This window comes from Dryobates pubescens, chromosome 8 (assembly GCF_014839835.1).
Source record: "Dryobates pubescens isolate bDryPub1 chromosome 8, bDryPub1.pri, whole genome shotgun sequence".
Taxonomy (NCBI): domain Eukaryota; kingdom Metazoa; phylum Chordata; class Aves; order Piciformes; family Picidae; genus Dryobates; species Dryobates pubescens.
Window position 1 is genome coordinate 12,667,405 of NC_071619.1, and position 115,476 is coordinate 12,782,880.

Here is a 115,476-nt window from a genome sequence, read left to right on the forward strand (position 1 = left end):
CTGGCTTAGGGTGAACTCTTTGAGGACAGGCAGCACAGACTGCTCTGTCCCTACTGCAACAAGGATTCAGCACCCTGGCCTCTCCTTGTAACCGACTGGGTTTTGGGAGCACCTGCACTTCCCGTGATGGCCACAAGGGGGCAGTGGAAGATCCTCCTCCTCCACCGCCCTTTGCTGCGGTGGGCAGGGGTACGAGGGGCTCACCCTCGGCAGGGCTCTGCCTACTCTGAGGGCAGCGTGCCCAACTGCCATGTCTGCCCACCCCTTCGAGCCAGCTGGATGGTTTTGCTCCATCTCACCAGGAGAGGGATGTCAGACATCTCATCTCTGGGTGTTCCCCAAGGGGAAGGTGTTGGCGTGACTGCAGAGAGATTACAGGCATCTGCAGCAGGCAGAGCATAGCAGGATGGTGCTTGGCAGAAGAAGGATGGGTAGTGGCAGGGAGGGAATGCAGGATATCTGTCCAGGCCCTGCTGTGTTGCAGCATATTGAGCACAAGGGTCATCTCAGACAGCCCTCGTGGGTGTATGCTTGGACCTGCAGACAAACAGCTTCCCTGCACCTCACCCTGCTCTTGTGCTGGCAGCCAGAGAAAAGCCCTGCCTTGGGCTGCTACTTGCCTGGGACAAGCCTGGAGATTCTCCAGCACGAGAGTGGGGCTGGCTTCAGGACTGGGCCAGGCTTGGGCAGAGTGCAGTGGTGCCCAGCTGGGCTACCTCTCAGCTCATCCTGAGATGAGGCAGCCTGCAGCTGCCCATCTGGGATCTGCAAAGCTAGGGGAGTGTGGTGGGAAGGGACCGAGGGACAGGCAGAGGATTCCTTACAGTGCCTGAGGTGGGAGGGGGTTGGTTCCAAGTCTCCCTGGGCCTCTTGCTTGATGGAGACAGTGCCCCCTTCTCTAGTAGGAAAGCAGAAAGGGGCATAGCAGCAATAAACCCAGGGTGGGATGTCCAGTGGATATGATGCAGAGCAGGGGGTTCTGCCAAGCCTATGTTCATGCTGCCATTTGGATCATGTTCAGGCCCCTGTAGCCCTTTGTGGGTGTGCTGCAGCAATCTCAAGGTCTGGGATTCACACTGGAGCCCATTTGTGCCCTCTGGTTTCCTGGATGGAGAGGGATGCTCCTGTTTCTGCTTGCACACTGGTGACTCATGCTGCTTCATAGGTCAGGCCAGGGAGGCTTCTGCAGTACCCTAGGTATGTGGGGCACAGTGAGGCTGCCAGCAGTGTGAGTGCTGAGGCAAGCTCCTACCCTGTCCTCTCCTGCCTGGCCCTGGACTTTGCACAAGGGAGAGTCCAAGGAGGAGGCTGGAGGCAAAGATGTGAGCAGGACTTGGGTTAATGCCGTCAGGGAGCTGTTAATCAGTAATGCAGCTCTTGCCAGGGGCAGTGGCAAGAGGGTGCAGGAGGAGGGGGTGAAAGCCAGGGCCCGACAAGGACTCAAGAGGGGACGATGCAAGTGTCCCTTTTTGGGAGTCTGTGCAAAACCCATTTTGCTGCAGCACACAGGCAGTCCCTCTCCCTGATCACCTCCCTGATCTCTGAGCTGCCAGAGCAGCACTGTGGACCTGTGGATCCAAGTAAGAGTGCTGCAGAGAGCGTCTGTTCAGTGAGCTGCAAGAACACCTGCAGGCTGATCCAGGTCTGTGGAAGGGCTTATGTGCCCAAGAGCTGGATTGGTTCCTCCCACTGCTTTAGGTGTCCTGAAAGCTTCTTCATAGCCTTGAACTGAACCTCTGCTGTAGCTGTGGGGGCAGGTGGGAGCTGGGAGTGTCATGGGAAAGCTGGAGCTGGGCACTGGGGACAATCTGCTGGCAGAAGGACCCTTGGGAATGTGCTACCACATGGACCTGAGGTACATGTATTTGAGCAGCCCTGTAAGCATGGCATCACCCCGACTGCAGTGCAAACAAGGCTGTGTCCTTGTGTTTCTGGGTCCCCTCTCCTCATTCCAGTGGGTGAGGAAAGGCAAAGGGTGTGAAAGCATTTGTGTTTCCAAAAGAATTAACACCCTGCTGTTGTGCTCTATAAATCTTGCAAGTGTTAGAGGCTGGCTTTGTCCCCACCACGTTACAGTTTAATGGCTTCCGTTAGCAATCACCTGCCCCTGTGTTCTGGGGTTATTGATTTAAGGGCTGCTGTGGAGGGGGTGAGAGTTGCAGAAAGGGGTTTTCCTGCTGCCCAGCTGGCAGCCACTCTACCATTGCAAAGAGGAGGCAGGAGAGCAGGAAATGGTGCACAGCCAGCTCTCTGGAAGTGGGAGTGCTGGCAGGACCTGTCTGGAGAAGATTAGGGGACAGTAGTGAGGAGCAGCACTTGAAGCCCATCCCTTGCTCAGCCCTGCAGCTGGCAGGTATGGCTGCATCTGTAGAGGTGACTGTGGCTGTCATGGTCACAGGGCACCATGGATGCATCCACTGAGCTCCAACGCATTTGGGACATGCTTGCTTTTAGCTTGTCGGGGTTGTTGCACATGTGGATGGCTGCTGACTTGATGTCTGGCAGCTCTGTGTGCCTCCCAGATGCCAGCTGGACCAACATGCTGCTCTGCAGACAGCCCAGTTTAAGAGTTTGGACCTGGAGCTCCCAAGGCAGAGCCATGCCTTGGCTCTTCTCTTCACACACTGATAGGTAAGTCCTGCCACTGACTGCACTGCTGGCCTGGGACAGTCCCCCTGACATCCCAGTTGCCTTTTCCTTGCTGTCATCAGTGGTACCCATGTTTTTTTTTACCTGCCAGAGACATGTTAGATGTGAGGTACAGAGGTGGGGCTTTGTAGGGACTCCAGCTCCTGGGGGAAATCTTTTGGAAGCAGATATGCTTCACCCAAGGACACGATGCATGTAGGACAGCCAATCTTCTACAAGTTGCAGCATCTTTGCTGCCTGTGTGAATGGCTCTGCCCCAAGCTGCAGCAGTCCATGGCTAGGGACTACACAGGGGATGATTTCTGAGAGGTCACAAAGTGGGGCTGAGAATTTCACTCTTTCTCTTCAAGGTGCTCTCAACCTTTCCCCTTCTGTTCTTGGTGCAGACTCACTCCATTCTCTTGTAATTGTCCTTAATCCTCCCTGCATCAGGCCCTGCTGTCTTTGTCTTTCTGCTGGAGCAAACTTCCAAGGGACTGATGCTGATTTCACACCTCCTCCCTCCCTTTCCCTTCTCATTCCCTCTTGCATTAGTGTGTCCTGAATGTCATCTGCAAGCCAGAAAGCAGCCAGAAAGGGCATCCAGACTCTTTTTCTGTCATGATTAAAACCTGGAAAATCAGAGGCCTGTGCTCAATGCATAAACTGGTTTGGATCTCATATGCAAAAGACAGTGGGGAAGCAGGAGAATCTGACAGCAGACTCCTTGCACACTCCTGCCCATGACTGGAGGCTGCACAGCCCTTGTTCCCATTGCTTTGCAAGCCTCATTATTTCCCCAGCACAGCAGAGCCCCTTATCCTCAGAAAAGGTTTTCTGTGACCTTGGAGTTGGATGCTGCCAGATGCTGCATTGTCATGAGGTGGAGGTCCTTTTCCACACTTGGTATCTTCACCCTTAAGATCCAGCTGAAGATGTTCAGTGTGCTCATCTGACAGGGATTCCCACAGGGAGAGATGCCAGGAATGAGCCTGGCTATGCAACGCTCCTCGCTGTTTGCACCCATTCCCTTCCTCGGAACCATCAGATCCTAAGATTCAGCCTCACTCCATGCACCCAAGAGCTCAGAGGTCCTGGCCTGAAGTGGAAGTTGCTGCTGAGTCATGTCTGTGCTTTCCCAGTGTGGACGTCCTGCATTTGGAGCCCTGCAGGGATACTCAGCTTCAGGGCACCTGCAGAAAAGAGCCAGTGGGAGCTTGGTGCTGGCTGGGATCACTGGAAACGTGTGCTCAGAGGAGGGGAGAGATGCTTATCTCCCTGTGACATGCAATACCTGTAGGTTTGGGGCTCCATCACTCTTAAACCTGTGGTCTCTTACACATCCCTTGTCCCAAATCCCTGCCCGCCTGTGAGAAAGCCCTGGAGGCCAGCCAGTGGTGGTGTGTACTTCAGATCTGTGCTTGTACAGCTGAGAGCCTGGGTTAATTCCCATGTTCCCTCTTAGAGCTGCTTTTGCCACTGTGTGTACTTGTGTTCACATTGGGGCAGTCCTCCAGGGTCACCCTGTAGTCAAGTGTCCTGCAGCTGTAAGTAAAGGTACAATGAATGTTCTGCCAATGCCTCTAAACTGCACATCTGCTCTGCTCACCCCTGCACCACAAACCAGGCACTGCACATGCTTTATGCAAATGCTGAGTGGAGACTCAGCAAATAAAGCTGCAGCTGTCACATGCCCCAAGAAGCAAAGCAGGAGGTTATGGGTCCATCAGGTCTGCCGCCTGGTGAGGGCAGAGAATTTGGGGGGGGGGGGGAACAGGGAAATTGTGTGGGATCTAGAAAATAGATGTGAACTTGGAGAGGTGGAAAAAAGTCCCAACAAACCACAAACCAAACCAAAAGTAATCCCAAAACCGTGTAAAAAATGCAACCACAAATTTTGTCAGTCCAGGAAAATTCCCTCCTGACCCTAATCTGGCAATAGCATTAAGCCTGGTGTGTGAGCAGGCCTCTGGGACTGTAATGCTGGGAGCACCAATGCATTAGGCCCACAGCTTGTCTCTGGAAGGAGAACCTCAGAACCTTTAGAAGCAAATTAGGGAGGAAATTGTTTATTCTTCATCTTCACAGTGACCAGCAGCAACCTGGAAGCAGCACCTCCTCCAAATAACTTTAGCACTGATGCCTCCTTGGCCAGCCAAGAGCTGTGTCCCAGGCTGAGCTACCCATCTTCAGGGCTCCCCCATTTCAAAGTTTATGGTGTGAGTTCTGTCAAACTGTGTTAAACTGATCTGGGTTTCTCTGCTCCATTACCCCTCTTGAAGGCTGATCCAGAGCTTCCCTCCTGGTGGGCTTGAAACTCTACAGTTTAACATCTATAACTACCTTGTGATGTTATCGTAGGTCTTAAAGGTTTTCCTAACGTTTTCTTATTTACAGTTTTCTTTCAGCGGTTCTCCAGAAATACATCTGTCCCCTCTCAGCCTCTGGGCAGAACAAGCCAAACACTTCCAGTAGATCTTCATCAGCTGATTTTTGCTCTCTCTATCCAAATAGGTTTTTTTTCTCTGCAGTGGAAATTTATCCTTCCCAAATGCAGATCTACAAGGATGTTCTGGAAGGAGCCTCACAATGCCTTGCGCAATGGCAGCGATGTTTCTGTCTCTGCTAAAAATAACTCGTCTGATGCATCCTAGCATCATGCCATTCCTTTTTCACAGAAGCATCATGCTGCTGCTTCACATCCACCCCTCAGTGCACTAAGGTCTCTTTATTCCTTCAGTGCCTCCATTTCATTAGTGTCTAGCTCATGTCCTCACTGCTGAGCTTCCAAGTGTTTAGGTTTGCACTTTCTGCTGTTGTAGTTCACCTTTTCCCCCCATCCCTTGATAAGGTCAAGGTCCTGTTCTTCCTCTGTGAAGAACTACTTATCTCTGCCCTTGCAATCCCTAATTGGCTTTTCTGAAATTACCAATTCAATTACCAATTTCTCACCTGAATTTATTCTGAAGATATGTGGTTAATATCCTTCCTGCAGCACGGTCATGCTTGTTTTAGATGCAGCTTGGGCAGTGTCTCATTGCCCATTTGGAACTCACCTTCACCATTAGCAGCAGATTCTCCAGGCTCATCATGCATCATCCTTAACTCTGAATTGAGTGCCCTAATCTAAGAAACTGGCAGCCTCATCTGTGTATAATTTCTGTTGCCCTCTTCCTGTTTCATTACGTATCTCCTAGCTCCCTGCGTTGCCCTAATTGCCTTTACTGAAGCAGGTTAAACCCCACCTTTGGGTTTTTACCAGAGCCAACTTGTGTCTCCTCTTCCCCCACCCCTCTCCTTGCAGGCTCTGCCATGTTTGGTGTCTGCTCCTCCCTGCAGATCTGTTTCCTGACTGAGGGAGTAAACTCACCATTCACTAAACCCATGTCTGAAATAACATTTTGGTTTCCTTTAGAATGAATCAGAAAGGAAAGTTGCTTTCTGTCTTGTCAGAAGATACCTGGGCCCTGATATTCTGGTGCTGTTTATTGCCTGGCATTCACTGGAAAATTAAAGGCTACAAGGAGAATAAAGACAGCACAGTTTGTACTCAAGGCTGCATCTGGTGCAGCTGTAGCCAACCACTAAGAATACCTGTGCAGGGCCCTTCATACCGCCATTCCTCACATCTCCTCAGGACATGGCATATCCATGTAACCCTCTTTTATGTCTTTACAATGATATTTTAACATCTTTATTGACATCTAACATCTTTATTGACATTTAACATCTTTATTGATGATCTGGACGAGGGCATCGAGTCCATCATCAGTAAATTTGCTGACGACACCAAGCTGGGGGCAGGAGTTGATCTGCTGGAGGGTAGAGAGGCTCTGCAGAGGGACCTCGACAGGCTGGGCAGATGGGCAGAGTCCAACGGCATGAGATTGAACACATCCAAGTGCCGGGTTCTGCACATTGGCCACAGCAACCCCATGCAGAGCTACAGGCTGGGGTCAGAGTGGCTGGAGAGCAGTCAGGCAGACAGGGACCTGGGGGTGCTGGTTGATGGTAGACTGAACATGAGCCTGCAGTGTGCCCAGGCAGCTAAGAGGGCCAATGGCATCCTGGCCTGCATCAGGAACAGTGTGGCCAGCAGGAGCAGGGAGGTCATTCTGTCCCTGTACCCTGCACTGGTTAGGCTGCACCTTGAGTACTGTGTCCAGTTCTGGGCCCCTCAGTTTAGGAAGGAGGTTGACTTGCTGGAACGAGTCCAGAGAAGAGCAACAAAGTTGGTGAGGGGTTTGGAACATAAGCCCTACGAGGAGAGGCTGAGGGAGCTGGGGTTGCTTAGCCTGGAGGAGACTCAGGGGTGACCTTACTGCTCTCTACAACTGCCTGAAGGGAGGTTGTAGAGGGACGGATGTTGGTCTCTTCTCCCAGGCGGCCAGTACCAGAACAAGAGGACACAGTCTCAGGCTGCGCCAGGGGAGGTTCAGGCTAGATGTTAGGAAAAAGTTCTATACAGAACGAGTGATGAGTGATTGCCCATTGGAATGGGCTGCCTGGGGAGGTGGTGGAGTCGCCATCACTGGAGGTTTTCAGGAGAAGACTTGATGGGGTGCTTGGTGCCATGGGTTAGTTGTTTGGGTGGTGTTGGATTGGTTGATGGCTTGGATGTGATGATCTTGGAGGTCTCTTCCAAGCTGGTTTATTCTATGTATTCTATGTATTTTTTTACTAGCAGTGATCACACCTTTCTGCACTCCTACCAACTGGGTGCCCCCAGCTAACTACTATGTGTGCTTATCTACGTGGCTTCGTTCCAGGCAGCATGCTCTGGCTCCACCCAGAGTCCCAGCATGTGCTGGGCTGCACCGTCCTCTGGCTCATCGTGTTGCCAATATGCCAAAGTACTGGTTTACCTCATGTGCCCACAGCAAATAGTCAAACCTGGGGAGACTTCTACAAAATCAGTGGTCACAGGCTGCCACAAAATCTTAGAAGGAGAAGAACTTATACTGGGGAATGGATGAGGAAGATAAAGGACATGGTGTTTCTAGTTAAAGCTCAGAAAATTCTGGCTGGGTAACAAGTGAACCTTAGGAGATAACCCTGCTAGGATAAATGGACTTCATGACTCCTAGCTTTATAGGAGGGGGGGACCCACAAGTCCATGTGAAAACACTAATCAAAGTAAATCAAGTGTGGCTAGAAGGCTTAGTCAGTGGGTGAGTTACAAGGTTGTGAAATTGTCTACGATACCAATACTGTGCACAAGCTTTGTTCCCAGGTGAACTGGTGAGTACTGGAAACTGCATCTTTAAATAGATTATTTTTAGAGGCAGGAAGCATGTAGAGGAGCAGCAGAAAATACACTTTCTCTGTTACCTAGAAACAGCTGGAACTTGTCCCTGAATAAAGAAGCTCTCTGTTAGGTAACTGGGGGCAAAGGGATTCCCAAATAGCGCTTCTTTGCTAGAGCTGTGCTGCACAGGCTCAGGAAACAAAAGTGTAACAGCTCTAGCCATGCAACACAAAAGAGTGGACATGCTTGACAGTGTCATTTAAAGGAGCTGCTAAGGCTAACAAGTTAAGATGTCTATAGTTCATCAAAGGTCCTGTGAAGCGCACACAGGACATTTTCAGTGCTGTAGAGTGAAGATCTGCAAACTGGGCAGCTTCCAAGACCCGAGGTTGCACTTACCATGTAGGTAAAGTACTCAATTGGTTAAAAAAAATGCTCATGAAGTCTGCAACAGAAGATACCTTTGAGGAAACACAGTACAGTCCATGAAGAACTAGTTGAGGCTGTGCTTTGAAGCCTGGCTACAGGACAGTTAGACCACACTCTGTTCATTTTTCACCAGTGGACAAGAGTGAGTTTTACCTACAATCTTGCATAAGTGAAGAGAACTGTGAAATGTATCTACCAGTGAATTGCAAATGCCACTAGAGGAAAATGAATGGCAGAGTCTTCTAGAGTCTGCCTTCACCAGCATCTGGAGAAGGTAATGCTATTAATGGCCTGGACAAAAGGAATAGCTCAGAGCAGGACAGGGAGTCCAGAGTGCCAATAGCAACAAGGGCGAAAAAGGTGACAGCAGCCAACACCACTTACTGCTTTGGACAGCTGTTCTCCTAATCCCCATCTCTATCAACATCTCTAAACATCTCCATGTGAGAGCAAGGTTGATAAAGCAGTAACCCCTTCCAGGGCCATAAGCTGGGCTCAGTTTTGTCTTTGTTGCCTCTCGCTCGTGGTGCTTTGACTAGTGGCTAATTCCTCTGACCTCAGTGCTTCCCATTTTACTATTCATTTCAGAGTCATCTCATAATGAAATGTCCCCAAGTCAATGGACTGAATGAAATCTGGTCTGAAACCACCAGTCATCACCTTATTATTTCAGCAGTATTTTCTTCAGCTTGCTGGAGGGCACATAATGGAGTGAAGCAATGACAAGGCTGGACCCAAACTTCAGTAGGAATCATACATATACCAAATCCTGTTGAACTGCAGCTGCCTGGGAGGCAGTGGAGGATGTCCAAGACTGAGTGAAAAGCACACAGATGTGCACAACTGTGTTTGGTGACAGCAGCCTCTAGTAAAAGTCATTTTTTTGGACTATTCTTTCTATAAAGCTCTCTGCTGAGCCTCTGAATCCCTGTAGGCTTCCTCCTACTGTGTAAAACATCTTTATAAGCAATCTTCATGGGTTTAGCAAGCTGCTGGGGAAAAACTACTTTGTCTGGCCTAAATACGTTGGAGGGTTTGTTAGTTGTTTCATAGAATCAGTAAGGTTGGAAAGGACCTCAAAGATCATCAAGTCCAACCTGTCACCACAGACCTCATGACTACTAAACCACGGCTCCAAGTGCCACGTCCAATCCCCTCTTGAACACCTCCAGGGTTGGTGACTCCACCACCGCCCTGGGCAGCGCATCCCAATAGCTAACAACTCTCTCTGTGAAGAACTTTCTGCTCACCTTGAGCCTAAACCTTTCCTGGCACAGTTTGAGACTGTGTCCTCTTGTTCTGGTACTGGTTGCCTGGGAGAAGAGACCAACCCCCACCTGGCTACAACCTCCCTTCAGGTAGTTGTAGACAGTAATAAGGTCTCCCCTGAGCCTCCTCTTCTCCAGGCTCAGCAACCCCAGCTCCCTCAGCCTCTCCTCGTAGGGCCTGTGCTTGAGACCTCTCCCCAGCCTCGTTGCCCTTCTCTGGCCATGTTCAAGAGTCTCAATGTCTTTAAACTGAGGGGCCCAGAACTGGACACAGCACTCAAGGTGTGGCCTTACCAGTGCTGAGTACAGGGGCAGAATGACTTCCCTGCCCCTGCTGGCCACACTATTCCTGATGCAGGCCAGTTTGTTTGTTTATTTTCTGTTTTATTGAACTTGACTGAATTTGGGGCTTCCTGTATTACTTCTTTGGCCAAAACTACAACTTTGGAAGGATACCTTTACTCCTTTATTGTTTTTTCTTTCCCCCCTTAAGCTGTTTAGCTGTGCCAGACTTAGAGATTTTGCCTGTTTGATTGTTTTGTGGTTTTTTTGCTAGCATGTTTTGAACAATAGCATATTTAAAGCTTGAAATACAGGGTCTCAGTTCCACTGCAAGCAGCATTGTCCTTTCATCAGCTGCTTTGAAATCTGTAATTGCTCTCATGGTTTACTTACATCCTTTTAAAGGGGAATATACTCACCTCCCTTTTACGTTGCATTGCACTGCAGTGTATTCTTGCTGTTGCTTTTTCCTCTCCTGCAGTAATACTGGATTTGGGCACATTGTGTTCATTATGGCCAAGTGACCGTTCCCTATTACCACTCAAATTCCCTTCTGTGTACTACTCGTGACTAAATCAAGAGTTCATCCTCCACTTGGCTTCTCTGAGTGGTCATTCTGAGAACTATTCATTTATCATGGCTAAAAATACAGTCTTTGCATCATTCTTTGACATGTTATCTACCTGGTCTGTATGGAGGTAATTAGTATTTCCCATTATCATTTATGTTTTCTCCCTTGACAACCTCTAGAACTCCTCTAGCTGTTTTTCATTCCACTGTCCTAATCAGGTGGTCAATAGCATGTGCTCAGTATTACTTAGACACAAGACAATACATAATAGTTCTCTCATAATTTGAATAACATCCCTTCTCCCCCTTCCCCCCTTCTTTCCCTCCCCTTTCCTCCTCTTTCCTCTCCCTTTCCCCCTCCCCCCGCATGTGATTCCTCCATCTTCTGTAATGGTAAGTAGCATTTCATAGTCATTGCTGGTTAAGGTCATCTTACCATTTCTAAAGACATTCAGCTTTCTACACCCCTACTGGAGTTCTTGCCAGGGTTATGGGTATGGTAGTAATTCCCAGATTTCCTCAGTCTCTGCTCAGAAACCAGCACTGCACTTGCCACTTTTTACTTCTTGATTACAAGAGCAGCTTAAGCAGAAGGCTGTACACTGCATCAAATAACTCAGTGGTTTCACATCTGAATGCCTTTAAAGTTATTGGTAAGTGCTATCACAATTAGCCGTTTGCCCCTAAGTTGCCCAGCACTTCCCTCACCCCTTCACAATGATCACAAACACATGTAACTGAGCACAGTTTTTGTGAATGTGGCTGTGTGTGCAAGACACCAGTGTCTGAGGTAATTTTTGAACTCTTGTCTTTATTATCACAGTATATCAGGTTTGGGGCTCTTTCATCAGCAACTTTAAGTTCTCAGACTCTGCATCCTTCATTTTGGAGACGTTGCACCTGTCAGGTTGCTGGTGTGGAAAGCTTGTAAGGTGCAACTCCTGTTTCCCTTGCTTCTCCTCTAGGATCCACCAAGCCTGAGATACCTGCATACTTGATTGAGTTCATGTTTCATTGTTTCTTGTTTCTGTAGCATTTATGGTTTGGGCCAAGCTCCTTAATGAACTGACATCCACGAGCCGGTTGTCTGCTCATCATTCTGCTAAGAGCTTTGGAGCTATACCGAGATGGCCACCATGCTCGGAAATGTGACAGAATCAGAGCAAAGCTGGTTAAGATCCTGCAAATTTCCTGACAGTCAGCAGTGGCACAGCCAAAAGACAGCTGACCCCCTCACCTCACACAGAGGAAAAGCAAAATGAATCAGTTATCTGTTCTTTTAGCAGCAAAATGGCTCATCCGCCCCAGACATGTATGACCAACTGTGCTGCTTTGTGGGAATGTGCATGTCATGAAGAGGAGACAGGCTTAGTGTGTGCAAGGGACAGTGGCACTGGAGCAAAACATGGAGAACTGAACTGAGTCTGCTTTCCTCTGGGGGCATGGTTGGTGCCAGCTGCATCCCCAGTGACAGCCTAAAGAAAAGCTATCTTTCAATCCTGTGCATTGCTTTGTTAAGGGCATGCATTCAGGGTGGGAAAATACTCAGTGCTATGTTCATCACCAACTCTCATCTGGAGAGTTTTGTATGTGCTTACTTGGAGTTGGAGGGAATCTGTCTGTAAATGAAGGGCTTTTTCTACTACCTTCCTACAATAGGAGGAAGTAGTTAGAGACCTCCTTAGCCACTTGGATCCCCACAAATCCATGGGACTGGATGGGATCCATCCTAGGGTGCTGAGAGAGCTGGCAGATGAGCTGGCCAAGACACTCTCCATTTTTCACCAGTCCTGGCTCACTGGAGAGGTCCCAGATGACTGGAAGCTGGCCAACGTGATGCCCACCCACAAGAGGGGCCAGAAGGAGGAGCCAGGGAATTCCAGGCTTGTCAGCCTGACCTCAGGGCCAGGCAAGGTTATGGAACAGGTCATCTTGAGTGCAATCACACAGCACTTACAGGATGGCCAAGGGATCAGGCCCAGCCAGCATGGATTCAGGAAGGGCAGGTCCTGCCTCTCCAACCTGATCTCCTTCTATGATCAGGTGCAGCCTGGTGGATGTGGGGAAGGCTGTAGATGTAGTCTACCTGGACTTCAGCAAGGCCTTTGACACCTTCCCCCACAGCAAACTCCTGGCCAAGCTGTCAGCCCAGGGCTTGGACAGCAGCACTCTGTGCTGGGTTAGGAGCTGTCTGGAGGGCTGAGCCCTGAGAGTGGTGGTGAATGGTGCCACATCCAGCTGGCAGCCAGTCACTAGTGGTGTCCCCCAGGAATCAGTGCTGGGCCCCATGCTCTTTCATCTTTATCAATGATCTGGATGAGGGCATTGAGTCCACCTCTCCTCTAAGAGTCTCATCTCTTGCAGGATGTACACTTGTACCCATAGTGTCAAACCATGGCTCACAAGGCCTGCTTGGATGCTGTGACCTTTGGGAGTGACTTGTGCTGCACAACAAATGCTGGATCCCCTCTCAAATATTAATTCTGCGTCTCTTCCCATTGATTTGGGTACATTTCCCAAACTGTTGTGTTGTCTCCTTGGCCTGTGATCACTCATGGTCTCCTCTATGATGTCACTTTCTTAATTCCAAGGAGGGTAAAAAAAATAAATCTACCTTGTTAGGTTTTATTTCAGTGTAGGATGGAGTACACATTTGTGTGAGCTCCTCCCTGCAATGGGCCTGGGACAAGGATTTGCATTATTTTAACTTTGTTGTCCAAAATTTGCTGCAGGGAACAATCCTGTCACAGCAAGAAAACTCAGAGGATAATCTCTCTCTGTCTCTCATTGTGATAAAGCATTTAACAAAGGCAGTATATAGGAATTAATCTATGTTCCTCAGAAGAAGGCCTTCTTCAGTGTGCCTGTGTTGTCTTTTATACCATGTCTCTGAGGGGACCTGTAGGTTAGCCTGTGCTTGGTAATGTACTGCTGCCTGTAGCAGATCTACAGAGGAGTGTTTTACTACCACATCCACCTAAGAAAGAGAACAGTCCCAGGCTGCCTGCTCAAGTCTCACTTCACTGCAGCTGGGCCATTTCCCCTTGGACATCTGCTGTACTGATGAGAAGGTGCCACTTACAGAACATGGTTGCTTCAAGCAGCACAGGAAACAGTCTCCTGCAGATCAGCAATTTACAATCATAGGATCATAGAACAGCTTATGTTGGAAGGAACCTTACAGATCATTTAGTTCCAATCCCCCTGCCATGGCCTGGGACACTGCCCACTGGACCAGGTTGCTCAAAGCCTCGTGCAGCCTGGTCTTAAACACTTGCAGGGATGAGGTGTCCACAACTTCTCCGGGCAACCTTTTCCAATGTGTCACCATCCCTCACAGTAAATGACTTCTTCGTAATGTCTAGTCTAAACCTACTCTGCTCTAGTTTAAAACCATTGTCCCTTGTCCTATCACAACATGTCTTTATAAAGTCTCTCTCTAGCTTTCCAGTAAGCCCCCTTCAGGTACTGGAAGGCTGCTATAACATCTCCCCAGAACCTTGAACAGATCCAATTCACTCAGTTTGTCCTCACAGGAGAGGTGTTATAACCCTCTGATCATCTTTGTGGCCCTTCTCTGGACCCTCTCCAACAGATCCATTTCTTTCTTGTGTTGAGAGCTGGAGGCAGTCCTCCAGGTGGGGTCTCACAAGAGAAAAGTAGAGGGGCAGAATCACCTCTCTTGACCTGCTGGCCATGCATTTTTTGATGCAGCCCAGCATACAGTTGGCATTTGGGGCTGCCAGGGGACATTGCTGGCTCGTGTCAAGCACCTCATCAGCCAGCATCCCCAAGTCTTTTTCTGCGGGGATGCTCCCAATTCACTCGTTACCCAGCCTGTATTTGTGCTTGGAATTGCCACGACCCAGCTGCAGGACTTTGCACTTCACCTTGCTGAACTTTATGAGGTTGGCAGCTTGTCAAGATCCCTCTTCAAGTTCCCTTCTTCCATTTCTGTGTATTCATACTGCAGGACTAGAGAGACAGTTTATGGGGTGAGGGAATAAATGCTTCCACTGGGTCCCATAAAGGCTGTGTGATGCAATGGGGCCATTTTTAATTCTTGCTGTTCCTCTGTCTCTGGCATCTGGGGCCGTAACAATATTGGGCATGGTGCAAGACCAAGTGAGGAGACAGGTTTCTACTCTCATGTCTTTCTGAGTATTTTCTGTTCCTATGGCAAAACGGATGTTGGAGAGACTTGCTGTAGAATCTGCCTTGAAAGTCTTACCTCCGAGATGCCAGGCCCTGCTCTGCATTAAGTGAAATTGTCTGCAGCTCATTAACATCAAAGCATTTTCTCCACTGGTCTGGGAAGCTCAGTAGTAACCAACAGATGAACCAGAGAACAGCTATGCTCTCCACTAAGATTTGTCTGCAAATAATTAACATCAAAGGGGAGCCACTGTGAAAGAGGGGAAAAACAATGCTCCTACTGCAGCAAGTCTCATGGCTGGTGGGGACGTGGGGGGAGGTTGAAGCTCTCTCCCAGCTAGAGATGTCTGCAGGAGTGAGTAGAGGAATGGCTGCTGGGGCCTATTGTTTTGTGACCACATGGTGAAAGCTTTGCTGTACCATACTTGGTCCAGCCTAATTCTAGGATGAAGTCATACCTACTGTTGCCTTGGTATGTTCATGATTGTTCATGGTTACTCTTGATGGGCCTCCTGAGGCTGATGTCACTGTTCTTTACACCCTTCTCTAGTCCTCTAAACACAGAAATTTTTGGCTAGTGATTCCAGATGTTGCTGCCCTTTTTCATACAGGCCTTGACCCTCTGTTTGCCTTTCCCCACCACAGTCCTGTGATCTTAAATAATTCATTTTAGGTTACAGGACCATCCCCTTCCTCTAGCTCTCAAGCACTTTCTTCTGCTTCATTACTGGATTTTCTGGTTTATACTTTCCTCATCTTCTTCCTCTCTGCTTTGGCAGCGGATAAGAAATCCAAATTGTTAGTATTTATCATGCTAGCAGTCTGTGATTAGCCCCGGGGGGGCAGCAGGGTCTGGAAAATGAATTAGTTCTCATACATGTCCCAGTCAGAGATCAGAAGCCTTTTTGGTATATGCTACATCATCACAGAATATAAACATGGGGCTATCTCAAAGAATTTGCTATCTAAATATCAGTCTAGGAGAACTACAATAAAGACAACAAAACTGGAAGTCTCTATTAATAAATACTGGGGGTCAAGATTAGAGATAGAATAACACAGTGAGAGGTGCCGGCCAGCACATGCTTCCTTCCTGCTAGCTGTGCCATGGGAGTGCTAACCTCCAGCCACAGGGCAGACGGTAGAGCTGCAGGGCAACACAAGAACACTTAAATCAACTAAGGCTTGTTAGTCAAAGTTGTAGTATGAGAGTTTCAGGCAAGTCACTTTCTCCAGATGGCAGGCACTCTTTGTGGAAAAGCATACCTTGTTCTGTTCATGCTTGCTCAACAAACGTATGCTCCAAAGCAGTCAGCTGCACAGCTAACACCACCTGGGCAACAAACTGTCACAGAAGAAGGAACTACAGCAATTTCTGTTGTCCACCCTGGAAAAAGGATGGCCAGGTGGAGGCTGTGCCCTGAATTGTGTTGTTGGAAGGCCAGAGAGAAAGGATGCTTTAAAGAGCACTTCAGCACTGCTGGGTTCAAGTGGGTTGGGCAGTACAGGCTGTTGGTATAGTTAGGATCAGGTCTGCAGTGACTATGGAAGGGAAATTCCCTTCCTGAAAGAAGTTTGCAATAGCAAGAAACCAAGCTTGCTCTGAAATGGGAATTGATGAGTTTAAGACTGGCATCATCTGACCCAGTTGCCTGGCACAGCAGAGATGCAAACTGGGTGCAGAAGCAGCAAGGAGTTAGTAGCATCTCAATGGCCAATAGCCGTGCTGCCGGCAAGATCACCACCACCATGTTTATTCTGTGGGCACTGGAGCAAGAGGAGAATCTCTCAAAGAAAAATTTGCAAGAAGTTTTCACAAGAGCCTAAAATGGACAAGCAGCAGACCTGGACTGATAAGATGCAAGATCAGCAACTCTTAGCCGATCAGCAACTCTTAGCCTGTCAGCTTGTTCATCTGCTGTTCTAGTGATCCTCCATACTGCAACCAGGAGCTCTCTGCAGGAGTCCAGAGCATTCACATTGCAATCCTTTTGTTTAGACCATCCACCCCTCAGGGATGGTTCTTCTGGGGTTAGCACAGTGCCTAATTGACATTTGAACTTGTGCTAGAAAGAGGCAGGGCTGGACTTTGAGTGGAATGAAGATTCCCCACTGCCAGCACAAGGACTCTAGAAATGAAAACACATGGACTCCAATAGCTGCTAATACTGAAAAAGGGGTGGTACAAAGAGCAGGATATCACCAAAAATTAGAGTGAGGTGCAGCTGAAGGGATCATTGCCAACCAGACGTGCCCAAAGCCTTTTCCTGCTGTTCATAGTAGAGAAATTCCCCCTAGGTCAGGCTTTTCTTCTTTCCACAGCTAATGGCTTTCAAACCAGGACTGGGATTCTCTGGTCACTACACCTGTTTGCTCCACTCATGAAAACAAGCTTTATGTTGCCCTCTTCACAAGGAAGCTGCATTTTGGAACAGGCGGTTGCCTTTTGCTGCTTCTGGTTGTTATCTGCTCTGGGACAGCAGTTAGAAACCATTGTCTGACTTTCCCCATGAGAGTGTTGAGCCAATTATAATCTATCCTTATGCTGTGCCAGGGCTTCAGCTAGCTCTGTCCCTTCCCTGAAATTCACACCCTTTTCCCACTCGGGCTTCCCCCAGTCCCGTGGCAGAGCAATAATGCCTTGGTTTTGCTTTCCCTGTGCTGGACTAGCCAAGCCAAAACGCGGAGAGGTGGGATGCCCCCTCCGGGGCCAGTGACCCCTCAGCAGTGGAGATGTTCCCTGAGGGAATAGTCACTGAAGAGCGGAACGTCCCCTCAGGACGGTGACCCCTCAGAGGTGCGATGTCTCCCGGCCGGACCGCAGCGCCTCGCTCCCTGACAGGGGGCGGTGGCGGGCAGGAGCGGGGACGACAGCGCCCCTCAGCGGGCGGGCGCGGCGCTGCCGCACGTGCGGGCAGGTGGCAAGCGGCCAGGCGTGCCGGGGCCGCGCAGGCGCGGGCGCGCGGGGGGCGTGGCGGGGCGTGGCGCGGGCCGGCGGCGCCTGCGTGGCGCGGAGAGGCGGGCGCTGACGGCGGGTGGGCGTGGCGCGGCGCGGCGCGCGCGGCCCTTCCTTCCCGTCCCTGCCCCCCTGGCCGTGCCCGCCGCCGCCCCCACCCCCACCCCCGCCCGCCGCCCAGAAGATGGCGAGCCCGTGCGGGCGGCAGCAGTGCTCCATCCAGCGGCGCGGCGTCCGCCACCAGCTCGATTCGTGGCGACACAAGCTCATTCACTGTGTAGGTGAGGGACGGCGGCGCGGCGGGGAGGCCGGGTCGGGCCGGGCCGGGCCCCGTGGCGGCGACCGGGAGAGGCCCCGCCGCGGGGCGAGGGTTGAGGGCCGTGAGGAGAGCGGCGCCGCGGCCTGCGGGCCCGCCCTCCTCCCCCCGCCGCCGTGAGGCGAGCGGCGCCGTGCCGGGCCCCGCCCTTCGCCGGGGAGGGAGCCGGGAGCGGGGCGTGGGGGGGGTGGGGGGGGGGTCCTGCCCTGCCCTTTTGTGCAGCCCCTGTCAGCGCTGCGGCCGCTCCTCCCCGCCCGGCGCGGCACGGCCTGGCCGCGGCCCCTTCAAACTTGTTTACGGCGGGGCAGGGGCCGCACCCGCCGGCGGGGAGCGGCTTGCTTGTCACTACCCAGCCGCCGCCGTGGAAGGCCAGGCGAGCTCGGCCCGGCCCGCCGCCGTGAGGCGAGGCGGGATGGAGGGAGAGAAGGGAGGGCGGGCGGGAGGCCGCGGAGCCGGTGGCGGCGCGCCCGCCCCGCGTACCGACGGGAGAAGCGGCGGGGGGAGGCTCGAGGAGGGGGTCGAGGCATTGGCGGGACCGTCGGAAAGTTGTGGTTCGGGTGCCTGTTTGACGGCGTGAATCCGGAGCGGGGCCGCGGGGGTTAAAAGGATGTGTGATTGCTTTTCTCTTCTTCCCCCACCACCTCCTTCCCTCCCCCCTTCCTCCCCCCCTGCTCTCTTGTGCGCGTTTGTTGTTATACAGCCTCCTTGCAATTGAATATTTGGGAGGCTTGAAAAAGAAGTCCCCGATGCCCTTTCATCTCCAGTAACTTTCTGCTTTCAAAATACATTTTTTTTTTTTTGCCCTTTTCTCTTTTCCTAGAGAGAAATTGAGGCCTTTCCTGCGGGTCACGAAATAAACATAAATACCACATCTAGGCCAGGAATTCGACGGGTGTCTGCCAAGACAGTAAAATAGGTCTGACAACAGTAATTGTGAACTTCAGTGTAACCTTAAAGATTTCTCCCCAAACAGTGTTATGTCTCTTCTTGTTTGGCCTCCTGCTTTTAGCTGAGCACAAATCCTCATTTTATTTTTAAATATGCAAATATGGCCATAATCTGCCAGTGGCTGCTCAGCGTAGGTAATCTGTAATAGCGTTCACAGATTCACTTTAGTTCCTTGTGTGCAGTTAAACCTCTTATTGTCAGTTAGCTCAGCATCCTGGTTCATTATCAGGGATTTGAAACACCATTTTTGGTTACACCAGGAGTTGTAACTGCTGCTGTATGTATTTTTTTTTTTGGCTGCTTCTCGGTGTTAAAATTTCTGTTAACATAAGAGCATGTGCTAGATGCTTGTTAACTCCAGATTAATAGAGCAATTAACTTGTTTTAAGCATAAAGCAATTCAGGGGCAATACATTGCCAGGAAACGGTGTCTGTGCAGAAGTGCTGGGTTTTCTTTCCAACCCTAGGGTAGGAAAGATGCTTCTAGGGTACAGCTTATGGGGGTTTATTTTGAATGTAGTTTTCCTATGTTCAGAACATTTTGTTGGCTTCCATCTCTGCTTGAACCAGCTTTATTTTACTTCTATCTCCTTTTCTCATCTCCTCTTACCTCAGCTGATGAGGATCACTTGTTCTAGTCCTTTCTAAACTCCCTACTTGCAGCGTGTCATTTTGTCTTTTTCTCAGTGCCTGCTGCTTTTATGTCGGGTCCTTGAGTCTTCCAGTGGAGCTGTCCTGCTGCTTGGATTTTAACCAGCTAGACGTGAAAAGTAGATGTGGGAAGGGGGAGAAAGATGTTGTTTGCTCAAAAAAAAAAAAAGAAAAGAAAGGAAAAAGACAGTTTCAAAGCTGTTGCTGAAGATCTTGCATTGGGATGAAGTGCAGGACTTGTGTCTGTTATGCTGCTCTTTGGGAAAATCGAGAGGAGGAGTTTGTGTTATCTACAGATTCAAGTAAAACACTACGTTACTGAATTTCTTAGCAACCCTAAGTGCTGAAACTTAAAACAAACATCACCACCACCTCCATTTATACACACCCTGTTCCACTTCCCTAAAGCCATTTAAATTACCAGCTCCTGGAGAAGTTGCTTTCTCCTCTATCCTCCTTCCGTATCTCTTTCTCATGCTTAAATTTGATGCCTGTTTTGTTCCTCCAAAAGGTTGTCCTCTGGGTGTGTTTAACAAAAGATCCTGTGGACACATGGTGTTGGCTGGGATTTTTTTTTTGAGGTGAAGTACAAAACCATTAAAAAAAAAAAAAATAAAGTCCAAAGTATAACAGTGCTATGTGACTCTTATCTTGATGGCACTGGGTCGTAAATAGTTTCAACCTCAAATTGATCAGCTTTATGAGCTCTCAGGACCTGCCCTGTTCCTAGTATGAATCTCACCTAAATTGCTGTTGCCTTTTTTGGTTTTGATATCTCTTTTCCTTGGAATTATAAAAGGTTTATTACACTAGTCCAAGGTGTCCCACTGAATTATGCTGTGATCTTAACCTCTTGCCCCAAATGCAGCTCTGTTATCATCTTAAGTGAATTTTGACAATGTTCCTTGAGATTTGGAAGTTGACCTATAAATGATGCAATGTTCTGTTTCACCTTGGCCATTTGTCAAAGTCTTGAAGAATTTACTCCTGTAATAAATACTGATTGATGAATATGGCGAAGTAGAGCATGGGGAAATCTTTCTTGTTACTTCAGAAGTACCCATTCACATTCAGTTCCAAAAGTAAATCTGAGGTGTGTGGGATTCACCCTCTTAGCATTGTTCCCTGAAAAGTCATGCCACACAGTGTGGTAGTCAGAAAAAATAAAGCCCGTGGTTTGAACTAGTGCCTTTGGCAATAAAAATGGCTTAAGTAATTCACTTTCCCCTCATTTCTTGGTTCTGCAATAGGCTGCTCCTCTGGACTTGTGGCTTCATGACAGTTTGTCAAACTAAGCTCATGCTCTCAGTGGGAGCAAAGACTCGGGACTGAAGGGGCCACCTTTGCCCACAGGAACCAATTCAAGGGAGCTACGCTAGCAGAAAGCATCATAATTTGCAAGGAGTAATACAATTTTCAGCTGTAGTAGCTTCCTTAACTGGCCTACTGTCAGGTCAAGCACATACCAGCATTAGCAGCAGGAGCATGAGAACGCCTAGCTAGTGGAAAGGAAAAGCATGACAATAGAGTAGCAGATACAGAGATCACCTCAAACTGCCAGAGCTGCACCTTCAGTTGTGCCACTGCAGCTTTTTGCGGGAGGTAGCTCTGGGAACTGATCTGGCTGAAACTCTTCCTTTCTTGTCATGCATTTCAAGCCTGTGTTTTTTCCAGGAGAAGGAAATGGTGTGGCTGCTGAGGGACAGGTCTCTGAGCAGTTCTGTTGATGCAGTGATGCGATTGAGGGAGCAGCATACTGTGACCCAGAGGCAGAGGGAAGTGTGCAGAAGGGGTGTCTAAGCTCTCTTAGCAGTGAAATGCATTGTGAGTCCCCATCACCTCCTCACCTCTCTCCCCACAGGGGACAGCTTAAGAGAATAGCTGGGACTGGTGTACATTGTCTTGACGTCCTAGTAGGATTTTGCTTCTATAGACAGGACATGCCAGGTGACATATATGCTGACATATGTGGTCTCAGTATCAGTCTTGAGTGTTAGCATCTTTCTCAAGTGGCTCAGAACAGATACCTAGAGACAAGCATGTGTGATGATTTTATTGTTTTAATATTCCCCCAGCCTCCAGTCACCTGCTGTTCAGATACTTAGTGAATTGGAAATGGTTAATGAGATCAGGTCAGCTAAGGAATGGGGAGTTTGAAAGAGGGAAGAACCCAGATCCTTGAAGTCCTCCTGATACCATTTATACAGGCAGTATGAGTGTTGCAGTGCTGTATGATTATTTGAAGCACAGTTTGAGGTGGTTGCATGCATTTCTACTGTCTGGTGATGCTTGTCCCTTCGTTAAATATTAGCTGTACTCTGGGAGACTCCCTGATTAATTTACAGCCTGTTAGGGGTGTGGAGATAAGGAGTGATCCCTATTATTGGAACAAAAATGATGATTTAAAAGGAAAGCCTGTAACATTCACATAGTATTTCCAGTCATAAGCTTTGTCAGTGTTTCATTGTGATGCTGCTTAGCTGTTGAAATACACTGAAGTAATTTCCTGTTGCTAGCGAAGTACTGTGGCCTGAGTACCCGCTCTGTTTCTGTACTAATTTGTTGAGTAATTGTGGTCTTCTTGCCCTTAGATACTTAGGACTGAAGTGTGGATTCTGTGGAAGAAATATGATACATGAGGGAGTATTAGAAGATAATGTTAATCAAGAGTAGGTGTATAACAGCTGAATAATTCTAAAATCTTTATTACATTTTCTTATCTTGGTTATTGCTTGGGTATAGTTCCAGCCTGTATGCGATAGGAAGTAGCTGCTGCTTCCAAAAAGTTAGCTGTGTTATCTCATTGTTTTGGATGTAGGCTTGAGTCTCCCAAGTGTTTAATGTAGTTCTAGTTCAAAGGGCAGATTGTATTTCTTTTGTTCCAAAAGGAGAAAGCTTATTACAGCCCTGATGATAATAACAAAACCCAAGTTGTAAAATAAAAGCGTAAATGTAGGTTTATTCTAAACTGGTGTCTTTCACATACACCCTCAGTCATGTCCCCAACAAATGTGTGAGTGAGACTATTTGCCTTATTTTAGCCTAGTGTGGATACAGGTTATACCTTTTTTGTTACTATAAATCCTCTGTAGAGACTTTACCATGTTGTAGCAGAAAGCTTGATCAAGAAGATCTGGTTTGCTTGCAAACATTTTTGCCTGTTGGCAAGAGGGATACAGGGATGGGGGATTTTTTTCCCTTTTGCGACAGTTTTGCCAGAAAAAAATGGGGGCAGATGTCACTAAAAACCAACCAACCAACAAACAAGCCCACCAACAAACAAACAAGCCCAACAACAACAAAACAACCCCCAGAGAAACAAAAAAGCACCCCTTTTAGCTGCAAGGCGTGAAATTTACAGCTTGATATCTAGCTTTACTTTATGCATGGATGGATGGCAGGCTTCTAAAGAACAGTAGACGTTGAACTGCAATTTAGATCTGTTTCAATTATCTCTTTGGCTTCTCTATTAATCACTTCATATTTGCCCTTGTTTCCCTACCTGCAAATGAAGAATATCTTCTACCTTGACAGGGACAGTATCAACCCAGCAAAAGCATACCTGGAAAACTCCTTGATGATCACTTTGTGTTGTATCACTTTGAGTCCTTCTGGTGGCTGTGATGTGAAATTTTTGGACTAGGCCAAATCACTTGGTTTTGTGTTTCAACAAAGATCTGGTTTAATTTGTGTGAAGTAGTATCTGTTGCTCCAAAATTGGAGGTTTCCTTCTTGGGGCATGTTCATCTTGCAGGAAGTGCAGGAGTTTTTGATTTAATGTTTAACTAAGCCAATGACATTCAGAGTTCATCCACTTTTAATAGAACTTCTCAAAGTAAATTACAGCAATCCATTCTGTGCATGCAGGAAATAGTCCAAATCCAGCCAGATAAAAATCTTTGTACTGAGATATGAGTATACTACAGAGTTACAGCTTTATGATGTGACACCATTTTTGAAAGGAGTACCTGAAGGGCTGCTGGACATTTTTTTAAAGCCATTTTTTGGTAGTTTGTGCCATATATTGATGGTAATCCAAATATTGTTATGTGCAGGAATACGATAGCTGCACTTTAAGAATGAATGATACAGAACCCCACTTCTTGTGCTCTGTTGTCTAAAGCTTATTGCATAGCACTTAAATGGCTTTAATGCTCTGCCATCTTAGGCTGTCCTGCATCCAGGCAAGTACTGTCATGTGCTTCATTTTATTGGGATTTTTTTGTGTGTGCTGTGAACTTGTGTTCTTCCATGAACTTCTGTGAGGGAACAATGAGAATACTTCCTAAGAATCAGTTTAGGTAAGGTTTGAGGAAAAACAGGCATTTAATAGGGTTAAAGAAAGGTAGCCTTGTCATGATGATTGGGACAGAGGTGAGACTCCTGCAGTGGTTTACAGGGGACTTTCCAGTCTTCCTTCCTTGCCCTCCTTTGTATATATGTTTTCACTTTTAAGAGGGTGAAGCTTTTGTTCTCAAAGATAACCGGGGTGAATATTTCTAATTCTCTGAGAAGTACAGAACTTGTGGGACTTGCTGAGGGTAGGGTTGGATGGGTTGGGTGGGCTGGGCTGAGCCAGTCTGGGTTCTGCCTCTGGCCAATAAGGGTTAGTAGTGCTTATTTTTACTAATCTGACAGAAGACTGCAAACCCAGCTAATTTTTCTGGTGATTCTTAATAACCTAGATGCATCCAACCTAGAAGGGAGATGAACAGGAGAGCTCATCTGAATTCAGCATTGGATAGGATCACATCTGTGAGGTGAAAGGAAAGGGAGAGGAGACCAGAATAGGCCTCATGCAAAAGCAGGGAGCTTTCTAGTTTGCATCTTACTGTCCTGTAACTGCAGTACACACTGTGGTTATGTTTGACAGCAGTGCTATCTAAGATGGCTTAAATAGTCCCCTCTGTGCTGGCACAGCTATGTATGGCAGCTTAATGAATCAGTTCCCTGACTGGAAAAAAACAACTTTTTCTTTAATTTTTATTTTTTTCCTACAACATCTGGAGAAGCAGAGAATGAAGAGTGGAGGCTATTCAACTGGTATTGTCACACATGCACAAACCCAAGTTGTATTTTGCTGAATAAGTGCTAATTCTTGCATGCATAGTGTTCATTTACAGTAGTGGGAGCATTGCTTCATTCTCCCTCTTCAGTGTGCTGTGGGTTATATCGTGCTCTCTCCCTGATAATGAACTGTGAGCTTTGCTTTTACAATCTGGTTGGATGCTCTCATCCAGTACCTCCATTAATAAGCTGCAGCTTTGTACCACCTCTTCCCAGTATCTCTGGGCCTTTGGGGTTCTTTGGTTCTCTGCACTAAATCCCTGTGGCTTCTGCTCTTTGCACAGTGATAGCTTCAGCTTCTTTCTTCTTTTTTTTGTGTTCAAGAGTGCTGTCCTGTTACTTCTCTGGACATCTTCAAGTCATTTACCTTTTATCTCAGATTTAGTTTGCCTTGTATGCTACATCCTGTGTTTCTTTATGGTGAATTGGCAAAAAGCTTCATCTCTCAAAGCTGAGTAGAAGAATTAAGTTGCACGTTAACACTGCCAACACCTGAAAAATTAAGTGGAGGTTGTGGTGTTTAAGCATTTCTGCAGGACACCCCTTCTTATGTAGTAAAATTGCTATTAGCTGATGTCTCCATCTGGTTTTTCCACTGCTCTTACAGAGAAAAGAAAAGATGGTACTCCTGTTGCATTTTCCAGAAGCGGCAGCAAAGTGGCTGCACAGGGAAGACTTGCAGGGAGACAAAAGATGTTCCTTATGCCCTGAGGACCATGATATTTTATGGGAGCGAGAAGAGGGGGAGAAAAGAGGACTGGACAAGAGCCTAGTATTCATTAACAAAGGAAGCTTTCAGAAGCTGAATCCAGCAGTGTGGAAAGACATCAGAGGCCACCAGGCAATCTTAACTCTTGAGTTGAGTTTGCTAATGAAAAATTTCCTGCTTCTCTTTGAACATCTTGTGTGCGCTTATGGTATGGACATTCCAATATCTAGCAGGAGAGAATTGCAGAGATGAGTCTGTCTGATGGGGTCTTTCACCTTCCTCTGCTATCTTTAGGTTAAGGTGGTGGTTGCGCTTCCAAATTGGTAAGTGATGGAGTAGGAAGAAGAACAGGTAGACAAGCTACAAAGTTTTTAATGTCTTGATTTCTTTTTCGCTTGGTCCCACTAACAGAAGGATGTGAAAGTTTCAGCCTGCAGTTCCTCACTCTGATACTTCGGGGCCACCATGTAGTACAAATGCTGTTCCCCATGTACTCTTGAGTGAAGAGCCCTGTTAGCGGGCCATCTGATGTAGTAGCAAGGTGCTGTTTGGCTCCCTTTCTTACTATATACATGTGACAGGCAGCATCTGGCTGTATTACCTGCATACCTGGAGATCAGGCTCTTGCCTTGCAGGGACAGGCTAGTCCTGCAGCTGTCAAACACTCCAGCAGTTCTTTATTGCTCTGCCTGTGCTTAGTGTGCAGGCAAATGTGGGTCAGTTTTGAAACTTTGTTGTGGGGTAGCCAAAGATTAATCAGAGTAATGTGCTTGCATGCTTCAACCTGAGAGTCTTGTAGACAGAAGCACCCTCTCATGCCTGTGCCTTGTGTCCTGCAGTCTTTGGCTTCTTAAGAAGTGTATAAATATGTTGGAATATAGAAGATGGAGTGTCTTTGTTGAAATGCTCATAGCAAACTGACTTGCTTGGTTCTTGGCATCTGTGGCAGTTGCTTTGTCCTTTTTCATGAATGAGTTGAAGATAAACTAGTGTTAATAGTAGACCTTGTCTCAGGTTTGGTCTTCTCCTGGGTTAAGATTTGTACTTGTGGAAAAAAGGATAAATGTTGCTTTCTAAGTGACATTCTATCATGTTCTTCAGTTGTGTTTCTGAAAACATGCCCTTGTATCCTTTGCACGAAGAAAACTTTTTACATGGCTTCCATTTTGCTCTGCAGAAACAAGCAAATAGGAAAAGCTGAAGGTCATTTCCTTTTCTGACCCGAGAGAACTTAAAAGCAATCTTCTTAAAGCAATGATTCCATTTACATCCTTTAGGAAAGGAGGAGCATAGCTATCTTATCCCTTGCTTTCTCTTTTACAGTTTGAGACTCTCCTCTGCAGTTTCTCTTAAGAGAGTCTTGTTTATTTCTTATGGAAAAAAACAGCCATCCAATAGTCTACTTCCAAAGCTTCTCTTAGGAAAAAACCTTCTTCACTTCTGCTTCCATGTTCATTTCTTGGTCTAACCGACCTCACTGCTAAGGAAGGGGAGTGTCCCTTGCTGAGTTTAAATGCCTCTTGGAAAAGTTGTACTCCTATTGATCTGGGAGTGGAATGTTTGAGTGACCTAAGTGGTTATCATTTACCTGCAATAGTTTATGGTCTTTCAGAATAGGACAAGATTGATTGAAGCACAGAAAAGTGTGAGGGGAGGAACTAAGTGTGAAATGTTGGTGATGTGCAGATTGAGATGAGTATTTGTACTTGAAATGTGTTGTGCAAGACAGGTGTACCAAGCCTTTGTAAAAATTGCAGACTCAATAAGGTTGGAAAAGACCTCAAACATCACCAAGTCCAACCTGTCACCCAAGACCTCATGAGTACTGAACCACCTCACCTTGACCCTAAACCTCCCCTGGCACAGTTTGAGACTCTGTCCTTTTGTTCTGGTGCTGGTTGCCTGGGAGAAGAGACCAACCCCCTCCTGGCTATAACCTCCCTTCAGGTAGTTGTAGACAGCAATAAGGTCTCCCCTGAGCCTCCTCTTCTCCAGGCTAAGCAACCCCAGCTCCCTCAGCCTCTCCTTGTAGGGCTTGTGCTCGAGGCCTCTCACCAGCCTTGCTGCCCTTCTCTGGACTCATTCAGGAGTCTCAATGAAGTGTCAGTCTCTTGGAGCAGGGGAAAAAAATAATCACTTTTCCCCTGAAATGTTTCCCATGAGTGTTTAGATTATTCTAGTTTATACTTGGGGGACAAAATTCAAGCAATTGCAACACTAATTTTGGTATTTCTGCTTAAATGCTTAACCAGTGGCTGCACATTACTTTTGGGTTTTATGCTTTCCCATCTCCCTTGTCATGCTATGCACTCATACAAAGTAATAAACACGTAATCATCTGTCACTGTAGGGTCAGATGCTAAAAGAACCTAGTTCTCCTATCTTACAGGAGTGTTTTTGTGAACTCCTCAGAAAATCTAAGCCTTTGGTCTTGCGTCTGCAATTTTTCTTGAGTGGTATGCAGCAGTCTGGGAGTGAATGGCTTCACTGCTCAGAGACAGGCCATGCAGAGGTCCATTTTGCATGTAATCTTGAATTCAGCAGGAATGCCATATTTAGTCTCTTCAAGCCAAAGCCATTGAGAGGAGTACTGTGTTTTGCCAGGGCGCTCTCTTAAGCCAGTGGGTTTCAAGCTGAAGTTGGTAGGAAGCATCTGTGGAAAAACAAGGCTGTTGCCAATAGTTTAAATTGCATGGGGTCTTTATGCCTTTTAGGAGCCTGCAGTTTGGAAATTAGTGCTCCAAATGATTTGTAAACAAGGCCTCTTGTTCCTTTCCCAAGCAGTTGTAGGTGTTAAAAGAGTATGAGCTGATACTTAGTCATCTGTTAGGTTCGGACTGGGGTTTATATTTTCTTTCTCTTCTCATACTTAAGTGTTCTATGCAAAGTATATCTTATCCCAAAATGGTTATCACAGAGGAGACTAACCCTGGAAAACTTCAACTTGAAAGCTAACTCCTGGAAAACATTTAAGGGTGGCATTAAGTATGTCTGTTCTAAGTGCTGAGCTCCCTTTACTCGGGGCTTCTGTATTTTCTCTTCCAGGAACCTTGTTGTGGAGTTTGTGTTGTATCTAAAGATTTCATTAGCACTCTTGACTTACACAGATGCAAAGGGAGCTTAAAATAGACAGGAATGGAATAGAATAGAATTAACCAGGTTGGAAGAGACCTTTGAGATCAAGTCCAACCTATCATCCAGCACTATCTAATCAACTAAACCATAGCACCAAGCACCCCATCAAGTTTCTTCCTAAACACCTCCAGGGATGGTGACTCCACCCCCTCCCTGGGCAGTCCATTTCAATGGCCAATCACTCCTTCTATGAAGAACTTCTTCCTAACCTCCAGCCTAAACCTCCCCTCGTGCAGCTTGAGACTGTGTCCTCCTCTTCTGGTGCTGGTTGCCTGGGAGAAGAGACCAACCTCCCTTCAGGTAGTTGTAGAGAGCAATAAGGTCTCCCCTGACCCTTCTCCAGGCTAAGCAACCCCAGCTCCCTCAGCCTCTCCTCATAGGGCTTGTGCTCCAAACCCCTCCCCAGCTTTGTTGCCCTTCTCTGGACTCGTTTCAGCAAGTCAACATCTTTCCTAAACTGAGGGGCCCAGAACTGGACACAGGACTCAAGGTGTGGCCTAACCAGTGCTGAGTCCAGGGGCAGAATGACTTCCCTGCTCCTGCTGGCCACACTGTTTCTGATACAGGCCAGGATGCCATTGGCCACCTGGGCACACTGCTGGCTCATCTTCAGCCAGCTGTCAATCAGCACCCCAGGTCCCTTTCTGTTTGGCAGCTCTCCAGCCACTCCGACCCCAGCCTGCAGCACTGCATGGGGTTGTTGTGGCCAATGTGTAGGCCCTGGCACTTAGATGTGTTAAATCTTATGCCATTGTACTCTGCCCATCTGTCCAGCCTGTCAAGGTCCCTCTGCAGAGCTCTCCTACCCTCTAACAGATCAACTTCTGCCCCAAGCTTGGTGTCATCTGCAAACTTACTGATGATGGACTCAATGCCCTCATCCAGATCATTGATAAAGATATTAAAGAGCATGGTGCCCAGCACTGATCCCTGGGGGACACCACTAGTGACTGGCTGCCAGCTGGATGTGGCACCATTCACCAGCACTCTGGGCTCAGCCCTCCAGACAGCTCCTAACCCAGCACAGAGTGCTGCTGTCCAAGCCCTGGGCTGACAGCTTGGCCAGGAGTTTGCTGTGGGGGAAGGTGTCAAAGGCCTTGCTGAAGTCCAAGTAGACTACATTCACAGCCTTCCTCACATCCACCAGGCTGCACCTGATCATAGAAGGAGATCAGGTTGGAGAGGCAGGACCTGCCCTTCCTGAATCCATGCTGGCTGGGCCTGATCCCTTGGCCATCCTGTAAGTGCTGTGTGATTGCACTCAAGATGACCTGTTCCATAACCTTGCCTGGCCCTGAGGTCAGGCTGACAAGCCTGGAATTCCCTGGCTCCTCCTTCTGGCCCCTCTTGTGGGTGGGCATCACGTTGGCCAGCTTCCAGTCATCTGGGATCTCTCCAGTGTGCCAGGAGTGTTGAAAAATGATGGAGAGTGTCTTGGCCAGCTCATCTGCCTGCTCTCTCAGCACCCTAGGATGGATCCCATCCGGTCCCATGGACTTGTGCTTCAGTGTGAACTGATGTAGTCTCTGTGCTGTGCATTGGCAGATACCCTGAAACAGCATACGAACCACCTTTCTGGTCTCAAGAGCACATGGATTTATTTCTTTTAATGACTAGAAATTATTTGAAGCATGAGATGGACATAAAGCTGTTTGGTAATCCCTAGGTGCATGGCTATTCTGGGTATCAAAGCCACATAGTCTCCATCCTGACCACTCTTCCAGTATAGTTTTACTAGAACCATCGCTGAGGTCACAGACTGAGTGCACTAACAGTACAAAATTGAATATAGAGTTCAGGGGTTACTCTGCTCTACAGGTTACTCAGTTTCAAATTAACTTAAGGTCAATTTTTAATCTGAAGATGTTGCAGAACTGTAGTCTGCTTTCCCATGGAGGCTGAACTCCTTGTGTGTGACAGATTGGTTCTTCTTTCTACATTATCTTTTTATTTGTGGCTACATTTGAACTTGCCTCTCTTCCTGCTTGTACCTTGAACTGAATTGTGTGCTCACAATAAGGACAGCAGATAGGGCTTAAATTTTCTCAAGCCCTCACAGTCCAAGGGTTGCTCCTGTCCCTAGGATAGGGAATGCCTTATGCAGCTTTGTATATAATGGGAGATGGTGGAGGGGAAGGCATGTAGGGAGAAGCCAATCACAGCTGCTTTGGTCTATACTTACTGGCATGTTTATGAACTTTAGCAGCTAAATGTGCTTGTGATTACACCTCACAAACTTAAGGAAGTAAGCAGTTATTTTTGGAAACTTCTTTTTTTTTCAGGATTAAAACTACTAAACCTACTTTAAAAAAAAAAGAAAAAGGTCTGTGCAAAACCCACTAGTTCCCAAGAAACTAGCACCTTCTGCTTATCATGCTCATGGGCATTTTGGCATCTTAACCCTAAATCCTGCTTAATGTTCTTTCTTGCCTGTCCTTCTCCTAGTATCTGGAACTTGGAGGTCTTTTCATTGCTTTCAAGGAAGAGGAACAGATCTTTCATATTCAGTTTGGTGGGAGAGAGATGAGTAGTTCTCTGATCTCATCTTTAAGGCAGATAGATCTTTGCTTTCAGCATGCCACAGTGTAGGAGGGTTTTCATGATTCTTCCTGTAAGTAGCAGACAGTTAATTTTGGAGTTTCTTTGTAATGGCAGACTTGGAAGGGTTAAGAGTGATGATTCTGTTGAGTGGCAAAGGGTTTTGCTGCCCTGTAGCTTTGCCAGTGCTAGTAAGCTGGATCCTGAAATTAAGGTTTAATAAGCCTTGGTTATAGTGAGAGGTCTTGGGCTAGGCTGAGTAGGTTGTATAGGACCTTAGCTGTGAGCCAGAGCAAAAGCAATGGGTGTGGGTGCATGGAAGAATGTCTGCAAGTGGTGTCCTGTGCCTCTGAGCTACAAACTGTGGCTGTGAAAGGGCACTGTTGGCCTGCTGGAGCAGCTGGTGGTTAGGTGTGACAAACAAAGCTCACCTGTGGAGAAATGCCTGCTTTCTGCCAGCATGACAGCTAGTGTGCAAATGGTTTTCTGCTGTTGGTGCGGTAACTGAGCTCACTCTGCTGTCAGCCCTCATGCAGTGTAGGGTTGGGGGCTAAAGGAGAATGAGTCAGATGGTCTTGAGAATATGATCCCTTCAAGTGGCCCCATAGAAGGTCATTAACTTACTCTAATTTTCAAAATTACACACAACCTACTTGTCTATAGGCTTTCAATCTCCTTGGTAATGCATTCTTTTACTCAGGTGGCTCCTCCCTGTTAGTTCAGTGTAAGGGGAGATAGACAAGATAGAGCTCAATATGAGCTAATGGGACATCGTGGCCTTGAAATATCCCAAGTGTCTTTCCTCTCGTAACCAGTGAGGGAAAATGAGCATTTCTCTAAAACTAGGTCTCTTGAAAATCCAGATTTAGCAGAAATGAGGGTCAAACTTCACAAAGAATGCTTTTAGAAAAGGAGATGATAAACTTTAATGGCTGTGTGATTACTTGCCTCATCTGAATTGACTGAAGGAATATGAAAGTGCATCTAAACCAAATGACAACAAAGTTTTTGTTGTTCTACCTCTGGATTAGGTGACCTGTGACTGCCTACTAAATGGTGTAGTTATCTTAGCTGGGAAATGTTTTTGTGAAATCAGTGACAGGGAGAATGGAAGATCAGCCAGAGCAATGAAATAAACTTTGCATACAAGTATGGTCTTAGATAGGTGTTTCTGGTGGTGTGGTGCTTGGAGTTTGGTTGGTTGGGGCTTTTTGTTTGTGTGTTGTTTGGGGTTTTGTTTGTTTTTCCTCTTGTTTTGGATGGGATGGACCTGTCCGAAGGGAAACTGTGGCTATTTAGTTTTAAGGTACTAGAACTACAAACTAACATCTGATAGCCTTCCAAATATATCCTAAAGCATTTTGGGACAAAATATTTCCCACTCTAGGCAAAAACACCCCACAGTTTTGGGTGAGTACCTGTCATTGTCCCATGGCAGAGAAAGAAATCTATTCATTTGAAGCCTGTGATGATTAACATTCATAAAACTTGGAGTAATGTTTGGGGAGAGACTGGTGGGAGGAAGCAGGCAGGTTGTGTGGTCTGGGTTTTCTTTTTTGCCTTTTAGGCTTAGAAAGCCAAACAGAAGTCACCTGGAAAAAGCTATTCTATAAGCTTATTGTTTCCAGCTAATAATTTTAGGGCTAGGGTAGCATAGAGACTTAACCTAGACAGATTAATCAGAGAACTTTTAAGGAGATAAACCTCAGAAAATGGTTCTCAAGTAATAGGCCAACTGTTGGCTCATGAGCCACACTTTTTCCAAAATAAAGTTAAACTTTATGCTCTCTGTTGTGGTTTTTTGTTTTTTTTTAACTATATTGCATCACAGTAAAATAAGCAAGTTTGCAGGGAGGCAGATTTCTGCAAAATTTATGCAAAATCACTATTTTAATGGAGAACATTGAAAGTGACTGATAATATATCCTGAACTTGATGTCCAATATGTGTAGAGGATGCTAAAGGGAACATTCAGTAGTCCTTTTCTCTTTTCCCCTTTTAAATACAGGAGGGGTTATGCTAGAGCAGCTGTAATAAAGCATTTCACCTCGATTTTGAAGCAACTGCAAGTCTGCCTATAGACCTTGCCAAATGGTGCAAATTTGCGTTGCCTTTATAGTAGATACAGATTTGGGTGGTACCTCTGGTGGTAATAAATGACCAGGGTAGAAAGCACAGTTGTTTAATGCTAACCAATATAGAAGATGCTTCAGGAAGTGTTCCACCATAGGAAAATCAAATACACACATGAGGGATGCATAGCAGTGCTAGTGAATTTTCCCCTACAAGCACAATTCATGGTTACATGGTAGTTTATAATCTAGTGTAGATTTGAAACACAGCAGAGAGGGGGTGATCATACACCTGTCTTTGTGGTAGTGCTCTCACGTTGTGTAGATGTGTGGCGGATTGGGTTGGGCAACTGATCCCTGAGACATCTTGTGCGTTACTGTGCAAGTGTGAGATGAGTGATATCTGGGGTAAGAGGAAGATGAGTGGGATCAACCCTTTCAGTGGAGAGGAGGATTTATCATGGATTAAAGTGCTAATTAATCAGAAATCGTAGCATCAAAACATTGAAGACATGCTGCAGGGTGGACTTTCCTGTCTGTGGTAACCTTCTGGTGGCAGTAATCTGTCTTTTTGTAACCTGGGATAAGTGAGTTGTGGAACTTTGAGTTGCTTTACTCTGCTTCTCATGTTTAACAATTTGTGCAATATATTTTGCAATCATTCATTTTAGGTGAACACATTTTTTTAAAGCACTTGAGTCAGGCAAGCCTCATTCTGCTCCTGATGCTGCTTTGCTAGTGAGTGTGCCTTGAGCCGCAGTATGTCGTCAGCGAGTAGGTAAAAATCTTCTATGCAGTGTGTTCAGACTTCACAAAAACTAACAGAAAATTACAGAGAAAATGATGCTGTGCTGGAGACATTAGTATCACCACTAGCTGCTGTCAGCAAAAGGTAGTTTCCAGAGATCAAAACACACAAATCTATCTTTACATCCCCTTGTAGTGGTTCTCGTAGGTGTTTCTTGGTTCTAATTTGTACAGCACAGTGGTTGTCTTAATTCTTCCCTTTTGATATTAGACTCGGCACATTAGCATAAAGGAATGGTTTCTGTTCACTTCTTTGATCTGTGTATTTGAGCTTTGAGGATATGACAGCAGTCCTGCTAGAGAACCACAAACCTTTGGGTTTAGGGTGTTGGTTGGAGAGATGGGCCACTGCTGAATCACTTTATTTAGGGGCAGCGCCTTCTCAAATGGTAGAGCAGTATGTTTCAAGGCATGGGAACTTCCTGAGATCAGTCAACCCCTCATTACACCACACCACTGTGAAGCATTCTTGGTTTTATGCACTGTCTTCCCTTTCCACTGAGGAACAACTTCTGTGACATAGGATACCCGGGTTGATTGCAAGATGTCAAGCAGGTTTGGACTGGATTTTCTATGTGGCCAGGCAGTAAGGATGCATATTCATTACAGCTACTGTTTTATGGATTTTGTGTTTAGACAAGGTTGAAAATTGTCGTAGGGCTTGCTTCCCAACAGGAGTCACCAGGGCAAAAAAATCCAGGTAGAGCTAAGGGCAGTTCAGGACTTGTGATGAATTAATCTCCTGAGATTTGACAGCTAGCAACTCTTGGTGGTTGGCGAAGGAGCACAACAGGGATGGGTAAGACCATCATAGTGTTCAGGAGAGCAAACTGGATTTACTACCATTCTCAGGGCACACCCATTTTCTCTTTCAGCAGTAGATCCTTTTGCCTTCATTGGAGCTTTGTGATCCATGTGGTAGTCTCTCCTGCAGGAGCATGGATCTAGACTCTGGTTTGTTCTCAGCAGTGTGCTGTGCAAAATCCTGTGCAGCACATAGTCTTGTTGACTCTTATCTCCTTCCTGTTCTAACAGGCCTCAATTCTTCAACATCTTCACTGTAATAGACATCTCCCATGTTTTTTACTTGCAGGCAGTACAAGGCAGTTGCACATCTAACAAACTGGAGTAAGTGTATACTTTGTGCTTGAACAGTCTCTTAAGCAGTACCTGTATTTCTAGTTCCTAAGTAGATGTATTCTGGGATTTGTTGGGCATGCTTTTCAGGATGACATAAAGGCAGCAGTCCCTCGTGTGGCCACTTAGACTTTGCCATTATTGGGTTTGGAGTTCTGGGCTAGTTTTAAACCATTGTCTTAACAACTACTCTTAGGCAAAGTAAACTTGCAGAAGTTACTTCCTTAGAAGTCTTGTCCCTTATTTGTTCTCATGAACTTGCACCAGTGTAACTGATAGAGGTAGGAATGGTACAAAGAAGTGATGGAGCAGAGGAGGCAAGAGCCACAAAACCTGTTACTACTGAAAGATATGCTCATGAGACTGCTTTGAGTCTGTAGCCTTGATTGGAGGTGGTCTTCAGGAATTGTGCCTCATGCTAGTACTGATCCTTCAAAAGCAGCAAAAGATTGCATGGATACTTTGCCAGGGTCCCCTTGTGTCCAAAGCCTGACATCTTCCAAAAGTGTATTACATTCTTCACTGAGATGATGTAGTTGTTGGTTCTTTGCTGTCCCTATAGTTCAAGCTACTCTAAAATCATACTGAAATGCTCTTAAAAGCCATGTTTCATTTGCCTTTGGCTTGAGGGATGCCTGGGAATTTGTTGTTTGAATCTCCATTGAAATATACAGGACTAACCAGTCTCTGTCAAAGATGAGCTAGAGTGGTAGAAACTGTTTCTTTGTTCTGCCATCACACCTCAAGCAGAAGCTGTAGATGTTCATAGGATGACTTATTTCAGAAATCACATAGCTTAGCGGTTGTCAAGAGGAGGGAAAACCTTTGGTCTCCTGTTTTCATGTGATGATTTGCATAAACTGAAGCACAAGCCTCTGTGCTGGAGTTTGTCCTATGATTCAGAAACATGATAGGCAGAAAGATGGCTTCTGTGAAAACAGGGGATTTATTTTATGTTGTGTTTGGTTTTGGTGTGTTTTTCTTGTTGGGTTTGATTATTTTGTTTGTTTGGGGTTTTGTTTGTTCATTTTTCTTTGGGTTTTGGGCTGTTTTTGTTATTTCCATTTCCTTTTTGATTTGTGGACTGCCCTGAGTTTAAGGCATCTACATGGTTGCCTCACTGAAGCCTTGTTATTGAGAGTAACCAAGTCCTGCAAAATCAGCCAATCCTCTTCACTTGGGGATGAAGCAAAATGAATGGATCTTAGTTTCTGCCTTGAAGTATTTCTGAAGGACAAAGGCTTGACAGTCGTTGAAGATGTATGCTGGTTACTTAAACTTCTGCATTTATGTGGCTGTTGTGGGTGGAGATTCTCTTGCAGCCTTTCTGAGGCAGAGTCAGTTCTTTCCTCCTGCTGCTTTTTCCCTTGAATCTGGATAGTGCAGACATCTACCATGATGGATGAGTGGGTGTCATTCTCAGGAAAGTAACTTTAAGGCAAAAGTAAAGGGTGAAGAGTGGTGTGGTTTGTTCCGTTTCCCCCCCCCCCGTAGTTGAACTAGCTGTTTTGGTTTCTTTTTTAAGGCCCATATGAATAGATGTGAACAATACGAGGTTGAGTTGCACCTGTAAAAATGGCTTCATTTTGTTAGCTTCCTCCTGTTCTGCACAAAGCCACAAGCAGCAGAAGTCCTGGAAGAACCTGCTGCGTAGGCTTATGCTAACCGTATGTTAACTTTGCTGAAAAAAAAATTAAACCCTACCTCCTGCAGAACTTGATTTGCCATTGAGAAGAGCTTTCCACGTGCTGGGAGTGAAGGGGAATTTTTCAGTCCCTGGCAATTGTGCAAGGAGAGGGCTATTGTTACTGGCTCAGACTGTAGAAAGAACTTTAATTTCCCTGCTCTGTTTGATGCCTCTGCAACTCCAAACTGTTTTTTCAGTGCAAATATTCAGCTGACTGTCTGCTGCTGCTGCTTCTGGCTCTCTTTTGATTTTACTTTGTCTTCCCCTATCCTCGTGTTTCCTCCACATTGAGTGTTTGAAGTTACTTTCCATTGAGACATTTTTGTTTCCAGCCTAATTTTATTTCCTCTCTAGGTCATTTATGCATTTGTCTTCACTAATGTTTGCAACATCTCCAAACACAGTATCCTCTGTGAATTTAACTAACATCCTGTTTACCCTTTCTTCCAGATCCAGTTTCTGATCCTACTTCCACATTTGGGAGTATGCAAGGGACAAACACATCTCTTTGCGTAGCTTGACTGGATATCCCAAGACTAGGATGTTAGTATATTTAAACCATTTTTTTTTTTTGCATTAAAATGTTGCCAATATCTTAATTGCACATAGATTATTACATATTTTTTGGGGGAATGTAATTAGCTTTATTGGCATTATGCATATTCAGAAGCCTGCTGGTAGAAACAGTTTTTCTGCAGTCTGATTAGTGCTTATTGGTGACTTCAAAATGGGTGCAGGAGTAGGAAGGATTTCAGGGTTGCTTTTTAAATGAGCCAGCCTTATTTAATGTTAAAGCTGTAACACTCATTCTTGAAAATCTTGGCTCTTTGTCTAATAAGATTAACTGTAGGTTAATCCAAGAACATATAAAATCTTTCGACTGCGTTCAAGATGTTTATGAAAGACCACTTCAGACTTCTGAATGCATGAACACAGGCTCTAGGAGAGGTTTTTAAATACTTGAAATAGTCAAATACCTGTAGAAATGTTTGCATCAAATACATGTGAGCCAAAAAAAAAGAAATTGCACACTGAAGTCTTTTGAATCTCTGCATTGCAGGTCATATTGTTCTGACGCTGGGAGGAACCAGTTGTCTAGAAGAACAAAGTGTATGCTAAACTATTTTTGCAGACTTGGTAATGCAGCTGCCTTTAAAATGTGTTTTGTGATTGTGTAGTCGTTGCAAAATGAGAGATTGCATGCTTTCTGTTATGTAAGCAATTGTCTGGCAGTAATTAGCAGTTCAAAGGTAAAGAAGTCAGCATTGAACTAATGTGCTATTTTTAAAAATGTATTTTTGACTTAGCTGTCTCAGTGTCTCATGTATTCAACTCTACTACTACATTTAATTGAATTACTTATTGAAACACTGCTATAAGCAACTGTTTAGATTACTGAAGTGAATTTGATGTTGACTGCAATGTTCATTGTGTGGCTGCGGGTTTTGCAGGTTCCTCTGTGATTTTCGTTTCCCATTCTCCCCTCCCTTGCAGATGACAGAAGCCTTCCTTTGTGTGGTTTGAATTTCTTTTGTTAATAACGTTGCCTGTCTTCTCCAACATTTTCAAGTAATGGGTTGCAGTTTCTTGGCTTGAACTTTCATTTGCTCTGTACATGGGTGATGGAATTAGGTAAAATGGCAATTCTGCGTTGGCTTGGCTGCTTTGACAAATGTTCTCAGAAGAAGTAATGCTGGGAAAGTGCAGTGTTTTGCTGTCTTGTTCCAGTATCCCCCTGAGCTTTGTTTTTTTGTGGCCCATCCTTTCACTCACCCCTTCTGGTGTTACTGCTGTAGTTCTACAGAAAAGCAAGTTTGTTATGGCTGCTTACAAGGAGTATGAGACTTGCTGAGTACTATTGTTTATTCGATCAAATCTGCTAGAGCACAGTGTGTTCTAGAAGTCTAATATTCCTTGAGCCTGAAAATATTTCTGGTGTCAGTGCTTTTTAAAAAGTCTGCTGTATCTGAAGTAACCTTCAGAGGGTTTAAGGTGTATAACTGACAGTAGTGGGGAGCAAGGCACTTAGATGAATTGTTATTAATGCTTCTTGCGCACACGGTGCTGGGCAATTTATTGTTCACTCTATATGCCATCCTTTGTTCACTGCACTTGCATGATACTCTTTCTTTTAGAGAAACTTGTGTATGAGGAATTCTGTAGTGAATGACCTTAAGGGAAAATACTTAGCAAGTGTCATAGACATCAACCTGTTTTGTAACTTTGAGTATCTGTTAGTGCTACTCTAATCTTTTTAATCCCATCAGATCAGATGATTAGCATGTAGTCTGCAGAAGTGCAGTTTGGATCAAATTCCTTCACTGTTTATATGGCTGTACTGCTGGCAGTTCCTTGCCATGGATTACTAAGTTCACTTCTGAGATGTTGAGCTGTTCAGAAGTTACAAAAAGAGTTGCTTTGGATATGAGTGGGCAGCAAACTTCATCTTAAAAGCAAAATGGCATTCGAAACGGTGAAGTATGTCTGTTGTTTTTTCATATAGAAGTTGTTACAGCTATTTCAGTCTCAAATGAATTTACTAATAGTGTAGAGTGGAATGCTAGGCTTGAGAAGCTTTGTGTATAGCTTACCTGGAACATTTACCTCTGATTTTCAACAAAGGACCTGTGGTAGGTAGTTTCTTAGAAGGCTGAGTGTTCTCCCATGTTTCTTCAATTAGAATTGGTTCCAGATATATGAAGCATCCTAAATGAGGCTTCAGTCTTTAAATAGACCCAAGGTGGTAACAAATTTGCTAAGATCTTTTTATTGAGATACCAACTGTAAAACTCAAGCAAAGCTGGCACTTCTAAAAGGCTGATCTCCAGATGTTTCTCTTTTTAACAGTTTGATGTTCATTACTGAGATTTACTGAGATAGCTGTAATTCAATGACATTGAGCAATTCAGTGTGCAGGAAGTTTGGGACTGCTGTATTCTCTCAAATTCAGGTCACACGTGCTTTCAAGCAAAGAACTTCAACTAGGCTGAAAGCAAGTTGTGAGGGAGTAGGGCGAGGCATCAACCAAAGCACAGGTGATTGAATGTTTGGCTTCCTTAATTATGAAAGGCAAATAATGTGCTGTGCTTCAGGAATTTTAGAAGGTCTGGAATAGATGAGATGGAGAAGATGGGACAGTGTCAAAAAGCTCCACAGAGCTGCTTGGCCTGAGGGAGATTTAAAGATGATGCTGTATGTAACTCAGTTAAGTACAAAATGTTAAATAGTAAATATTCACTGAAGCTACCAGAAACTTGGGCATAACTTGGAAATCATGAATGGTCGTTGCAGGAGACAGTCTCCTTCATGTTATTTCAGCATCAAACAAATCCCAATGGATTTTTTTCTGACTATGATCTTCAGCTCTGATTCAGATGTCTGTCTTAAAACTGAATATGGGAAAGGCAGTCTGAGAGCACAAGCAAGAAAGTCAAACAGGTCTCAATTTCAGCAGTGTTGCTGTTTAAGCTGTCCCTGGTCCTGCTGCATTTTCCTATGATGTAACTGGACTAGGCCAGGAAATTGTTTCTGCCTAGAAATAAGGCAAGCAAAAATTACATTTGTTTTGGGTTGGGTTAGGTTGGTTGTTGTTAATTTGTTTTGTTTGTTTGTTTTCTCCTCTGTGTGCACTTCTGTGCAGTTGTTTGTATTGCTAGTGAGAAGTGTGTGAATAGAAATGCCAGATGTTAAGCAGCCTTTCTTCTGTCTGGTTTGCTGTCGAGGATTAAGAAAGTCTTGGTGTAACCTGAGTTCTAGTTGGACAAAAAAGACCTTAATGAAACTCTGCATGTCTCCTGGGAAGGACATCTGCAGGCATATGTTATGGAATTGATGATGTATATCTGAAGCTAAAAGATTTGTACCATCAAGGGTTTGCCACATGAAGTGATGACATGCGTTACATGACATCAGAAGTGAGAGAGATTTATCGGTTACTTGCTCTTGGGGAAAATGTCCATTAAATCCACAGGTCAGCTATCTTTCAGCAGTTTACTGAAAATTTCTTCCCTGTATGTATCGTTTGGTTTGGGGTGGGTGGTTGTTTCATTGGTTGGTTGCTTCGTAAGAAGGTTCACTGTTCCTTCTCTCCACTGAGTAATGCTCCATCACATCTGGCGATTTCAGTTCCCCCAGCTTATTTCAGCACCAAATTGTTGTGCTGCTGTAATCTTTTGTTACAAAGTTGTCAGCAGCTGTGCTTCTGCCTCTCTGATTTCAGAGTATCATCGCTTGCAGCTTCCTTAGTGCATAGGCCAAAATGTGAATGGAGGATAAGTAAGAAGATTTGTGCTAGCATTTAATTCTGTTGGCACAAGCGTAACCATAGTAGTGCAGTTACATCTTCCCAGCTGTATGCCAGAGTTGTCGTTGTGCTTACTCTGTACCGTTGTGCTCTTGATACTGTTGTGCAAATAACCATAAAGCTGGAGGGGACTGTTAGGCTTAATTGTGCTCCCTTTGCAATTACACCCGTGTTGTGGATTCACAAATGTATCTTTTCCTAGCATAGGATTTTACAGGATGCTGTTAGCTATCTGGAGTCAGAAGGCATAGTCTTCACTGGGGCAGTTATGTAGTGGCTTATGATGGAAGTTTATTTTAAATGAGACAGACTTTACAATCACAGTAACAGAGAGAAGGCTCTTGGCAGCTTTTACCTTAAAGGTAAGCTCAGTATTTTCATCTCTGAAGAAACATTCAATAAACTTTCATAGGGCTATGCTGTTTGATCATCAGATTTTCAGTGATGGGTGATACAACTATGTAACATTTTCATTCCCCTTTGCAGATTTCTGTCTAAATTTGACAGTTTCTCTAGAGGTGGTGGAAGGAGTAACTTGAGATCCAAAAAGATGATGGTTATGTATTGAGTTAGTTCAGTAATGAATGATGATATAACTGACCCCCTGTGATAAAGGAGCTGAAACTGAGTCACTCCAAGTGCTTGTTAGATTAAAGCTGTGGTTTGGCAGATGCTTTTTCTGGTGGCAGTCTGTATTTAAATGGTTTCATCAGCTTGTACCTGCCTTTTCTGGGCTGGTTTTTAGCCAAATTGTTTCAGCTAGTCTGGGTTCAGCAGGTGGCTGTGTGTTGCAGACAGAATTATGTAGGGCAGGACTGATTTGCTGGGGAGACTAACCCTCCTCAAACAGGACTGCTGTGGAGTATGAACTAGAGCTGATATATATTAGCCATTTTAACACACACCTCTAGTGCACTTGTTCCCCATACCAATACATATCTCTTGAGGCTGCAGTAGAAATCACTGGTGTCCTGTGCTTCTACATACACAGCTTCAGTGGCAGAGGAAGAGTTCCTCTTTGGTTTAAATTGGCTTGGGCCTCTACTATACTTAATTGTGACAAGTTGTTCCTGACAGCACACCTGACTCTGATCTGTAGCGTGAGCGTTACTGTGGCCACAAAAGAAAGTGGAGCAGTGAATTGATGCCGTTGGAAATCCAGTCTCGTCCATGGGAGGTGTTTTCCAGGCAGATCAATTCTGTTTATTGCAAGGCTATTCTTATGCTTGTGCTGTGGGAGGATGGGGTATGGGGATAAGCACTGGTGGTTAATTAATGTCATCTTAACTTTGCTTGACAGTGAAGCATTAACAGGTTGTCTCCACCAGGAGAAAGGTTTCAAGGTTTCTGTTTTTCTGCAATCAATAATGCAGCACTGTTTGGGTATGGGGAAAAATTGCCTCAAGTTTAAGAAATGTTAGGGTGTCTATATAAAAACTCTTTTGTCCCATGAAGTTTTGTGCTACTGAGCACTCTTCTTGTTCTTGGGTTATTTGCCTATTCTAGTCTGTTCATAAACTTTCTAGGCTAGTTGTTATTGTTTCTTCTACTCCCTGAAAGTTGAACTGGGCTGCCTGCTGGATCTCCAGATCTGGAGGTTGAACAAATAAGGGCACTGCCTTTGAACTGAGATACTGAAAAATAATTACCACTTGGATTTGTTGTTTGGGTTTTGATGTTTATGGGTTTGGTTTTGTTGTGTTGGGGGGGGGGGGGGTGTGTGTTTGCTTTTGGGTTTTTTTGTTTTTACCATTTAGATATTTTTCTGAAATTAAGCAAAACCTAGATTTTAAGGATTTGTAGCAAGCTGGCAGTTACTGAAGCTCTTCTGCTGTCATTCTTTGCCGTTCTGTGATGTCTGTGTTTTCTGGTTTATTTTCTAAAGCAATAAAATGCAACTATTGACATGAGAAGATTGCAGTCAGATTCTGCGTTGGTGGTGACTGGCTGTGAGGAAAACCAGAGAGTCATACAGTAAACCCTCCTGATCTTGAGTTAAAATGTAAAACAGAAGCCCAGACCCCCTGACCTGAGCAACTCTCCAGATTAGTGATGCGGTAGCTACAAATCGGAGGATCTTCCCTCCCCCGCAAATCCACATGAAGATTACGGCTCAGTCTGCCAGAGCAATTTCTGTGTCTTGAGGTGATGTTGAGACAGCCATTGCAGTCTCCTTGGCTTTTCTTGAATTCTGCTGCTGAGGCTTTTGATTAGAGATAAGACGGTTGCAGGCCTTTGTGGAATTCTCTTCTTGATACTGAATCACACACAAAAAGTACTCCTCATGGGAAGGGGGTACAGGAGGTGGTTCATATTAAGCCTTTTGTTTCGCTGTACCCTGTACTCTGGCAACACACTTTATCATTTGTCATTTCTGGGTTTTGGGGGTGACTTTCCCATTGCAAACAGTGAGATAATCTGCCAGCTGAAGTGCTAAAGTAGAATGGGGAGACCTATTTTCATTTTGTGTGCTGTGAAACAGCCTGATAACTCATTCTCTTTGCCTCTCCCTTCTCCCCTGTAGCCAGGAGAGATCTACCCTCTCTTAGGGGACTTGACAGAGCTCTTTTCTGTTGTGAAGGCAGGTGTGTTACAGTACTGTAGTTAGATTTGCAGCTGATTTTCTGTCATACTTAGCTCATGAACTTTTAAGTACCTTGCTGCAAGTTTGATACAACATCAGAGAAAATGTGCTTAAAGTCTTGGAGGAAAAGCTATTGCATGGTTGAGAGGGATGCTTGGAGAGAAGATTGAGGATGGCCTGCTGCAGCTGCTGCTTCTTTATTAAAATTACAGACCAGTAGTGGAATTTTAATGAAGTCTTGCAGGATGGATGCTCAGGAGCACTTCTATCAACAGTGCTTGTCTGCTGCCATAGTAGATGGTTTTGCCCCTTTTTCTGATTTCTCAGCTTATTGCTGTGGTACAGTGCTGCAGCAGTGAAATGGCTGTTTGACAGAACATGCACCTTGTTGGCTTCCTGATTGCTTCAAACTTCTCCCCTGGAGTTGCTGTTCTACAGTGAATAAAGCTTTAGTCTAAAGCCAAAGGATTTTTTGGTTTTGTTTTAGTTTTTTTTCTGGTTGGTTGTGTTTGGGGCTTGCTTTTGTTTGTTTTGTTTCCCTGTTAAACTCCAAGGGCCAGTTTAGGCACCTCAGCAGGTGGTACCATGTATTTTGTCTTGGGAACGTTAGATGTTGATGAAAAAAGCTATAGAAGAGCTACATACTGCTACATAGGACTTGGTTATGCCTGTTCTTTTAAACAGTACCTATTTTTATGTTCCTAGTTCTGTAGGCCTGTGTTTGTATTGCTCTTACAGAGCCTGGTTATTGATATTTAAGGTCCTCAGAAAGTCCTTGGCTTTACTAAGACATCTGCTGTCCCCAGAGTGGGGATGTATGCAGTAAATCCCTGAGCAGTGCAGTTTCATTAACAAGAATATGGAAGCATGAACTTTGGCAAAAATAGCTGAAGGTGCACACAGCTTTTCCTTTGTTCCCTAGGAAGCTCCGTCAAAGTTGGTTGAATGTCTGCTTGGGGTACTTAATTTGGCTCCATTCAGGTAACAAGATCTCTTATCACAGGTGGATGGGAGTTTCTTTTATTTTGTTGCATGGATAGAAGAATGTTCACAAGTTGTAATTTTATGCGTGTCCTGAGACTTGGTGCATATTAATAACTGTCCTGTGACTCTTTTCTTCCCCCTCCCTTGTTGCTTGGTCCTGCTTTTCTATTAAGCTGCCTGTGACTGAAACATTCAAGTTTAATAGATTTTTGTTCTGAAAGAGACAGAATTCCCGAGTTACAGATAGACTGTAGGATTTTTCTGAATTAATTCCTGCTTCAAATCCCATGGCTGTGGATAAATATATCCAATCTTGACCGGAAAATCTAGGCATGAGAAATCCAATAAAAACCTGATGTGGTGGTGGTGGCTCTTGCTTCCTACTAGTTAATGAGACTCCTAACGTGATGAATGTTAGCGCTGGGGGAAAGTACAAGGGGAATAGATCTCAGCAGCCAGCCCACGCTTTCCTGAACACCTCCACAATCCTAGGGTAGGTTAAGCGTTGATCTGGTCCTGGAGTGCCATGTCTTGAGTTTTCAGTTGGACCCTTTTAAGAACTGAGTGCCTTATGCCCGAGTTTGAGCAGCTTTCAATTTCAGCTGCTGGATCTGGCTATGTCTTTGAGAATCTGTTTTTCCTGTTCCTGAATGTGTGGTTTGTGGCTATCTCCGTTCCCTTCTGCCCCCTTTTCAAAGTAGTGTTTAATTACACTGCTTTGGTAAGCAGCCTTGGTGACTTGGGCCTTTTGTTATTTACTGCTCTTCCTGCTTTTATCTCCTGCAAATGTAGTGCCTGCTTTCTTCCAAGTCACCAGCTAAGGTGTTCAGTGGCATAAAGCCAAGAACCTGTACCTGGTGGACCTCACTAGCAGCGGTTTCTCACTGACACCAACGTTCCTGTTAACTGATTTTCAATCTGTTTTCTGTGTATTTGGAGAAATTCTGTTAGGTTTGAGTTTTTTGTTTGTTGGGGGGTTTTGGTTGGTTGGTTGGGTTTTTTTTGGCAGGTGTGTGGGTTTTGTGTTTGTTTTTCTCTTTTTGGGGGGCAGGGGAGTTTGGTTGTTTGGGTTTTTTTGTTTGTATTGTTTGGGGGGGGGTTGTTTTTGATTTGTTTTGGTATAAGTTTATTATTTTTCTCTTGGCTGGTTTGAGTCAAAATGGATTGTGCCAGCCCAAAAATGTTATGTAAATCTAAAAATAGTATATCAAACCTGTTACTGTTGTTAATCAAAATTTTCTTTTCATGCAAGCCTAATAAGATGATGATAATTTTTTTAAGCCCCTGTTGACTGAGACAATTTGTGCTATTAATGCCTCTAGTACTTGGAGCTGTTCCTTGGTTTTGAAAACCTTCACTAAGTTCTTATCTGCTTAATATTTTGACACTACAAAGGGCTTATTTTATACATGATTGGTTTTTTTTTTCCCAGCCCATTGGAACTTTCTTGATATGCAAAGACTTTCTGAAATTAGTCATTGCTGCAGATGTGTTTTGAGTAACTCCCAGGGGGAAAAACAGTCATCTCCACAGCATTTTGAAACAGTTAACTTAGAAATGTTAAGTAACACCACTGACAGATTTTGTTGAATGATTGTATGCCATTCTATGGAGTGTTAATAGACTACTGTATTCTTACAGATCTATTTTTTTGGTTAAAGATAATAAGCATAGATGCTGCCTTTTCTTATCTTTGCTTACTTTAAAGTTTTGTGCGTCTCTTTGCTCTGTTGTGACATTTCTTCTGAATCTCCTTACTCTTCTTCCAACCTTTCATCTCCTCTTTGTGCTTTCATTCTTAGTTGCCATGTGGTTTAGGAGGGTTTTGGGGGGGTTGGTTTTAATTTAATTTTTCTTTCTTTCTTTTTTTTTTTTAATTAATTTTTTAAATGGATGGGTCAGATTTCCTCTTCCCCCCCCCCCCCCCCCCCCCCCATGATATTACTTTGAGGCTTTCTAGTAAAAAACTTCTGAAGTAGTTAAGACGTTAAACAAAAGAAGTAGACAACTCTTGTCTTAATTGATTGGACTCAATTTCCAGCTTTTTTGAAGTTGCCCTTTTAAAGTGCAAATTGCTGTGCATTAGACTGATTGTTTACTATAAACAAAAGCCAGGGGCTCAATTGACTTATTTTCTATTGCAGTTGGCCTACAATATCTATTACACCTCACTACTGCCCTGGCTAGTATTTGTTTAATCTATTGAGAACTCTTTTACAAATTGGTGTTACAAAGAGTGGCTCACTGTGTGTGTAGTGTTTAATTTTCCCCCTTCAAGGCCCTTACTAAGTTGATTTCTTTAGAGTTCTTTAACAATTTCTGTAATAATAAAGACTAATTGTAGCTTTCTCCCCCCTCCCAAAATTATTTGACTTCTAGTTGGTACACACTTTACTGCTTTGACCAGATATGTGTGTAGGCCTGAATTATGTAGTGAGTATTAAAGGATGTGTGTGAGCTGTGCTGTCACACAGGGTAAAAAACATAGTTTGAAATGCTAGGCTCTGTGTCAGTGGCAGTTTAGAAATGCATCCCTGTCTCCTGAAGGTCTTGCATTCCTGATTTTTAAAGGGGAATGTGTCTTTGGCTGATCCATATTGCTAGAGATCAGCCAGTAAGGTCCTCTCTTGGCCTATTGACATCTCCAGTAGTGTTACCTCCAGAAGCCTGGGAGCTACTTTATCATTTTAAGTGCTCTCAGTTTTAAGGCAAAAGATGATATGAGGATCTGTCTGGATTGTGGTTTGTTTTGTGGTGTTGCCTTTTTTTGGTCTAGTCTGGGTTTTATTTTTTTTTTGCAAAGTTTGACATTAATCTGTGTTGTTAAACTGTTGTCCTAAACTGTTAACCAACTAACTGTAGTTTCGGTTTAAATTCATGAGTTAAGCTATTTGGCTACAGAGGGGAGGATAAAAATGCTGGGGGGCGGCACGGGAAATGGAATAAAATAGTTTCAGTGCAGAGACAAAACTAGTGAAATTTGACCATGTCAAAACCATCATGGTCAGCTGCTGCTTTTTTTTCTAGTTCTAAGTTCTGTGCTTGTTCCTCTTAGCATTAAAATGGCAGATCCATACTCTTAATATGTGTTAGAGGACATTTTAGAGGATGTTTCTTAAATACCGCTTTACCTTTAGAACTAAGAGCTGTCAAATAGTAGTGTGTAACAATCTCTGCATTAAGAAAGTTACTCCACCCTTGCTTCAGTGGGAGGAGTTCTCTTTGTTCTTTCTGGGATATTTTTTCTGCTATTTTTTTTTTTACCCTCTGAGATAGAGATGGTTTACATGTTATAAATACTGTATTTAAGGAGAAAAAAATTAAACTTTTTGTCTCAATTATTAGACTAATACCCAAAAAGTGTCTTTGCTTATATAGGTCACCAGTAACATCATAAGGGTTAAATGTTTGGCTGCTTTCATTGCGAGGAACGTATCTGAGAGAACTATCTCTGAAATAGTCAGATCTTCATCCCTTTTCCTCTTTCCTAATTCTCTTACTCCTGCAATTTTTCCACTGGCCCGGCTCTTCAGCTGCTGTGAACTGTCAGAGACTGAAATATAGATGATGAAAGTATAGAAAAACAGGAATTTAGTAGAGGCAGCCATGTTAATTTCTGTTCCATTTGAAATGCAGGAAAATATCATCTGCCAAATGGAAAAGGACAATCGGTGGGAAAAGAAATGTTCTTTTCAAGCTTCTAAGAGCAGTGACAATGGAGAGAAAAAATACTATAAAAAGTAGGCAGCTTCTTTTTCAAGATTTTGTTTTCAATGTATTATGCATGATGAACTGTACAGAGTTGCTCTTTTGGAGTCCCAAATGACTGAATACTTAACGTTATAGGGCTTATATGTATTTACTGCGTTGCACTTTGTATTTTTGGGGGGGGAAGAACAGGGCTCTGTGGCAGTTTTGCAGTATAATTTTTTAATGCATTCATACTTCCCTTATTTGCCTTTTTTAATGTCAAGCATTGCACATAGGATGTTCTGCTGTTGCTATGCAACTGCTAAATCCAATATTTAATATTAATAAAACCCGAGTGGCATTAGCATCACTGAGAACAGTGGGCTAGCAAACTATGATTGTACAATATCCAAGCTGTAAAACTTGGCAGGGACTTCAGTGTGCAATTGCATGCATGGCAAACTGTGGAGCATGAGTCATTGGCAGTTACTATTTTAAGAGTGGTGAGTTTGAGTAAAATTTTGAGCTTTTCTGATTTTTATTTGTATATGTAATATACTTTTTTTAAACAAAGAGATGAGGCTGGTTAGCTGATTTCTTTAAGGTTTCATTTCAGATACAAATTCTGAGAGGTCACTACCCATAAAACAGTCAGTGTTGTAAACCTATGGGTCAATACCCTGATTCTCCTATTTTTCTTCTAGGTCAGGTTGGTCGTCCCTTTCCCACTGTTCCTGCCACTTCCTGAAGCCTGAATTGGCTTTTTTTGGAGGCAGTGCTACTTCTCTGCCTGACAAGGTGCTGTTCCATGGGATGTTTTTTCCAGTTTCTCCTTTTCCACCTTGTTTTCTGATCTCTCCCTTGTTTCTCTTTACTCTTGACTGTTATTTCACCTCACTATTTCGCCTTTGTGTTGTTGGGTTTTTCTGTTGTTGTTTGTTTGTTTTTCTTTTCTTCCTGGTGCCTTCTGAAATGAGATTTTTCAATATCAGCCTCTGAGAGGTGTGAGATCAAGGCTGGTGTTTTACCCCAGCAATGCTTTGGCCATCTAAGTAGTGTTGCAGGCTGCAAATTCTGTAGGGTTCTGCAATTTGATATCTAAAGATGCTAGTTCGCTGGCACTCTTGCTGACACCCAGAGGGATGTGATGCTATTTGCCCTTTCCTTTTGAAAACTGCTGTCCAAAAGAGAACTTCTATAGTAATTCTGTTGTTATTTTAAGTTATTGTCCTTTTACAATGTAATAATTGATTTCCTTCATAGCATGTGATCATTTAGATTTTGAATAGTTTTTAAAAGGGAGTACTTCAGGTAGTTTATCTGCCCCCAGTTCACCCAGGCAAGTTTCTGTAAATTTGAAACCTTAATTTGGGATTTTTTTTTTTTTTTGTGTGGTGTGTGGTTTTTCTTTTTTGGGTATTTTTGGCCCCCCCTTCCTTTTTTATTTCCCCTCTTTTTTTTCTTTCTGTGATCTCAAAGATTCAGGCAAGTAGGAGAGGCTGCCCCTAGCTATATGCAAACTGATATTAAACCTGCAAAGCAAAATTATTATTAATGGTGGGGGGAAAAAAAAATGCAGTACTTTGTAGTCTTGAATTTTATGGTCATATTTGGAATGCATTTTTATAAGGAGGTGGAATTTGTCTGTCCCTCTTAAAGTAGCCTTTGTACTTCTCATGTTCACTCTGCTAACCTGTCTTCTCACAGTGCTGTGTAGTTAATAGTTCTGTGGATTTTAATGTCATCTGGGGTTTAATGTAATACTGGTTTAAAGTGTCCAAATACTGTCAGGAATTTTGGTAAAGGTTTTCCTGCCTTTGGAATAAACTGAACTCGCTCAGCTTTATTTCAATCGGGGTGTAAATCATGGCATTGAAGTAAATCGGACTGTGTATCTTAGATGCAGATCTGCGATTGGAATTCGGTTCCTTAGTGGCACGGCACTGCTGAATCCCTTTCCTTCCAATTTTGCTTCCTCACACCTGTAACTCTTCAGGAAACGCTGTTCCTAACATTTGTAGAAATTGAGAAGAGGAGCTGAATGCCACTCGTAGGGAAGAGCACAACTTTTTCAATCGGGAACTTGTGTACCTTGTTCCAGTTTGGAGGCTTAAGCAAGGTCGTTTCTTTTCATACAGAAATGACCTGGTCAGGTTGTTGAACCTGCAGCTTACCGTTTTCTTTTCAAAATGGTTTATTTCAATGTCGTAATGTTCTTTGGTTTTGACCTACCTATTCAGAACAGTATGGGGGGGAGGGGGGGGGGGGGGGGTCGGTGGGCTCACGATTGTGCTGTGTGATTTGTTAGTAATTCAGTCATCCCGATTGACCCATGCATCTTGTCATACTTAGAGAAAACACGTTGAGCTCTGTTCTTGGAACAGATAAATATAGAACTGCTATTGTGAATATTCTTGCGGTGACGTACTTGATCTAGAAAGCTAACAATTCTTTCATTTGCTTTTAGGGTTTGAAAGTATTCTAGAAGGCCTGTTTGGACCTGGATTATTAAAAGATCTCAGTTTGTTTAAAGGTATTCAATCTCTCTGTTTGTATCTTGTTCTGCATTTCTAATGAAAGAAGCAGCCCCAGCTCTGCCTCTAGAAAATGTGTGTTACCGTGGTGATTTGTGCTTTTTCTTCCCCCCCCTCCCCCAGGCAGTGCTCACAGTTAGTTTCATATTGGCTAAAATTACTAATGAGTGTGCGTTCATCTTGATGTGGCTGGGAGTGCATTTGGCAGGGCTCGGGAAAACAGATTTGTTGTGCTCGGATAAAATGTGTACGGTTTGGTGATCTGGGGATGCACAAAAATGGCCGAAACGAAGCCTGCCTCTGCAGAATGCAGGCAAGAATGTTGTGAAACAGGTACTTCGTTCGGCATTTCTCTTTTGGGCTCCAGTTGTGCCATGGTTTATGAATATGAAGTAATTTGCTATTCCTCTGATTTACAGACTGTGAGCCTGAAGGTGTTTCTGATTGGTCTTTTGATGAAAATTGTCTTTTCTGCTGCCTGAGAAGAGAAAAAGTGAAGGTAACAATGCAGATGTGTGAAGCTAGTAGGTGTAGGGGAGGGACAAAGGGAGGGAGTTTGATGCTCCTAGTTAACTGAACATAGAAATTCTGCAACCTCCTGCCTCTTTTCCCTCCTTCAGAAAAAGGCTTTCTGAATTAAAATAATGCAAGTTAATGAGCAGACTTGCCTCTTCTCTGCAACTTTGTCTTTGTAGTATGTGATGCAGATGATTTTTTTTTTTCCCTGTTAATGGTATTTTCTTTGTGGTGGTTTTTTTGTTTGGCTTGGGTTTTTTTGAATTCTTCACAGGAGAGCTTGTTGGGATCATGAAACCCTTCCCAAGGGAGCCAGGCTGTGGCTTGTGCATGTTTAGTGCAGTCAGATACAGGGCTTATCTTTAGTATGGAAATGTGGTCCATTTTAACAACCTAGAGTCTTGTTCTGTATCTTGGAATCTCTTTCCCCGCAGGCCATATCCCTTTATTAAAGGGCTCATATGTGTGGTAGATTTTGTACTCTGCTTGTTTATAACCAAGTCAGAGCCTTAAAACATGGGCAATTCAGCTTTGCCAACATAATAAACTTGCAGTTTGTTTTCTTAATGAGATTATAGCTGTATGTGAAACAAAGGCTACCGTGCTATGTGTGCTTGTTGGCCAGCCCATGTGTTGAAATAATGATTGTTCTGTGGCATGGGAAGGAAGTCTCATCTCTCTTGGCAAAACATCATTGCTGGAACTCATAACTACTACTTCTTCCTGCACAATGTAAAACAATGCATGGAGTGGATCTTTATCAGCTTCAGAAAGCAAAAGCAGTCTTTCGTCTGCAGCAGCTGCCATGTATAGCTGCATGGCTTGTTCATAAAGGAAGTACTTTGTTGACATTGTCACTGCTTTGGTGCCAGTTTTGGCTTAGTTTTGTACTACAGTTTTAGTCAAGGTGTGAGGAGGATGGCTAGGAGTGCTTCCATTTAGAACAGATCTAAGCCATACTTCCATTGAGACTGACAGCAGGTAAGCTGTATGTGTGCTTGTGCTGTAAGGAGTTCTGTCTTGTTTTGCTTATGTCACCTCATAAAAAGACAAAACTCCATGTTTAGCACAGTTCTAGTTAAGCCACTGAACTGATCTGGAAATGTGGTGATGTAGTCAGGGTCTGGTCATATCCCAGAGGAATCCAACAGTGTATGAGCAGATCTTCAAACAGACAGTGTACTTCTCAACTGTCCTCATAGGTCCAAAATAACTAAAACAAAGGTCCTGAAAATTGGTAGTTGTTAAGACAAAAACTAAGAACATGAATGTCCACTGCATAGTGTGTTGGGTAGCATGCAGTGCTTGTCTTGTCCTTTTCTAGCTTCTAAACAACCTTTAGTCAGAAGCTGAGACACCACTATTTATATTTTCATGTACTTTGTTAGGCTTTTCTTTCTAGTTTTCACATAGTAAAGTGTAGCCTGTGATGGTGATGTGCTCCTTATGCTAGTGGCATGTTAAGGTTCCTCACATGGTTTCTCATTGTACTCCAGTGGCTTTTCAATAGGCCAAAGGAAAGATGCAGACATGGTCACTTCTGACGTGTTTCATGGTGTTTCAGCATCAGGGACCTAAGGAGATTTTAGGATTGTGTACAGAATGTAGCAGGGGCATGCAGCATCACTAGGCAAGGACACTCGGTGAAGGGCAAGAAGGTTCTAAGTTCTGAGCAGATGGAGATAAATGTGAGTTAAGAAAGGCTGTGGGAGCCTCAGTCAACCACTGTGGGCTTGTGTAGAATAACTTCTAGAAAAAGAAATCAAAGCAATTTCTGTCACTTTACATTTTGGTAGCCAAAAGTAGAGGTTTAAACCATTTTTTTTCTCACAGCTGACTGAAAAACAGGGACAGCAAATAGAGCTTTGTGCACAAGCTTATTTGCTGTACGGCCAGGGATCACTGGCTGGGGGAGTGGGGAAGGAGGGTGAACCAGTCCATTCAAATCGGATTTGTGACTTCTCTGTTAATCCCAGTGATTCTCCTCATGCTTGGCATGGGGCTTCTTTGGAGTATGTAGGATTTTTAATTAGGTTTGTGGGCTGTTGTTGTTTGGTTGATTTTTGGTTTTTTTTCTCCCTGGCTTCAGCTTTTATATTCGTTCTGTCGGGTTAGGGGGTTTTGAATGTTTTGTATGTTGTGTGGTTTTTGTTGAGAAGGAAGAATATGGCTCCCTCTAGACCTAGTGAGCTCTTGTCAGCTGAGAGATGATGGGGAATTGTTTGCTTTCTTCTGTGGCTACACCAAATTTCTGTGCTGCTGGCCGTTGCTGGCATTATTAGCTTGCAATACAGATTTAAATATGAACCTCATAGTATGGATTTAACAACACTGTTATTTGAACTGAAACACCAGAAACTTAATTGTCACAAAAAAGTTTGTAATGTCATTTGATGGTTAGCCAAATGACAGGCAGTCCCCAACTGATGGACTCAACTAAGTTAGAAATGGTGTTGGTTTATTTGAAATCTCTTCCATTCCACATCTGTACTGATATCTTTAACTCTTCTTGTTAGGGAACTGCAGGCTGAATCTTCTGTAATTGTAAGACCTGTGTGTTCCTGCGCACAAAGAGGCAGCAGTTGTGCTTTCCATGCAACATCCTCTATTTTGCCTTTTATATTATTATTGCTCATGTGCATCCTCTTACTGTTTTAGGAAAAGAACTGGAGTGGAACTATTTGGGTTTGTGCTTGTACAGTGCTGAGTTACAGAATTAAGAGGTGTGTAATTGATGTTGTAGCTGGGAGCAAGCCAGGTATTACAACAGTGTGTGGCTGTGGCTGGCCTTTTTTCCAGGGAGTACATCTCAACCAATGCCCCCTTTTGTGTTACTGGAATAATTAATCAGTGTACTTGATTTTCATCTTTGAGTAACACAAAGGTACTTGGTCTGACAAATTCAATTAAAACCTTCAGTGTTTCTTCCCCCCCCCGCCCCCCTGTTTTTCACTGCCATTTAAGAACTACCTAAAACTTACCAGACCAGTAGTTGTGCTTAAGGAGAATTGAGTTCTGGACTGCAGGATAAGATTTGGAGATCGATCTTAGTTTATTGGCAGAGCTGTTTAAGGTGGGGGGTGGGGAACTTCCACTTACTCTCCCACCCATTTCAGCACCGTTGGTTCTTGCTTTTACAAGCAATTGGATTCAATTACATGAATTCTCCAAAGGATGGCGAACCATCTGCTGAAGTATTTTGAAAAGATTAATTTATTTGTAGCTGTACTTCTTCTTGCAAATACTGAGCAAATGTATGGATTTTTTTGGCAGTCAAAATACAAGACAGGTTTTGATAGAAAAATGGATGTAAGCATCTTCATTTGAAAGGGATAATAAAATGCAGACAAAGTAGGGAGCTGAAATCTTCCCAAACTTCTTATTTGCTCAAATCCAAAGGGTTATCAGTAATAATGTAAAGCTTTTTAGCAACTGAACTTTGTCTCTTTCATCATATGATGCAGAATATACAACTGTTCCAGTACGCTATGATCAGAGAAGTAATTAGTTACCTGAGAAGCTGCTACCAAATTATTAACATGAGTACATGTGTGGAGAAGTGCCTGGGTACAGGAAAGACAAAGGGAAAAAAGACTGTTAACAGCTCTGGCTGCATACTTGTAGTGAGAGGAAGCAGGCTGACCAAACCCAGTGAATTCTCATTTGATAATCTGTAAATGTGGTAATTCTCAGTTCCTTGTAGGTTTTATCCTTTATAGGGAAAATGTAGGCTAGCACAGTTTGCAGAGAGGTTGAGTTTTTTGTTTGTGAAGCTTTTCCTTCTAAAAGCTTGTGGTACTCATCGGTACAGATGAATTGAATTTTAAGTGTACTTATCTCTTTTCAATTATGGTTCTTAATTTTTTTTTTCAGTATGACTTGTTAAATAAACTGATACAGCTGTCATTACAGAAGAAATCTGTGGCTCCTTGTAGAATATTTGTGTCAAATGGTGCAGTCTGTTGGCTGTCATTTGCTCATAGCTGCAGCTCAAGCCAAAAAAAGGTGCAGATAGGTGAGGTCACAAGAAAGTATCAATAGTGAGAGGAGAAACTGTAAAAAGAGTCTGTAAAGGGAATTCAGTTGAGTACATTCATTTGGAAAAGAAAATGCCATTATCTGGAGCGACATAAAACAATTCATGTGTATAAAGAAAAAGGAGGGTGGGGACATGACAGACGCACAACTAATCTCGTTAGTTGGTGAGAGCAGAACAAGACGGATAATGCTGCTAAGCACATTAACTATTTTATAGATATATTTAAGCTACAAAAATAGCAAGAGAGAAAATGACTTCTAGGAGCACATTCTGGAGTCTCGCGCTGTTGATGGCAGAAGGTTGAGCCTGGTCTTCAAAGCGCAGCCTTCGGTATAAGGACCTCTAATGATGGCTTCAGTTGTGAAGAAGTGTGAGAGAGCACAGCCTGGGAAGGAGGCATTTTAAAATTCAGAGTTACTTGGGTGTGATTTAGGTATTTTGGAAAGGTTTTGGGTAATTGCTTTACACAAACATCTAAAAGGTAATACGTCATTATTTGATTATGCTTAGCCATAATAGTAGCCTCTGAATCTGGAGTCCTTTCTCTGTGGAGGAATCTAAACAATAAGAAGTAAACCGTGTTTAGTACCTGAATAATTCCGGAGTGAAGCTGCCACTATCATTTAAAGTGTTAACTTGTAGAATAATTGAAGATGGCAAAGGAAATACCTGAAAATTAGTTGAAGTTACAGAACTCTTATGGTTGTGTGGTTGTTGGTTTTTTTTTTTTTGATGGCTTTAGAAGATGTTTAAACCAGGTACAGAGATCCTAAGTGCACTGGAAGATGCTTTAAAACATTTTTAATGGCTTTCATCACTTAAAACTCAAGCATTTAGAGTGTCAATTTTGCACTGGCTGGTTTTAAAATAATTTGATGTGGAGGCTAAAACCTGAAGAGGCTGCTTGTGATAATCTCCAGCTGTGTTCAGTAGTAATGTGGGGTTACAGTTTTGCTTTTGCATAAATGGCAGTGTCAACATATTGCACTAACACTGATGATTATTTTTTTCCCTCTCTCTCTGCTATAGATAAGTGATTTTCAGTAGCTGTGGATCAGCCAAGTTAAATTTGTTTGGAATGTGATAAATCTGACATTAATCATCTTAATAAGGAAATAATACTGTTTCTTACTTCAGAAGTATGTCTGTTCAGTGGCGAGAGATGTCTTACAACTAATTAAACTATCTGCATTTCTAGGTGATGCCAAGCTGGCAACAGCTGTAGATGCTTTAAAGGACATGCTCAGAATTGAAAGTGAGCCTCATAAACTTGAGAAATGGGCCAGACAAACTTGTTTTCTCAAGTGACAAGTTACAGGTGTTTGAAAAGTGATAGCGCAGTAAAAATAGTGAACTATTTTGGGGGCTATATTAGGAGAGGCAATTTGTCTTAACACCTGGAGAGGAAAACTTAGATGCTGGTGAAGCCTCAGCTGGGTGTAGCATTCTAAGAGAGATGTAAACAAACTGAATAGCACTGAAATAAAAGCAACAGGAACAACTTGGTTTCGAATGTATAAGGAAAGAAGACAGTCTGCAAAAAGAAAAGAAAAAGACTTGTCTACAAAAGAACCCCAGCAGATTATTCTCCTTTGCACTGGCTAGGAGTTAAAAACCCTGTACTGTCTTAAGAAAAATGAAGTGTTGGAGAAGGCAACCTAGGGAGGCTGAAACATTCCTTTCTTACTGTTTCTGGTCTTGCTGAGGGGTGGGATGGGAGGCTGGACTGCACCCTAAGGTCCATGGGTTGGCCAGTCAGGTGTGAGCGGTCTGTGGGAAGCCTGCCTCTGTTTCCTCCACAAAGATGGACAGGAATGATCTTGACTATTCTAGCTTGTGGGTGCTTCCTGCTCTCTCTGCTTGTGGCCTGTGGCTTAAAGATGAAGCTGCCATTGTAATATCTCTATAAAATAGCCTGCATCATAGCTTTCTCTTCATGTCAGCAGTTTAGCATTTAGAATTGCTGTATCAACGTTCCCTACAATGAGGGTCTCAATGAGCATCCAGCACTAGTGCTGACAAGGCTGGGCTGTCCAGGATTATGTGGTCTCTCAAGGTCATGGATTGACCTTGCATTTTGAGAACCTGAGCCATGCATTTCTAAGGTTCTTTGACTTTATTCTGTATATCCTAGCATACAAAAAGAGCTTTAGCCCTTTAGGAGCATGTGCAAACCTCTCCAGGTATCTTTTCCCAAAGCTAATATTATTCAATATAGTGGTACTGTGTGCTCACTGATGAGATTCCAGGGGTGCTCTGGGCCATGGTTCCCACCTGAAGAGAAGCACAAAGAGAATAGAGCCAATGCTGTGTTATAAATAGTATGTAAAAGTAACTGGTTGGTGTTTGTAACCAATAATGATGCTATCTAAATATTGGTAGAATTTTCTTCTTACTGCATGATGGTACTGAAGACTTCAAAAGATTCAGAACTGCAGAGTGAGAGGTTAAGACAGAAGATGGTGGATCCAAATAATGGTTATAAGAAGTCTTGCCAGTATATTTTTGCTGTACTGCAAATGCCAGAAAACAGCTGAAGCACAATGTTAAATCTGACTCTCATATGTAACTGTTTATCTGCATTTTCATAGATAGAATCATAGAATCAATAAGGTTGGAAAAGACCTCAGAGGTCATCAAGTTCAACCTGTCACCCAACACCTCGTGATGGCTTCAAGTGCCACATCCAATACCCTGTTGTTCTGGTGCTGGTTGCCTGGGAGAAGAGACCAACCCCCACCTGGCTACAACCTCCCTTCAGGTAGTTGTAGACAGCAATAAGGTCTCCTATGAGCCTCCTCCAGGCTAAACCACACCAGCTCTCTCAGCCTCCCCTCATAGGGCTTGTGCTTGAGACCACTCACCAGCCTCGTTGCCCTCCTCTGGACATGTTCAAGAGTCTTGATGTCCTTCTTGAACTGAGGGGCCCAGAACTGGACCCAGTACTCAAGGTGTAGCCTAACCAGTGCTGAGCACAGGGGCAGAATGACTTCCCTGCTCCTGCTGGCCACATTCTCTGATGCAGGCTAGGATGCCATTGGCGGCCTTGGCCACCTGGGCACACTGCCTTTATATCTTTTCATGAACATCATACAAAAATCATCCATGTACAGAAATGCATGCTCCATAGTTTGAGGAGTAAGAACTCAGTGCTGCCATTGCCTTGCTCTCCCCCTCCTGAATGCAGATCAAATGATCCTTTATTCAGCTGTTCACCATTGTAAGCCACTTACAATTTTTTTGTTCTGACTGATCCCTTTTGCTTCATTCCTTCTCTGCATAGAAATTGTGCAGCTTTAGTTAGCCTAGGTAGATTAAATTGTACTCTTTATACATTACCTTTCTATGAGTAATGTAAAGTACACTTGTTTAGAGCGAGGCATGCTGCCACTGAGCTCGGTTTCCACCGAGTTGCTAGGCTAGTACTTACTATGCATTATCTTAGTTGCACAAAGTACTAGGAAGATTTGAAGTGCACTGCGTCGGGCAAGGGTTATTTTTATTTTAGGCTTCTTCCAGAGCTGTAAAGTCTGTCAAAGGGCAGAGTTTCAGATCAGATTGAAGAGGTAATGTTTCCTTCAATTCTGAATTCTCCCTTTGTCCTTTAAATCAAAAGAAGCGTGGCCAGCAGGTCGAGAGAAGTGATTCTGCTGCTCTGCTCCGGTGAGACCCTGCCTGGAGTAATATGTCAAGCTCTGGGGCCACTGACACAAGAGAGACAGGGACCTGCTGGAGTGGGTCCAGAGAAGGGCCTCAAAAATTATCAGAGTGCTGGAGCACCTCTCCTGTGAAGACAGGCTGTGAAAGAATTGGGGCTGTTCAGCCTGGGGAGGAGAAGGTTCTGGGGAGATCTTATGGTGGCTTTCCAGTGCCTGAAGGGGACAGGAAAGCTGGAGAGACACTATTTGTGAAGGCATGTGGTGATAGGACAAGGGGCAATGGTTTTAAACTGGAACAGGGTAAGATTTAGGTTGGACATAAGGAAGAAGTTTATTGCAATGAGAGTGGTAAAATACTGGAACAGTTGCCTAGGGATGTGGTTGAGGTCCCATCCCTGGAGACATTCAAGGTCAGACTTGATGTGGTCCTGGGCATCCTGATCTACTTGTAGGTGTCCCTGCTCACTGTAGGAGGGGTTGGACAAGATAATCTTTGAGGGTCCCTTCCAACCTGATGCAATCTGTGAATCTGTAAATTAAAAAGAAAGGTTTTTTTTTTGCAGTGGTTTGTGGGACTTTCACTAGAGCATGCTGATGAACTCAAATGGATCTTGCGTAGCCAAATCTCTGTGCACCAGTTTGTGCTGTTTCCTTTTAAAGTGAAGCTTAATAGTTTGTAAATGTTGAGATATTCCAGCAATTGTTCTGAAACATCTGTGTGCCTAGATTACCTCTGTTATTAGTTAATTTGCAGAAATGTCTACTTTTAACACAAACTGATAGTCTGAGTTTACAGGTGTCCTGATAATGCCTAACAGATAATGAAGCTTGGCTCAGAATGGCTGTCAGTAGCACAGGCACATCTTGCACTGAACTTGTCTGACGCAGAAACACAGCTTCAAAAAGAGAATGCAAATATATTCTGAGAAGGCTCACTTGAAGAGTAACTCCTTGGAAAATACTGGGATTTTTCACCATGAATATTTTAGCTGTGAAAGCCTGTTCAGATACCTCACATGTTTTGAATATAAGCAATAGTACAACTGCATTTTCAGTGTGCTCACAAAATGCCAGTGAACTGTGGGAGCGCTACAGCTGGTTATTGGTACAAGTCTACCCGGCATGCAGGTGAATGCTTTTGTTACAGTTAACCTGTTGGTTTGAATTTATATTCTTTAAGACTGTCTCAAAACCACTTATCTTTCCTATGACAGCCACCAGGTTTGAGAGCAAGCTTGGAGTCTCTCCATCAGTCACTCTGTGGGGTCTTTATTTCCAGCCTCACAGCAGATATGTTATTTTACTCACCTGCCACCTCTGTCATTGCGTGCTCCTCATCTTTGGGTTCTGCATAAAATACTGCTTTGTCTCTGTACCCTGTAGGAGATGGCATCTCCCTTTACTTTTGATGGGGAACTTTTGGAAGCTGTTCAATTACAAATTTGAATGGGAGGGCCCATGTTGTTCAGGCCAGAGTCCACAGTGTTTCGTGTGATTACCCTTTGCACGTAGTTCATGTGACTGCCGTGTTCGTTAATTTACTAGGGGCTGGTTATGTAACCTTGTTTCATTACATTTCTTGTCTTTGAAACAATGCAAACTTAAGAATGACTTCTTTTCACTTACTGTGAATAGTGCTGCCAGTCCTTAAATTGCCAGTTCTTTCCTTCCCTTCTAGTCTCATGAGGATACGAACCTGAAATCAACTTGTATAACAGCAGCTTAAAAACCAGCTGCAGCTTAGGTATTATGGTAACTGATACTTTGTAAAGGTTAACAAAACAAAACACTCCCTAAACCCAAAGAGTGTTGTGTATGTGTTCCTGCAGTAGGTAAATACAGGTTACTTCAATAGAGTTTAAAATGAAAATGGAGGAAGAGGGCTAGGAAAGAGATTGTTCTCCTAAGGAGGAACAAGATATTAAAGTGAAGGAAATGAGAAATGTGGTGTGTGTCTGGGGGGGGGGGGAAGGGCACCCAAGCATTTAGATTTCTCTTTTTTTTTTTTTTTTAAACCACTGTCTTCCAGCTTCTTTAGTTGTGCTCAAAACGAGTAATTATCCTGCTTTGGCGGGGGGGGTGGACTAGATGATCTCTAGAGGTCCCTTCCAACCCCTAGCATTCTGTGATTCTGTAATTGATCCTGGCTTCTCACACCATTCAGTTACCTGAGTTGAAACACTTGTTTGGAAATATGCTTGAGATAACTCAGTTGTTTCCAGTTGTAAGAGACAGAACAAAGTTTAATTCATTGTGGGTGTTGTAAACGGCTAACTTGTTTTGTTCACTTAAAAGTAGCTATTACTGAGCTTGGTTTTTGGTCAGTGCTGGTTATTTGTTGCACAGTTGCATGAATGCTGTGTAAATTAAGGAAAGCCTTTGGTGTTTTTGCATTCAGTTATTGCTTTGAACTAAAAGTAATAGTCAAAGAACAAGTGCTAGATGTGAAATCTGCATTCAAATGTTGCCAAGGATCTAAATCTTCTTCCCAGTAGTCTCTTACTTCCCATAATACTATGAAATCTTACAGCTTTCCACTGCACTTACAAAAAAAAAGCCAGGACAAAATAAAATGTCCTGGAGCAGTCAAAAATGCAGTTGTGATTTCAGTAGCTCCAACTCTGTGCTGAATCAAGTAGAATATTTAATGCCTAAGGAACTTGTATTCATTTTGGAGTCAGGAAGATCTTACAAATATTAAATATCTTTGCAGGAGCACTTAGTCAGTCTGGATGAGCCAGCCTCGGAAGCTGGACAAGAAGCTCTGCTTAGACAAGAGCAAGCCAAAATCATTCGTTTTGAAAGGCAAGCGGAAGAATTCCTCAATGCAGTCTTTTACAGAAAAGGTTGGTTTGAAGGGGGGGGGGATGTGAAATGCTGTATCTCACTGGTCACGTTGCATGCCATGCAGGTATCCAAGATCTGACGTTCAAGTTGTCATTTTGTGCTCAGTATTTTTCAGTTGTCTTCTCTAGTAGTAGTAAAAAAAAAATTGACTCTCAAATAATGTAGCAATAAAACAGTGGGGGCCTGGAATGGAGGAAGTGTGTAACACATTTAAAACAAATCTCTCCATGAGAACACTGGATTTTTTTTTTATCATTTTGAGGGTTTGGGGTTTTTTTGCACTCTTGGGAGGAATGAATAAGATCTTACCCAGCAATGAAACCCATGTTTAGGTGAGCAGGCTGTTTGGAAGGAGGGACACGTGGCAGTGGGGTTTTCTTTGGGTTTTTTTTTTTTTTGGTTTGCTGTTGTTGGTTGATTGGTTTGGGGTTTGTTTGGGTTTAAATTTTAATGGGGTCTGCACTAACGCAGTTTTTCTTAAGGGCCAGTAGTCTTCTCATTGAGGTCTGTATCCATTACCCACCCCAGCAATCCACAGCATAAAATACTGTTGGAATGGTGCTTAAGGGGAAATAGAGAGCATTCAATGCACAGTCAGCAAAAGATCTGTAATATCAGTACTGCAGGATACACAGAACAATAATAGTAGATCCAAATTCTCTGCATCTCTTCTCTGCTCTTAGGAAGGCACAAAACTAATTTAGTTGTTTTCTGCCAATCTGAGAAACAGGAATCCAGAGGCTGCTTCCAAATGCGTCCTGAATGAAAGTACATTGTACTTATCAGCCTAACCCATGTGTTCAGAAAATCTGCCAAATCAGTAATTCCAACCTGTCTGCTGGGGTCAGAGTGAGGCTTCTGTTTAACAAATTAGAAATTGCTGGAGCTGGTCCTCAGCCCTTTCTCCTGCTGACCAAAATATTTGAAGGTGTTTTAAGCAGATAAGAGTTATCTTAGCCTTTCTTTTATAACTTGAATAAATACAAACTGTGCATTAGGATGTCTTGCATCAGGTATAAAAGCCTTCAGGATGGTAGGAAGGATAGCTATTGCCTTACTACTGATAGTTCAGATAATACTTTAGTTCCAAGTCTTCCTTTTCAGTGCTTTGGGGGTTTTTATTTTATTTTGGGGGTTAAGGTTTCCTTTTGCTTTTTAAAAAAATTTATCTTACCTCTCTTTAAATCCAGAAGGGGTTTAAGAAAAGAAAAATCTAGAGAAAATACTTTTTTGCCCACATTGCTTGCCAGGTGAGAGGAAAAAGAAAATGAAGCTCCATCACTTCCCAGTCGCTTATTAAGGACGTCATCCTTTTAACATTGTGCTTAAATTGTTATGTATTACTTGTGTGCATATCTTATTAGAAATGCATACTGCCCTAAGTGCTGAAAATCTATTGGCAGACATTGCAGTGTGCTAATGAGGGGTTTAACACTTTGTCCATGGTCAGATACACAGAATGAAGATGATTAAATTACTTCACACGTCTAAGCATCTTTGAGAACTTTTTTTAGTACGTTCCCTGGCTTTCCTTCCTCTGGCAGAAGCTACACTTGGTGCAAGAGTAATAAGGGAGGGGACGAAGCCTGGCAGGAAGTCAGTTCTGAATCCTTAATGCATCATTGTCAAGCTTGGTTGTATTTAGATTGCTTGAAAGATTATTGTAACTCATGCCACTGCCGTAAGATCCCCAGGCACTGGGGATAGAAAGAACGGTAGAACTCTGATGCTGCACAGAGATGGTTGGCCCTCCTGGTTTCATGCCAGTGATTTGTTTGTTCTTTTCTTTCCATCCTCACTGCCAGTAACATTTGAGACTGGTGTTTTGTAGCCCAAGCAGATCAGAGGAAGTACAGATGTTCTGTGACAGATGCCTGTTGCATGTCAAGGATGTGCACTCATGCACTTAATACAGGTAATTAGCAGGATCAGCAAACTTTCTGAACTGGTTTACTGCCTAGGAATCTTAGCACTTTCTCTGTTTTGTGCCCATGGCATTTCTGTCAAGGATTCATACTTGGCAGCAAAAGCAGAGTGATAGTACCTAGTTGTCCATTACTTGTACCTTGTGGCAGGATAGGACCTTCATTTTGAAGGTTCAATTAAACCATACCTTTCTTGTTTGATACTGCTCTTCTGAGGTTCCTTCCTGAATTTGGAAACGTATTCAGCTCTGACCATTACTGAATTGTACATATAAGCATGGGTGCATAGTAAAGGCACGATTCTAAAGGTGCCATAAAGCCCTGCATTCCTGCCAGCCCCACTTGTATATGATACAAACGTGTGCCAAATAATTGGCATCAGTCTGATCATGCTATCAGTTTGAGTCCTTCTGGGCTTTCCTAGAGTCTTTCACACATCCTTCAGCAGGTTTGTACTAGAGAGTGTAAAAAATGGAAGACATTTTACCATAGCAGGAAAAAATTCTCTGTGTTGCTCCAGGCTTGTGTCTTTGTGGACCATTTGGAAGAATACAAATGTACCTAAATTGCAAGTTTGTCTAATTTCTTGGTGAGTTCTTAAGATTCCAGTGACTAGTTCTTGGCAGCAATTAAATATCCCATAGGTTTTGCAAGGAAGTTATCTCTTTACATAAATGTCTCACAAGTTTCTAGTCACTGTACCCCTGTAAGTATACATGTTTTGACTCTATAAGGTCTTTTATTTAAGAAGCTGTACTTAACAGCAAGGAATTTGGCCTTCATTAAGTATTTAAAGCTGGGTATGATTTTTTTATCAGAAAACAGAGTAGCTACTTACTGCTGCTCTAATTTGTGGGCAGCTTACATGGTCAAACCTTCGTGTCAGTCACCCTTTACTCTCAAGCTGGTTTGTCGGATTGATGCATTTTTGTCAAAAACTAGTGGTAAAAGGCAAATCTAATGCTGAGATGCCCCACAAAAGATTTTGTTAGTGCTTCTAATAGTTCAGACTCAATAGATTACCTTTCAACCTGGGCAATTTTTTCAAAAGCAGAAGTAAACCCTTTAAAAGCAGTTCTCAAAATGGAACAGTAGCTTGCTCTGCTACTGCACAATTTTCTCTGAATGTTTCTTCAGAAATGGAAAACTAAACCTTTTGAGCCATTGCTGGAGTATTTGTGGATTTGTTGTTTTGTGGGCTTGGTTGGTCTGTTTTGTTTTATGGCTTGGTTGCTTTGGTTTTAATTTTGTTTTCCTCTTATTTTAAACTTGATTTGACCAGAGAATACAAGTAGTGTTTCAGGTGAAGTGGCAGGACTTGGCTTCTGTGGTTTAGGAACTACAGTTTTGCTTTGACATCACAAATTGCTCATCTGAAATGGTGGTATTTTATTTTGCCAGTATATTTTTGGGCTGTCCCTATCCCCAAATACCTTTGTATTTATATACTATTTTATGTAAATAAGTTGGAAGGTCTACCTGTTCCACTTCACATTTCTCACTAAGAGATTGATCAGCTCTTTTAGAAAGTAGCATTACTTTTCATGTGACCCATGTTGGGGGCTTTTTATCTGTGAAAGCTTTTTGGGTAATATCTGGCGCTGCATTGATCACAGTGATAGAAAGGTTAAAAGGAATGCATAGAATGGAATGGAAGACACTTGAACGTTTGATCTTCTTGTGGGTTATTTTGAAGAATCAGAGGGCTTTATTTCCCATTAAATTTGTAGGGGACTGCTGCACCTCTATTCCCCCTCCCCTCCTGTAGCTGCAGGTAAGTTATTCTGTTCTTCCACTGAATAACCTGTTTAATTCAATGATCTTTGTGATTTGGTACTTTTCTTCATGAGTCTAGCTCTCCTTTCCATTTCCATACCTCTTAAAGGTCTGGTCAAACCTCTGTATTTGAAAACAAAAGAGGAGATTGCATATTTCTCTTAGGAAACTGTTATTTTGGGAAGGTTGTAGCATAATCAGCAATGATTCTTGTTCAAGTATTCTAAGACTAAAGTACGTTTTCTACAGAAACTACTTTATCTTTGGGTCTCTTTTTTTTTTTCTTTTCTTTTTTTTTTTTCCCTAGATTTTTCTTTTTAAATGAACAATGACTTAATATGAAAGCTGTTTTACTTAAAGTGCTTCCTTAAAAGAAAAAAATCTCTAATATTTGCAGACAGTCCTAGGGTCTCTGACCCCAATATTCCCCTAGTGGCCCGTGAGATCATGCAGCGAATGATCCGACAGTTTGCTGCTGAATATACCTCAAAAAATAGCTCTACTCAGGACTCCAGCCAGCCCAATAGCACAAAGAACCAAAGCCTGCTGAAAGCATCTCTGGTCGCCTCCTCTCCCACGGCTGCAACTGCTCAGAACCCTGTGCTCAGCAAACTTCTCATGGCTGACCAAGACTCACCTCTGGACCTTACTGTCAGAAAGTCTCAGTCAGAACCTAGTGAACAAGGTAGGACTCTTACCAGTGTCTTGCATCCTGTGGCAATCCATTGATGGCATTCTTGTTGCAAAAGCAGACGATTAGAGGTTTGCACTTTGACATAAAATGTACAGTGGAGAAGTGGTAGATGTTTTGACACGAAATAACGACCAGCTAGATGTGGCTGGCAGAGAAGAGAGCTTTGGAAAGAATTTAGACCCATAGCTATGAGAGACTTTTTCTGAAGAAGGGCAAGGAGAAGGGATGTGCTCCAGACTCTGGGGGCAAGTGTACTGTTCCTGCTGGGAGCTACAAGAAGCAGTCTGCCAAAACAGGATGTGTACACTTGCTGTAAGATAAGTTCACTGTGATAAGACAACTTTCCACCTGGTCATGAAAACTATAATGTTGTCTCCTTTCTGGAGGTCAGTACACAGTCTGACTGAAGGAGTGATTTATTTTCTTTCTGGTCATAGTATGCAAGTACTGACTTTTAAAAGTCTGTGAGAGCTTGCTTTGTGAAGGCTGTAAAAATTACACCCAGGAACCCTACAAAACTTCCAGGTTGGTGCATTTGGAAGAAATGTTTCTTTACCTTAAAAATAGACTTGTTCTGTGGAGCACAGATTGAATGACTTGTAACAGTGTTGCAGAGCTTGTTTTAATTTGAAAACCTTTCTTTCCATCAGAGATGGTTTTTTAACAAGCAAGTTCTGTGAGTGATTATAGCATGTGAACGTTGTGGTTGGTTTGTTGTTTTTTCCCCCCTCAAACTGTTGAATAGAGGTTAGCATAAGTGTATCCTACTCATAGGATTAAAATTAGCCTCTTCACCCTCCTTTAGAAATGTGTTAGTGTCTGAAATAAAATTATTCTATCAAATAAAGTAGGCTGTCCAGCCTCAAGTGGAAGAGGTGCCTTCAGGAAAAAAAAACAACCCAGCATCAAAACGACCACCCTTGTGCTAGCTGATACAGAATTGTAGATGTTCCTTCGTTCTTTGGCCTTATGTTTATGAAGGCTTCTGTAAAAAGGCTCGTTTTGTGTTTCCAACAATGTGCAGCTGGGACGTGTGGACACTTACTGCACTCCCAGCACTTAACTGAAATTTGCTGTCACCCTTCAGTTACAAAACTGCAGTGAGAGGTGGTGTGGTGTCTTTCTTCTAGCTGATAGGTATTTGTTGCTAGTTGGATTTAATTTTATGTATTTCACAAGGGCGTGTTTCTAAATGGTAAAATGTTCTCATTGTGAAGCTTTTCAGTGGAAAAAAGAGACACACACCTGGGTTTGCTTCTGCTTTGTTGTTTTCTTTTAATTAGACAATTGTATGGTGAAGACTAAAGCATGTTCATGAGCTGTTCTTTAGCTGCCATGTGAGGAAAAAGCTGTAAGATAATTTATGTTTGTAACACTTGCTATGGAATTAGAGCATGTGCATATTACACGATGCAGTAATCTGTTTGCTGGTGTAATTTTTTTCCCCCCAATTTACATTTAATGTAATTGGGAAGAGGTTTTGCCAAAGTTATTAATTTGAAGTTTAACAGACTGCCATTAAAAAAAAACCTGCTAGTGATGCATATTGTTATATTTCCGCTCTAGTGGGTTGAGGGAAACCCAGCTAGTTGCAGCCTCCGTGGGGTGTGAGGCTAGCCCTGCTTACCCTTGGAGACTTCTAGGTTGTAATGACCCTTCTGACAAAGGAAGCATTGGATGCAAGTGCCTTTTTGGCAGCAGCCTGTGCTGTTTAGTATTGCCCCTTGAAAAAGAGGTGCTACTTGATCTGCTTTCTCTGTATTGTGGCTGCATAAGTATTGTTCAGAAGGAAGATTGAATCCTCTGCTTCCTTAAGTTTAGGTTATGGTGTGTTCCCAAATGCAGTGGGTGGAACAGCTTTCTGTAAGTTAATTCTGGTTCACTGTTTATCATGTTTGTTTCTCCATATGTCAAATGAGAACTTTTGAGCAATCTGAAAGCCATCTTACATTGTTCTTGTGTTGGGTGGTATTTACTTGATTAGATGTAATGGGTGAGGAGCTCTGAAATGTCTCTGGCTTACCTTGCCAATAGGTTTAATTTATCTTTGCCTCATAAATTCCCCGTTTCAGAGCTTCCAGGAATTTCAGATGGCTGTGCTGCTTCTATGACAATGTTGCCCTTATTAAAATGACCAGAACTTCAAGTTTTTCAGTGCAGTAGGAGCAAGGCTTTTCTAGCAAAAAGCCCTTCCTTTTCTGTTGCCTAGAAATGCAGAGCTTACATAAGGGCTTGCAGAGGAGCATGGGTGACTGTAAGGAAGTGCCATTAGTGAGAATGGAAGAAGCGGTCTAGCAGGAAAAACAATTCGGTGTATTGAAGAGAGGGAGTAAAATGGCACAATAGAGAGGGGAAAGGCAGCAGCTTTACCAGTAGGGACCCACTGGAGACATGGAAATAAGGCTGAAACTAGCTGCCAGGTGAGGAGGAATCTCACATTTCTCTGTGTGTATTTATTTGAAAATGAGTTTCCAGTTTGAAATTTCCAATGAATTTTCCTACATGGGTATGGATTAAAAAAGGAAGAATGAAAATCAAATACTGACTTAAAGCCCCCCTTCAAGGGGGAAGAATATCTCAGGACTTTGAAGATTGTCTCATTTTGGGATCCCTGAGGGTTGGCTTTGCAATGGACTATATTATGTCCTGAACTGTCATTTATAGATAATATTTTACTCTCTAGCTCCTGTAGCAGATGAACTTTCAATTTTGACAATTCTTGGTGTGATTTCTGAGGACTATGTTGAAGTCACTTGTAAGCCCAATTACAAACAAATCCAAGCCTTAGTTTGTTTTAAAAAAAAAAAAGATGTGAAGTAAATGTCTTCAGCCCAGAAGACTTGTAGACTTGTTTTGTCAAGGGACAACATGGCTAGTCCAGCTCCTTCAAGCACTGAAGTCATTCTTTTGTCTCTACAGACGGTGTGCTTGATTTATCCACTAAGAAGAGTCCTTGTTCCGGCAGCACTTCTCTGAGTCATTCTCCAGGGTGCTCCAGTACTCCAGGAAATGGGTAAGAGAGAGCAACTTACTATGACCTTCTCAAACGGTGTTCCACTAAAAATGTGTGCTTACCTCCTGTTAATGTTAACTTAACTTCTGGTGTTAACCCTTTGGAGTAATGCGTTCTACAGCTTGTACCTTTTGGCAAATATCTTCACCCCACCTGCCAAATAAGAGTTACTGCAAGCAGGTTAAACGTACAGTTAAGATCTCTAATATCTGTTATTTTGACCAATTTACTACTTAGCCAGAGATCTTTCCATGATCTGCTTCTTGGGTTTAGTGGTAAGTGATGTCTGTGGAGGTGCGAGTTCAGTTAAACATAACTTAGATTTCATTTCACTTAGGGGAAAGTTAGCTAGCAGGCAAGCTTATTTTAGAGGTAGTAGTGATTTTTGGGTGATGAACCAAGCTGAATTAAATTTGAATAACTGCATGCTCTTTGTTGATATTTCCTATCATAAACCACAGCTTAAAAAAAGACAAGTGGCCGGGGGAGAGGGTCTGGCAGTTTAGAAAACTTCAAACATGGCTTTTTGGATTTGAAATTGTATTGTAGCACTGAACAAGTTTGGAGGGTTTATTTTTCTTCTTTTGTTTTGGTTTCTTTTGGTTTTGGTGGGGTGTTTGGGTGGGGTTTTTTGTTGTTTTAAATACGTGGTATACTCTCCTTGCCTTACTTAGTTCAAGGTGTGAAAGAATGTTGTAAACAAAAAAACCCCCACCATAATAAAATTCCTTTTAGATTTCATGTCTGTAAGAGTTACTGATTGCATACATTTAGAAACTCTTTGACTCTTAGTATGGAGTTAATTGTATTGCAGAGGCTGACTGGGAGTAAGAGAGCTTTTCAGTGTTGATGGGAGAATTTTATCTCGAAGCTACCGCAGAAGGCAATTTTTTAAGTGAAGTACAGAAACAGCATATTGTTCAAACTGTCATTTAATTACTGGATTTAGCTTTGTAGTAGCCTTTGAAAAACTCAGGAAATCTGAACTAACAATCTGCCACCACCACCAAGCCCATGTACTGCTAACAATTGATACAGCTTTTGGATTTCTCTTTGGAAAACATTTACTGTCTCAGATTTCTCCCTTCAAGGTTACCTTTTCGATTGAATATTTCTGTTAGTAAAATATCCAGTCCCCTTAAAACCCCTCAGTCTCAGTACATTTTCAAAGCTCGTCAGCATACACCTTCCCCAGCAGCACTTCTTTTTCAATTCTGAGCAGGTTTATTCCAGTTTTGTTTTCCTAGCACGGCAGCAGAAGCCATGGAGGCTGTGTATTGTTTGTTCCCTTGTTTGTGTATCAAGCGAAGGCCAAAGTCCAGCACCCAGGCGCGACAGGGCCAGAATCTGGCACTGTTCTGCTCAGGTCTGTGGGTCCACAGAGAATGCAGCATTGCTGGCACCTGTGGTTACTTGTACAGGTGTGTGGTACAGGAGGGTGACTACAGTCTCTTTAGCATCAATGAAATCATGTTCTAGGTAGCTGCCAGAATGACCTCTATTTAGCACAGAGTCACTGGTTTGCGTTCTGATGCAGATGCCTGTAGAAGGGGCAGAGTGTGCCCCATGCTTGAGAGTTTTCTCTGGAACAGCAAACTTCCAGTCATTTCTCTGCATTTTGATGGGAATCCTTGTTGACTCTTGTTACCCACTTCAACTGTGACCTTTTGCATCCTGGAGAGAAGCTAGAAGCATACGTATCAAGCACTGGATATGTTAGTTACCAGGTCCTTTCAGTGGATGTCTTTTCTCGAAAGACTTTTTAATCCCAGTGTGATGTTAAAAAGAATAATGCAGCTTTTCAGCAGTACGTATCCTATCCTTAACTAATGCTGACTTAGCAAGAGGTCTTTACACCAGTGTAGCGCCCCAGAGCATTAAACCAGAATGATTTACTAGTCTCTTAGCTCATCTGTATGTTGCACACGGAGAAGTTTGGAGGTGGATTTTGAAACTAGCGTGACTTAGTTACTACAAAGGGCTAAGCAAGCAAAGCATTAAAATACACTCGTTTCTCTGCAGTAGTTATACTTCGTGTCGTAGAAAGAATACTTGTGATGGAAGGAAAATGGTGAAAATACATACTGCTTTTTCTGCTGTTAACCCTTGATCTGGGTGACAGCTGGGGAGCTAAGATCTTTCTTTTTTTGTCGCTTGTTTCCTAGCCATGCTATATATCAAACGAGACTCAGGGGGCTGTGTATGTATTTAATAGATACACATCGAATTAGTTGCTCTAAGAGAGCAGCTTGCTAAGTCCAGCGTAATGCAGTGTTCTCCCTTGATCTGCAGTATCCACTCTTTCATCTTTGGTGCTGAATGGAAGTCGAGCAAACACCTCTGAGGCTTGCTAAGCGTTGTTGTCCTTCCTTTTTTTTTCCCGATTCATCAGCGCGATGTAAGCGAAGGCCATCCGAGGTTTCCACCTATGCGCGGATGCTGCGGGTGGCAGTCAGTCCTATTTGCATGTTGAACGTGTTGCACTTCGGCTTACTCTTTTATTACTGTGCTTGTTTAGTGGTAACGTCACACCAGTAACACAGTTGTGTGTAGACCTATGGCGATTGATCACCACTTGGTAATTGAGGTGCTATTTTCAGGCGCTTGCGCGAAGCCTTTTCTACTCCGAGAATTTGTGAACCCAACCAGAGACCGGCCAACAGGTTTCATTTTTTGGTTTGTTGTTTTGATTTTGTGTTTTGTTTTTTTTTTCCTTTGCCCAAAAAGCTTCTCCTTTTTGTTGTTGTTGTTTGTTTGTGTTTTGTTGTTTGTTTGTTTTTTTTTTTTAACGAAGAAGTTTTAAAAGTGACTGATGCTGAGACTTTTTTTAAAAAATAAAAATGAAATGATTAAAAAGATAAAAAATTAAGGTAAAAAACGAAATTTAGAGAAAAAAAATAAATAACACAAAGTGATGTTACCCAAGCAAGGCCTTCTAATAAAGGAGTGGCCCCCTCACCCATCCCTCCCTACCTGTGCAAGTCCTGCTCACATCAGTTTCCTTCCATCCAATTAGGCGACCTGGGAGACCCAGCCAGCACCATCCGGAGGGACTACAGAGTGGTGATGGGGGACCTCCAAGAAGCTTGCAGGATGGAACCAGGGAAGGTTATGGCCACTCCACATCTCTTAAAGTACCGCTGGCTCGATCACTCCAGATTAGTGAAGAACTGCTGAGCAGAAACCAGTTTTCTACGGTTGCCAGCCATGGGCCATCTGGACTACAGAATCATGGACAGCACTTAATATTATCCAGGGAGGCTTCTTGGGCAAAACCACACTACGAATTCAATTTCAGCCGCATGAAATTCAGGGGAAATGGTGCACTCAGCAACATCAGTGACCTTCCTTTTCTTACAGAAAACTCTGCCTTTCAAAAAATGGCACTTCAAACTAAACAGGATGGGAAAAAGGACGTGAGCCATTCGTCTCCTGTGGATTTAAAGATACCACAAGTTCGAGGCATGGACCTTTCATGGGAGTCCCGCACTGGTGACCAGTACAGCTATAGCTCTTTGGTAATGGGTTCACAAACGGAGAGCGCGCTTAGCAAAAAGTTAAGGGCTATCCTTCCAAAACAAAACAGGAGAAGTTTGCTGGATGCTGGACCAGATTCCTGGGGCTCAGATGCTGAGCAGTCTACCTCTGGACAGCCATATCCCACCTCAGATCAAGAGGGAGATCCTGGCTCCAAGCAACCTAGGAAGAAAAGAGGGAGATACAGACAGTATAACAGCGAGATACTGGAGGAAGCAATCTCTGTGGTTATGAGCGGGAAAATGAGTGTTTCCAAAGCTCAAAGTATTTATGGGATCCCCCACAGTACACTGGAATACAAAGTTAAAGAGAGGCTGGGCACTTTGAAAAACCCTCCAAAGAAAAAAATGAAATTGATGAGGTCGGAGGGGCAGGATGTTTCAGTAAAGATTGAATTAGATCCCCAGGGAGAAGCAGCACAAAGTGCGAATGAATTGAAAGATGAGTAGGGATGTTGTAGAGTGCCAATTACTTTGCAAACTGGGTGAGCACTACTGCATAGTTCAACCGCCACTGAGCACACCTGATTCTCCTGTTTACTGCAATGCTCTGTCCTTTGCAGTTCAGCATAACGCTTGTGGACACAGGTGAAAGGTGTGCTCTGAATGTCACATCTGTAAATTTTTCTAGCCTGGTATGGTGCAGTTTCCCTCCTTCACCTGCCCCCACCCCCACTTGTTTTTGTTATTTTTGCTTTGGCCTTTTGCATGTTTCTCTGTAATAGAGAGTTGAGTTACCTCACAAAGAATGCAGATCTGTGGAAGTGGACATCTTGTCGGTAGAGCCTGCCTGAACTTCTGGTGTTGGATTTTTCATGTCTGCCTTTATAGAGATAAGTCCACTTTGTTAAACTGATACTTCCCTAAAACCAGGCATTTTTCAAGTCAAAATCAGACTGTCATTCTTCAAAATGTTTCAGAAATCTTTTTCCCCCCTCGTTTTCTTTGATCCAGTTGATTGAAAGATGTAAGCTAAATCAAGTTGTTTAGAAATGGTACCTCTCTTGAACTCAGATTCGTTTATTAGATGGATAATCAATTGGGTTTAATTAGGCTCTCCACTACTTTCTTTCTGAATTAAGCATACCATTCATTGTCTGCTTAGTGCTCACCCAGAGGGGAGGGAAAACTTACATACACTACCTTCAGAATATGTCAGTTAATTACTTGTAACACTACCTTCGCTGTAATTTTGTTTGATATTTTTGAAGGGTGATATTTAGACTCACCTGCTTGAGGATGTAGCCTTATCTCACAAAAGACGAGCTTCTCACAGTCAGGAGCAGTCAGGGTACACTAAATGATGTATTAGGGTATGCCTCATTATAACAGAACTATGGTTCTTTGTGACCTTTATGCTTTTTACAGACTTGATCCTGAGTTTACTAAACTATGTGGTTCCAACAACTAGTTTAAATGACTCTAATCTGGGGGAAGGGGGATTTGTGTAACAAACTACTGTGATACTGAGAAAAAAAAAAAAAGGAAAAAAAAAAGAGAAAAAAGGAAAAAAAAAAAAAAAAAAAAAAAAGAGTTTAAAAGGAAAAAAAAATCCAGAAAATGGTGATCTCAAACGTTACAACCTCAGTAGTCTGCCCAAATATCCACGTTAGCGAAGGAGCTTGTTAATGTTCAGGGAAGATGTAAAACACTGGTAGCCTGATCTAACTCAGGCTCAGCATCATATCTATCTGTAATACTGTCAGGGTCGAACACTCAGTGAATGGGTGTTTCCTTTTTAAATATTACAGTTGCCAGTAGCAGGAATTAATCTGAGTCCTGCTTTTTTATTTTGTTGGTGGTGGTGGTTTTATTTAATCTGTTTTGATAGTGGTTTAGCACATGCTGGAATAAGCATTTGAACACCATAAAAGCACTCCTTAAACCACAAATCCATTTTCTAATTTTTTTTTTTTAATTTTTTTTTTTTATTTTTAAATTTTTAATTTAATTTTCTTTTTATTTTTCAATATGATGATATCTTTATCGTTATATGGAGATCCAGGAGAAGTTTTGTACAGAACTTTCCTCTTTGATGCTTTCTGCGGGGAGGGGTCAGTAACTAGGTGGGGCTTACTGGATTTACCACAACATGACCAAATCAGAATTGCTGGTTCTTCAGGTAGAAGCAATTTGGTCTTAATCTGTGCAGAAGGTAGATAGAGTTACTGTTGGTTTTATCCCCCCCCCCCCCCCCCCTCCATTTGCACAACCAAAAGAAGCATTTGTGTGAGAGCATTAAGTAATGTCAGTGATTGAGAGTGGTTTCTCAGAGTTCATGGGAGGGTGGCCTAGATAGCCCCTAGGGATGCTGAATGACTTCTGGAACTGCTGATTTCTATTAGCCTCTCCCCCTCCCCAGCAACTTCCTACTTTCAAAGGTTAGGCACACCATTGCTGTCGTTTTAAATATGCACTGCTCGTTCTTTAAACGGACTGGGCATCTGGCCCCAAGAATACTTTGTTTTTGTTTACTTAGTACTCAAAATCCTGGTTCCTCTTAGCTCTCTAGTTGTCATCTTGGCGTTTAAAGCAGTTTAAGCTCAGTAGTAGCAGTATACAAAGTCTGCAATACGTTCCAGTTTAGCTGGTGATTGCAATAAAGGTGCAGTTAAACGTGGTTTCATCTGCTGTTGGAGGTTATGACAGAAAGTTTGCTGCAAGTTTGAAAAAAAAAAAAAAAGAGAAAAGAAAAGAAAAGAAAAGAAAAAGAAAACAACACAGTTTTACTGTTCAGAGAGGTTTAACCTTTTGCAGTTGTCTTTATTTAAGCAACATGAGTTGAGTTTTATGAAACTTGTCACTGTAGTGTACGTGGAGTGCTCATTTTACTAACCTAACTATTTTGTATGTGTATGTTTAAGTGGGTGACAATCGTGCAGCAGAAGAATGGTGTGCCTACCCTTTAATGCTGCAGTTTTAAAAGAGAATTTGTCTTGTCATTTCAGACTGTAGGCTAAGAATTGTAAATAGATAGTGAGAAGTCGAGTACTCTCTATTTGCTTTGGTTAGAAAGTGGATTTAAAAGCAAAGTAAAAAAAAAAAAAAAAGAGAAAAAAAAAGGCAAAAAAAAAACCAACCCCAACACCCCAGACAAACCAAACTCGTAACTTTCTCAGCTTAAAATGTCCTGAGACCTGAAGATTGTACTACTCATGTCTGCAAAGCTTTTAAACACAACACTTGATCTGTGACGATTTAATATTCAGGTAACCTTTCTTTTTTTTTTTTTTTTTTCTTTCTTTCTTTCTTTCTTTTCCTTGAGAAGCTTTTTGAACAACCATATTTCCTCCAAAGGTCTCTGTTTTAAAAAGGAAAAGAAAACAAAACAAGACAAAAACCACGCAAAAAGAAGTGTAGATTATTTTTTAAGCACTAATTGCATTACGTTGGTAACTGCAATATGAAATAGCCATTATTGTTTTAGTGAAGCATGGTTGAGATTAGTTAGTGGTCCCTTGGAAATAAATAAATAAACAAAACATTTCCTGAGCCTCTCAAAAAATTGAAAATGAAATTTAAAAAAAAAAAAAAAAAAAAAAAAAGAAAAAGAAGAGGAGAAAAAAAATAAAAAGGCAAAAAAGGAAAAAAAAGCTGCTGAATATTCAAAAAGATATATATTTTACCTTATTGTAGGTTTTGTAAATTTAGTCTGTAATATTCAGGTGCACCTTTTAATGTTACCTTTCTGTTTCGAAGTCCCATCTAATGTATTTCCTCTGAGGTGATTTCATCACGTGAGAGTAGTATCGCTCGAAGTGCTGCAGTGATCACTGAGGTTTGGTTTCGTTCTTCACTATGGGTTCTTTACAGGCGCTTTCAGTGTAGCTGACTAGTAGTATTTGGGATCATTTTAAATATATGATTGGGATTAGTGTTTGTCCATTAGCATGCTTAATTTTCTGCTGTTCTGACCGGCAGTTTGCATGGCCAAAATCCCTGGTTGACCATATTTTGGTGTGGGAAGGTGTGGTTCACTGCTATCTTTGTAACGGAAGCCTTGTTTCTCATGTTCTTTCTGATAAGTGGATGCTTATGTTACTTGGATCACTTGGACAGGAGAGAAGGTTTAAAATCTTGCTCCTGCTGCTCTTTTTGAGACGGCATTAAGGTGTAACATAGACAAACTGCAACCCTGTAAAAATGGAGATGTTGTTAGGAGGAGGCATTTCGGGTATTTTTCGTCACTAGTTTTCTCTTTATTCCCGAGAACGTCCATCCGATGTAGTTATTGGGCTTAACAGTATTGTTGTGTACTACATTGATGTAGCTGAAAAAGCCTGACAGCAAGAAACTGTGAATAATATTTGTGGCAGTCTCTGAAAACTAGTTTTTCAGTCCAAGTATCATGAAGGAGAATCCCTCTCCCTTACCCCATCCTAGAAAAGTAATTTTATATTTTGTGTGTATAAAGTTTGAAGAATCCAGTTTCATATTGTACTGAAGTTTAGGTGTCGCTTGGTAAATCTTTGCTGCAGCATATAATTGAAGATGAGTAAGGCTTAGTGTGGTAGGGGTCCTGGTGTGGAGTTAATTATCGTACAGTTCTGGTGAGAAAGCCCAACATGTATGAAATGTGTCCTTTTTTTCCCCACCCCCACCCCCCTTTTTTTCTTTAAATTATTCTTATTCTTTTGTTTGGATTCGTAAGATGTAAAAGTGCTTTTTTAGAACTCTGACCTATTACACACTATTACCTCACTTTCAGCCAGCTGGATCCTCATTCCACAGTGTTGTAGGCATTATTGTGGCCGTAATGCTTGAGTACAGCGATAGAGTTGAACGTTTCCGGTTAGGTCTTGTAGGGAGACGTTTTTCTGGGCTCGTTTTTATTGCTGTCAAAATCCTTTATTTTCCAGTCATTCCCTGGTTTGTTTTTTTTTTTTTCTTTATTTTTTTCTTTTCTTTTTTTTCTCCCCTTTTTTTCCCCTTTATTTTATTTTTTTTTCTTTATTTTTATTTTTTCTTTTTTTCTTTTTATTCTTTTTTTTTCCTTTTTTTTTTCCCCAAAAAGGCTTGAGACCGTTTCCTTTAGAATTTTTCTTTTTCTTTCTTTTTTTTTTTCTTTTCCCTGTTGCACAGGAGAAGTTGCTGCATAAGCAATACAGGTATGCCTTTACTTTCTTCTTGTTGCAGAACTCATCATTTGATGCTTGCATTACTATCAGTAGACCTGAAGTTGAACTCTGACTTTTCACAGCCATTAGACAACAAACTCTTTTTAACAGTGCAGGTGTACAGGCAGGATAATGCCTCTAAGTAAGGGAACATGTTCAGCTTCTGTGTTCTCACACAACTCCTCTACCACCTTCTCTGTAGAGCTTTCCAGTGGGAGGCAACTGCACATGTGTTTAGACTGGTTAAGAGCAGACAAGGAAGAGTCTGTGCTTTGTCTTGTGGCAGGCCGACATTTGAATCTAAATATTTCTTTCATGAGAACCCGAGAGTACATTGTCTTCCTCTGAAAATTCGTAGGAGCTGGCAAAGTGATTCAGGGGCTTTAAGGCTTTGTATAGATTGGACTAACTTTTTAGTTCTGATTGAATTGCTTTTTCTATCATCTGAAACAATTGTTATGCGGGCAAAACTCGTCTTACCCTGTGTTTCTTTCCAGCTTACTTCGAAGTAACACTCTTAAGATGTCCCTGAGTCTTAGGAGATGAACACAGTGGCCAACGAGCAAAGGGAACATTGTGCTGTTCCCTTGTTTCTCAAAACCAGTGTAACTACATGTGCAAAGAGCTCTTTCTTCAGTGAAGTGTAAGAATGCATAGACTTGTTGCAGTCCAAACTCTTAGGAAGGCAAGGTTACTAACCTGTACCAAAAGCTTTGTCACAACATTTTAAATAGCTTAAATTCTGTGTCAAAAATTAGAGGTAAAAGGGTTGTTCCCCTCACCTTTTTGAGGACCAGAAGCTTAGGTGTTTTACCCACAAAGGTTTCAGAGGCTAAATGTAATTTCAGTCTAGATCAATGTTATTTTTTTTCCTTGGCATCAGTAGATAACTTTGGCTAATGCTGGTTTAAAAAGATGAACCTGAAAAACCACCTTGGAGACTAGCTTGGGTACTATAAAGGTTTCCACTTAAATCTTGAATTATATCTGAAACTCAGTAATTAGAACCTTAAGAAAGCTGAAAATCTGCACTGCTAGTTGCATGCAGTTCTGGTGGATGTAGCAAATAAAACAACCACTATAGTCAGTAATTTCTAATTATCCCATGTATAGCATGATGAAATGTGATGATCACTAAGCAAAGAGGTATTGCAGACTCAAAGTGATCTGTAGGTCTGCTCTACATACACCAGAAAAAGCTGTCAGTAGTTACAGCACTCCAGTGTCCATCTCTCTCTCCTTCCCTCACGTTCTTGCTTTTCCTGGGGCCAAGTTTCTATACCAGTATTACAGCAGCAGCTTTGGACTTTATGTCCTATCAAATTATGGCTATATTCAGGTATTGTCACGAAAACCTCATTTTTAAGAGAGATTTGTTTAATCTGCACAAAAATCTCTTGGCCTGGTTGTAAAATCATTTTTCCTGGGCAACATACTAAGAGGAAGGATTTGGCTTTGGTTTTGGTTTTTTTGTTTTGTTTTGGTTTGTTTGTTTGGTTTTTTTTTCAGTTTTGGCTTTTTGGTTTTGTTTTTATTTTTGCCTGTCCAAGGCATTTCATTCACCTTCTTGTAAACAAACAACCTTGCCCCTGTTCCTATGCTTGTCTCTACTGAGCTGGTAAGTAAGTATAAGTTAGAAGGACTCAAAAGAAAAACTCTACCTTACAGAGCAGGGATTAGGACATAAACTTCATTCTGACTGGAGCAGGAAAAGTTAATGTCAGAAAAGACTTTTGATAGTCATCACCTAGTACAGCCTAACTTAATGGTTTTTATTCCTGTTTGGAAACAATGAAGACACTACTACAGCTAGTAATACAGTTTACCAACTACTTGGTGCTACATTTCTCAACTATTTTTGCAGATAATATTTTTTATGCCTGCATGAAAGCATGTAAACTTTCACTACAAAAAGCACTCGTCTGACCTATCCTAAAGTACCAGAAAAGGGATAAATAACTGCAGCACTTTTTCTGTTCCAATGCCAGAGTCTTAATTAAATCTGGTCTTCAGGTTCTGAGATACTTTAAATGTACAATCTGGGATCATTAACGGCTTTTCAGGTCAGATCACAAGTTCTCTTGGGATACTTATCTGTCTTTTTTTTAAAAGACCTAGTACAACAAAAAAAATTCTGAAGTTCAGGCAGGGCATGTATAGATAGGTGCCTGATGTTTTTAAATTAATCATTTCAATAGGGCCATTTCAGGGCTTGACATTTGGAATCTGGGATGATGGGTAGGGAAAGGGAAGTTTCCCGAACTGAAAAAAAAACAACAAAAAGAAATCATTTTGGACCATTGTTTAATGTTCCATTTGAAAACTACATCACAAGAAAAAATGGGTAGGGATTCTTTCTCCCTTATGCCTTCAGGGAATGAGTAGTATTTAGAATCTCTGGCTGAAATTCCAGCCTTTTTACCATGTAAATTTTTAATATAAACTCATTTACATGCTTTTTACATCTGAGGACTGAGAATGGATCTTAATGTTTTAAGTTGTGGAATGGTATATTTCTTAAATGAAGGGGGAACATTACAAAAGGAAGAAAAAAAAAAAATAGATTAGAATACCAGCATTAGTGAGCTTAAGGAATTTTAGTATGTAATAGCAAAGTATAGCAAAGTATTTGATTAAAAAAAAAAAAAAATTAATCTTGAATTGCTAGTCTGTAACTAGGTGCATTCTAATTTAGCAGGTGAATATTCTTTACTTATCGATATATGATGGGCTTTTTGCAAATAGAATCCTTTATCTGAGTCCCACGTGTTGCTTGTACTGATGGGATGTATGCTTACAGCAGCTTACTGCTGCTTTTAAAATGTATAAAATATGTTTTGAGTGTTTGCTCATAACTCTTTCTAACCTCCACTTGTTAAATTGTCAGACATTGGTATTTTATCAGTCCGCAATGTAAGTTTAAACTAATGTTCTTAGGAATCCAACTTGTACACACACTGTTTAAAAACCCTCAGGGACAGTTTACACACTATCCTCACTCAATTCAGGTACTTGTACTCTCTTCTTAAACCTAGCAGTGACTTGTATTTTGTTTTGCTTTTCTTTTGACGTGCTGATAGCACATCCTTGATGAATGTCAACTTAAAACTCAGTTCAGGTATCCAGGTATAACTCAGCCAAACGGATTTTAAAGCTGCATATTTACTCTCCAGCACACAGTGCCTCAGACACTTATAGTGGCATTCTGTATATTCAGTTATTACTACTGAGCAGATCGTGTGGGGGTTCCTGGTATGTATTGTAAGAAATTCCTATGTATATTATATAATATGTATTATATTATATACATATATAGTATATATGTTATCTTAAACTTATATATTTTAAAATGCCACTACTAGCCAGCGCAGCTAAAAATGAAATACATTCCCAACTGCTTCTGCGAACGGCAGAGGCAGCCTCTTAACGTGGCTCTTGCTTCTCCCTCACCATAACTACTTCTAACCTCAAGCACGGGTCCTTGGCTGTCTGACCTCTACACTCTAGTTATGCAATGTCCTTAGAGAATTCTGTGCACTGGCCACTGTGATGGAAACCAATGGGCCGGGAGTGCTTTGAGTTTATTAGTAATTGTTCTGCCAAAGTTGGTGTTTGTGTGACAAGCGTGTAAACCTGTCAGATAATCAGCAGAGGTCCAAGAGTTGGTAAGGGCCCTGGGTAACGGCTTCCACCCCTCGGGTAGGAGCAGCCCCTCGGCAGGCATCTCCTCTCTGCCGCTGGGCCCCGATTCAGAAGGTGTTGGCACGTAACATCTGTAGTGCCGGGGCCTCCGCGCCGCGGACCCGCGAAGATCTGCTGCGCCGCTCTGGCAGCGCTCCGTTGGCAGTGGCGAGTCAGCAACACCTCTGCTTCCTTATCTGACGCTTTACATCTTAAAAAAAAAAAAGTCTTCTCTTTCTATTTACGTAACCCGTAGTCTCGGAAGAGTATGGCAAACGGCATTTCTCTCTCTGACCTCTTAGAAGTTCAAGTGTCATGGGAACAGAAAAAAAATATATTTAAAAAAAAAAAAAAAAAGGAAAATAAATAATAATAAAAAAAAAAACACCACAAAAGCAAACCACAAACCCCCCAGGAACCCCCTCCCCCCCTTTACTCTTATGGACCTCATTTCAATATACTGTTTACAGTTTGACGGAATTGTATAATTTAATATTTCTCTTGTACTGTAGTTTATATTTATTTACAGATTCCTTTTTTTTTTTTTTTTTTTTTAAAACTGTGTGATTTGATTTTTTTGTTGTTGTTGTTGTTGGTTTGTTTTTGGTTTTTTGGGTTTGTTTTGTCGTCATTGTTCCTTGCTACGATCGATGTTTTCTGTAGTAGAGCACTTATGATCACGAAATTAAGGTTGGGTTGGTTTTTTGTGGGTTTTGTTTTGTTTTGGGGGTTTTCTTTTGTTGGTCGGTTGGTTTGATTGCACTACATGAATTATTTTTATTTTATTAATTTTAATGCAGTTCTGATTTTCTTTATTTTCTTCTTTTTTTTTTTTTTTTGACTGGACTAAATAAGCTGTGTCTTAATGTATGTGATAAGTACTTTTAAAAAGGAGAAAAAAAAAACCACAAAAAAAAAAAAAGAGAAAAAAAAAACAAACAAAAAGAATTAATTTTTATTTCACGTGGTCCATTTTATGTTTGGGTTTCTTATTTTTTGCGTTGTACGTCGAAGCGCTGATTCTCTCGTTGTGCATGTGTTTGAAGATTTTAATGGCTCCATTGTATTATTTGACCATGTCGTTTTTTGGAAACACATCCCCAGCTGTAACGTTGTGTATGGTAGTTTTCACTGGATGCTAGACTTTTCAAAACCACTATTCTTCTAATAAATTTTGTTGTGAAAAACTTTCAAGGGGCTCCGCTTCTCTCGTTTCCGGTGGGCCTCCTGAATGCCTGCCGCCGGCCGGCCCTAGCAGGCGACTTGGGTGAGGGGATGGGGTCAGTCGGTCGGCAGCAAATTTGCAGGTGACACCAAGTTGGGAGCAGGTGTTGATCTGTTAGAGGGCAGAAGGGCTCTGCGGAGGGACCTCGACCGACTGGACGGATGGGCAGAGTCCAATTAGATGACGTTTAACAAATCCAAGTGCTGGGTGCTGCACTTTGGCCACGGCAACCCCATGCAGAGCTGCAGGCTGGGGTCGGAGTGGCTGGAGAGCTCCCAAACAGAGAGGGACCTGGGGGTGCTGATTGACAGCTGGCTGAAGATGAGCCAGCAGTGTGGCCAGGTGTCCAAGAAGGTCAATGGCATCCTGGCATGCATCAGGAATAGTGTGGCCAGCAGGAGCAGGGAGGTCATTGTGCCCCTGTACTCTGCACTGGTTAGGGCACACCTTGAGTACTGTGTCCAGTTCTGGGCCCCTCAGTTTAAGAAGGACATTGAGACACTTGATTATATCCAGAGAAGGGCAGCGAGGCTGGTGAGAGGCCTCAAGCACAAGCCCTACGAGGAGATGCTGAGGGTGCTGGGGTTGTTTAGCCTGGAGAAGAGGAGGCTCAGGGGAGACCTTATTGCTGTGTACATCTACCTTAAGGGTGGTTGTAGCCAGGTGGGGGTTGGTCTCTTCTCCCAGGCAACCAGTACCAGAACAAGAAGACACAGTCTCAAGCTGCACCAGGGGAAGTTTTAGGCTCAAGGTGAGGAGAAAGTTCTTCACTGAGAGAGTCATTTGCCATTGGAATGGGCTGCCCAGGGAGGTGGTGGAGTCACTGTCCCTGGAGGTGTTCAAGAGGGGATTGGATGTGGCACTTGGTGCCATGGTTTAATCATGAAGTCTGTGGTGACAGGTTGGACTTGGTGATCTTTGACGTCTCTTCCAACCTTGGTGATTCTGTGAAGCGTTATGAAATGCAAGCCAGCAGAAATTGAGAAAAGCAGAGGAGGAAGTGAAAATTGAAGGTGAAGCAAATTCTGGCCAAAGGATCAAGCTCTGGGCTCTCCATGCTCTGTTCGGTTCTCGTCCTAACTAGGACTGGCGACAAAGCTGCCCTAGCAGCTGGGTCGGGAATGCACGTGAAGGCTGAAACACTGTCTTGTAGCAGCTCCGTCTCCTGAACTCCCATACTCTAATTTGCTCTTCCCTGCTGGCCACCTTAATTTCTTTTGTGGTAAATAATTTATCTGGTGAAGAACAAACAGTGTCTCAGGGGGAAGGAAAAAAAATAATTATGTAGGCTCATTCACCAAGCACTTAGTAATGAGTCAAGGTAGGAAGGGTGGCAATAAAACCCTCTTGGGGAGCACTGGCTGCTGCCTTGCACAGTTTGGTGTGGCTGGCTTCAGCAGGTGGGTTAGGCAGCAGGGCATGCACCTGGGCTGTGTGCCAGTGGAGATGGGACCAGGCTCAGGGAGGCTGATCACTCGCACCAGCAGGGACTGGTGTTGCTTTTATTCTTTCTATGGCCACCACCTCTGCTTCCCCAGAGGGGACAGGTCACCAGGTGTCACCCCAGCAACCCTGTTCTGCACAGGGGCACAAGACAAACTTGGCAGTCACGCCAGGCTTCAGCTGGCCCTTGTCTGAGCCCTGCGTTTCCTTCCTCCTGCTGGTACTTTGGGTTGAACTACTTTTGAGGTTATGCATTATTGATACTGAAATGCTGAATACTAAAAAGTAGGTTACAGTAAGTGGTGTGTAATGGAAGGCACGTGAGTTTGAGCAGTACTGCTAACCTTTGTGCTCAGTCCCAGTTTGATTTTATTTGAGGGATGCAGAAGGATTTCCTGGCTTTAGGAAATTTTGCCGCACGCTGTCACGCCCAGGTTTCTTTCCTTGGTAGAAACTGCCTTTCTTGGCTTGTGCTGTGGAAAAGTAGGCAATTTAGAGGTTGCATTTTCTAACACGAAGCTGGAGGTGGGGAGATTCAGGCTGGACGTGAGGAGGAAGTTCTTCATCGTGAGAGTGGTGAAGCCCTGCAATGGGTTGTCCAGGGAGGTGGTTGAGGCCCTGTCCCTGGAGGTGTTTAAGACCAGGCTGGATGAGGCTCTGGCCAGCCTGATCTAGTGTGAGGTGTCCCTGCCCATGGCAGGGGGGTTGGAACTAGATGATCCTTGTGGTCCCTTCCAACCCTGACTATGATTTTAACATGCTTTTTCAGTGCCTTTTCTTTCTTTTTTTTCCTTTTTTTAAAGATCCTTAACTAACAGTTACATTATAAACTAACCATTGTACTCCTCCTATACTAGTTCTGGTACTACAAGCATGTGAACAGCGTGGCCAGCAGGAGCAGGGAGGTCATTCTGCCCCTGTACACCCCACTGGTTAGGCCACACCTTGAGTCCTGTGTCCAGTTTTGGGCCCCTCAGTTTAGGAAGGATGTTGACTTGCTGGAACATGTCCAGAGAAGGGCAACAAAGTTGATGAGGGCTTTGGAGCACAGGCCCTATGAGGAGAGGCTGAGGGAGCTGGGGTTGTTTAGCCTGGAGAAGAGGAGGCTCAGCAGAGACCTTATTGCTCTCTACAGCTACCTGAAGGGTGGTTGTAGCCAGGAGGGAGTTGGTCTCTTCTCTCAAGCAACCAGCACCAGAACAAGAGGACACAGTCTCAAGCTGCACCAGGGGAAGTTTAGGCTCGAGGTGAGGAGGAAGTTCTTCATTGGAATGTGCTGCCCAGGGAGGTGGTGGAGTCACCATCCCTGGAGGTGTTCAAGAGGGGATTGGACGTGGCACTTGGTGCCATGGTTTAGTCATGAGGTCTGTGGTGACAGGTTGGACTTGGTGATCTTTGAGGTCTCTTCCAACCTTGGTGATTCTGTGATTATAAACTAACCACTGTACTCTTCCTGTACTAGCTCTGGTGCTACGAGCATAAGCAAGAGGGTGAGGACGGTAGCTGGCAGCTTAGCTTTGCTTGCCAAATGGCTTTTAAACGAAAAGTTGGTTTGACTGGAGACTGCATCTTACACCTCTTCAGGCAGAGGAGTTAAGTCTTTTATGTGCAAATAGCCTGAAAGGCTTGTGCTGTAAACTAGCATGGGGTTTTTTTTTTTCCTTCTTTTTTTTTTTCTTTTTTTTTTTTAAATCTGTCTGAGTACATCTGTCAAATCTATGAAAATAGCCTTTGAAAGTGATGAACCATATTCCCATCTGCCATTCTTTAGGATGTATTACACTCTGCAAGCTTTTCCTAGAACATTTTTAATCGACACTTTTTAGTCCTGTGATTATCAAGAAATGCTATGTTGGGGTGTTTCCCCCCCCCCCCCTTTTCTTGGTTTTCCTGGAGGGTTTGCTGATGGTCTTGCACCGCTCAGCTGAAGTTGTTCAGACTTAAAGGAACACATCCCCCAGCTCTTCTTTTCAAGCTGTTTTCTGTAATGCAAACACATAGCGTGACAAGAACGCCCTAGGATTTACACACAGGCCCAGAGAAAAGCAGCAACTGCTGCTGTTGTAGAAGTAGAAAAGAAACCTAATTAACCCTGTTGGGCACCTCAAGTCTTCTGCTGATGTGCCTCTGCGTGTTTCAACTCGGGATGGGTTTTGAGCTGCTCCGTTTGTCACTGAAAGAGATACCTGCTTCTGAACCTGCAGAGGCATATCTGATTACCTCCTGAAGTAACAGGTCTTTCATCAAGTAGCAGTGGACTGTGTGTACCCCCACATACACCTGGGTCACTTTCTACAATCCAGCTATTCCAGCAGGTGTAAAATGAGAGGCTCTGCTCTTTGCTCCTAGGTGGAAATGTGCACTTCTGTGGAGGAAAGTGCAGAAAGCTTCTGGTCACTACCTGCAAGTGTTGGGATTAATACTAGACCTGAAAGTAGCAACTCCCTGACCTCAGCAGGAAGGATCAAAAGACTTTTGTGTTGGGGATCAACTGAAGTTTTGAGAGTGACGCTGATTTAATGAAGGAAATTCCTGAGCATCACCCTTACCCCTTCTTGTGCAACCAGACCTTCTGCTGTGGCTGCTCAGAGTCCAATAGCAGCAACGCAGAGCTTGCTCTGGTATCCTCCTCAAGTAAGGCAAGATCACCAGTGGCTCTCCTGCCCAAGTGTGCTGAGCTCTCTCATTTCCTAGAAGCCTGACAAAGGTGGGTCTGGGGGAAGGATTTAAATCCTTATCCAGGAATATCCTTTGGCAAATCATTAATTTCTTGATCTGCAGCCTCTGCTTTGACAGATGTCCAGCCATGGGTACTTGCTGAACTGTTGCTGTAATGGAAGCAAGTCTTGAGCCTGTTTAGGAAAGTGATTCATGTAGAGAGGAATAGGTGTACAGGCCAAAGGCAATTTCAAAACCAGACCTTGCAGTGTTAGGGCCAAATCCAGTCTGATAAAATGAAGATGGCAGAGACTCAGATAAACGTTGATCTTTTGAATAGAGTCATTCTCAAGGCGGTTATGTGGGATACTTCTAGCCTCGTAACATCTGCTTAACACCATTTGTGGGAGTACTGTTTCCCCTGATCTGCTGTGTTTGATGCAGACTCTGAGACTTAAAATCAGGTTTTTTTCCCTCCCTTGTCTAGTAGGAAATTCAGAAGAAATCTGAATAACTTCACACTTGTGAATTATGAATTAATTAAGTTCCATCTCGCCCACCTCCCTGAAAACCCCAGACAACACAACCTTTAAAAGGCCTCTCTTAGTATAATGCAGAGGAAGCACAAAACAATTTAATGTTATTTTCACAGGTCACTTTTAATTCATCAAAACTCCCAGGTCGGATTTGAAAGGCAACTTCTAAACCCTTCACTTGCCGCCTCCTCCTCCGCAGGTGTCGTGCAGCTCTGCAGGAGGTCTGAGATTTTGGTATGAGATGGCTGCAGCTCAAATCTCCCAAGGATTTTTTTAAAGGCTCAGCTAAAATTAGAAACACTTAAGGTACCTTTCAGAGCTTAGAAATATAAGCACTGCTGCCTGAAAATGCAAAGGTTGTATGAAAAGGAAGCTGCCTCTCCCCAAGGAACCAAGCAGCATCCTAACCCACCACACACCCACAGTGACAGAGAAGGACAAGGTAGAGACTCCAGCCACAACCTGTGTGAGAGCTGTGGTAGATCCAGTGACACACTTCTCTCAGCCCATGCCATGGCTCCTGCTTTGTCTCCTGTGCTGTTACTTGGGCTGGTTCAGTTGTGGCTTGCGTGGCTACCTTTGCTGGACTTCTGCCTCTGGGTGCAGATCAGCCACCCCTGTGCCCACAGGAGGAGTGATTTGTCTGTACAAGCTTGTCAGCAAACTGTAAAATGATAGTGCTGCATAGGCAGTTTGTTACAGCTGCTAAGGTGGGGTTTGGATCTTCTGGTCCCCTTTCTCCCCCTTTCTCCCCCTTTCTCCCCCTTTCTCCCCCTTTCTCCCCCTTTCTCCCCCCTAGATGCCATCATCACATGTCCCAGATCCCTCCTGCCCAGCTAATAAAGCGTGGGGCTTGCTTAGCTCATTTTGGAATGACATCCCCAACTCTGAAAGGGGCTTTTATGGTTTCCTTTCTTAAAGCTGAGGCTTTGACTGTGCTTTACTTCTCAGTGAGCTTTAGAGAAAGGCTCTAACATTGATTGTTGAAAGTTACTCTGGCTCTGCAGGAGAGCTGACAGCCAAACAGCTTCCGCAGACATGTGAAGGGGTGTTCGTACACACCACCAATGCCTGTACCAGTACCCTTGCTGTAATCTACACCTGAGGTTCTTGCTTGGAGACTCCACTACTCTCTGCCATCTTCCCCTTTTAGATGAATGTAGTGGGATAGTTTTCTCATGTTTTCCTATGTGCTGTGGTCACACACGGTGTTGTCTTCAGATGTCTTCCAGGCCTTTAAAGCAAGTTGCTGTGTGTAAAGTGTTAGAGAGAGTTTTAAACCACTTTGAAAGGAGATTCTTCCAATAAAATAGACAGACACAGTAGGATTCTGGGTTTGCATGAGAAGCTATCATAATAGATGTGCTCTCTACAGAAATGCAAGGTTTCTTCTGATTTCTAGCCACCAAATGTTAGCCTGAGATGTGAAGCTAAACCAGTTTAATCAGTGCCTAAGTGTCTTCACTAATAACCAAATTCAGATTGAACCATGGTGACAACTACCTAACCTCACTACTTGCTAGAGACTTGCCTAGCTGTAATTCAGTGAGCTTTTCTGTTGATGCATTAAGAAAGGTGGATCTTTGCTCTTCTTTCAGGCCCTGTGTTGGCTTTTCTCTTACAGGCTGACACAAGTGTGCATGGTAAGGGTGACTGCTCTGTGGTTCTAGTTTTTGATGCCTATCCCTGTCCTTAATGTTGGTGCCTTTTGTTTGAGTGTAGACTGGATTGCTAATTGATGAAAGCAAAAATAAGAACTCTGGGTTTAAAGGAAATATGCCTTGTGGCCCCTTTAATGATCTTGCTATTAAATTAGGAACAATAATTAGTTACAATGCTTCAAATCAGTGTAACCTAGCACCAGGTAGTATCTTGGTGCTGGCAAAGAGTAGGTTCCTGTTTGGTTGGGTTTTGGCTGTTTTGTCTGCTCTGTTAACTCCTAAGGGGAAAAAAAAAAAGGTCTTCCCTCATGAGATTGAATAGGGAGGCCTCAGCAGGCCAGCAGGGAATCTGGCACTCAGCCCTCTGTGGGTCAAAAATCCCCACAGTGTACGAGGTTTGTGTTCTGGCATCCCTGACTGAACGTGTCAGTCTCTGCAAGGAGTGTTTTTCAGAGGTGGTTTTGCTGTGAATACCTGGGGATGGTCACATACTGTATTTCTCTGGTCATATAAAGTACAGTAAAAAAGCTCTCCTTAGTGCTGTGGTCTCACGACCACCACACTGAGCGTGAGTTCATTTGTCTGAGCTTTCAGGGCCTGCATAGTGCACTTACTGTTAACACAATAAAAGACATCTGTGATAGAGGAGATCCATGAGTGCTTGACAGGCAGCATGTGCTAATGGGTCATCATCACTCTAGTTTCCTCTGTGAAGGTTAGCGACTCATTTTCCTGCTTGTGGGAGCAGTGGGACTAAGGAAGTGGAAAAGTCAGAGGGAAGCAATCTGGGAAGGCATCTCAGGGGGAATCTGCCTGGCTTTGGTGCTCAACTCCCCCTCATTATGCTTGGGGAGTGATGAGTCACTTCAGCATTTTCCAAGGGATCTGTTCCTTTGCAGGCATAAGCTGCTGTTGCTACATTTATTTACTTTTTTTCCTGTTATTTTTTTCTCTTTATGGCAAACTAGCAATTGATGGGGTTTGTCCCCAGTATAAAGAAACAAACAATACCTATCATTATGCTGTGGGAAGGAAAACTGCACGGAGATAATCACGTTTTAACAGCGGCCTCCAATTAGAAAGGGTGAACTGCCAAAAAAACCCACCCAGGGACGCTTTAAATACAGTAAATAACCCTACAGAAAGCTGGGTGTGTAAGTGGTGATGGTGTGTTCCATGCTGAGCAAAGGTGTAGTTCCCTGCCTCAGTTGGCCATGTAGCCAGACACGTAGCAGATGTGTTGGTGGATGTTTGTTTGCTGTGGTCAGGCAGATTTGTTTGTTAGTCTTTCTTTAGCACTGAGATCTGTGATGGAGAAAAAAATAATTGTGTGCTGGGTTAACAAGCTGGCAACATTTTTGAGAGGAGAATAGAGTCTCTTAAGAGAGGGAGGAAGGACAATAGTGTGCAATGATAAGGGTTAAAAATAAGAGTCGCTGCGAGGAATGTGCAGGAATGGAAGGAGGATGAGGGATTTGAGCTGAAGGAGAGGGTGTGCGTTAGCGCAGGGGAAACCTTTCCCCACTGGCGTGCATAGAGACGTTTCCTGCCTTATGTTTTGGTTTCTTAATAGTTATCAGACTATAAAATTAACCTACATCATTTAGTGGTAGTTGAATGGCAGTTAAATTAACCCACTTTCAAAATACAGCTTACCTAGCCCATCAGCTCTGAGACAGCCTCGTCCCCAGGCGTTCGGGGCTGCAATCCACCTCTCCGCCTTAACCTATTTCCCAGGCAGTCAGGCAAAGTGGTGCATCAGAAAGAGGGCTTGCTGCTCAGCCCGGCAGCTGACAGAGGATATGGACAGGCATCCAACCACTAATTCATATTTCACCAGGCATTTGTGTGCAAGGAGGTGTAGCACTGGCACACGGGGAAATGCTGCCCTTCATTAGGAGTTGGGATACTGCGCCTATTAACAACGTGGCCTTGATTATCTGAGGCCCAATTATCTGAGTCTCCAGGTTATCTGAAATGGGGTCATATCCCCCAACGTCTGTTAATTACGCCCAAGATACCCTCTGGTCTCCAAATGTCTTGCATTAGCCCCTCCCAAGCCTTGGCAAAGAGGTTGGGCTGAGAGTGTTTAGCTCAAGCAAGCACTCTGCCTAGTTGCTGCATTTGCTTTTTAATATCCATGTTGGCAAAGAAGAGGTCCTGGATATTCACAGACTTTTAAATCCTTGGAGGCTTCTGGAAGTAGACAGTGGCTGTGGTTGGCAAATGTGCCTCTCGGAGCTGGGACTGCAGCTTCAATGTCTGCAGAGAGGGAATTTGGGGTTTTCTTCCACCCCGCTGGTGCAGCCCTGCAGAGGCAATGTAGGAGGGGAAGGTGGGGATTTAGCACAGCAGCATATCGTGCTCACAAGCCTTCATTTACTGCAGATGAGGGCACCTTCAGTGGAGGATTTGAATCTTCTAGAACCTCTGTGGTTGCAGAGGGTCCAGCTGACCTGCATGTGCATGCCACAGGGCTGGGCATGGAAAGGTTGGACCCTGGTTTACTGCAGGATGGACAGGGAGCTGACAGCGATGGGCTCGGGAGTGGGCGAGAGGCCACACAACTGCCTCAGCTGGGGTCCAGAGCCAGCTTGTGTTCCCAGATCATACCAGGGACTGTTAAACATACTCAGGGTAACCTCCCTGCTCCGTAGGACCAGTCCCTGTGCTTCATTCTCCTGTGCCTTAACTGGGTGCTGCTTTTGTTAAACCATGTGCAAAGCTGTGACAATTATTGTAAGAATTTGCTTTTTTTGCGCCCTGCACACTTTTGTTATCTGTCTTCTGGTGCTATCTGTGGCACTTCTGTGCTATCTATGGCTTCTGTGCTACTATCTATTCTGACCTTCTGCTGCTATGTTTTTTTGGAGCACCTAGCTCAGGGAAGATGCTGAAAAACACTTACAGTAATTTTTTTCCCTCTTCCTTTTCCTTTCCTTTCTCCTTTTCCTTTCCTTTCTCCTTTTCCTTTCCTTTCTCCTTTTCCTTTCCTTTCTCCTTTTCCTTTCCTTTCTCCTTTTCCTTTCCTTTCTCCTTTTCCTTTCCTTTCTCCTTCTCCTTTTCCTTTCCTTTCTCCTTTTCCTTTCCTTTCTTTTTTTATAATTTTCCTTAAAGGGAAGGTCCCAGATGTCCTTGGTAATTAGAAAAATTAGAGAGGACCATTCTAGAAAGGCTCTGAAAGCTACAATATAGAATATGTTTCCAACGTGATACATTTCCCTTGGTTTTAAAGCAATGGCTCGGTGGTAAGATTTTTAATTAGTCATTAAGTATTGCATTAAAAGTATCACAAGTGACAGTAAACTACTACAGGATACAGCTGGGTTAGTGACTTGGGGAAGGTGGGAGTGGAAAAAGCTTTGACAGGAATATAAGGAAGAGGGAAGGACTTCTTAGGATATCAGGTAGTGACAGGACTAGGGGGGATGGAATGAAGCTGGAGGTGGGGAGATTCAGGCTGGATGTGAGGAGGAAGTTCTTCACCAGGAGAGTGGTGAAGCCCTGGAATGGGTTGTCCAGGGAGGTGGTTGAGGCCCCATCCCTGGAAGTGTTTAAGAGCAGGCTGGATGAGGCTCTGGCCAGCCTGATCTAGTGTGAGGTGTCCCTGCCCATGCAGGGGGGTTGGAACTGGATGATCCTTGTGGTCCCTTCCAACCCTGACTGATTCTGTGATTCTGTAATACTTGTTTGAGGTTTTTATTGTGGGTTTTGGGTGGTTGTTGGTTTTTTTTGTTTGTTTGTTTTTATAATGTAAACCCAACTTTGATTTGTTTGATTATTTTATTTGGCCACAGGTGGGGAGAAGGTGGCTGTTAATAAATATTTTAACTACTTTAAAAATAAGTCAGCAAATAAATGACATTACTCTGAAGGGTTAAAAAGTCTGAATCTGTGATGGATGCCTGTTGTTTATCCAGTCAGTCTGCTTATTGTACAGCCTGGATACCTTGATGAATACGTGCAGCTGACAGAAACCCCAACCAAACAAACCCCATCTATAACTTGTTTCTTCCTGCTTTTCAGTTGAAATGCAAGCTCAGTCCATCCCCTCTGTGCGTCACCAAGAACAGTGTAAATTCAGGGGCCTTGAGAACCCGGCCCAAATATTTACATAGTTATTTTGTCTGTGCCTTGAACAAATTAACCTTTTTAATTTAGAGAAGGAAAATGCTTCCTAGCTGTTGTGGGAAGCCTCAGCTCTTTCTGTGCTGCTTTTCTTTTTCTTTTTCTTTTTTTTTTCAGTGCAGTGAGAGAGAATTACTGTAGCACCCACAGAGGTGTGAAGGAACTCATTCATCTGTGTGGGGAGTGTTAGGTGCCAGGCATATTTCTGAGGATTGAAATACAGGCGTTTAAACTGGTACATCCAGTGTCAGCCTTTAATTGGGGCTTTGAGAGATGAGCTCCAGAAACTCTGGCTGCAGTAGCTTACAGTGTTTGTGCCCAGGGCTGTTTTGCCCATTCCCTGCAAGGGATCGACGCATCCCAGAGCAGCGCCAGCAGGAGGAAATGTATGCCCTCCCTGCCACCACTCGCAGCAAGAGGTCTGTGCTGCAGCTGGGAGCAAGGGTGGGTTTGAGCATGACACTGCATGTCAAGTGGAGCTGGGAAGATGGAATGTGGGTTGCCTTTTGCCACCCTGGGATAATAATTTCTGGCAGAGAGCTGGCAGTAGCCACGGCTCCATGGCCACTGTGGTGACGTTAGTGTGAGCTGCTGCTGAAAGACAAGATGCCACCTCCTGCTTCGGTCCAGTGTCTTTCCCTTCTGGCATTTGCTTTCACACAGCTGCTTCAGCAAGCTGAATTGGGGCTGGTAGAGAACTCATTTCCCCTTTCCACAGGGTGAGGCCCTGATGTGGCTCTGCCTGCAACCCCCCCAACACTGGGGAAAATGAGCCCACCTTTGGCAACCCCCAGCCACAGCTGCTGTCAAGCACACATTCAGCGCACAGGACTCACAACGCCCCTGGGGCTGGGGTCAGCTCTCTTTAAGAGGCTGCTCCTCCTTTGCAGTCCCTCAAAATGGCATTTCCACTTGCCTTGAAAAATAAATGAAGTGGCTGAAAGCAGTAGGGCTGGAGGTGCCACCCAAGGGCAGTGAGGCATGATGCTTTCAACCTAGGGGTCAAAGTGTGCATGGCCAGTGCTTTGAGTTCAGCTGAAGAAGAGCATCACTCATAGGTTGGGCTTTCTTCTTAGTGATCTCTATTTCTGAAAGTCTCTGCCTTTAGCCAGATCTCCAAGGCACCCTTTGGCTTGGTGGGGTACTCCAGTGGTCAGCTGTGTCACAGTAGGAGAGGGAAGGAAGAGGTGACACCACCACCACCACCCTAAAACACCAAATTGGATTTTATAAGTTTACAGCTATGCTTTGTTTCTTTTACAGAACTATAATGCTGGTGCTTAGAGTGGTCTGAAAGGAACAGAAACACTTAGCCTTGAACTTTTGTTCTGCTGCTGCTTCTTGTGATACAAAACATACTTGTAAACTTATAATCAATCAAACTGATGTTCGAGGGCTAAAAAAAGAAACCCTAAAAGGGCACAGGCTTCATGCTGAATAGTGACAAACTTGGGGTGGGCAAACCAGAAGACTGCAGTTGGCAATCAGCAGGTTTTTGGAGACTGGTGTCTCAGGTAGGCTGGTGTGAACCAGTTGATTTCTTTCTTCATCTTCTCCCCCTTGCTCCCCCACTAAACCACACTCTTGAGTCACAGGCAGCTTGGGCTGCCCGTGAAGCTCTTGTTTCTGGCATCCACAAGCCGAGCGAGCATGGTGTCACTCCATGTGGTAATACCACTAGCAGGTCAGGGGCTCAGCAGGATCTGGCTCCACAAGGTGAGACGCAGGATGAAATCCAGACAATTTGTCCTTTCCCTCTTGTCTTGTAAATCCTATACCTGTGCAGTTTGTAGATGTTACAGATAAACCAACCTCTGCCTTCCCCCAGCTCCCTCACCACAAACTGCATGGCCTTTGTTGTAGGCTCTGGGTTTCCCCCTAGCAAGAGCTGGAGGAGGGTTGCCTTTAAACTCCACTAAACAGTAGAGGCACAATGCAAACAAACGTATTGCAGCACGCAGCTATGCAAATAGCTTTAGAGCACAGCACGTTTTCCCCAGCGTTAATTGCTGTGCCGCCGGGGTTGCGTAGCAACAGCTCCGTTTGTGTCTCTGACAGCTCCTGCCCCTTGATGCCTCTGACACCTTCTGCGGCAGGCGGGAAAGGAGGAGAGAACAGGACTGCCCTGGGAAAGCTAGAAGGGCTGGCAGGCAGCAAGGGTCTCAGGTGATAAGATCTGCTTGGGATGCCAGTATCTTTTGTTGGCACAAGGCAAGATGTGCAGAGGGGCTGGGAGTGAGATGTTGGGGCACAGGAGCAGTGGAGCCCCAGCAGCCGCAGCTTGCAAGGGTGGTGGCCAGAAAGGGCAGACCTGCCCTCTCTCAGGCTCTGCAGGAAGGTTCACTGGCAGCTGGATTGTCTGTCCCGTCACAGTGAATCCTTCTCAGTACCCCGTAAGGGCTTTGTGAATGTGCTTTGCAGCTTGGCTAAGGGCGTTCTAGAGGGTCCACAGTAAGCTGTCTGTCCCAGCCAAGAAGCTACAGTAGGCTTGTGGCTTCTCCATCCCTTGAGAGAAACGACACATTCCCCTTGCATACCCCAAACTGCCTTGTGCCTCCCAGCAGCCAGGCTGTTCAGAGAGAGGAGTGGCTGCCTCCTGAGCACAACTTTTACTCCTGTTTAAAACCTGTGTTTTCAGTTCCTATCCTGCACGTTCACCTGTCAGTCTTCAGTTCCCATTGTGCCTTTGCCAGCAGAGCTGAGGAACCTGCTGGTAGCTAGCACCTTCCTCAGGAAGGCACTTCAGCTCTGCAGTCAGCTCACCTCCCCTGTCCTTTCTGATAAGCAGTTTACACAGTCCATAACCAAACCTGCCTGAAGCTGGGGGGCACTTGAAATAAACTCTTCTATTACACGTGATCATGAAACAAGCTCTGCTCTGGAACTGCCTGAAGTGGTGAGGATGCAGACAATCCTACATCCATCAGCTACCAGGCAAGAGAATGGCCATGAGTATGTTTTATTCAGTAGTAATAGCTAGAACAGACAGGAATAGTGGGAACTGCTGGGCAGCTATCAAGGCTGGTTTACTGGGTCCCAGAGAGCGCTGAACTGTGTCTGGGAAATCTGAAGATGAAAAGGCACAGGCTCAGCAGCCTGTAGGGATGGGGAGGGGAAGGACCAAGGTGGGAGTCAGCCGTGCTGAGAGTCTGACTGCAACTGGCAGGGAGAGTTCTGCCTCAAGGTTATCCTTTGAAACTGAGAAAAAAGAGGGAGACTGCCTGCAGTACCCAAACAAAGGTGGACTGGGGAAGGAGCAGATGTGCTCAAGGTGAGAATTTGCAGGTGAACTGTGTCACTGAGCCACAGATGGGTCTTCCAAGGACAAAGAGCATTGAGGATCAGTGGATTTATTTTCTTTATCAAGCAGGAAAAATATTTATCTCTGTTTCTTGAATTTACAGCTTGACAAGCTGTGTGTATCTCAGATTGATTCCTTGGAGTACAGTGAGGCAAATAAGATGAAAAAGAGCACAAAGGCCTCCAGAGGAAGAAATGAGTTAAGGGCAAGGCAGAAATGCTACCCTGGAGCCTTCAGGACCAGGGAGCCCGAGTTCCTTTGCCATACCAGCAGGTCTTGTCCAGCCCCACACACTCATGCAAAGCAGGCGTGGTCTGCACACGGCTGTGTTCAGCATGGCTGCTGCAAGGTGAGAAAGGGCTGTGCCTGGCCACTTTGTTCTGTTCCTTCTCCCATGTTAGGGATTCTGTACACAGACCCACAATCTCCTCCTTTGCCAGGCATTGCCCAGCCTGTAGCTCACCTTTTCTTACTCACCACCCATCCCGGCAACCGTTTCACCTATGCCATGGGCTCGTCCTTCGCAGTCCTTTGTGTGTAGCAGCTGAAAGTGCCTTGGCAAGGAGGGTGTTGTCTGTTTTGCCACCCTAGGCTGTCCAGGTGTGTGGTGGCACAGTGGGCTGGGGCAGGGCCACGCCTCTGCTGCCGCTGTTATAAATTCGGGCTCGCTGGGGAAAGATGGCTGCAGCTCTTAGGAGCTGGGCTGACGAGCAGGTAAGAGGAGAGCAACCACCCTCTTTGTGCAGAGGTGGAAAGGAGGTTGTGCTGAGCTCAGCCTCTTCACAAAGCCCCCTGCTCCAAGCCCTCCTCTTGCATGGGGGCCAAAGGTTTTGTATCCCTTTTGTTATGCAGCAGATGGGAGGAGTTGGGCCGTGTAAGAGATCCTGGCTGACATAACCCTTCCCGTGCAGGGCTCTGGAGGGGGGCCAGGTTGTATCTAAGCATTTTGATTTAAACTAATCCCAGGCATTCCAAATTGAAAGTCATCGCAGCGCCAGGTAGAACCAGTTGAGACGGTTACTGGAGGGTGGTGTTCGCCCAGGTGTAGTAAAGCAGTCTTGAGGTAGGTTGCTTGTCGCTAACCCCGGGAATACGTGCTGGGGGTGCTGGGACACGTTTGGTGAGCTGAGCTCACTCAGCCTTTCTGGGTGGCTTTGGGAAAACTCTGCCCAAGGAAACTGAGCAGCCATGACTGAGAAGTGATGCCTCCTTACGCTTGAAAATTACAACTGGAAAGCCAAGGGCCGGCTCGCCCTTGTACAGGGCAGGCGTGGCTGCAGCCTAGCGTTTCTGGGCAAAGAGGAGGCTGGGTGCCACCTGGCCAGGCCCCAAGTGAGCCTTGGGTGCCTTTCTCTGCCCTTTGTTGAGTGTGGGAGCTGAGTCCATGAGCTGGGGAGAAATGGCTTGCTGGAGGTGCTTCCCTAGCACTTGTCAGTTCAAAGAATGCAGCAAGCAGTAAGCCGCAGGTGAGAGCTGCCTGGGGCTGGCTCCAGCACCCTGGTTGCCACCGAGCATGGCCGGCTCTGGTCCTTGTCTTTTGCTCCTTTTCTCTGCCAATGGCTTCTCTGAGGTGGGGCTCTTTCTCCTTGTCCCCCTGTTGAGCCCTGTGCCTGGCAGCATGGGGAGGGAAAACCCACTCCAGAAAGCTGAGTGAGCAAGGTTGGCATCTGATGTCTGGTGGGGAGAGCAAGGTTGTAGAGGGGATGAAACAGCTTTCATTCCTCTGGTACAAGGCCAGGATGTGCAAAGTTCAACTGTTACTGCAAAGCAACCCAGTGTTGCTGGCAAAGATCTCATGCCAGGCAGTGTGGGTGGCAGGGCACCCTCAGTGTGGGGAGCTGGGTGGGAATTGCCTGTGCTGCCGTTGGGAACAGATTGGTCTTGATAACAGCACCTGGCATGGCACTCCTGATGAGTTCGTGCAAACACCGGGCAATTATCTATCCTTTAACCTCTCCACCAATATGTCCTAATTAATTGCCTCTGTCGAGCAGGTAAATGATAATTGCCTGGGTCTGAGAGCTAGCTAGTGGCTGTGATCCTGTGCTGTAGAAGCAAACCACTCTGGGTGACTATCAGCTACAGAGCCACTTTATCAAATGGCAGTAAATCAAAGGTCAGTGCAGATGGCAAGGCACCGCACCACTCATGGGTGCATTGCTGCCTGCACGTCCTGCAGGCTGGGAGCTCGCCAGCATTTCTCCACTGATTGCAGGGGAGACGCAGATCTGCTCGTTTTGCCCTAGATCCATCTTCTGGCACCAAGACATAAGCAGAATTTTAAGGCTTAAGAGTAGTTGGAGATTTCTAGCATCTGACTGCCCTGATGGGATGCTGCTTTGCTCCCACTTAGCTTGGCTGTGCAGATGAAGCAGGCAGAGGTCTGCAGTTGTCCTGATGGGTCCCAGAAGTGCTGACCCTTCTACAGTGGGCATGATGCAGATACTGAATCTGATTCTCACTTGGAAGCATAGGTTTGTTTTGAATGTGTCACATGGTGCCTACACGCCAGGATGTCCTAGTGTGTACGTGTGGGTGCTCTGGCAGTAGGAGACAGAGAGAAATGCAGTCCTTGTCCCACCAACAGTGTGCATACATAAGTGTGCATGCTGAAGGGATACCTGCCAGCCCCATGACGACAGGATGCTTGATCAGGCAGGTGCTATGCTCAAGTGGGAGGAGAAAGGGTCATTCCAGTTTTGCAGCACAAACTTTTGTTCCTTGGGACATGTTACTGATTGCTTCTCTCTTTGTCTCTCTAGTGAGGATGCAGCAGAGACAATAGCAATAGACTCTAACAATCAACCGAAGTCTCCACTGGAAAAGTTTATGGTCAGACTGTGTACACATCACCAGAAGCAATTCATCCGTGTGTTAAACGACATATACACTGAAGTACAACCAGACTCTGAAGTCCAGCATTTGCCTGAATCTGAGAGCATGGAGGCCTCTACTTGTGGCTCTGGTTGTAGCCAGCAAAGCACTGAAAATCAGGATAAGGGTGCTGCTTGTACTGAATCAAAGCTCCCTTCTTCCTTGGACCCAGGACAGTCGGGGTCTGACGGCCCCCTGCATGTTACAGGACAAGGCCTGAAGCAGCCAGTGGAGCTGAAGTCTCTGGACAGAGCAGAGAGCTCCAGTCCTGTTTTGAGAAGGGAATTCTCTGAGCTCCCTGTCACCAGGCTTCGTTCTGCTAGTCCAAAGGATAGCTCCACTCAAGGATACCTCAGCACATTGAACTCTTCCTCTTTGAATTTCCATCATGCCACCAAGAGCCTGGAAGGGCAGCAAGCCACTGGGCATGAGCAAGAAGCCAGCGTCAGAAAGTGTGAGGACAATAAAGAGCAGCTAGCAGGTAAGACTCTTGTGGAAGGTTACATCTCGGTCAAAGTGGCAAACGTGAACGGCGGCGAGGACAGCTTAGACAGTTGTCTGGGGTCCCAAAAGAGCTCTTTCAGAGCTCTGCCGGAAGAAGCCTGGGATCCTGGCTTTGCTGTGAGCCCTCCTCGCAGAGCTGACAAAGAGAACACTTTGCAATGCAGCTCAAGAGCATCTTTGCACCAGGACTTAGACGCGAAAGAACAAGACGCGAGACCAAAGCAAGAAAACCACCTGCACGCCGTGGCCAAGGGCAAGGCAGGCTGCCACCTGCACCCAGCTGACAAGGACCCACTCGACAAGTCCAAAGAGGGCTGGCTGCCCGCCGGTGCTGCGCCGGCTGGCCACCGGACCGCCAGTGGGCATCCCCGCGCCAAGGCTGCCTCCCTCAGGTCCACTCGTAAGAGCAAGAAGGCGTCGGGGCTGAGGATCAATGACTATGACAACCAGTGTGACGTGGTCTACATCAGCCAGCCCATCACCGAGTGCCACTTCGAGAGCCAGCGGTCGGTGTCGTCCCGCAGGACCGCGCGGAAGAGCACCCGCGGCTATTACTTCAACGGGGAGTGCTGTGAGCTGCCGACTGTCCGCACGCTGGTTAAGAGCTCCCGGGCGGAGGAGAGGGGGAGCGGTCCGGCGCTGCGAACCGAGACCCTCGTAAGCACCAAGCAGCCCCTAATGCTCTCGGTGGGGGGCGCTGCGGGGGCAGGCTGGGAAGGCGAGAAAAGGGTTTCCCTGAGGCTGCTGGCTAAAGGGGCGGCAACCAGCCGAGAAACGAGGGAGAGAGCTGAGACAGCCCCCGTGCAGCCCCGGGATACCCGGGCGCTGCGGTCAAGGGAAGCTACCATGGCCATGCCCTTCTTCTCCCTCTCTGCTCCACCCAGTCCCCAGAAAGAGGACAGCTCAACCAGCTCGCCACCGCTTGGCTCCCCTCCTGCTGAAGGAGGGGAGATGAGAGCAGGAGGCGCTGTCCCGTGCGAGGCTGGCAGCAGCCTGGGCTCCTCTGGGGATGGCAGTGGGCAGGCTGTTGATTTTCCTGCCCTTTGCATCTCAGAAGCACCCGGTGGGGAGGAAGGTTGTCTAGGCTCTGATGTACAAACTGATCTTGACCTCCCTGCTAGCCTGGACCCAAAGTCCTCTTCGCAGCACTTTGATGCTGCAGACACAGCACCCCAGGCCCATGGTGGTGCCAGGGATCCTGACCAGCTTCCTGCCACAGGGAATATGGAGCCCTGTGAGCTGCATCCAACAGAGCCCATCCCACGCTCTCCAGACCAACAGGCTGATGAGCCCCCTGCCACTGTGGACAGGGAGAGCTCCCCAGAGTCCCCTGCCACTTTGCAGTGCATGGATATGAACAAAAGCATCGATGCTGAACCAGAACCTGAATTATGTGACATGGTGGGTGATGACTCCCTTGAGCAAAAGGGGTCTGTGCAAGCCAGCACATCTGTCCCTGAAATCTCAGAAGAAGAGGTAGTGCAGATTAACAGCCCAGCAGGTGAAAAAGACCTCACTGAAGGGGAAATGCTGCCTGAACCCGATGGCTCGGACACTGCAGAGAAGGACTCTGCCTCTTCCAAAGACAGCCTAGACAAGAAGCGGAAGAAAAGCAGGAGAGTGCTTGTGGCATCAGACCGGTGTCTCCGAAGCCAGCAATCCCAGTCACTCACCGAGGGCAGTGCTGAGGATGCTGACTCTTTCAGCTCTGTGCAGCTTCCTTGCCCTGAGAGCAAACTCTCCCAGAGCCCTGGTGCTAAGCGGTTCAGGAGAGAAGTGCAACTGGATGAGGCAGCATCCATACACTTCCCAGGTGACTGCTTCCCCAATGTGCCGCTCAAAACCAGTGAGGGGCTGGGCGCTGACCAGGTTCCAGAGAGCACTGCTGTGCAGCAGCCAGGCAAGGAGAATGGTGTCACTACCAGACAAACCTCTAAAAGCTTCCAAGTAAAAGAGACTGTGGCAGAGGGAGAAGATTCCGCTAAAGACAACTCCCCTGCTAACAGTAGCCAAAGTCAGTCAGGTGAGATGCTGGAAATCAGTGTCCAGGCTGATTCTGAGAAGAGAAACATTCTCCCTCCAGAGAGCAGCATGCCTGCAGATGATGCCCAGCAAGTGGATGTGAAACCAGGTGATGCCAGCACAAAGGATGAGGACAGCTCTGGCAGTGCCACGGGCACAGACAAACTAGAGACCTGTGAGCTGGTGGCTAATTCCCCTCCACGTCCCAGCAGCAGGGGTGGAAGTGAGCATCCTCCAGCGAAGGCTGCAAAGCATAAAAAGGTTGCTCTGCAGTTTTATAACTTAAGACACACACCCACACCTGTAGACACTGCAAAAAAGAGCACAGCAGGGAAGGAGCCTATGCAAGCCGCCTCGAAACCAAGGGACAAAAGCAAATCAGGGAATGAGGACTCCCCAGCCTTGGAGGACATAGACACATCTGACAACAAACCAAAGTTCATAGAGTGGTGTGCTGAAGAGGAGAACCAGGAACTCATTGCCGAGTTCAACACTCAGTACATGAAAGTTCAGAAGGGTTGGATTCAGCTGGAGAAGGAGGTGCAGCCAACCCCCAAGGTAAAGAACAAAGCTGACAAACTGAAAGAGATTTGGAAAAGCAAAAAAAGGACACGGAAGAGCAGAGGCTCATTAGAAGTGCAGAAGCTTTCTCCTGTCCAGATGCTGTTTATGAAGGCCTTCAAGCTGTCAGACATCTGCCAGTGGTTTCTGGAGACAACTGAAACCAGGTCTTTAGTGATTGTGAAGAAACTCAACACCCGTCTCCCAGGGGAGATCCCTCCCATCAAAGTCCCCATGCAGAAGTACTCCTCCTCTAGTCTCTACCCCAGCTCGCTGCAAGCTGAACGTTTGAAAAAACACCTGAAGAAGTTTGCTGCCACTACGCCAGCTCGGAATAACTTGAAGAACCAAAAGCTGTGGGCCAAAATTCGGGAGAATGCTGATAAAGCAGAGGCTGAAGAAGCCACCACTCCCAGCCAGACGTCTCCCACTGATGCCAGCATCAAGGACCCGAGTGAGGACAAAACCGTGCAGCCTGCCCCCAGCTTGCCCACGCAGGCTAGCACCAGGATCCTGCGCAAGTACTCCAACCTGCGGGGAAAGCTACGAGCCCAGCATCGCATGATGAAGGCAGAGAAGAAGAGCGATGGCCCAGGGGACCACCCGCCCCTGGAGATCAAGCAGAGCCGAAAAAGCTTGTGCATCAACCCCCTGATGTCTCCAAAGCTGGCCTTGCAGATCAAAGCAGATGCCTTTCCCGCTAAATGTCCCTCAGTGGATGGGACAGGCAAGGGGCGGAAGGGGAAGAACAAGTCCCAGGATGACCCCTCACCCAAAGCTGACCTTCAGCTCAGCAAGAAGAAGAGGATGCTGAAGGAGAGCGGGAGTGCCCAGGAGAGATCAAGCTCCTCCACCAAGGATAAGCTGCCTGCCAAGAAGGCCGGTAAAATAAAGCATTTGGAGGTGAATGCAAAAGCTCCTGCCACCCGCAAGCAGGCTGCCATGGAGAGGAGCAACAAGCTGGCTAGAAAAATGTCTTTGAAAGAGAAGAGAGCCCCAAAAAGGCAGCTGAAGCAGGTGCGGCTCCCCGCGCGGAAGGGCAAGGAGAACACGAGCAGACGGGCCCTGCTGCCCCCTGGCCACGAGGAGCTGGCCAAGTCCCCCAAGCAGAAACCCCTGGGGGAGTCCTCCACGCGATCGCAGAAGATGGCCAACAAGAAGCCCGGTGGCGGGAAGGCCCTGACGAGGTCCATGAAGAAGATGCAGGAGAGCAGCGGGTCGCAGGGCAAGAGGAAGCTGAGGGCAAAAGTGGACTGCTCGCACAGCAAGCGCTCGCGCCTCGACCCGAAATAGCACAGAGGCGGCGGCCGTGTACAGAAGCGATGTATAGTAGCGACCTGTTACCACGCATTAACTAAAGCTGCTTTTATAAGCTGTAGCAAGCCTTTCAAAATCCACAGTTGCAGGACACCGCCCGTGTGAGTTTAGGCATCGGCAGATGTGTCTGGGACAGAGAAGAGGTCAGCCTGTCTGGCTCTGCTGTTCAGAAGGAAGTTTCTGCAGTCTGAACGTTCCTTGGGTTTGTTTTGCTTTGTTTTGTTTTTTAAGGAAACCCAACACTTGGAACCAGGCAGTTTCAGTTGAAAGTACAGTGCCTTATTTATCACTTTAAAAATAAAAATGAGAAGCTGGTCTGTGCGATTTGGAGGCTTGCGTTTTATACTTGAGGCACAAGCACTTGTACTGTAGCAGAAAGAAAACCACCGTCGTGCACGTGAAGTAGCTTTCAGCAGCCTTTGGGTGCACTCAAACATTTCCCTTTCCTTCAGAGTCCTCCTTCTGTCTGTCTTCTTAGTGGCATTTAAAGCAAAACCAAAACCATTTCCCATCACCGAGGGAGAGAAAGGCAAATCTGTCCCTTGTCAGTTTGTCTCTGTAGCAGCTGCTCGTGTCCCACAATGTTACCTGCATCAAAGTATTCGTTGTCTACTGGTGTGTGTACTGCTGATGGCTGCCTTGCTCCCCCATGGCGTGGCCCGCGGGGCTGGGGAGGTCCCACTCAGGCAGAGGAAGTGGAGGAGGTGCTGAGGGTACCAGACTGCCACATCCACTGCCGCTGGGTGGGTGCACTGGGCCCTATTTGTCTTTATTTCTTGTTGGCTTCAGGGATGAATTGGTCCCACTGTGCCCTGCTTTTGGACAGACCTCCTTCTCCCATTTTGCTGTGCTCCTGTTGATTTCTGTGGCCTCTGACAGCAGAGCAGCTTCTGAAGCGCTTTGCTGAGGTTGAATTTCTCCCTCTTTAAGGGCTCTAGCTCCTTCTGATGATGCTCTGCAGAAGAAGAGCCCTGGTCCTCACCTTGTGTTCTTGTGCGTGTCATGCCTTGCGCCCTCCTTAGCCAGGATTTGCAGCTGGAATGGGGTTGGGATAAGGAACTGATTTAAGTTTATTTATTACCATAATTTGCATTTCATCTTTTACTGGCAAGGTGCAGTTGCTTTGTCCTTGCTTATGGCTGGTGCTGTGGAGTCTGGAAGTGGCCAAGCCTCTGCCCTGTCCTGTGCAGCACCTGTGCAGAGCTCCTCTGCAGCACGTGTGGAAGGCAGCTGGAGGCCTGCAGTGGCAGAACAGGGTCACGGTGCCTAGCGCCGCTGAGGGCAATGTGTTAGAAGTGCACAGAGCGTGTGGCTGTGCTTTCTCTGCTGGGCAGGGATGTTCAGCGGCAGTGGAGGAGCTGCCTCGGTCTGCACTCAGGGAGAGGACCCTGCTTGGCCACTGCATCTCCACAGCTTCACTTCAGCAGTGCTGCACAAAGTCTGCTTGCCTGAATCCTGAGGGATGCCTCTTTACAAGCAGAAGGCAGCAATGCCTGAGAGGGTGCCGGGCAGGCTCTGGGGCTCTCAACCTTTAACAGCCACTTGCTGGTCCTTGCTCAGCTCCTTGTCCCTGCTCAGAGCAAGGCTTGGTGGCAGTCCATGCATCTGAGAAGCGCCGGGGGGAAGAGGGTGGAAAGGGCTCAGGTGCAAGGGGAATTGCTTTTCACAGCTGCCATTGAACTCCAGATCCCAAAGCCCGTGGACTGGAGGTGGGAGGCAGAGAATTGTCTTTAAATCTTTAATTGTGCCTGTTTAGCGTAGAGGATGAAACAATGCATTTAAGGTTCACATGCCCTTCGCAGAGCACCTCTGGCTCTCTTGCAGGTATTCCCTTCCCCCAGCGCTGATGCACACGAGGCTGCAGCACATTTTTCTCTTACTATGAAATGGCTGATTAAAAAAAAAAAAAAACACCCACAAAAATCAGTTACCTTTCCTTTGAATCATGCTAGAAGAAGTTAACTCTCTGAACAGCTAGGAAGTGATTAAATCTAGCCTGTCATTCCCTGTACAGATTAATACGAAGTTCTCTGTGACTTTAATTTTTCCTGCATGTGTTAAATATGTCAAACATTCCATCAGGAAAGATTTTAAAGCGTTTCAGGGGAGGTGTGAGGCAGGAGGGCACTGGTGGCAGTCAAGTGACTGATCTGTACCTTTCTTACAGGTTGTCTTTCCCTCTTGCTTCTCCATCCGTACTTGTGGTCCTCTTCTAACCTCCACCTGGGGCAGCCTCTCCACAGGTGTGTGAGCCCAGGGTTTCCCCTTCTTCCCTTGGGCTGGACATGCAAGTGAGCGCCCCTCTTACCTTCATTCATTGTGCTGGTCCCTGGCAGCAACCCCCCTTTTCCCCATCCTTCACAACCCCTCTTTCTCCACCCTTCACCATTGCTCCTGAAGTGCCTGCACCAAGCTGTACATGCAGAGCCATACCAGGCACCAAGCACTCCCTGGAGCTTTCTCTCTCCCTCTCTAATTTTTTTAGCCACTGGTAAATGCAGGCTGCTCTGGTCTTCATCTTCTGTGCTTTTTGGAATGGGAACCTCATAGGATAAAACCCATGACAAATGAAGTGCATTTCTGGGAGGATGCTGCTGCTCCAGCCTTCCAGCTGCATTCCTGCCCACTGGAGCTCCACCAGCACCAGCTGGCTTACCATGGCAAGGGTGGGAGACAGCAGGTATCATACTGGTGCAGGAGGAGAGCAGCATCTCTCCCAGTTTGATGTGTGCTGCTTGGTTTAGGCAGCAGTGGGATCAGTGGGCTGAGATTCCCAGCAGCGTCCCTGCCAGGCATTAGCTCCAGGGAAGAATGGCCAGAACCTGTCACAGGGAGAAAGCAGAGATACTAAAAGGACAACCATGTTCTTCCCATCCCTTTGGCTTTCCAGTCTCAGCCTGTGGTTTTCTGCCACACTGCTGTGTTTCAGCTTGATTTAATGGAGATTTCCTGTGCTGTAGACAAGTCCCCATGGGAAGAAGCCCTGTTAGCAGATGCTGTAGGAGTCACAGGGTTCTGGGAAGGACCAAGGTGACATCCACCATGCTGGACAGTGTGTAGGCAACATGGCCTGAAACTCAACGTGCCTGCAGCTGTCACAGGCTATGATTGCTTTCAGCCAACAGCTCTCTCTCTCCCTGAGGATGCCAGAGGCATTCAGCAAGCTGTGGCTTCCCACATTAGATCTGGCATGTCCTGCACAAAAAGTAACACAAAATCTGTGGAAAGAGCCTTTTAACAGGAGCTGGGCTCAGCCTCATGGGTGTAAATCTGAATGTCTGCACCATGTAATGAGGAAAGGTAAAGGGTTTGGGTTTTGTCAGGAGAGGACAGGAAAGGGAGCTCTGGGCCTGGGCTGCAGATTGCTTGCTTGTCTTCAGAAAGCAAATGAAGAGAAAGCAAATAATTCTGATATTTTTAAAATACAATTCTTTAATGCAGTGGCCCCAGACTGCTGCCTGGGACCAGCCTAGACCAGGCATGCACTGCGTGTCCCTTGTGGGCACCTGGCTCCAGTGGGCAGGGGATAGAGCAGCATCTTGGGCATCTGCAAGGCCGAGTAGCAGTGGTTTTGCAGGAAGTGCTGATCCAGGATGTCCTGAGGGGTGAGATCCTCTGAGATCTTGTCAACAGCGACCCCCATCTCCCTTCTGTACTGTCCTTGGGACCAGACCCTGGTACTATAGCCTCTACAGGGCTTTCCCCGGCTGAGTACGTCAATGCTGCTAAGAGCTGCCCTGCTCTCTTCCTCCTCCTTTCCCCCCAGCAACTCCCATTGAAAAAAATTAGTTGTGAATAAAATTAGAGTGATTTTTCTCTACATCATGGTGTTTGTGAGGACCTGGCAGGAGTGTTTCCTCCTGCAGCTGCTGCACTGGCTGGTGGGTTTAGCTTATGCAGATAGTTTTCATGGAGAGGAGGCTTTGGCCGTGGATGAGTAAGGTAAAGCCACCACCTACAGCTGAGTTATTGCAGCATACACTTGGGGCATGACCTCTGTAGCCCACCTCAAGGTGAGAATTTTGGAGCTTTGGTGAAGGTTTTCTGAATTCCATATTTGTGCAGTCCTTTGGGTTTCCCTAGGGGTGAGGGTGGGCCAGTGATGGTCAGCCTCTTTAGAAAAGCATTAAGGCTTTCTGCTCTGAGGAAATCCCCAGCTCTATGCCAGGCTCCTTTCCTTTCTGTCACTAGCCTGGGAGGTAGCATCTTTGCCCCCCTCAGTTCCTCCTGTGTGCATTCTCCACGTGACACCAGTAATAAAGAGAATTTCCAGGCCTTGCTGACGATGAGATCCACTTTTCAAGTGCTTTGCACATGCTTCTTTGAGTGCTGTATTTTAGGGCAGGAAGGAAGAATGCTGTAATTTGCTAGCAAATTAAATTTCAATTTAATTTGTTAGAAAATTAAGGAGCCTATGTGTAAGGTGACTACCTGGCAGGGTGGCATTGCCTGGGGAGCTCCGATTTCTTTATCAGCGCTCAGATGTTTGATTTCCACCCCCCCCTCATTTTCTTTTCCCCCACCCAGTCCTCACATGGCATTACTCTCTTCCCCATTTACTTCCCAATTTCCTCTCTCCATGGTTCAGCCAGAACAGTGCACAAGAGCCACAAAAATGAGCAGAAGTGATGTCATACAGGCAACCTGTTGCTCTTTGTAAATGGCTTGGGACAGGCACAGCTTGTTCCTGTGTGTTCTGCAGTGAGGCAGGAGTGAGGTGTACGGCTGAGGCACCTTAGAGCAGCCTGTTTCCAGTAAAGCAGCTTCTAGGCAATGCAAGGGACGCACAGGGAGCTGCAGATGATCTCAGAGAGTGGAAGGAAATAAGCAACATGATTTATTGCCTTATTCCACACGGGCACTGAGTTGTGTTTCCATTAGCAGAGCTGCCCACTGGCACTACCACAGTGCCATCCTCAGCTCCGAAGCCTCATTGCGCTCCTCCTCCTCTGGGCCACCGTGGTCAGCTCCCTGGTCTGCTTCTTCAGCTCCGGATTTCAGCACAAGTGCTGTGTCCCACCAACAGGCTTCTCCTCTTTCTGTTACTTTGGCTTTCCTTGGTGGCCCCTTTCTCATCCTGTTCTTGACGCTAGTCTCCACCCCAGCTCCCCGGTCCCTGTAGCAGGAGCTGCATCTTTTTAGCTCTGCACCTCCACCGATGCCCTTGCCGCCCCCTTGCTGCCAGCCCCCATCGCTCGTTTGCATGGTTACCTCTTCCTCTCTCACCTTGTCATTGGCAGCTCGGGGTCTTCACACTTCACGTGGTCAGGAACCATCCATTTTACCTAATCTTTGGGAGGGGCTGAGTTTGTCGAGTCAACAATTCTCTGTCAGGGACTGAGGGCTGCAGCTTGAGCCCAGGATGGCTTCTTCTATCTGTACCTGTTAGGTTCTTCAGTGATAGCCCTGGAATGAGTTTCTCTGATGATGAGGAGCATGCAGTATGTCCAAGGTGTGCACATGTTTATATTCTTCACTGATGAAGCACTGATGAGGTCCTTTTCGCTCGTGTTTGCTGCATGCAGTGGTGTATCTGTGTTCCGCTGACAGCACATCAGTGAGGTGCATCTGCAGCAAACCTCCTCCAAAGAGCTGTGTAGCCAGTGCTGATACTTTCAGCAAGTTGTGTGACATGTTGCTAGATTACCCTTCTTCAGCCAGGAGAGTGAAACGAGCTTGTCCCTTCTACTCTCTGCATCCCTGTCCCTCCTGTGCCAGGGGAGCCTCTCAGTGCAGGATAGAATGGGCTGGTGGGCAACCCCCAGCCACGTTTTGCCTGCTAGCTCCTAGTAACCTCCTGGGAAACAAAGACACAGTCTCAGAAGGACACAGATGTTCAGCTGCCCTGTTTGAAGACTTGCAGAGGGACAGATTCTCTCTCCAGCTCGTATACTTTCAGCCTGACAATGCATTCCCGGTTGAAGGCGACTGGGAAAGCTGCAGTTCCCAGCCTTCCACAGGCATGGGCAGTGCCCAGGGAAGCATGGAGGTGCTTGCTGCTGTCTGGATCGGGCTCTTGCCTTTCCGCTGCTGATGGTTGTGCCGGGGGGAGAGGGCTGAGCCCCAGCCAAGGCCTTGGGTCCACACCCTCGGGCTGTAGGCCTGGATGGCTCAGGAGCGAGGCAGGGTAGGCTCCCCCCTGCCAGGGAAGGCCGCCGCAGCGTTTGGTGTAGCGGTGGATGTTTGGAGCAAACCAGGAGGCTGCGACATCCCCGCACTGTGCGTGTCCCCTGACCCTGTGTGTCTTAGCATCCGTTCAGCCCATCCTTTAGCTTGGTGGTTGTGAAATGAATCCATCTGTTCTAAGATGTTCTCAGGAGTTCTTGTTTGTATTAAGCTCACCCCTAGGCTTAGCTGAAATCACGGTCCCCCATCCTTCCTCCTCTCCTCCCCGCAGACACGCCCTCTCTTTCACAAGCACTTCCACCCTCTCGCTGAAGGGCACTGGTGGTGGCGGTGGTGAGGGGCAGCTGACGGCTTCAATTCAGGGCACCTTGGCAGCTCGGGGGCAGCCAGAGGGGCTGGGTTGCAGCCGGCCGGCATTTGCAGCGTGGGTCTGGAGGCCGAGGGTTCCTTTGGGCTGCGTTGCTTAGCCAATGTTTTCTAAGTCTGTTTGTTAAGAGTTTCCTAATTTTAAAATGAAATGTGAATATATATGATGTGTAGGTGCCATGTAAGATAAGTGTTGTGCTAGGCAGCAGGATGCTAATCTACTTTTTAAGCTTTTGGTTTTGGGGGAGGGGGGGAGGGAGGTGTGTCAGGAAAAAAGAAAAAAAAAAAAGAGTTCTTCTCTCACTTCATGCTCACAGATCTAATATTGTAAATAGTTTTATAAAATATTTATTTCATGGGCTTTCCACAGGCTGTTCTGGTTCGGACTGGTGTGCCGGCTGGTGGGGCTGTATCGCCCAGCGGGCCGCAACCAAAGGGCTGGCTATTGCATGAGGGGGTGGGGTGGGGTGGGGTGGGGGTGGGGGTGAGGGGGGGGTGGTGGTCGGTTTGGTTTTTGTAAGTCACATCCAAGGTGAAGCATTAACTCTTTCTCTTCATCTCATGTTGATGATGATGATGATGTCAGACCTGGTTGATGGCCACGGTCCCTGGGGAGGCAGTAAGCTCCCCGTGGCCAGCCGGGATGGTTGTTCCCCAGGGCAGGGGGCACTGCAAGCAATAAGATTTGTAGTAATAATGCCTGCTTCGATGGCAGGGGCTCTCGGGGCTCAGGGCCGGGTGCGAGTAACCCTGCTCCCGGTGGGGACTCCGCCCAGCACAGCACGGAAGGGGCGTCTCTCCTCACTTGGGGATGCCCCAAGAGGCATCCTCAGGGATGCCGAAGGCGGGAGTTGCTGTCACGCTTAAGAAATTCCCCCCCCTAAACAGCCAGGTTAGGGTAGGGAGTTACCAAGAGCAAACTCCTGCTAGAGTATTACTGCAGTGAGCAGCTGCCTTGGGGGCTCCTGCACTTCCGTTTGGGTCTTTGCTCTCGCCTTTAAAGTGCCAGTGCTGGCTCCAGAAGGTCGTTTGCTTATTTGCTCACCATTCTGCAGGTTTTATTCTCTTTCTAGAACGTTTGAGGTAATTTTTTTTTTTCCCTGAGTGGGTTTGGATTTTTTCCCCCTTTTTTACCCCTTTCCCCCCCCTTTTTTTCCCTTTCTTTTCTTTCTCTTTTTTTTTCTTTTCTTTTTTAAAACAAGCTTATTTTTGCCTGGAAATGCATCCTGGCTGTGCCCCCACCAAGCCCATCTGTCTGTGTGGGGTGGCATCAGCAGCAGGATTGTTGCTGCCTTTATGATGATGAGTCCCACCCTTGGGAGTGGGGAGTGCTGTTGGGGCTCAGCCCTGCAGGACTTCTTGCCAGCCCCAGGCTTCCTTTACCCTTGGAACAGGTGTGTAAAAAACATGAAAAGGGGAAAAAAAAAAGGCAAGAAAAGGAAAGGGGGGGGGGGGAAAGGCAGGAAAAGGAAAGGGGGAATAAAAAAGGCAGGAAAAGGAAAGGGGGGGGGGGGAAAGGCAAGAAAAGGAAAGGGGGGGAAAAAAAGGCAAGAAAAGGAAAGGGGGGGGAAAGGCAAGAAAATGAAAGGGAGGGGAAAAAAAAGGCAAGAAAAGGAAAGGGGGGAAAAAAGGCAAGAAAAGGAAGGGGGGGGGAAGGCAAGGAAAGGGAAAAAAAGGGCAAGAAAAGGAAAGGGGGGGGAAGGCAAGAAAAGGAAAGGGGGGGGGAAAAAGGCAAGAAAAGGAAAGGGGGGGGAAAAAGGCAAGAAAAGGAATGGGGGGGAAAAGGCAAGAAAAGGAAAGGGGGGGAAAAAAGGCAAGAAAATGAAAGGGGGAAAAAAAAGGCAAGAAAAGGAAAGGGGGAAAAAAAAAAGGCAAGAAAAGGAAAGGGGGGGGGGAAGGCAAGAAAATGGAAGGGGGGAAAAAAAGGCAAGAAAATGAAAGGGGGGGAAAAAGGCAAGAAAAGGAAAGGGGGGGGAAAAAAGGCAAGAAAATGAAAGGGGGGAAAAAAAAGGCAACAACCCCCCAGTATTTTCTTCTTTTAGAAGATGCTCAGCATTTAGCTGTTATCTCCACCCTGATGGCAAACATTTTTTCCCTTCATCTGCGTCTGCTTCCCTGGGAGAGTTGGGGTATTTTTTTTTGTTTCCCTGTTTGTTTTTTTTCCCCTCTCTGTTGTTTGTTTTTTTTTTCTGTTTTTCTGGGTCGGTTTTTTTTTTTTTCTGTATGACTTTTAGACACTGAGCAGAAAAGTCCTCCTGTCCAGTACTGTATGTTTGAGCCTGAGCAATGTGAACTGTAGGGCCCGGCGGTGGCTGCCCGCCCCGGCGGCAGGGCGGGGAGCCGTGGCTGGGGGCCGGCCTTCCCGGCTGCTCTGGGGGAAAGAGGGAAGTACTGCATGGTTGAGTTAGGGGAAAAAAAAAAAACCACAATAAAAATGAACTGTCTGCTGTGAATTCTCAGTTGGAAATGTGGAGAGGGGTTTCCATTAGATAATGTTTACATACCTCACCTGATGAACCTTTGAAAGTGTATATAAAAATTAAAGAAAGGAAAGAAAAAAAGAAAAGAAAAAAAAAAAAGAAGAAGAAATAAAATTATATTAAGTTGCTTTAAATCACTATGTATAGCTATAAGAGCTGGGTCCTTTGAACTCTGAGTATGTAACAACTCTCTAAATGTCGCCATTTTTGTGAACTCTGTGCTCCTGTATTTTATTTCATCCTAGCCTATGGAAGAAGTTGTGTTCTTGTTCCAGGTAAAAGGTTCCTGACTCAGACCTGAACTCCTCAAGGATTCCCAACTCCTTGTTTTTCTTTTCTTCCTCCACTGTCAGTATCACCCTCTGAGCTTTCTAAAGGTCCGTATTTTATTGCAGCTTATTAAACGTTTCTTTGATATCAGTGTTTGTTTGGTTGGTAACTGGGGAAGGGTGAAGGTGAGTACAGGAGGAGGGGCAGCAGGCTGGCACCCTCTGGGTGGGATCCCCATCACCCTGGAGGAGGGAATAGTAACGCCTGGGTGGGATTAGTGTGCTCCCATGCTGGTGTCTGAGCTGATGGTGCCACTTTATGTGGCACAAACAGTCCAACCCCTCAGTGTTCCTGTGAACTGCTGCCCAAGCCCCTTCTCCCGTCCCCAAAGAGTTACAGGGTCACAGGCTGTTAGGGGCTGCAAAGGGACCTCCACAGCTCATTGAGCCCAACCCTCCTCCCAGAGCAGGACCATAGACTCTAGCACAGGTTGCACAGGAACAAATCCAGATGGGTCTTGAAAGTCTACAGAGGAGACGACTCCACAGCCTCTCTGGGGAGCCTGTTCCAGTGCTCTGTGACCCTCACAGCGAAGAAGTTCCTCCTTGTGTTGAGGTGGAACCTCCTGTGCTGTAGTTTATATCCATTACCCCTTGTCCTATCACAGGGTGCAACTGAGCAGAGCCTGTGCCCATCCCCACAGCAGGTACCAGGCCTTTCAGCCTTTCATGCTTCCCCACACAACCCAGGCAGTGACAGCTCCTTTGCAAGGTATTGTACCAACAACCCCATCTCTCCTCAGGGATAAGGCCTTAGCCTGGGGCTCCATGTCTCAGCACCATGTGGGTGATGCTCTGGCCAGAAGAGATGGCCAGGGCTGTCCCAGGAGTAAGCAGGTCATCACTCATGGCAGGACCAGCTCTCCCCTGCCTGTGCCACCTTGTACACCAAGCGGTTCCCAAGCACCGGCTTCCCCCTTTTCCCTCCAGGAAAGAAGAGGCTAAGCCTCTAATGAATAAATGTCATGTTCACATGGAAGACAACATAGACAATGCTAAACATCTCCTAAAACAATACAGCCTCTGCCAGCAGAAGGATGCTCAGCGCCTCCCTCGCCAGCCTAGTACAAACCAGCGTCTTCAACAGTGACACACACAAACCCCACAGGCCAAACAAAGCCACCATCATTTGCCTGCCCAGTAGCATCTGTAAACAAAAAGAAATCATTTGTTGAACCCCAAACATATAAAAATACTATAACAAAATGAAATACAAATATATATTAGAATCTGTAAGTATTCTGTATAAAGAGATACTTTAGCGGTTAGCTTACAGCAAGAACAGAAACACAACACAACCGAGCCCCAGCTGGGCCACAGGCAAAATGAGACGTGTCCCGGCTACCCTGTGGCAGAGGGGGCTCCCACAGAGAGAGCCTTTGTGACAGAAACATATCCCATGGTGCTGAGAACATCCTGGATGCCAGCGGTGAGCAGGGATGGTGACGGCACCTGTGGAACGGGATGCACCTGGCAGAGATGGCCAGAGCCTGGCTGCAGCCAGCCATGTGGACCTGAAGCTGATGCACTGGAGTGGCGTGATGGAGATACCTGGGGCTGCAACCCAGAGTTTGCCTGCCCAGGGCGGGTGGTGATGCACTGTCAAGCCCTGTACAATGTTCCAAGTCAGGTACCCACCATCCTTGGTCCCCATGGGCATAGAAGTGATGCTGCAGTGATCAGGGGTGAGTGGTACCCCAGCACAGGCTCCCTGTGCTCCAAGAGTGCTGCTCCTGCTCCCATACCAGCCCACTGCAGTTACTGCAGGCTTTGGAGAGGTGCTGCCTGGGCACCAGCACCCAAGTCCATGAGATGGTGGGATCTGTCCTGGCAGCAATGTCAGCTCCAGGCTTGGGCATCTTCAGCCTCTTCAACTGGTCCTGGCACTCCCAAAGCTGAAGAGCCAGTGATCAGCACAACAAAGCCACAGCCCAGCTGTCCCAGCAGCCTCCTGCTCCAGCTCTTTGGGCCACTTCTGCCCAGCTGCAGAACCTATAATAGCACCAAGCCTAGAAGAAAGGGGTTCTTGTGCCTCCCCATGCAACTCTGACCTCTGTGCAGAGCCACTGGGCTGTTCTGGTGGCATTCAGGCTCCCTTCTGCATGAATGGTGCACGACTGTAGTGTGGAGCAGGGCTGGTGCTGGGATCCCACCAGATGTCTGCATGCCATTGCCTGTGACCTGCTCAGCATGCCTGGGACCAGCCTGGTCCTGATCCAGCCAGCATGGCCCTGACACCCCCAAAACAGGCTGGAGCTATGCCCAGTGCATTCTGCGCCCCAGTGCCCAGAGTACAGCCCTGGGGTGGCACCAGAGCTCCAGCACCCCAGTCACTTCACCACTTCCTTGCAAGGAAGCCAGGGCTGCCAGAGGAGTGGATGGGGAGCTAGGCTTTGGGACTGCCAGGGCCACAGGATGCTGGCTGCAGGATGCAGCTCTCTGCC

At 45.0% G+C, this 115,476-nt stretch overlaps 1 protein-coding gene across 7 annotated transcripts; it reads left to right on the top strand.

Moving 5' to 3' along the window:
- Positions 1-17,707: 17,707 nt before the first annotated feature.
- On the top strand, positions 17,708-113,104 carry LCOR (ligand dependent nuclear receptor corepressor). 7 transcript variants are annotated; one of them, XM_054163808.1, is made up of 8 exons: positions 17,710-17,817; positions 50,632-50,697; positions 51,118-51,197; positions 61,626-61,758; positions 65,858-66,145; positions 69,074-69,167; positions 99,216-99,808; positions 112,979-113,104. In XM_054163808.1, the coding sequence occupies exons 1-8, from the start codon at positions 17,721-17,723 to the stop codon at positions 113,002-113,004; spliced, it is 1,377 nt and encodes a 458-aa protein (XP_054019783.1). In that variant the 5' UTR covers positions 17,710-17,720; the 3' UTR covers positions 113,005-113,104. The 7 variants fall into 7 exon arrangements, with proteins under 7 accessions (XP_054019780.1, XP_054019783.1, XP_054019785.1 ...); XM_054163810.1 differs by lacking the exon at positions 99,216-99,808 and having other exon boundaries at positions 112,979-113,010; XM_054163803.1 differs by lacking the exon at positions 112,979-113,104 and having other exon boundaries at positions 99,216-105,633.
- The last annotated feature ends 2,372 nt before the right edge of the window (positions 113,105-115,476 follow it).

Coding starts and splice junctions, on each gene's coding strand:
- LCOR (XM_054163803.1), top strand. CDS start 17,721: ATGGCGAGCCCGTGCGGGCGGCAGCAGTGCTCCATCCAGCGGCGCGGC. Junction 66,146..69,073: donor GTCAGAACCTAGTGAACAAG/GTAGGACTCTTA, acceptor TTGTCTCTACAG/ACGGTGTGCTTGATTTATCC. Junction 69,168..99,215: donor TCCAGTACTCCAGGAAATGG/GTAAGAGAGAGC, acceptor TTGTCTCTCTAG/TGAGGATGCAGCAGAGACAA.